This window comes from Chiloscyllium plagiosum, unplaced genomic scaffold (genome assembly GCF_037043375.1).
Source record: "Chiloscyllium plagiosum isolate Xiang-an unplaced genomic scaffold, Cpla_swu_hap1 HiC_scaffold_21, whole genome shotgun sequence".
NCBI classification, from domain to species: domain Eukaryota; kingdom Metazoa; phylum Chordata; class Chondrichthyes; order Orectolobiformes; family Hemiscylliidae; genus Chiloscyllium; species Chiloscyllium plagiosum.
In genome coordinates, this window is record NW_028270159.1 from 62,000,659 (window position 1) to 62,144,837 (window position 144,179).

General features: G+C 46.4%; 1 protein-coding gene across 3 annotated transcripts; it reads left to right on the top strand.

Annotated features, from left to right (window-relative positions):
- The first annotated feature begins 20,212 nt into the window (after window positions 1-20,212).
- LOC148146275 (putative G protein-coupled receptor 139) lies at window positions 20,213-57,721 on the top strand. 3 transcript variants are annotated; one of them, XR_015760752.1, is made up of 3 exons: window positions 20,302-20,393; window positions 21,831-21,948; window positions 56,603-56,726. XR_015760752.1 is itself a non-coding variant. In XM_087998608.1 (2 exons), the coding sequence occupies exons 1-2, from the start codon at window positions 20,213-20,215 to the stop codon at window positions 57,508-57,510; spliced, it is 1,089 nt and encodes a 362-aa protein (XP_087854734.1). In that variant the 3' UTR covers window positions 57,511-57,721. The 3 variants fall into 3 exon arrangements, 1 of the variants encoding a protein (XP_087854734.1); XM_087998608.1 differs by lacking the exon at window positions 21,831-21,948 and having other exon boundaries at window positions 20,213-20,393; window positions 56,603-57,721; XR_015760751.1 differs by lacking the exons at window positions 20,302-20,393; window positions 21,831-21,948 and adding an exon at window positions 56,309-56,444 and having other exon boundaries at window positions 56,603-56,727.
- Window positions 57,722-144,179: the final 86,458 nt, after the last annotated feature.

The following is a 144,179-nucleotide window of genomic DNA, read 5'->3' on the forward strand; positions in this document are numbered from 1 at the left end:
TTGTTGGGCCAAAGGGCCTGTTTCCACACTGTAAGTAATCTAATCTAAGTAACCTAATCTAATCTAAGAACCGAGTCAGAGTGAGTGGACTTCACCGATTGTGTGAGTTCCCAAATCTCAATGATTTTGTGTGGGCTATTGGAAGGTCAACTCTATAACTAAATCAGTCTCTTTTCCAATATCAAGGTTGGAGGACTTTTCAGAGAAAGTTGGGCAAGCCACTTACATCACGAAGTGGAGTTAGTGTGTGGTTATTGGCAGGTATCATTAGAGAAGGTGGGAAAAGTAGCTTTTGCATTTGTAACCCCAAGTGGGCTATATGAATTCAAAGTGATGCCCTTTGGAATGAAGAACATTTCAAAGCCTCATGAACAGAGTTGTGGCTGCATTAAAAAATTGCGCCATTTATCTTAATGTTGTAGTAATCTTTAGCTGTTCATGGAATGATCACCTGGTACGTTTGGCAGAGCTCCTTGAATGATTACAGAAAGCAAAGCTGGTTATAAAGTTAAAGAAAACATAATTTGCAAAGTTAGAAATCACAGATTTACAAAGTTAGAAACATTATAGTCCCAAAGGTTTATTTGGAAGCACTAGGTTTTAGAGCACGCTCCTTCATAATTTTACATTTTAAATTAGGTGCTTTCATTTTGGAATTATGCTGTCTGAGCAGAAGGCCAGATCTTCATTGCTCCAGCAATGTCATCACTCAAACTGGACTTTCTTCTGCTGCTTTTGTCCATATCCTGGTTCCTACATGCATTCATGTAGTACTCTGAGCTCAAAAACTGCATGAATTTATGTAAAACTCTGTTATCTCATTTTTTAGATTAGAGTCAAGCTAAACATCATGGCATAGACAGAGAACACAGGGGGCTAACACCTTCAACATATTGTCTAGCTATCACCATTGTTAACAGCTAACCCGAGAATGCAACTTTTAAATGCAACTTTCATGTGATTTACACATGAAAGAAGTGAAACTATCACTGTATTCTAACAGATGAAAGGCTTAACAGACAATCAGTTTTTCAATGTACAATTTCAGTTACAAACAATTTGGACATTGAGGGAGTGAAACCATTTCCTGTTCATGAACATGGCTGCATGATACCAGGGAGCTCAGAGTGCTATAGATTTCATTATGGGCCCTTGTCCCCAAGGGAACCCAGCAATAGCTGCAAATCCCATGACTCAGATAGTGCTGATATCTGGGTCAGTGGTGAAAAGGACAAATTGAACCGTTTTCCTGTAAAGGACATTAGTAAAATCATAAAACCACTTGTGGACTGCTGGTTGAGAAATTCTACACAAGTTTCCAATTGAGATTTGAAAGAAGCCAGTGTCAAGGAATGCCAATACAGCTGTGAGATCTTTAGCCCTACAGGAAAAGTATTTTCTCCCAAGCCAAAAGTTACAGAATTGCCTGAAGAAAGTGGCAGATGTTGGTGATGGTTTCTCAATCAGACACTCTTTGAAAAGACAGGCCCACAAAGATCCACCCTGCTAGAAGAAAAACAGACTGCAGAAAAGCAGAGCAATACTTAAAACAAAATAAAGCAGTTGAAAAGGGAATTAAAAATTAGAATACAAAACATTGGCAAAATTAGCAAAAAAAAGATAACAGGCAGCTGAGGGGAAAACAAACAATTCCAGTGCGAAAACACGTGTCTTTGCATCACTACTTGCAGGCTAGGAAGAGCAGAAGTGTTGCTTCCAGCCCCCAAACTTACCCCCACCTCAACCTCTTCAGTAGACCATCTCAATTTTTGGCAATTACCACCCAAATAAATTGTGGGCAGAGATTGGGCTCAGCATCAAGGTCTGTACTTCGCAAGCCCAGCTCCTGGGGTGCTCCAGTTTCCTCCCACAATCTGAAGGTGTGCAGATTAGGTGAATTGGTCAAGCTAAATTGCCCATAGTGTTCAGGGATGTGTAGGTTAGGTGCATTAGTTAAGGCAATGGGTCTGGGTGGGTTACTCTTTGGAGGATTGATGTGGACTTGTTGGCCAAATGGCCTGTTTCCACACTGTAGGGATTCTTCTTCTTCTAAGACCCCTTAAATATGTGTCCCCCAGTTTTGAAATACCCAGTGAAAACAAAATATCCATTTACTCTATCTACATCTCTCTTCAAGTCATATATTCTTTTCAAGTCGCCTCTCAACCTCTTATGCTCCAATGAAAATAGTCCCAGTCTACCCAGCCTTTCTAAATAACTCAAACCAGGTCAAATATTATCTTTTGAATAGTTTTGTTGATTTTCTAAATCAATATCAATCCCAGCAAAATCAATGAGTACAGGAATGTGAAGTAGCTTGTCTAAGGGGTGTGAGGCGATTCTTTGATGTCTCGGTCTCTGTGAAGTTGTGGATGAAGTCCCACACCTGTCAATATTTTAGGTTGGTTACGAGCCAGGTGCTTCCAACACCGTCTTTAGAATTCTAAAACAGCAACTGCTGTACTTGGGGTTCCCTCTTGGTAGATGAACCAGGTGATCTGGTATATAAGGTGGTAGGGAAAATCCAGGGAACTACAGACTGATAACCCTGACATCACTGTTGGGTAAGCTGTTGAAGGAGATTCTGATGTATCGGATTTACATGTATTTAGAAAGGCAGGGATTGATTAAGCTGAAAATGTGTTGCTGGAAAAGCGCAGCAGGTCAGGCAGCATCCAGGGAACAGGAGAATCGACGTTTCGGGCATAAGCCCTTCTTCAGGATTCCTGAAGAAGGGCTTATGCCCGAAACGTCGATTCTCCTGTTCCCTGGATGCTGCTTGACCTGCTGCGCTTTTCCAGCAACACATTTTCAGCTCTGATCTCCAGCATCTGCAGACCTCACTTTCTCCTCAGGGATTGATTAAGGACAGCTTTGTGTGTGGGAAATAGTGTCTCACTAACTCTGTAGAGCTTTTTGAGGAAGTTACAAAGAAGATTGATAAAGACAGAGTAGTGAGTAGTGAACATTGTCCATATGGATCACAGCAAAGCATTCAACAAGATTCCATATGGTAGGCTGGTTACCAATGTTAAATCACATGGAATACAGGTAGAGCTAGCTATATGGATACAACATTGCATTAAGGTAGCAAATAGAAGGTGGTGGTGTGGGGTTCATTTTTGGACTGGAGGCCTGTAACCAGGGGAGGGTTACAAGCACCGGTGCTAGGTCCTCTGCTTTTTTCATTCATATAAATGTTTTGGATGTGAACATTGAAGGTATGTAAGTTTGCAGATAACACCAAAAACGAGGTGTCGTGGATAGTGAAGAACAACATCTCAGAGTACAACCGGACCTTGATAAGATGGGCTGAGGAGTAGTGGGCAGGGTGTATATGCTTCATGGTCGGGTCCCGGGGAGTGTTGCAAACAAAGAAACTTGAAGAAGGCATTTGGTATATGCCTTTTTTGGTCAATGCAATGACTATAGAAGCGGCTTTAAAGGACATTGGTTACGCCACTTTTGGAATATTGCATTCAATTTTGATCTCTCCCCAATAGAAAAGATGTAACCTTTAAAAGGTGCAGGAAAGATTTACAATGATGTTGCCAAGGTTGAGCTAGAGGAGAAGCTGAGTAGGATTGGGCTGTTTTCCCGGGAGCATCGGAGACTGAGGGGTGACGTTATAGAGGTTTATAAATTCATGAGGGCACGGATAGGGTGAATAGCCAATGTGTTTTTACCAGGTTAAGGAAGTTCAAATGTAAAGGTCATATGTTTAATGTGAGAAGGGAAAAATATCAAAGGGACCAAAGGGTAACATTTTCATGCAGAGGATAGTGTGTGTGTGGAATGAACTGCCAGAGGAAATGAAGGACGCTGGTACAGTAACAGCATTTGAAAGGTTTCTGGATTGGTATATGAACAGAAAGGGTTTAGAGGGAAATGGGCCAAGTACTGAAAAATGAGACTGGATTAATTTAGGATATTGACATAGACAAGTTGGACCAAAGGGTCTGTTTCCATGCTTTACAATCTGACTCTAATGCCATGGAATCCCTACAATGTGGAAGCAGGCCATTTGGTCTATCAAGTCTACACCAACCTTCCAAAGAGCATCCCACCCGGCAGCATCCTGGTATACCTCTCCTGCACCCTCTCCAAAGCCTTCACGTCCTTTCTGTAATGTGGTGACCAGAATTGAATGCAATACTCTTAATGTGGCCTAAACAAACCTTATAAAGCTGCAACATGACATCCTGACTCTTCTACTCAATTCCCTGACCAATAATGACAAGCATGCCGTATGTCATCCTTACCAACCTACTTAGGAGAAAGTGAGGACTGCAGATGCTGGAGACCAGAAAATTGTGATGCTGGAAAAGCGCAGCAGGCCAGGCAGCAGGAGAATCGACATTTCGGCATAAGCCCTTCTTCAGGAACCAACCTATCTACTTGCCTGGCCACTTTCAGGGAATTCTGGACTTGACCCCCAAGATCCCTCTGTACATCAATACTGTTCAAGGTTCTGCCATTAACTGTGTACTCTTCCTTAACATTTGATCTCCCAAAATGCAGCACTACACACTTACATGGATTTAACTCCATCTGCCATTTTTCTGCCCATATCTGCAATTGATCTATATATTGCTGTATCCTTTGACAACCTTCTACAATATATACAACTCCAATGACCGTTGTATCATCTGCAAACTTACTAACCCACCCAACTACATTTTCATCCAAGTCATTTATTTATGTACATATCATAAATAAACAGCAGAGGTCCCAGTACTGATTCCTGTGGAACACCAGTAGTCACGGACCTCCAGCCTGAAAAACAACCTTCCACCACTGCCCTCGGCCTTTTTTGGGCAAGCGTATTCTGAATAACATGCGGCCAAGTCGCTGTGGATCCCCTGAATATTAATCAGCTGGATGAGCATACCATGAGGGACCTTGTCGAAAGCCTTACTAAAATGCATGTAGACAACATCCACTGCTCTAACGTCATTGGTCACATTCGTTACCACCTCAAAATTCAATCAAATTAGTAAGACATGACCTGTCCTGCACAAGTGACGGTTCCAAATTAGGCCACGCTTTTCCAAATATGTATATCCCTAATGTCGCAATGCTGGTCTGTGTAGCTAGCCTTTGAGGGGTTGGACATGGTCCATAACAGATTAGTGGTTCTTTGCAGGATTTAAAAAGCGAGTGGTAGGCGTTAATGTCTTTTATTTCGGGTGTTGATTTGGTTGATTAAACATAGCTTTGGATAGCAATGGCTCTTTCAGTCACCAAGGAGGTTCTGGAGGTGGAAGAAGTGACCTTAGGGGTTTTACAAAAGGCAAATAAGACCAAGCTGTGGGAATTAGTAGACAAGCTGGAGTTGAAGTTACCTCCTAACATGAGGAAAGATGGGATGATTGCAGCAGTAGCTCAGCATTTAAATTTGCTGGAAACCCCACCATGATCTGTACAGATAGCTAAACTTCAATTGCAAATGAAGAAGCTTGAGTTAGAAGCGGAAATGAAACAGTTTGAGTTACAATTAAAATTAGAAGAGAAAAAAGAATGAAGGGCGTTAGCAGAAGAGAAAGAAAAAGAGAGAGTTTGAACTTCAGAATTGACACTGAGAAAGCCAGCTTAAAAGGATGGAGATGATGGCTGAAGGTAGGCTTAGTGAGGAACAGAGTAAGGATAAGCAAGCTCCTGGTAGTCAGAAGCCTAGTGAGAAACTGTTAAAGTATGTTCAAACATTGCGTAGATTAAATGAAAAGGATGTGTATGCCTTTTTCATCTCATTTGAAAAGGTGGCTAAACAAATGCAGTGGCCAGTGACCATGCAGGTTTTGTTGATCCAGACAAAACTTGTAGGTAGGGCTAGTGAGGTATTTGCATCACTATCAGAGGAGGTATCTAAGGTATATATGGAGGTGAAAAAGCTATCTTAAGCGCATATGAGTTTGTACCAGAAGCCGACAGACAATGTTTCAAGAATCTATGGAGGGACTCTGGTTAAACCTATACTGAGTTTGAAAGGATCAAACAAAGTAATTTTGATTGGTGGATAAGGGCATTAAAAATAGAACAAACTTATGATGCTCTTAGAGAGACAATTATTTTGGAGGAGTTCAAAAATTCACTGCCTGAAGTAATGTGAACTCGTGGAAAAGTAGAGAGTTATGGCACCACTGTGTCTCAGTGGTTAGCATTGCTGCCTCACAGCGCCAGGGTCCCGGCTTCAATTCCAGCCTCGGGCGATCGTCTGTGTGGAGTTTGCACATTCTGCCCGTGTCTGCGTGGGTTTCGTCCGGGTGCTCTGGTTTCCTCCCATAGTCCAAAAGATGTGCAGGTTATATGATTTGGCCATGCTAAATTGCCCCATAGTGTTAGGTGCATGAGTCAGAGGGAAATGGGTCTGGATGGGTTACTCTTTGAAGGGTCGGTGTGGACTGGTTGGGCTGAAGGGCCTGTTTCCACACTGTAGGGAATCTAATCTAAAAAAAAGGGAAGGTTGGCAGCTGAAGTGGTTGATGTTGATGAGTTGGTCCAGAATCAATTTTAGTCCATGAGGTATAGAAACTGGGGAAAAGAGAAATCCTCACATGGAACAAGAAAGGTGGATCTCGGTGAAGATCATAAGGATAGCTTACCACACGGTAAAAAGGAAACCTTTGAAGGGGACAAAGAAGTTAAAAAGCTGCAGTGTTTTCATTTAATAAAGTGGGCCACACAAAATCACAGTGCTGGTGGGCTAGGAAAAAAGCCACAGGTAGGAAAAAAGAATAAGCCTGGGAGTTTTGTTGGAATGGTAAGAGATAACATAGTGGAAGCTAGAATGCTGCATCACAGTGTAGAAGCTGATCAGAGGTTGGTAAAGGAGGGAGTGCCAGATCTGCTTAGAAAATATACATGCAAGGGTAAAGTTTATTTACATTGGTCAGGAATAGCAGGTAAAAAGGTTGCAATATTAAGGGACACAGGACCCTCTCAGTCTGTGATGGTGAACAATGAGGAGATATGTACTCCTGAGGGACTATTGCCAGAAAAGGGAACAGGAATTTATGATGAGACAAAAAGTGCTCAATTATGTAAAGTGAGGTTAGAGAGTCCAGAAAAGAGTGGAGAATTTGTGGTAGGAGTACTGGACAAACTCTCAGCGCCAGGCATACAATTTGTCCTTCGAATAATATTCACTGATTCACCTATAGGCACACCACCTACTGTAGTTGAAAAGCCAATGCAGACTCAGGCAACTGAAGCTCTGCAGGATTTTATCTTGGAACCTTCACCGATTGTGTAGTAACAAGGTCACAGAGTCACCAGTTATAGAGTCATAGTCATAGAAATGTACAGCATGGAAACAGACCCTTCGGTCCAACCCATCCATGCCAACCAGACATCCTAACCCAATCTAGTCCCACCTGCCAGCACCCGGCCCATATCCCTCCAAACCCTTCCTATTCATATACCCATCCAAATGCCTCTTAAATGTTGCAATTGTACCAATCTCCACCACATCCTCTGGCAGCTCATTCCATACACGTACCACCCTCTGCGTGAAAAAGTTGCCCCTTAGATCTCTTTTATATCTTTCCCCTCTCACCCTAAACCTATGCCCTCTAGTTCTGGACTCCCCGACCCCAGGGAAAAGACTTTGTCTATTTATTCTATCCATGCCCATCATAATTTTGTAAACCTCTGTAAGGTCACCCCTCAGCCTCCGACACTCCAGGGAAAGCAGCCCCAGCCTGTTTAGCCTCTCCCTGTAGCTCAGATCCTCCAACCCTGGCAACATCCTTGTAAATCTTTTCTGAACCCTTTCAAGTTTCAACAGTTGAAACAGGAGAGATCAAAAGATATAGATAAGTAAGCTGAACTGGCATTAGTAGAGACTATGTTTGATCAGATAGTTGAGACACAACAGGAGCAAATAGATAATCATGCAAATATCTTTAGCTCTGCTAAATTCATTGAGTTGCAGCAGAAAGATGAAAATAGTTGTATCAAAAGACATATAACAGAGATGGAATCTGAATGTATCCCTGAGTGGTATTACCTGAAAACTGATGTCTTAGTGAGTAAATGGAGGCCATCACATATTCAGTTAGATGAGAAATTCATCAAGTTGTCTTGCCAGTAGGGTATAGAAGGGAGGTGTTGCAAGTGGCGCATGAGCTACTACTTGGAGGTCATTTCAGAGTGAGGAAAACACAGGCTAAAATACAAAAACGTTTTTACTGGCCTGGACTGCACAAGGATGTAGTTGAATTTTGCCAGATGTCATGCATGTCAGGTAATTGGAAAACCACAGGCGGTAATAAAACCCGCACCTTCAATACCTATTCCAGCATTTGAGGATCATTTTCCAAGAGTCTTAATTGATTTTGTAGGTCCCCTAACTCACACAGAAAGTAGGAATCAGTATTTGTTAACAATAATGGATGTATCGATTAGATTTCCAGAGGCCATCCCATTGCCTAATATCACCACTAAAAGGACTGAAGAGGAATTATTCAAATTTTTTACTTGAAACGGATCAAGGGTCAAACTTCACATCCAAAGTATTCAGGGGAATTATGGACGGCTTTGGCATAAAACAATTCAAATCTACTGCATACCTAGAAAGGTGGCATCTAACACTAAAGACCATGTTTTTTTTTAGATTCGATTCCCTACAGTGTGGAAACAGACCCTTCGAACCATGAAGTCCACATTGACCTTCCAAAGAGTAACCCTCCCCTCTGATTAATGCATCTATTTTAGAATTGGCAATTTAGCATGGCCAATTCACCTGACCTGCACATCTTTGGACTGTGGGAGGAAACCAGAGTACTCAGAGGAAACCCATGCAGACATGGGGAGAATGTGCAAACTCCACACAGACAGTTGCCCAAGGCTGGAATCGAACCTGGGATCTTGATGCTGTGAGACAGCAGTGCTATCCACTGAGACAGTGTGCCACCAATGAGGGCTTATAGTCAGGATTATCCAGATGACTGGAATAGGGAGTTACGTTTGTGCTTTTTGTGATCAGAGATGCACCAAATGAATCGACCAAATTTGAATTAGTTTTTGAGCATGATGTGAGATGACCATTAAAATTGATTAAGGAGAAGTTGATAAGTCAGAATTCAGAGACCACACATTTGGACTATATGTCACATTTTAGAGAATGATTAAATAGAGCTGGAGAGTTGGCTTGACAGCATTTAAAAGTATCACAGTATACAATGAAACAGGAAGCAAACACAAAATCAAAATTGAAAGTCGGGAATAAGGTGTCAGTGTTACTTCCACTGATAGGTGAACCTTTAAAAGCAAGGTTTCGTGGACCTTATTAAATCAAGAGGAAATTGAGTGAGGTCAACGATTTGATAGGGACTGCAGACAGGAGGAAATCTCAACCTATTTAGATGGAGCCTGTCGTTACAGCCATTCAATTTGACAAATGTGCATGTGGTAGGTCGAGAAAATGTGACTGCTAACACATTGTTAAGACTCGAATGAGATGCAGAGGCATTCGATGGTGGGAGTGCCACAGACTGAATCCGAGTGTCGTTGTGCATGTTTGTGTGATTATAGTCAGTGAATGTATATGTGTGTTTTAGGATACTAACCACTATATTTGGGGTTTTCAAAAGTAAGGCCATCTTTGCTACACACACTGGGACATGGTTCACCCTCACTCTGCTCCCCACTCCGGGACACGGCTCACTCTCACTCTGCTCCACACTCTGGGACACGGCTCACTCTCGCTCTGCTCACCACTCCAGAAATCCCCTGACTTGGCAATGGGTTAGTCCCCTTCTAGTAGATCGTTGCTCCCTCTTGGTGTAGCTTGGTGTACCTGCAAATGCAAACTTTGGAGAATTGTGATTTGCCTCTGTAGGTATGTTCCCACCTCCATTTGGGAATCAGGGTGCCACCAGGTTTGTAGCAAAGTGCTGACTATTCCCTCCTTGCCTAGGTGTGTACAGTTATGGATATAATCTACCAAGATTGGTTAAAGCAAAGAAGGAACACAGACCTGTCCCACAGTTTGGAGTGAACATCAAGGGAGCACCCCATCTGAGACCCACAGTCTGTGCTCCTCTGCAGGGGTATCCCCCTGTAAGTGATGTATCTCACCCAGGTCTGGCATACCCGTCCTCATACCCCTTGTAACGAGGTGTTGCTGTGAGCCAATGGGACCAGAAAAGTGGGGTGTGAGTGGTGGCGGCATTTACTTGCGTGTTGCCCTTGGAAATTCTGTCAGCGGCTCCAGTGTGAGCTGAACATTTGATCACTGCTAGGCTGGACAGTTACTGTGAGGCCTCTAAGAGATTATGCAAAAAAGCTTTGTTACTAATTGGTTGCCCCATGGGGGTTAAAAGTCCCCTATCGTCCCATCATGGGCAACGCTGAAAGCATAGCGAAAGTCTGTATAAATATTGGCAGGTTTCCCTTCCTCCAAAGTGCAAACCCGAATGAGGGCAAACACTTCAGCCTTCTGTGCTGACAGTGGAGATTCAAACACTATGTGTTCAGCTATGTGTTGATGGGCGGCACGGTGGCACAGTGGTTAGCACTGCTGCCTCACAGCGCCAGAGACCCGGGTTCAATTCCTGCCTCAGTCAATTGTCTGTGTGGAGTTTGCACATTCTCCCTGTGTCTGCGTGGGTTCCCTCCGGTTTCCTCCCACAGTCCAAAAATGTGCAGTTTAGGCTAAATTGCCCGTAGTGTTAGGTGAAGAGAGGAATGGGTCTGGGTGGGTTGTTCTTTGGAGGGTCGGTGTGGACTTGTTGGACTGAAGGGCCTGTTTCAACACTGTAAGTAATCTATACTACTTCAGAATCTGTCGAATCATGTACCTGGAACATCGCTGACTTGTAGGTGAAACATCCACATAAACAATGAAGTCGGCATGTTCAAGTGGCAGGCCAGGTGTGAGCAGAGGTGGAAAGGTGATTCTGTAATAGGCAGTCATGGTCAGGAGAGGAGAGGTGCTGCAGGGGTTCTGTCAAGAATGTAGCAGGATTCAAGATGGTGCAGTGAGAGATGCTCAGTAGCAAATTGTTAAGTAGGGCTGTCTTGTATTTGTTCTAGTGTGCCTGGGTTAGATGTGGTGTCTGCCTCATAGCTGGGCAAGCTGCTACATATTGGATGACTGCCAATCCCTGCGGGAGGTCCAGAGTCCATAACTGATCATGGAGGGTCCACAAGAATAGACTGGGCGAGTAGATAAAACCTTCGGGCAGGCGGCTCCAAGTGTATGCAGGCCCTGGTAGATCAAAGCAAACAATATTGAGAAACCAGACGCAGTGAAATGGCAAGAAATGGGTGCTATTCGTCAACAATGGTAAAAATGCAGGCATCAGCAGGTAGGTTTGGGACAAGGGGGTGTCAGGGCACAACAATATTATTCATCTTCCTCAGGTCCTGACCTCGTCACCAGCCCTGTCAACCTGGTCTGGGGACTGGAAAGATTCGGGTGTTACAAAGTGACTTGTACGAGACCAGAATACCTTTTGCCAGGAAAGAGTTAATAAGGGTGTGGATTCTTTGTCCTGCCTCTGGCTTAATAGGATGCTGTGGGATTGAGGGCAGAGTCTGATTATCTTTTAATTCTATCTGTACCAGAGCACAAGGGGTATGGCCAACCTAGTGGATAGAGACAGGCCACAACCAGAGTTCAATTTCTCTGGTTGGGTCCACAGAGTATGTGTGGCGGGTCAGAGTGCTGATTTTCTGTTGTGGGGATTCCAGTATTTTCAATGGCCCCCTGTAAAGTGTAGCCACACTTGGTGTCTGCCCAGAGGCCAAATCGTGTCCTTGTACCCTAATCGTTTATGTAATGCTGCACTTAATTTTCACAAATCATTTTCCTGATCAGGTCATTTCTCGCACATGTTCTGAAATTGGGGGGGGGGGGGGGGGCTTCCCAGCCACATCAAGCAATTGTCCCATTATACCTCCCTGCTCTGATATGAGCAAATTTCCACCGGCTGTATGAGTACAGTGGGGTGAGAAAGTAACCGAGCCTGTCCTCTTTCCTTATTATGTATAAATTTCCACCGGCCATATCTGAATGAGGCAGCTCCCCAAAACTGAATCTGTCAGGTAGTGACGATCACTTCCCTGACCGAGGTCCCCGTCCCAACCTTTTTCCTACAGGAACAATATAGAGCAATACAATGTCACCCCACAGCAATTTAGAGCAATCGGACAAAACTGTTCCGACCTTAAATTCTGGCTTGGGGTGGTTCGTTTCATCTCTTCAAAGTACGTTCCACTGGCGAGGGTCAAAATGTCAGGCCGATCACAAGGAGTGGTCTGGGGTAAGATACCCAGGCGACCTTACCACTCTATTCCATTCAATTCAGACTTTTGGGCCACTTACTCAGCCCAGAGAGACATTCCATATGTTGAGGTCCGAGTCACAGCACCACATGTTGACTCTTCACTCCGGACGACAAAAGTTTCAGTTCAAAGGTAAACACTTTATTACTGAACAGCCAGCGAGAGATTCTGTATGATATAAAGGAGTCTTGCAGCCTTCTTGTGATGACACCCCTCAATGAATCTCTGAACATTACACGCAAGCAGTATTTTTATATCTTGTCAGGTGTGATTGCTATGAAAACAGGTACAGTAAAAACAAGTACTGTATTTCTCAACCTTACAACCTTATTGGGAAAGTGTTTGGGAGCAGAATAAGTAGTGAGGTTTTTTCTCAAGAGGCATTGGTGAGTAGCAGGTTAGGAAAAGATACAGGTGAGGTCAGATAAAGTCTTTTTAAGCTTTCCTGTTTAGCTGGAGAGCAGTTGAGACAGCAGTTAGGAAAGTGGCATGCTCCTACAGGATGTGGGAGGTCAGGGAGATTTCCTTAGTCCCTGACAATTACACCTATGGGAAGTGCAATAACTGCAGCTTCTCGGAGGCCATGTTAGGGAGATGGATGCACTCAGGATTATCCGAGATTGAATTGAATTGAATTGAATTTATACTCATGTGTCCTGAGACACAGTGAAAAGCTTTGTCTTGTGAGCAATAGAGGCAGATCACTGAGTTAAGTAGCATAGATAAGTAAATAATAGGTAAACACAGGCAAAAACCAAGACACAGGTACGGGTGAATGTTAAGAGTTTGTGTGCCCATTCAATATTCTTAAAACAGTAGGGTAGAAACTGTTGCAAAATCGGCTGGTGCGTGTGTTCAGGCTTCTGTACACCTCCGCGATGGTAGAGGTTGTAGAAAAACATTACCAGGGTGGGTTGGATCTTTGTGAATGCTGGTTGCCTTTCCTTGACAGCGGGCCTGGTTGATGGATTCTATAGATGGGAGGTTGGCCTTTGTGATTGCCCGGGCCGAGTTCACCACTCTTCGTAACCGTCTCTGATCTTGAATGGTACAGTTGCCATACCAGGTAGTGATACATCCAGACAGTATGCGCACCTATAAAAGTCAACAAGGGTATTCACCGTCATGCCAAATTTCTTCAGCTGCCTGAGGAAGAAGAGACGTTGTTGGACCTTTGTAACGAGTGCATCCACATGAAGAATCCAACAAAGCTTGTTGTGGATGATCACTCCCAGGAGCTTGACACTCTCCACTCTCCACTCGTACCACCTCTGTGCTGTTAATGTGTAGGGAGGGTATGAGTAACATCCTGCTGAAAGTCAATAATGAGTTCCTTGGTTTTGCTGTCATTGAGAGCTGGATTATAGAGAGTGGTGAACTTGGCCTGGACATTCACAAACCCCTTTCGGGTTCTCCTTTATTCTATTTGCTAAAGACTGCTCGTGTCCTCTCTTTGCTCTTCTTAACTCTCTCTTTAAATCCTTCCTAGCTGATCTGTAACTCTCCATCACTTCATCTGAACCATCTTGCCTCATCAACACGTAAGCCCCCTTCTTCTGCTCAACAAGAGATGTAATTTCTGTAGTAAACCACGGTTCCCTTACCCTATTGCTTCCTCCCTGCCTGACAGGGACATACCTATCAAGGACACGCAATATCTGTTCCTGAAACCAGCTCCACATTTCCATTGTCTGTATCCCCTGCATTTTGCTACCCCATTCTATGCATCCTAATTCTTGCCTAATCACATTATAATTGCCCTTGCCCCATCGTTAACTCTTGACCTGTGGCATGCACCTATCCCTTTCCATCACTAAACTAATCATAACTGAACTATGGTCACTCTCTCCAAAGTGCTCACCTACAACTCAATCAAACACCTGGCCTGGTTCATTACCAAGCACCAGATCCAGTGTGGCCTTCCCTCTTGTCAGCCCTTCGACAAACTGTACACATTGGACAAAAACTGATCCATCTGACGTACTAGAGTTATAGATTTCCAGTCAATGTTGGAGAAATTAAAGTCCCCCATAATGACCACCCTGTTGCTTTCACTCCTACCCCAGAATAATTTTGCTAATCCTCTCATCCACATCCTTGGAACTCTGCAGAGGCCTATAAAAAACTCCAAGCTGTGTGACCTTTCCTCTCCTGTTTCTAACCTCAGCCCACACTTCCTCAGTAGACAAGTCCTTGTCAAAAGTTCTTTCAGCCACCATTATACTATCCTTGACTAGCAAGGCCATGCCTCCCCATCTTTTACTGCCTTGCTTGTTCTAATGAAAGATCTAAACCCTGGAACCTGCAACATCCATTCCTCACCCTGCTCTATCCATGTCTCCGAAATGGCCACAACATCGAAGTCCCACGTACCTATCCGTGCTGCAATCTCACCTACCTTATTTTGGATACTTATGGCATTGAAGCAGACACACTTCAAACCAGCTCGCTGTCTGCCAGCACATTCCTGTGACCGTGAAATCCTGTCCCTGTCCTTCCTACTCTCATCCTCTTGTGCACTGCAACTACACCTCCGGTTCCCACTCCCCTGCTGAGCTAGTTTAAACCCACTCGAATAGCACCAGCAAATTTCCCACCCAGAATATTAGTACCCCTCTGGTTCAAGTGAAGACTGTCCTGTTTGTACAAGTTCCACCTTCCCCAGAATGAGCCCCAATTATCCAAGAACTTGAAACCTTCCCTCCTGCACCATCCTTGCAGCCACATGTTCAGCTGATATCTCTCCCTATTCCTTGCCTCACTATCACGTGGCACGGGTAACAAACCAGAGATAACAACTCTGTTTGTTGTAGCTCTCAGCTTCCACCCTGGCTTCCTGAAATCCTGCCTTACATCCCTATCCCTCTTTCTACCTGTGTCGTTGGTACCTACGTGGACAAGGACTTGAGGCTGGTCACCCTCTCTCTTCAGGACGATCTGAGACATCACAGACCCTGGCACCTGGGTGGTAACACACCAACCGTGAATCTCGTTCGCTCCCAACAAACCTATCTGAGCCTCTAACTATTGAGTTCCCAATGACTAACACTCTCCTCCTTTCTCTCCTTCCCTTCTGTGCAACAGGGATTGGCTCTGTGCCAGAGACCTGGGCCCCACTGCATACCCCTGGTAAGTCATCCCCCTCAACAGTATCCAAAACGGTATACATGTTTTTCCGGGGTACGACCACAGGGGATCCCTCCACTGACTGTTTTTCCCCTGACGCACAATCACTCTTGCATCTATTTCAATGCAAGAGGGCTGACAGGTAAGGTCGATGAACTCAGGGCGTGGATACCTCTGTGGGACTGGGATATTATAGCCATTACAGAAACATGGCTAAGGGAGTGACAGGACTGTCAGCTGAATGTGCCAGGATACAGGAACTTTGAGGGGAACAGAGTTAGAGGAAAGGGGGAGGTGTTGCATTTGTGACTAAGCATCATAGAAGTAGTCAGAGATGAAATAACTGAGGAATCATTCAGTGAAGCTTTGTGGGTGGAGCTAAGAAAAGAGAAGAGGATTGTGATGTTATTGGGTTTGTACCATAGACCCCCAAATAGCCAACGGGAATGAGAGGCACAAATATGCAGAGAGAGTAGAGAGACTAGCAGGAGCAACAGAGTTTGCACAGTAGGGAATTTTAAAATGGGGCCGAGTCTGTTTCTCTTCAGTTCTGTTTTTTCAACACCAAGACAAGCAACAATATAGTTCACTCTGCTGCTTGGCAATTTTTAATGAGCACATTTATTATTAACAAATTGAAATTGTAATACAGGAAATAACCAGCTGTGCCGTTGGTTCCATTGTTACTAAGATGGTGCTTTCTTTAAGATACAGAGAAGGCTGTGAGAGCCAACGATTCTCGATTGAGAGCTGAGGGCTATTGGCTATAATGGATGGCAGCTAGCTCTGGGGTCTTTGTCCAACTGCTCCCTTCTTTTATATCCCTTTTAATACATCAACATTTCTTACAATACAATTGGTCCTATTTTGTCAAAACCATCAGACAAACACTTAAGAGGTTTTTGGTATCTAAGTACCTGTTTCAAACTGATTGGATAAATTCAAAATCCTATTGTCCTGGTAGAACAGTTACTTCTTGGTCTGTGAATTGACCAGCTTTTCAATACAAATGTTTCAATCCAAGTGCCTTCTGTGTACTTGCAAACATTCAAGCTGCTGCTCTTAGACATCCATTTTAAATTTCTCTGCATAGGAAATGCACATAATCATTTTAAGGGACCAAACAATGCTCTCCCCCAAGCACATCACAAATACCAAATTCTAACTTGCTGCTTTCCAATCAAAAAGTACTCTGCCAAACTTATTGGTCCCTCTCACAATCTTATAAACTTCTGTTAGGTCACCTCTCACCATCCTACACGCTATCTGTATACTGGATTCAAAAACAGGCATTTAAAAATAAGCACTGCAAATTTCAAACAATGTTAAAAGCGACAGGTAAACAACACTGAGACCAAAGCTTCCTACTGTTATTGTTATTCTCCATATTACAGCACACTACAATGTTAAACTCTTACCAATGTCAATCAGAAATCAACTATCTGAATTTGTTTGCCTAAATGACATGATGAAATATATAACAAAAAAGTATCTCTGGACAGATTCATATAAAAAGGGGAAGGGTTGGTTCATAAGTTTGCCAATGACGCAGAGGTTGGTGGACTACACCTCCTTCTACCCTGCCTCCTCTAAAAATGCTATCCATTATTCCCAATTCCTTTGCCCCATCACATCTGCTCCCAGGAGGAGCAATTCCACCATAGAACATTCTAGACAGCCTCCTTCTTCAATGACTGCAATTTCCCCTCCCATGTGCTCCATGATGTCCTCCAGCACATTTCCTCCACTTCCTTCGCCTATACCCTTGAACCCCATCCCTCCAATCCCAACAAGGACAGAACCCTCCTGGCCCTCACCTTTCACTCCACCAACCTCCAGATACAATTGCATCATCCTCTGCCACTTCTGCCACCTACAAATGGACCCCACTACCAGAGATGCATTTCCCTCCCCACCCATATCAGCATTCCGGAGACCCATTCCTTCCACGACTCCGTCAGGTCCACGCTCCCCAACAACCCACCGTCCTCTCCCAGCACCTTCCCCTGCCACCACAGGAACCTCAAAACCTGCACCCACACCTCCCCCCTCACCCCCATTCAAGGCCCCAAAAGAGCCTTCCACATCCATCAAAGTTTCACCTGCACTTCCACATGTCGTTTACTGTGTCTGTTGCTCCCGATACAGTCTCCTCTACATTGGGGAGACAGGACCCTACTCACAGAGCACTTCAGAGAACATCTCCAGGACACCAACCAACCCCAACGTCCCGTGGCTGAACACTTCAACTCCCGTGGCTGAACACTTCAACTCCCCCTCCCCTCCACTCTGCCAAGGACATGCAGGTGCTGGGCCTTTTCCATCGCCAAATCCTAACCACCCGATGCCTGAAGGAAGAAAGCCTCATCTGCCGCCTCGGGACCCTTCAACCACATACCATCAATGTGGATTTCCCCAGTTTCCTCATTTCGCCTCCCCATACCTTACCCCAGATCCAACCTTCCAACTCGCCACCGACCTCATGACCTGTGCTACCTATTTTCCTTTTCACCTGTCTGCTCCACCCTCCTCTCTGACCTATCATCTTCTCCCCCACTTTCATCTGTCTATCTCACTGTCAACTATCTTCCCTGTAACCCCACACCCTCCCATTTCTCTGTCCACCCCCTCGGCTCACAAACTTCATTCCTGATGAAGGGCTTTTGCCTGAAACGTCAATTCTCCTGCTCCTCGGATGCTGCCTGACCTGTTGTGGTTTTCCAGCACCGCACTCTCAACTCTTCATGGTACATTACCCATCAGGTCTGATTCTGTGGACATGATGATTTCAGACGATTTTTTAAACAGCCAAAATAAAAGCAACAATGGAACAGGGAATAATGTTCAAAACCTGAATGAAAGGATCGCTACCTGAATGTGTGTGGTATTCTCAAAAGAAATTGAGGAATTCACTGCATACATTGAGGGAAATGGATATGATCCAATAACATTAGAGAGACATGTCAGCAGAGTGACCAATATTAAGAATAGAATATCAGGAACATTTTGCATTGAGCAGTGTTGAGCAAAAATGAAATGGTTTTGGGGGGGGAAGATCTCCAAATAAGAAATGATATCTCTTTGATTATTACAGAGGATCTGACATCAAATGATCAAGGTATTGGCTTAACCTTATTGTTTTCGTCTACAAAGCGACAAGTAAGTCGAGATGGGGAGACGTTCCCACTGTGAGGCGGAGTTGGTCTTACCAGACTTAATGGACTTAAGGGCCATGTGATGTTGATATTTATGACTGTCACATTCAAAAATCTATATCCTCCGTACCATTCGATAATTGACATTCTCCAGAATGTTCTATAACTGGCATCGCCTGGAACATTCCATGACCAACATTATTTGTGAGTGGCTGGTTGTCAGTTAATTGAACAAAAGCTAAGATATCGAGGGAAGACATCCCATTCCAGTCAGGGGGAGACACTGTTTGGAACTTCCCTCAGACAGTTAAAGATATGAATGCATTTTCCTGCACTTACATTTCTTCACGACAGAGATTTGACCATAATTTCCACTAAATAGCAGAAACTTCCAAGCTACTTGTCTTCAAGGAACTGGGAGAGAATCTTTCAGAATGGCAATGTTTTTACCCTTCATGTTAGGGGGGAACTGTAAATAAGTGACCTGCTTCTGCAATCATGCAATTGAGTGTGTGGGAATGTTCTCGAAATCAGAATTTGCTTATCTGACTGCAATGTCTATCTTTTTAACAGTCTTATTTCTAACTAATACTATGAATCACTGTAAAATAATGCAACTACTCTCCTTTTCTAGTCCTCTTTTCGATGTAAGAGTTGTGCCTAGGTATTTTATATCTCAGATGGTTCCATGCAGGAATGACATTGTAAACTTTTCATTGTACTCCTGTACTGGTGTATTTGGAGTACATGTGACAATAAAGGATTTTCTAATAAAGGACATTCTAATTTTAACAAGCTGTAAAGGTTGAATGGCTTCCTCCTGTCCCTTTGTAACAAGCTTGAGACATTAAATGACACAGAAAACTCTGGATCCTATGAGCCCTTCTTAAATGGTACTTTACGGAGATCCATCCCTTTTCAATTACAGAAACTCAAGCAAGGCTATGTACTGCAGATGTCCTCTCAGTGAGACCTCATGCAGCTACATTAACGGTCAACCCCTTTGCAAAATGTACCAACATTCTGGCTTTACACCTCTTCAAGTGGTAGTAGGCTAGAGTGAGCTAAATGGTCAACTCCTATCCTTTTGTAGCAGTCACATGGGGACCGGATTGCTGCCCCTGTTCCTGAGCAGTTTCAATTCTTTGAACGATATCTCAAAGTTCTGAAAGCATTTAACTACAGGATTAAAAATAGGAGCTCCATTACCTTATGAGCAATAAATATTGTTATCCTGGTTTGTGGTCGCTAGAAATTTCCCCAGCCGCCATTTTCTGTAGCTGGTCTGTCACTTTAGGAGTAGTGTTCTGGCACTACTCCTACATATAAGGAAGAATGATTAAAAGATTTATGGTCTATGCCTCAGCATTATTATTCATTCCATTTGGACCGAGTAAATGTTCCCTTTTATTGTGATATGAAAAGTGAGGTAAGAAAGGGGTTAATTGAATCTGTTTGGTTCGGTAACTGTAATTAACATCAGTCTCTATGGATTCTAATTAACCTACTGGAGGTTTTGCAACTTTGAATGATAAATGGGCCCTGGCAATGTGTTATCTATAGTATGTACTGAGCAGCTACAGGATGTGAGGGGGAGGAGAGATCAGAATCTGAAAATGTGAGCCTGGAATGTTCCAATAATGGATAAGAATCTAGAAACAATAGAGTGCAGTGTTATAACAATGGATCGGAGTTTATCTGGACATGTTTGGTACCTTTCTACATATTATGATAGAATGCCATTATTACGGCGGATCGAATATGCTCTTACGATTATTCAATATTTTTATTATCCTCTCCTGGCTATCATTGGTGTCCCTGGTAAGTCTTACTATTCATTTATTTCTGTAACATATATGACTGTAATACTGTTCTTTTCATGCACTCTGCACTGCATGCCACTGTTATAGTTCCTTCTGAGAGCCTGAATCCAGATATTCAGTCCACAAACCACTATGAACTGCATCATTGAACTTGTTCATTCAGTCTCTGATTCTGAGAGTGTCCCGTCTAGGTCTCTATGTTGACCTAGGAGAAAGTGAGGACTGCAGATGCTGGAGATCAGAGCTGAAAATGTGTTGCTGGAAAAGCACAGCAGGTCAGGCAGCATTCAAGGAACAGGAGAATCGACGTTTCGGGCATAAGCCCTTCTTCAGGAAGGGCTGAAGAAGGGCTTATGCCCGAAACGTCGATTCTCCTGTTCCTTGGATGCTGCCTGACCTGCTGCGCTTTTCCAGCAACACATTTTCAGCTCTATGTTGACCTACTCAGTTTCAGCTGGGAAACTCAGTTTAATTGTATCACTGCCCTTCTTATTTAAATATTGAGAGCATGAAGGTTACTGCCTTCTGTCCTGGTTACAAACTCCATTCCCTTCCCTAGCCAATGACTGAAGCTGAAACAGATGAGTCACAACTATAGTGATCCCTTGGCCATACCCTGACCATTTCTACTTTTATTAATTAACATATCTAGATATACTTCATGGGCTCATTCCATCTGCTACTTCAGCCTTGAACTGTGACATACAGTCTTGTATGCCAATGATCTGACACTTCCAATTTCAGACTGGCATAAGAAACTCTGAGTCAATACTCCACGGTATGTCTCCAACCTCACACCAAAATTCCATCTACTCAAGTATAGTAGCAATATACTGCCAAGGTTTGCAAAGCTCCCCATGCGGGCAGATTGTCCAGTTTCCTGAGCAGCACACAAGCATAGTCTGCAAAACTGTCCATGATGGGCTGTCATCTTGTCTCAGATTTTAGTATCTGGGCTGGTTCTCTGCAGCAGATTCAGAATTTGATGTAATGCACCATTTCAACTGATCTGGTAATGCCTCTATTCCATGTTCTTGTGATTTGGACCCTTTAATATGACAGTCCTCCAGTAAGTCTCACTTCATGGTCTTTTTGTCCCCAGTGTTTCCACAACATGTCCTCAGTTAATTGTTTGTTTGCAACTTAACGTGAATCTTTCTGTACCTCTGTGTCTTTCCCTAGCCTTGGCTTTTAGGTTATCTTGTACCACCAACAAACCCACTTCAAAACATTCTGTGTGTCCTGACAGCAAAAGAGCCACTGTGAACATCAGGGAGCAGACAATCAGGGAGATGTTGTAACACTTCCAATGTCTGAATGGTTCAAAGTGGACCCTCCAGTACACACTGTACCACTTAGTCCTGAAATCTGTCCCCATTTGAGTAACATATTGCTTTCCATTCTTCCTGAAAATAATAGACAGGTTATATTTCAGGTTTAGTGGTGCTGGAAGAGCACAGCAGTTCAGGCAGCATCCGAGGAGCAGTAAAATCGACGTTCCAGGCAAAAGCCCTTCATCAGGAATAAAGGCAGGGAGCCTGAAGAGTGGAGAGGTAAGTGAGAGGAGGGTGAGGGTGGGGAGAAAGTAGCATAGAGTACAATAGGTGAGTGGGGGAGGGGATGAAGGTGATAGATCGGGGGCGGGGGAAGGGTAGGGTGGATAGGTGGAAAAGAAGATAGGCAGGTAGGACAACTCATGGGGACAGTGCTGAGCTGGAAGTTTGGAACTGGGGTGAGGTGGGGGAAGGGGAAATGAGGAAACTGTTGAAGTCCACATTGATGCCCTGGGGTTGAAGTGTTCCGAGGCGGAAGATGAGGCGTTCTTCCTCCAGGCGTCTGGTGGTGAGGGAGCGGCGATGAAGGAGGCCCAGGACCTCCATGTCCTTGGCAGAGGGGAGGGGGAGTTGAAATGTTGGGCCACAGGGCGGTGTAGTTGATTGGTGCGGGTGTTCCAGAGATGTTCCTTATAGCGCTCTGCTAGTAGGCGTCCAGTCTTCCCAATGTAGAGGATACCGTATTGAGAGCAACGGATACAATAAATGATATTAGTGGATGTGCAGGTAAAACTTTGATGGATGTGGAAGGCTCCTTTAGGGCCTTGGATGGAGATGAGGGAGGAGGTGTGGGCGCAGGTTTTGCTGTTCCTGCGGTGGCAGGGGAAGGTTCCAGGATGGGAGGGTGGTTTATAGGGGGGCGTGGACCTGACCAGGTAGTCACGGAGGAAGCGGTCTTTGCGGAAGGTGGAAAGGGGTGGGGAGGGAAATACATCCCGAGTGAGGGTCGTGTGAGGGAACCTTGGTTGACGAGGGAGGTTGAATGTCTTGTAAAGAGGAAGAAGAAGGCTTACATAAGATTGAGGAAACAAGGTTCAGACAGAGTATTGGAGGGATACAGGATAGCCAGAAGGGAGCTGAAGAAAGGGATTAGGAGAGCTAAGAGAGGGCATGAAAAATCTTTGGCGGATAGGATCAAGGATAACCCCAAGGCATTTTATGCGTATGTGAGAAACATGAGAATGACGAGAACGAGGGTAGGTCCGATCAAGGACAGTAGTGGGAGACTGTGTGTTGAGTCGGAAGAGAAAGGAGAGGTCTTGAATTCTTCAGTATTCACAAACGAGAGGGACCGTATTGTTGAAGAGGAAAGTGTGAAATGGACTGGTAAGCTAGAAGAGATACTTGTTAGGACATTTTGAACAACTTGAGGATAGACAAGTCCCCCGGGCCTGACGGGATATATCCTAGGATTAAGTGGGAAGCAAGAGAGGAAATTGCAGAACCATTGGCAATGATCTTTTCGTCTTCACTGTCAACGGGGGTGGTACCAGGGGACTGGAGAGTGGCGAATGTTGTGCCCCTGTTCAAAAAAGGGAATAGGGATAACCCAGGGAATTACAGGCCAGTTAGTCTTACTTCGGTGGTAGGCAAAGTAATGGAAAGGGTACTGAGTATTTATAGGATTTATGAGTATCTGGAAAGACACTGCTTGATTAGGGACAGCCAGCATGGATTTGTGAGGGGTAGGTCTTGCCTTACAAGTCTTATTGAATTCTTTGAGGAGGTGACCAAGCATGTGCATGAGGGTAGAGCAGTGGATGTAGTGTACATGGATTTTGCTGCTTGTTGGATGCTGCCTGAATTTTGCTGCTCATCGGATGCTGCCTGAATTGCTGTGCTCTTCCAGCACCACTGATCCAGAATCTGGTTTCCAGCATCTGCAGTCATTGTTTTTACCTCATGGATTTTAGTAAGGCATTTGATAAGGTTCCCCATGGTAGGCTTATGGGGAAAGTCAGGAGGCATGGGATAGAGGGAAATTTGGCCAGTTGGATAGAAAACTGGCTAACCGGTCGAAGTCAGAGAGTGGTGGTAGATGGTAAATATTCAGCCTGGAGCCCAGTTACAAGTAGAGTTCCGCAGGGATCAGTTCTGGGTCCTCTGCTGTTTGTAATTTTTATTAATGACTTGGAAGAGAGAGTCGAAGGGTGGGTCAGTAAATTTGCAGATGATACGAAGATTGGTGGAGTTGTGGATAGTGAGGAGGGCTGTTGTCGGCTGCAAAGGGACTTAGATATGATGCAGAGCTGGGCTGAGGAGTGGCAGATGGTGTTCAACCCTGTCAAGTGTGGGGTTGTCCATTTTGGAAGGACAAATAAGAATGCGGAATACAGGATAAACGGTAGGGTTCTTAGTAAGGTGGAGGAGCAGAGGGATCTTGGGTTCTATGTTCATAGATCTTTGAAAGTTGCCACTGAGGTGGATAGAGCTTGTAAGAAGGCCTATGGTGTATTAGCGTTCATTAGCAGAGGGATTGAATTCAAGAGTCGTGGGGTGATGTTGCAGCTGTACAGGACCTTGGTTCGGCCACATTTGGAGTACTGTGTGCAGTTCTGGTCGCCTCACTTTAGGAAAGATGTGGAAGCTTTGGAGAGGGTGCAGAGAAGACTTACCAGGATGTTGCCTGGAATGGAGAATAGGTTGTACGAGGATAGGTTGAGAGTGCTAGGCCTTTTCTCATTGGAACGGCGAAGGATGAGGGGTGACTTGATAGAGGTTTATAAGATGATCAGAGGAATAGATAGAGTAGACAGTCAGAAGGGGACATAAATTTAAGGTGAAGGGTGGAAGGTATAGGTGGGATGTCAATTGTAGGTTCTTTACCCAGAGAGTGGTGGGGGCATGGAATGCACTGCCTGTGGGAGTGGCAGAGTCAGAATCATTGGCGACCTTTAAGCGGCAATTGGATAGGTACATGGATGGGTGCTTAAGCTAGGACAAATGTTCGGCACAACATCGTGGGCCGAAGGGCCTGTTCTGTGCTGTGTTGTTCTATGTTCTATGGTGGTGGGGTCTTTTTGGAGGTGGCGGAAATGTCGGCGGATGATTTGGTTTATGCGAAGGTTGGTAGGGTGGAAGGTGAGCACCAGGGGCGTTCTGTCCTTGTTACGGTTGGAGGGTGGAGTATGAGGGCGGAGGTGCGGGATGTGGACGAGATGCGTTGAAGGGCATCTTTAACCACGTGGGAAGGGAAATTGCGGTCTCTAAAGAAGGAGGCCATCTGGTGTGTTCTGTGGTGGAACTGGTCCTCCTGGGAGCAGATACGGCGGAGGCAGAGGAATTGGGAATATGGGATGGCATTTTTGCAAGAGGTAGGATGGGAAGAGGTGTAATCCAGGTAGCTGTGGGAGTCGGTGGGTTTGTAAAAAATGTCAGTGTCAAGTCGGTTGTCATTAATGGAGATGGAGAGGTCCAGGATGGGGAGGGAGGTGTCAGAGATGGTCCAGGTAAATTTAAGGTCAGGGTGGAATGTGTTGGTGAAGTTGATGAATTGCTCAACTTCCTCGCGGGAGCACGAGGTGGTGCCAATGCAGTCATCAATGTAGTGGAGGAAGAGGTGGGGAGTGGTGCCGGTGTAATTACAGAAGATCGACTGTTCTACGTAGCCAACAAAGAGACAGGCATAGCTGGGGCCCATCTGTTGCCCATGGCTCCCATTTGGTCTGGAGGAAGTGGGAGGATTCGAAGGAGAAATTGTTAAGGGTGAGGACCAGTTTGGCCAAACGAATGAGAGTGTCGGTGGAAGGGTACTGTTGGGAGAGGAAAAAATGGAGGGCTTGGAGGCCCTGGTCATGCCGGATGGAAGTGTAGAGGGATTGGATATCCATGGTGAAGATGAGGCGTTGGGGGCCGGGGAAACGGAGGTCTTGGAGTAGGTGGAGGGCGTGGGTGGTGTCTCGAATGTATGTGGGGAGTTCCTGGACTAGGTGGGATAGGACAGTGTCGAGGTAGGTAGAGATGAGTTCAGTGGGGCAGGAGCATGTTGAGACAATGGGTTGGCCAGGGTGGTCAGGCTTGTGGATCTTGGGAAGGAGGTAGAACCAGCCAGTGCGGGGTTCCCAGACTATGAGGTTGGAAGCTGTGGGTGGGAGATCTCCTGAGGTGATGAGGTTCTTATGGTCTGGGAGATGGTGGTTTGGTGATGAGGTGGGGGGTCATGGTCGAGGGGGCGGTAGGAAGAGGTGTCCTCGAGTTGGCGTTTGGCTTCAGCGGTGTAGAGGTCAGTGCGCCAGACTATCACTGTGCCCCATTTATCTGCAGGCTTGATGGTGAGGTTGGGATTGGAGGGCTGCGCGTTGTGAGGGTGAGAGGTTGGAGTGTATATTTCATGCTATTTTCCATCTTCCAAATTATTATCCTTTGATGTTGTGGTTCTGTTCGCCGAGCTGGAAATTTTTGTTGCAAACGTTTTGTCCCCTGTCTAGGTGACATCCTCAGTGAAGCGCTTCTGTGGTGTTTCCTCCGGCATTTATAGTGGCCTGTCCCTGCTACTATCCTTTGACTTTACCTGACTATATCCACTTGCAGACTCTCCACCTTCTCTTGATAATTTAACTTCCTCCTTATCTTAGTACAATTAGCAAATGTAGTGACAAAGCATTTGCTCCACTCCTCCAAATCATTGACATTAATTGTAAATAGTTGAGGACCCAGCACTGTGTGAGTCCATTGGTTACATTCTGTCAAACTGTCAAGACTGATTTATCCTGAGTATCTGCTTGCTGTTTGATCACCAGCCCTCCTTCATTCCTCTTTTGAAAGGCTGAATGGAATGAGGAACATCAGTTGACAATTCAGGCCCTTCTGCCCGCTTTGCCATTTAATACAATCATGGCCCACTGCATGCTGGGTTAGAGAATTACACAGATTCATACTCTTTCGAGAGAGGTAAATTCTTTTCACGCCGTTTTAAATCTGCCTTGCGTTCTACTGAAGCTACATTGCCCCAGCTGAAGAAATGTCCACTCCACAATGTATTGTCAATCACGTTTGGGATCTTACATATCTCAATGAGAACTCCTCTCATTTTTTTCTAAACTGCAGAAAGTACAAGCCTGAACTACTCAAACTCTCTCCATACAACAAGCTTCTGATCTCTGGAATCATTCTTGTGAACCTCTTCTGAACTGCCTCAATGCAACTCCATTCTTCCTCAAGACAGGACACCAAAACTGTACACAGTACTCCAGTTATGGTCTCACTAACTTCTTGCAACGTTGCAGCCACACTTCCCCACATCTCCGCACTATTCCTTTTGAAATAAACTCTGAAATTGCACTCACCTTTCTCATTACCTGCTGTACCTGCATGTGAGTTTTCTGCAATTTGCATGAGGGCACCCATATGCTCTGCACTTAAGCACTCTCAAGTTTCTGTTCATTTAAATATTAAAGTGTGTTTCTATTTCTCTGATCAAATGGGCAAACTCATATTTATTCATGTTACATTTCATCGACCAAATGTTAGTCCACTCACCTAAAGGTGTATATATATATATATATATATATATATACATAATTCAGATAAATGTGAGGTGCTGCATTTTGGGAAAGCAAATCTTAGCAGGACCTATACACTTAATGGTAAACTCCTAGCGAGTGTTGCTCAACAAAGAGACCTTGGAGTGCAGGTTCATAGATCCTTGAAAGTGGAGTCCCAGGTCGACAGGTTAGTGAAGAAGGCATTTGGTCTGCTTTCCTTTATTGGTCAGAGTATTGAGTACAGGAGTTGGGAGGTAATGTTGCGGCTGTACAGGACATTGGTTAGGCCACTGTTGCAATATTGCGTGCAATTCTGGTCTCCTTCCTATCAGAAAGATGTTATGAAACTTGAAAAGATTCAGAAAAGATTTACAAGACTGTTGCCAGGGTTGGAGGATTTGAACTATAGGGAGTGGCTGAACAGGCTGGGGCTGTTTTCCCCGGAGCGTCGGAGGCTGAGGGGTGACCTTATAGAGGTTTACAAAATTATGCAGGGCATGGGTAGGGTAAATAGGCAAAGTCTTTTCCCTGGGGTGGGGGAGTCCAGAACTAGAGGGCATGGATTTAGGGTGAGAGGGGAAAGATATAAAAGAGGCCTAAGGGGCAACTTTTTCATGCAGAGGGTGGTACTGGTATGGAATGAGCTGCCAGAGGAAGTGGTGGAGGCTAGTACAATTGCAACATTTAATAGGCATTTGGATGGGTATATGAATAGGAAGGGTTTGAAGGGATATGAGCCGGGTGCTGGCAGATGGGACTAGATTGGGTTGGGATACCTGGTCGGCATGGACGGGTTGGACTGAAGAGTCTGTTTCCATGCTGTACATCTCTACGACTCTATGACTCTATATATTTAGATTAGATTCCCTACAGTGTGGAAACAGGCCCTTTAGCCCAACAAGTCCACACCGACCCTTTGAAGAGCAACCCACCTAGACCCAACTCCCTCTGACTAATGCACCTAACATTATGGGCAATTTAGCATGGCCAATCCACCTGACCTGCACATCTTTGAATTGTGGCAGGCACAGGGAGAATGTGCAAACTCCACACAGTCACCCAAGGCTGGAATCAAACCTGGGTCCCAGGTGCTGAGAAGCTGTAGTGTTAACCACTGAGCCACCATCATTGTGTATGGAGCATGAATGGATGAATAGGCTCATTCTATTCCTGGTTTACCAACTCGATGGGCTGAATGTCCTCCTAATGTTATTACATTATGGTTTCAATGGCCTGGACGTCTTGCTCCTGTTCCTGAACAAGTTGCTCAGAATCTACTGGCTGATCTCCAGTTGATGTGTATGAAGTTTGAGGGCTTTTGTAATCCTTCTGGTGCTGTGTACCAATTGATGGGCTGAAGAGTCTCCTCATATTCCTCCATAACAGGCTCGAGTTGCTGAATGGACTGCAGTGGCATCCATGAATGTGATTGAGGGAGTGATTGGTCTTCTCCTGTTCCCATACAACAGACATGTGGGCTGAATTACTTCTTCCTTTCCTGTAAAACATCTCCTTCTCCCATTCCTGTGCAACAGGCCCAATGGTCTGAATGGCCTCCCTTTATTCCAGTGTAACTGTCTCTCGTCATTTTACGTCCTCTCACAATTCGCGTTTTACAGATTTGACACAACTGAATGGACTATTTCTATTGCTGTATAACAGCATTTAGCGATTGCATGGCCTCCTCTTATTCCTTTATTGTGAGCTAGAGGAGCCGATCAGTCTTTTGTGAAGCTGTATATCAGGTTTGAGGAACTGAATAGTCTCCTCCTCTTCTGGTGTAATTGTTTCGAAGGCCTGAATATGCTTCTGCTCTTCCTGTGTAACATGCTGGCGAAGTGGAATGGACATGACTGTTGTGTAACCGACTCCAATGCCTAATCAGTTGTGTAACATCCTCACGTATGTACAGCACTCCCCATTCTGTAACCACCTGAACCCCTTACACAGCTCCCGACCTCTGCAACCTCCAGATTCTAAATCCCTCATTATCTTTGGAAAGACTTCCAGGCCTCCCTATCTCTATAATCTCTACCAGATGACAAAACCCTCCATATATCTATCTCTTTCCTTAACCTCTACAAATCCCCCAATCCTTAAACCCTCCTCCAGCTACTGCAATCTTTTCTACCTCCATAAAATCCTCCAAGAAAACTCACAACCTTTTCGGTACAAATTCCTCGTATCATTCTCCTGCAGCACCAATGCAATCGTTTAATTTCTACAAGTTCTCAGTTTCAAACACTTTCGCCCTAAGTGTCCTAGTTACCACTGACTTCAAAAACTCGTACTCCCATATTTCTGTAATCTTTTTCCTGAACAGGAAGGGATTTTTGAGATGGCCAATTTTGTAGCATTTATGGAATGTTACAGAAGTAAGAATGTTTGTGGAAACTAGTTGATTTACAGAGGTGGAAAGATTAGAGAACATAAAGGATGTCACAGAGACTTGCAATTTGTAGGCACAAAGGGAAGAATCTGGGACTTGTCTGGTTCACGGTGGGTTTCAAGAGAAAAACTGCTCTTGAGCTGCAAATACATAGGCCCAGTGTTGTGAAAATAAAATCACTTTTCGTTCTTATGAACTCCAACGAATACTGGATCAGTCTGACTCATCCCTTGCTCAGAAGTTAACGCCTTCATTGCAGTAAATGTTTGAGTACCTGTCTCTGAGTTGCTTGTAGTACATTATTATTTGTTCTTATGTAAAAAGTAAACTTGTATAACACAATGCAGATGTTATCTCACTAAGATCTTGGATAGTGGCAGAAAGGACTTTCCAGTAAGCTCCATGTTTTCCATCAAGCTGATAGTAATCTCAACTGTCTGGAGGAATAGAGCTGAAAATGTGTTGCTGGAAAAGCGCAGCAGGTCAGGCAGCATCCAAGGAACAGGAGAATCAACGTTTCGGGCATAAGCCCTTCTTCAGGGATTCTCCTGTTCCTTGGATGCTGCCTGACCTGCTGCGCTTTTCCAGCAACACATTTTCAGCTCTGATCTCCAGCATCTGCAGACCTCACTTTCTCCTGTCTGGAGGAATACACAATATTATTCTTCTCTACTGCAGCAGCATAATAGGACATTTGGTGAATATGTCACAATGATGCTTGAGAAGAACAAACAAGACGCAGCGAGATAATTTCAATGTCAAGACAAGCATTGACAAAATTCTCACCTGAATCTAATATTAATATCTCTGGAGCCCACATCATTCAAATTTGACAGAATTTGGTAAGGTGGAGCTTAGAAACAGGAAGGAAAAGCAAATATTGATGGGATTTATATATCAAAGTCAAAGCAGCAGGACAAACGTTGGACATGTTATAAATCACAAAATTATATTATGATAATTCCAAAAGCGGCCAAAATAATAGGAAGAGTTCCAAACTGGGGGACACATATTTAAAAGAAGGGGCTGTCATTTAAAACTCTCAGATGAAAATACATTTCATTTCTCAGAAGGTAGTACACATCTGGAACATATAGAATTGAGGACACTCGATCACTGAAAATGTTAATTGATGAGGTGAATGGATTTTTAGCACATTGCTGAGTTGAGGGATGCAAGCAGCTGGCACGAAAATTGAGTTGAGTCCGGGAGCAAATAACCATGTTCATATGGAATGACAGGGCAGACTTGAAGGTCAGAATGGCCTACTTCTGTCTTCTTTGTGATGTTCTGTTCTTAAAAAGAAACTGGTTATTTTCCTGGAAGTCATGTTGTGCAATGAAACATGCAGAGAGAGCTGAAAGTAATCTCAACTGTCTGGAGGAATACACAATATTATTCTTCTCTACTGCAGCAGCATAATAGGACATTCAGTGAATATGTCACAATGATGCTTGAAAAGAACAAACAAGATACAGTGAGATAATTTCAATCGCAAGATAGGCATTGACAAAAATCTCACCTGAATCCAACATTAATCTCAATGGAGCCCTGTTGTTAAAATTCGACAGAGTTTGAGTAAACGCTGTGTGGGATATGGGGTCTATATTCACAATGAGTCTGAGTCTGAGCTGACCCTGGATGGAGTATGGGGGATGTATTCACAGTGAGTCTGAGCCTGAGCTAACCATCAGTGGGTTGTGGGGGATGTAATCACAATGAATCTGGGTCAGAGCTGACGCTGGGTAGGGTATGGGGGCAGTAATCCCAGTGAACCTGTGTCTAAGCTGACCCTGGGTGGGGGTATGTGGCTGCATTCACTGTGAATCTAGGTCTGGGCTGATCCTGGTGGAGCATGGGGGCTGTATTCACAATAAATCTGGGTCTGAGCTGACATTTAGTGGGTTGGGGGGGGGTGAATTCTCAGTGACTCTTGGGGATGGAGGGAAAGGGGGCTGTACTCACAGTGAATCTGGGTCTGAGCTAACCCTGGGTGGGGTATGGGGGCAGTAATCCCAGTGAACCTGTGTCTAAGGTAAACCTGGGTGGGGAATGCGGCTGCATTCACTGTGAATCTAGGTCTGGGCTGACCGTCGGTTGGGAATGTGGGATGTGCACAGTGAATCTGGGTCTGAGCTGATCCTGGTGTGACATGGGGGCTGTATTCACAATAAACCTGGGTCTGAGCTGAGATTTAGTGGGTTGGGGAGGGGTGAATTCTCAGTGAATCTTGGCCTGAGTTAACCCTGGATGGGGTATGGGGTCTGTATTCACAGTGAATCTGGGTCTGAGTTGACCCTGGGTGGAGTATTGGGGCTGTATTCAGAGAGAATTTGTGTATGGGCTAAGCTGGTGGAGTATGTGGGCTGTATTCATAGTGAAATGGGTCTGAGCTGACCTGGCATGCGGTATTGGGGGGGGGGGGGGGTGCATTCACAGTGAATCTGGGTCTATGCTGGGTGGGGTATGGCGGTTGTATTCACAGGGAATCTGTGTCTAAGCTGACACTGAATGGAGTATGGGGGCAGTATTTAGAGTGAATCTGTGTCTGAGCTGACCCTGAGTGCAGGATGGGGGCTGTATTCACAGTGAGTCTGGGTCTGAGCTGACCCCAGGTGGGGTGTGGGGGACGTATTCACAGTGAATCTGGGACTGAGCTACCCTTGGGTGAACATAGATAGAACATAGAACATAGAACAATACAGCACAGAACAGGCCCTTCGGCCCACGATGTTGTGCCGAACATTTGTCCTAGCTTAAGCACCCATCCATGTACCTATCCAATTGCCGCTTAAAGGTCACCAATGATTCTGACTCTGCCACTCCCACAGGCAGCGCATTCCATGCCCCCACCACTCTCTGGGTAAAGAACCTACCCCTGACATCCCTCCTATACCTTCCACCCTTCACCTTAAATTTATGTCCCCTTGTAACACTCTGTTGTACCCGGGGAAAAAGTTTCTGACTGTCTACTCTATCTATTCCTCTGATCATCTTATAAACCTCTGTCAAGTCACCCCTCATCCTTCGCCGTTCCAATGAGAAAAGGCCTAGCACTCTCAACCTATCCTCGTCCGACCTATTCTCCATTCCAGGCAACATCCTGGTAAATCTTCTCTGCACCCTCTCCAAAGCTTCCACATCTTTCCTAAAGTGAGGCGACCAGAACTGCACACAGTACTCCAAATCTGGCCTAACCAAGGTCCTGTACAGCTGCAACATCACCCCACGACTCTTGAATTCAATCCCTCTGCTAATGAACGCGAATACACCATAGGCCTTCTTACAAGCTCTATCCACCTCAGTGGCAACTTTCAAAGAGCTATGAACATAGAACCCAAGATCCCTCTGCTCCTCCACCTTACTAAGAACCCTACCGTTTACCCTGTATTCCGCATTCTTATTTGTCCTTCCAAAATGGACAACCTCACATTTGACAGGGTTGAACTCCATCTGTCACTCCTCAGCCCAGCTCTGCATCATATCTAAGTCCCTTTGCAGCCGACAACAGCCCTCCTCACTATCCACAACTCCACCAATCTTCGTATTGTCTGCAAATTTACTGACCCACCCTTCAACTCCGTCTTCCAAGTCATTAATAAAAATTACAAACAGTATTTACAAACAGTGGAGTCTGGGGTTGTATTCACAGTGTCTCTAGATCTAAACCGACTCTTGGTGGTGTTTTTGGGGGCTGAATTCATGGTTAATTTGGGTCTGAGCTGACCCTGGATTGGGTAGAGAGGCCTAATTCACAGTGAATCTGCGTCTGAGGTAACCTTGGGCTGCTTATGGGGGGCGGGGGGGAGTTCACAGTGAATCTGAGTCTGAGCTGACTGTGGTTGAGGTATGGGGTTGTATTCAAAGTGAATTTGGGTGTGAGCTGATTCTGCTGGGGTATGGGGGCTGTATTCACACTGAGTCTTGGTCTGAGCTAACCCTGGGTGGTGTATGGGGGTCTATGTTCACAGTGAATCTGCGTCTGAGCTGACCCTGGGTGTGGTATGAGGTATGTATTCACAGGGAATCTGTGTCTGAGCTGACCCTGCGTGGTGTATGAGGGCTGTATTCACACTGATGTCTTGGTCTCACCTAACCCTGGATGGTGTATGGGGGTCTATGTTCACAGTGAATCTGCGTCTGAGCTGACCCTGGGTGTGGTATGAGGTATATATTCACAGGGAATCTGTGTCTGAGCTGACCCTGCGTGCTGTATGAGGGCTGTATTCACATTGATGTCTTGGTCTCACCTAACACTGGGTGGTGTATGGGGGTCTATGTTCACAGTGAATCTGGGTCTGAGCTGACCCTGGGTGTGGTATGGGGTATGTATTCACAGGGAATCTGTGTCTGAGCTGACCCTGCATGGTGTATGGGGGCTGTATTCACAGTGAATCTGGGTCTCACCTAACCCTGGGTGGTGTATGGGGTCTATGTTCACTGGGAATCCTTGTCTGAGCTGACCCTGTGTGGTGTATGGAGGCTGTATTCACAGTGAATCTGAGTCTCACCTAACCCTGGGTGGGTACGGGAGCTGTACTCCCAGTGAATCTGGGGCTAAGCTGACACTAGGTAGGGTATGGGGGATGCATTCACTTAGAATCTAGGTCTGGGCTGACCTTGGGTGGGGTCTGGGTGCTGTATTCACAGTGAATCTGAGTCTGAGCTAACTCTGTGTGGGGTGTGGGGGATGTATTCACAGTGAATCTGGGTCTGAGCTGACCCTGGGTGGGTACTGGGGGATACATTCACATTGGATCTGTGTCTGAACCAACCGTGGATTGGGAATGTGGGCTGTATTCACAGTGAATCTGGATCCGAGCTGACTCATGGTGGGGTCTTGGGGGCTGTATTCAAAATGAATATAGGTCTGAGCAAACCCTGGTGAGTTATGGGGCTGCATGAACAGTGAATCTGGGTCTGAGTTGACCGTTGTTGGGATAAGGGGGCTGTATTATCAGTGAATCTGGATCTGACTTGACCCATGCGTGGGTTGTTTGTGGGTACGTATTCACAGTGAATCTGGGTCTGAACTGACCCTGGACAGGGTATGTAAGCTGTATTCACAGTGAATCTGGGTCTAAGGTAAATCTGGGTATGTATGGGGCTTTATTCACAAACGTGGGTCTGCGCTAAGCCTGCCTGGGGCATGCGGGCTGCATTCACTGTGAATCTGGGTCTGAGCTACCCTGGGTTTTTAGATTAGATGGCATTACAGTGTGGAAACAGACCCTTCGGCCCAACAAGTCCACACCGACCCGCCGAAGCGCAACCCACCCATACCACTACATTTACCCCTTACCTAACACTACTGGCAATTTAGCATGGCCAATTCACCTGACTGCACATCTTTGGACTGTGGGAGGAAACCGGAGCACCCAGAGGAAACCCACGCAGACACGGGGAGAACGTGCAAACTCCACACAGTCAATCGCCTGAGGCGGGAATTGAACCCGGGTCTCCGGCGCTGTGAGGCAGCAGTGCGAACCACTGTGCCACCGTGCTGGGTCTGGGCTGACCCTGGGTTGGGTATGCGGCGGTATTCACAGTGAATCTGTGTCTGAGCTGATCCTAGTGGGGTTTTGGGCACTTTATTCACAGTGAATCAGGGTCTGACCTAACTGTGGTGGGATATGGGGGTGTACTAACAGTGCATCTGGGTGTGAGCTGACACTGGGTGGTATATGGAAGCTGTATTCAAAGTGCATCTGTGTCTCAGCTAACCCTGGATGTACTCACAGTGAATCTGGTTCTGAGCTGACCCTGGGTGTGATATGAGGGGTGTATTCACTGTGAATCTGGGTCTGAACTGATTCTAGATGGGGTATGGGGGCTGTATTCACAGTGAATCTGGTTCTGAGCTGACCCTGGGTGTGATATGAGGGGTGTATTCACTGTGAATCTGGGTCTGAACTGATTCTAGATGGGGTATGGGGGCTGTATTCACAGTGAATCTGTGTCTGAGCTGACCCTGAGTGATGTATAGGGACTGTATTCACAGTGAATCTGGGTCTCAGCTAACCCTGGGTGGAGTAAGGGAGCTGTACTTCCAGTGAATCTGGGGCTAAGTTGACACTAGGTAGCGTATGGGGAATGCATTCACTGAGAATCTAGGTCTGGGCTGATCTTGGGTGGGGTCTGGGTGCTGTATTCACAGTGAATCTGTGTCTGAGCTGACCTTGGGTGTGATAAAGGAGATGTATTCACAGTGAATCTAGGTCTGGACTGACCGTGGGTGGGGAATCTGAGCTGTATTCACAGTGAACGTGGGTCTGAGCCGACCCTGGGTGGGAATGGGGCTATATTAACAGTGAATCTGGGTCTGAGCTGACTTTTGGTGGGATAAGGGGGTGTTAAATTCACAGTGAATCTGGATTTGAGTTGACCCTGGGTGAGATATTGGGGCTGTATTCAGAGAGAATTTGTGTCTGAGCTGACGCTGGGTGGAGTATGTGGGCTGTATTCACAGTGAATCTGGGTCTAAGCTGACCCTGGATGCGGTATGGGGGTTGTATTCACAGTGAACCTTTGTCTGAGTTGACCCTGGGTGTGGTATGGGGGTTGTATTCACAGTGAATCTGGGACTGAGCTGACGTTGGGTGGAGTATGGGGATGTATTAACAATGAATCTAGGTCTGAGCTTACTCTTTGTGGGGTATGGGGTTGTATTCAGAGAGAATCTGTGTCTGAGCTCACCCTGGGAGGAGTATGTGGGCTGTATTCATAGTGAAATGTGTCTGAGGTGAGCGTGCGTGGCGTATTTTTGGGGATGTATTCACAGTGAACTGAGGTCAGAGCTGACCCTGGGTGGGGTATTCGGTGTGTTCACAGTGAATCTGGGTCTGAGCTAACACTGGGTGGGGTGTGGGGACTGTATTCACAGTGAATCTGTTTCTGAGATAACCCTGGGTGGGGCATAGTGGATGTATTTACACTGGATCCAAGTCTGAGCTGACCCTGGGTGCAGTATGGGGGCTGTATTCACAGTGAATCTGGGTCTGACCTATACCTGGTGGGGTAAGGGGGCTGTATTCGCAGTGAGTCTGTATCTGAGCTGACCCTGGGTGGGGAATGGGGCTGTATTTGCAGGGAATCTGGGTCAGAGCTAACCCTGCATGGCATGTGTGTGATGTATTCACAGTAAATCTGTTTCTGAGCTGATCCTGGGTGGGAGAGAGGAGCTGTATTCACAGTGACTCTGTATCTGAGCTGACACTGGTTGGGGTATGGAGGCTGTGTTCACAGTGAACCTGGGTCTCAGCTGACCCTGGGTTGGGTATGGTGGCTGTGTTCTCATTGAGTCAGGTCTGAGCTGACCCTGGGTGGGGTATGGAGGCTGTATTCACAGAGAATCTGGACTTAGCTGCCCCTGAGTTGGGTATAAGGTTTTATTCACAGTAAATCTGTTTCTGTGCTGACCCTGGGTGGGATATCGGAGCTGTATTCATAATGAGTCTGAGTCCCAGCTGACGCTGGTTGGGGTATGGGTGCTGTACTCACAGTGGATCTGGGTCTGAGCTCACCCTGGGTTTGTGAAGGTTAGTAGCTCAGGTTGAGGTTTAGGGTGGAGGTTTGCTCGCTGAGCTGTGGGTTTGATATCCAAACACATCTAGATCAATGTGTTTGTTTATGGCGTTGTGGTTGGAGTGCCAGGCCTCAAGGAATTCTCTGGCATGTTTTTGCTTAGCCTGTCCCAGGATAGATGTGTTGTCCCAGTCAAAATGGTAGTTTTTTTCATCCGTGTGTAGGGCTACGAGGGAGAGAGGGTCGTGTCTTTTTGTGGCTAGCTGGTGTTCATGTATCCTGGTGGCTAACTTTCTTCCTGTTTGTCCTACGTAGTGTTTGTGGGCTGTCCTTGCATGGAATTTTGTAGATGACGTTGGTTTTGTCCATGGGTTGTACTGGGTCTTTTAAGTTAGTTTTTGTTTGAGAGTGTTGGTGAGTTTGTGTGCTACTAGGGTTCTGAGGGGTCTCAGTAGTCTGGCTGTCATTTCTGAAAATTCTTTGATGTTTGGTAAGGTGGTTAGGGTTTCTGGCTGTGTTTGGTCTGCTTGTCGTGGTTTGTTCTTGAGGAGTCTGCGGACTGTATTTTTTGAGTATCCGTTCTTCTTGAATACGTTGTTTAGGTGGTTCTCCTCTGTTTTCCGAAGTTTGTCTGTGCTGCAGCGTGTGGTGGCTCGTTGGAATAGCGTTCTGAAACAGCTTTGTTTGTGTGTGTTGGGATGGTTGCTGGTGTAGTTAAGTATTTGGTCAGTGTTTGTCGGTTTTCTGTTTACGCAGGTTTGTAGTTCTCCCTTGTCCTTTCTTTCGACTGTGATGTCCAGGAATGCGAGTTTGTTGTCAGTTTCTTCCTCCTTGGTGAACTTTATGCCTGTGAGGGTGTTGTTGATGATGTTAAATGTCTCTTCTATCTTGTTTCGTTTTGTGATGACAAATGTGTCATCTATGTAGCAGACCCAGATTTTTGGTTTGATGGTAAGGCCTTTGCATTTTTGCTTCTGCTATGAATCCTGATAGCGGAGATCCCATGGGTGTGCCGTTGAAAGTGAAGTGGGTGGTGAGGCACAGGACCACTAGCTTCATGATGTTTTCGTTGGTAATGTGATTGATGGTGGTTGGTGTGTGTGTGAGATGGTCTCTTCTAAAAGTGTGGCGAGTGTTTCCTTTGCCAGGTCGGTGTTGATGGAGGTGAACAGTGCTGTTACATCGAATGAGATCATTGCTTCATCTTCCTCTATCTTGGTGTTTCTGATGACTTTTAGGAATTCCTGGGTGGAGTGGATGGAGTGCTGTGACTCTTCTACTAGGTACTTCAGTATTGCGTGTAGTTCTTTGGCCAGTCTGTAAGTTGGTGTTCTGGGTAGTGAGACTATAGGTCTGAGGGAGGCTCCTGGTTTATGGATTTTTGGTAGTCCGTAGAATCGTGGGGTGTTGGTCCCGTCGGGTTTCATTTTCTGGAATTCTGTCTTGTTTAATTGTCCGGAATTGTGTAATTTTCTTAGGAGATATGTGATTTTGTTTTCTAGTTGTGGGGGTAGGTCTAGCGCCACCTCTTGTAGGTGTTGGTGTCTGCGAGTAGTGCATTGGCTTTCTCAATGTAGTCCCTTCTGTTCAGGATGACTGTGAGCTGACCTTTGTCTGCAGGTAATATAACGATGGTTTTGTCTTTTTTGAGGTTGTCTAGGGCTTTCTTTTCTTGTGTGTTCAGATTGTTTCCTTCCCTCTTTCGGCTCAGAGTAGGTGCAACTGTCTGTCTGATAGTTTGTTGTGTTTCTTCCATGAGATTGTTGTCCTTCAATGTGGTTTCTAATGCCACTAGGAAATCCTTCTTGTCAGCGTCTCGGTCATTGAAATTTAGTCCATTTACTAGTACCGCTTCTTCTGTGTCTGATAGGGTCCGGTCTGATAAGTTTTTTATCCATGCCCGTGTTATCGGTTTTGTCTTTGTTTGTGAGTTGGTCCAGTTTTTTCTTCAGGTCCCGATTTTTCTTTATCTGTGTTTGTTGTTGTTTGGTGTTTATGGCTCGTTCTACCGCGTCTGTCCATTCTTGATTTGTTGCTTGTTTGAATAACGGTTAGCCACCAGGATACATGAACACCAGCTAGCCACAAAAAGACACGACCCTCTCTCCCTTGTAGCCCTACACACGGATGAAGAAAACCACCATTTCAACTGGGACAACACATCTATCCTGGGACAGGCTAAGCAAAGACATGCCAGAGAATTCCTAGAGGCCTGGCACTCCAACCACAACGCCATAAACAAACACATAGATCTAGATACCATCTATCAACCCCTCAGAAAACAAACAGGAAATGACATCACCACAAACCCCAGGAACCCCATCCAGGAGAAAGATATAAATGGAAAGCCGGAGACAACAGCTTTGTTTCACTTGGAGGTCACCACTGATGATGTTACCTAGCCAAGTAATGAAACATCTGGATATCAAATCTACAACTCAGCGAGCAAACCTACACCCCCACCCCTCACCCTGGGTGTAGAACGGGGGCTATATTCACTGTGAATCTGGGATTGAGCTAACCCTGGGTGCATTATGGGAGGTGTATTATCAGTGAATGTCGGTCTGAGCTAACCGTCGGTGGAGAATGGGGGATGTAATCACAGTAAATCTATTTGTGAGCTGACCCTGGGTGCGATCCAGGTGATATACTCATAATGAGTCTGTGTAGGAGCTGACCCTGTTTGGGGTATGGGGGCTGTATTCACAGTGAATCTGGGTTTGAGCTGACCCTGTTTGGGGTATGGGGGCTGTATTCACAGTGAATCTGGGTCTGAGCTGACCCTGGGTGGCTTATGGAAGCTGTAAATACAGTATTCTGGGTCTGAGCTGACCCTGGGTGGGGATTTGGGGTTTGTATTCACAGTGAATCTGGGTCTGAGCTGACCCTGGGTGGGGATTTGGGGTTTGTATTCACAGTGAATCTGGCTCTGAGCTGACCCTGGGTGAGGAATGAAGGTTGTATTCACAGTGAATCTGGGTATGAGCTAACCGTCGGTGGAGAATGGGGGATATAATCATCGTAAATGTATTTGTGAGCTGACTCTGGGTGCGATTCAGCTGCTGTATTTGCAGTGACTCTGTATCTGAGCTGACCCTGTTTGGGGTATGGGGGCTGTATTCACAGTGTATCTGGGTCTGAGCTGACCCTGTTTGGGGTATGGGGGCTGTATTCACAGTGTATCTGGGTTTGAGCTGATCCTGAGTAGTGTACGGTGTCTGTATTCATCGTGAAACTGGGTCAGAGCTTACCCTGGGTGGGTACAGGGGCTGTATTTGGAGTGACTCTGTGTCTGAGTTGACCCTGGATGGGGTATGTTGGATGTATGTACAGTGAATCTGTATCTGAGCTGACCCTGTGTGATGTATGGGGGCTGTATTCACAGTGAATCTGGGTCTCAGTTGACTCTGGGTGTGTATGGGGACTGTACTCATGTTGAATTTGGGACTGAGCTGACCCTGGGGACTGTAATCCAGTGAACCTGGGTCTGTGCTGACCCTGGGTTGAGTATGGAGGCTGTATTCACAGTGAATCTGGGTCTAAGCTGACCCTAGTTAGGTTATGGGGGATGTGTTCACAGTGAATCCGTGTCTAAGCTGACCCTGGGTAAGGGTATGAAGGTTGTACTCACAGTGAATCTGGGTCTGAGCTGGCCCTGAGTCAGATATGGGGGCTGTATTTACCGTGAATCTGAGTCTGATCTGACCATGGGTGGGACATAGGAGCTGTATTCACATTTAGTCTGAGTCTCAGCTGATGCTGGTAGGGGTATGGGTGCTGTGCTCACAGTGAATCTGGGATTGAGCTGACCCTGGGAGCAGTATGGGGGATGTATTCACAGTAAATCTGGAACTGAGCTAACTGTCGGTGGAGTATGGGGGAAGTAATCACAGTAAATCTGTTTGTGAACCGACCCTGGGGTAAGGGTGGATGTATTCACAGTCAATCTGGTTTTGAGCTGACGCTGGATGAGGTTTTGGGGGATGTATTCACACTGAATCTGGGTCTCAGCTGACTCTGCTTGGGGTGTGTTGGCTGTATTCAAATTGAATCTGGGTCTGAGCTGACCCTGGCTAGGGTATGGGGCAGCATTCACTGTGATTCTGGGGCTGAGCAGACCCTCCATGGGTATGAAGGCTGTATTCACAATGAATCTGGGTCTGAGCTGACCCTGGTGGGGTAGGGGGGTTTTATTCACAGTAAATCTGTTTCTGTGCTGAACCTGGGTGGGATATCGGAGCTGTATTCACATTGAGTCTGGGTCTCAGCTGACGCTGGTTGGGATATGGGTGCTGTGTTCACAGTGAATCAGGGTCTGAACTGACCCTGGGTGTGGTATGGGGGCTGTATTCACAGTGAATCTGGGTCTGAGCTGACCCTGATTGAGGATGGGGGCTGTATTCACAGTCAATCTGGGTTTGTCCTAACCCTGTCTGTTGTATGGGGGCTGTATTCATAGTGAATCTGAGACTGAACTGACCCAGAATGGGTATGGGGACGGTATACAAAGTGACTCTGGGTCTGACCTAACCCTGGTAGGGTATGGGGGCTGTATTTGCAGAGAATCTGGCTCTGAGCTAACCCTGGGTGGGAAATATGGGCTGTATTCACAGTGAGTCTGGATTTGAGCTGTCCCTGGGTGGGGTATGTGAGATGTATTCACAGTGAATCTCAGTCTGAGCTGACCCTGAGTGTGGTATGGGGTATATTCACAGTGAATGTGGGGCTCAGCTGACCCTAGTTAGGGATTGGCTCTGTATTGACAGTGAATTTGAGTCTGAGCTGGCCCTGAGTGTAGTATGGGGGATGTATTCATAGCGAATCTGGGTCTGAGCTGACCCTGGGTAGGAAATATGGGCTGTATACACAGTGAGTCTGGGTTTGAGCTGTCCCTGGGTGGGGTAAATGAGATGTATTCACAGTGAGTCTGGGTTTGAGCTGTCCCTGGGTGGGGTAAATGAGATGTATTCACAGTGAGTCTGGGTTTGAGCTGTCCCTGGGTGGGGTAAATGAGATGTACTCACAGTGAGTCTGGGTTTGAGCTGTCCCTGGGTGGGGTAAATGAGATGTATTCACAGTGAGTCTGGGTTTGAGCTGTCCCTGGGTGGGGTAAATGAGATGTATTCACAGTGAGTCTTGTTCTGAGCTAATCATCGGTGGGGTTTGTGAGATGTCGTCTTAGTAAATCTGTTTCTGAACTGACCTTTTGATAGGGTGTGGGGGCTTTATTCACAGTGAATCTGAGTCTGAGCTGTCCCTGGGTGGGGTAAGGGGGATGTATTCACAGTGAATCTGGGTCTGAGTTGACCCTGGATGGGGTATGGCGGATGCATTCACAGTGTACCTGTATCTGATGTATGGGGGCTGTATTCACAATGAATCTGAGTGTGAGCTGTCCCTGGGTGGGGTAAGGGGGATGTATTCACAGTTAATCTGGTTCTGAGCTGACCCTGCGTGGGGTGTGTTGGTTGTATTCACACTGAATTTTGGTCTGAGCTGACCCTGGGTGTGGCATGGGGGCTATATTCACAGTGAATGTGGGTCTGAACTGACCCTGATTGGGATATTGGGGCTGTATTCACAGTCAATCTGAGTTTGACCTAACCATGCCTGTGATTTGATGGCTGTATTCACAGTGAATCTGGAACTGAGCTGAATCTGAATGGGTATGGGGACTGTATACAAAGTAACTCTGGATCTGATCCAAGACTGTTGGGGTATGGGGGCTGTATTCACAATGAATCTGTTTCTGTGCTGACCCTGAGTGGGGTAAGTGGGATGTATACACAGTGACGAAAATGTGTTGCTGGAAAAGCGCAGCAGGTCAGGCAGCATCCAAGGAACAGGAGAATCGACGTTTCGCGCATAAGCCCTTCTTCAGGAATGAGAAAAGTGTGTCCAGCAGGCTAAGATAGGGACTCACTGAAATCCTTGTAGAGGGAGGAAGAGAGCTTCTTCAAGGAAGGCATCCTTGTAAGAGGATTCGCAGTAGGTTAAAATCTTCGAGGAGAAAGTGAGGGCTGCAGATGCTGGAGATCAGAGCTGAAAATGTGTTGCTGGAAAAGCACAGCAGGTCAGGCAGCATCCAAGGAACAGGAGAATCGACAGTGAATCTTGTTCTGAACTAACCATCGGTATTCTGAACTAACCATGGGGTATTGGGGCTTTATTCACAGTGAATCTGGGTCTGAGCAGACCCTGCAGAGTGTGTGGGGACTGTATTCACATGCATCTTGTTCTGAGCGAATCCTGGATTGGGTAAGGGGGAAGTATTCGCAGTGAATCTGGGTCCGAAACACTGGGTGTGATATGGGGAATTTGTTCACACTGAACTGCATCTGAGCTGACCCTGGGTGTGCTACGGGGATGCATTCACAGTGAATCTGGGACTCAGCTGACATTGGGTTGAGTATGAGTCTGGGTAAAAACAATGACTGCAGATGCTGGAAACCAGATTCTGGATTAGTGGTGCTGGAAGAGCACAGCAGTTCAGGCAGCATCCGAGGAGCAGTAAAATTGACGTTTCGGGCAAAAGCCCTTCATCAGGAATAAAGGCAGAGAGCCTGAAGGGTGAAGCTAGAGGAGGGTGGGGGTGGGGAGAAAGTAGCATAGAGTACAATAGGTGAGTTGGGGAGGGGATGAAGGTGATATCTCCGCAAAGACCGTTCCCTCCGTGACTACTTGGTCAGGTCCACGCCCCCTTACAACTCACCCTCCCATCCTGGCACCTTCCCCTGCCACTGCAGGAACTGTAAAACCTGCGCCCACACCTCCTCCCTCACCTCTATCCAAGGCCCTAAAGGAGCCTTCCACATCCAAAGTTTTACCTGCACTTCCACTAATATCATTTATTTATCCATTGTTCCCGATGCGGTCTCCTCTACATTGGGGAGACTGGACGCCTCCTAGCAGAGTGCTTTAGGGAACATCTCCGGGACACCCGCATCAATCAACCACACCACCCTGTGGCCCAACATTTCAACTCCCCCTCCCACTCTGCCGAGGACATGGAGGTCCTGGGCATCCTTCACCGCCGCTCCCTCACCACCAGATGCCTGGAGGAAGAACGCCTCATCTTCCGCCTTGGAACACTTCAACCCCAGGGCATCAATATGGACTTCAGCAGTTTCCTCATTTCCCCTTCCCCCACCTCACCCTATTTCCAAACGTCCAGCTCAGCATTGTCCCCATGAGTTGTCCTACCTGCCTATCTTCTTTTCCATCTATCCACTCCACCCTCCTCCCTGACCTATCACCTTCATCCCCTCCCCCACTCACCTATTGTACTATATGCCACTTTCTCCCCACCCCCACCCTCCTCTAGCTTATCTCTCCACGTTTCAGGCTCTCTGCCTTTATTCCTGATGAAGGGCTTTTGCCAGAAACGTCGATTTTACTGCTCCTCGGATGTAGCCTGAACTGCTGTGCTCTTCCAGCACCACTAATCCAGAAAATGAGTATGAGTCTGTATTCACAATGAATCTGGGATTGAGCTATCCCTGAGTGCGGTATGGGGGCTGTATTCACAGCGAATCGGAGTGTGAGCTATCCCAGGTGGGGTAAGGGGGATGTATTCACGGTGAAGGTGAGGACTACTGATGCTGGGGATCAGAGCTTAAAAATGTGTTGCTGGAAAAGCGCAGCAGGTCAGGCAGCATCAAAGGAGAAGGAGAATTGACGTTTCGGGCATAAGCCCTTCTTCAGGAATTCTCTTGCAAGGATGCCTTCCTTGAAGAAGCTCTCCCCCACAAGGACATCTTAGCCTGACCTGCTGCGCTTTTCCAGCAACACATTTTTAAGCTCTGATCCCCAGCATCTGCAGTCCTCACTTTCTCCTATGTATTCACGGTGACTCTGGGTCTGAGCTGACCCTGGATGGGGTAGGAGGGCTGTATTCACAGTGAATCTGAGTGTGAGCTATCCCTAGGTGGGGTAAGGGGGATGTATTCACGGTGACTCTGGGTCTGAGCTGACCCTGCGTGGGGTATGTTGGCTGTATTCACACTGAATCTAGGTCTTAGCTGACCTTGAGCGTGTATGGGGACTGTATTCATGTTGAATCTGGGACTGAGCTGACCTTGGGTGCGATATGGGGCAGTATTCACAGTGATTCTGAGGTTGAGCTGACTCTTGGTGGGGTATGTTGGCTGTAATCCCAGTGAATCTGGGTCTGGGCTGACCCCAGTTAGGTTATGGGGGATGTATTCACAGTGAATCTGGGTCTGAGGTAACCGTCGGTGGAGTATGGGGGATATAATCACAGGAAGGAGAAAATGAGGACTGCAGATGCTGGAGATCAGAGCTGAAAATGTGTTGCTGGAAAAGCACAGCAGGTCAAGCAGCATCCAAGGAGCAGGAGAATCGACGTTTCGGGCATGAACCCTTCTTCAGGAAGGGCTCATGCCCGAAACGTCGATTCCCCTGCTCCTTGGATGCTGCCTGATCTGCTGCTCTTTTCCAGCAACACATTTTCAGCTATAATCACAGTAAATCAATTTGCGAGCTGACCCTGGGTACAATATAAGCGCTGTATTCATAATGAGTCTGTGTTGGGCTGACCCTGTTTGGGGTATGGGGGCTGTATTCGCAGTGAATCTGGGTCTGAGCTCTCCCTGGGTGGGGTTTGGAAGCGATATTCACAGTGAATCTGGGTCTGAGCTAACCCTGATTGGGGAATGGTGGCTGTATTCACAGTCAATCTGGGTTTGACCTAAATCTGCCTGTGATATGGGGGGGCTGTATTCACAGTGAATCTTGGACTGAGCTGACACTGAATGGGTATGGGGATTGTATACAAAGTGACTCTGGGTCTGACCTAACCCTAGTGGGTTATGGGGGCTGTATTCACAGTGAGTCTGTTTCTGAGCTGATCCTGGGTGAGGGTGGGGTATGACATTTGTATTCACAGTGAATCTGGGTCTGAGCTTACCCTGGGTGGGGTAAGGGAGTTTTATTCACAGTAAAGCTGTTTATGTGCTGACCCTGGGTGGGATATTGGAGCTGCATTCACATTGAGTCTGAGTCTCAGCTGACGCTGGTTGGGGTATGGTTGCTCTACTCACAGTGAATGTGGGTCTGATCTGACCCTGGGTGTGGAATGGCGGCTATATTCACAGTATATCTGGGATTGAGCTGACCCTGGGTGTGGTATGGGGGATGTATTAACAGTGAATCTGTGTCTGAGCTAACCGTCGGTGGAGTATAGGGGATGTAATCACAGTAAATCTATTTGTGAGCTGACCCTGGGTGCGATACAGGTCCTGTATTCATAATGAGTCTGTGTGGGAGCTGACCCTGGATGGGGTATGGGGGATGCATTCACAGTGAATCTGGGTTTGAGCTGACCCTGGGTGTGTACGGGGCATGTATTCACAGTGATTCTGAGTGTGAGCTATTCCTGGGTGGGGTGAGGGGGATGTATTCACTGTCAATCTGGTTCTGAGCTGACCCTGGGTGAGGTTTTATGGTGGAGGAGAAAGTGAGGTCTGCAGATGCTGGAGATCAGAGCTGGAAATGTGTTGCTGGAAAAGCGCAGCAGGTCAGGCAGCATCCAGGGAACAGGAGAATCGACGTTTCGGGCATAAGCCCTTCTTCAGGAAAGGTTTTATGGTATGTATTTACAGTGACTCTAGGTCTGAGCTGACGCTACGTGGGGTATGTTGGCTGTATTCACACTGAATCTGGGTTTCAGCTGACCCTGGGCGTGTATGGGGGTGTATTCACATTGAATCTGGGACTGCGCTGACCATGGGTGGGGTGTGGTGCAGTATTCACAGTGAATCTGGATCTGAGCTGACCATGAGTTGTGGTATGGGGGCTGTATTCACAGTCAATCTGGGTTTGACATAACCATGCCTGTGGTTTGGGGGCTGTATTCACAGTGAATCTGCTTCTGAGCTGTCCCTGGGTGGGGTTAGTGGGATGTATACACAGTGAATCTGGTTCTGAGCTTGCCATTGATGGGGTACGTGTGATGTATTCACAGTAAATCGTTTCTGAGCTGACCCTTGATGGGGGCTGGGGGCTTTATTTACAGTGAATCTGGGTCTGAGCTGACCCACGGTGGGGAATGTGGGCTATATTCACAGTGAATCTGGGTCTGAGCTGACCCTGGGTGGGCTATGAGGGCTGTATTCACAGTGAATCTTGGATTGAGCTGACCCAGGGTGGGGAATGGAGGCTGTATTCAGAGTGAATCTGTGTCTGAGCTGAACCTGGATATGGTAGGGGGATGATTTCACAGTGAATCTAGTCTGAACTGACCCTGAGTGGAGTATGGGGGCTGTATTCACAGAGATTCTGCAACTGAGCTGACCCAGGGTGGGGAATGGAGGCTGTATTCAGTGAATCTGAGTCTTAACTGACCCAGGGTGGGGAACGGGTACTGTATGCACAGTGTGTCTGTATCTGAGCCGACCCTGATTGGAGTATCCAGGCTGTATTCACAGTGAATCTGGGTCAGAGCAGACCCTTCATGGGGTATGGGGACTGTATTCACAGTGAATCTGGGTCTGAGCTAACCGTCGGTGGTTTATGTGGGATGTATTCACAGTAAACCTGTTTCTAATCTGAACCTGGGTGGGAAATACGGGCTGTATTCACCTTGAGTCTGTGTCTGAGCTTTTCCCTCGTAGTCGTATGATGGCTGTATTTACAGTGAATCTGGGTCTGAGCTGACACTTGGGTGTGGTAGAGAGATGATTTCACAGTGAATCTGGGACTGAGCTGACCCTGTGTAGTGTAAGGAGGTTGTATTCACAGTAAATCTGGGACTGAGCTGACCCTCAGTCGATATGGGACTGTATTCAAAGTGAATCTGTGTCTGATATGACCCTCAGTATGTATGGGTCTTGTATTCACAGTGAATCTGGGTCGGAGCTGACCCTGAGTGGGGTTTGGGGGCTGTTTTCACAGTGAATCTGGGTCCGAGCTGACCCAGGGTAAAGAATGTGGGCTATATTCACAGTGAATCTGGGTTTAAGCTGACACTGGGTGGGGTATTGAGGCTATATTCACTGTGAATCTGTGTCTCAGCTGACGCCGGGTGGGGTAAGGGGGATGTATTCACAATGAACCTTCGTCTGAGATGACCGTAGCTTGGGTATAGGGGCTGTATTCGCAGTGAATCTGGGCATGAGCCGACCCTGGATGGGGTAGGGGGGCTGAACACACAGAGAATCTGGGTCTGAGCTAACCATCGGTGGTTTACGGAGAATGTATTCACATTAAACCTGTTTCTTAGCTGATCCTGGGTGGAATATGGGAGCTGTATTCACAGTGAATCGGCGACTGAGCTGACCCAGGGTGGGGATTGGGGGCTGCATTCGCAGTGAATGTTTGACCTAGCTGACCCAGGATAGGGTATGGGGGATGTATTCACAGTGAATTTGGGTCTGAGCTGACCCTGGCTGGTGTAAGGGGGATGTATTCACAATGAATCTTGGTCTGAGATGACCGTAAGTTGGGTATAGGGGCTGTATTCGCAGTGAATCTGTGGCTGAGCTGACCCTGAGTGGGGTTTGGGGGCTGTTTTCACAGTGAATATGGGTCCAAGCTGACCCAGGGTAGAGCATGTCGGCTATATTCACAGTGAGTCTGGGTTTAAGCTGACACTGCGTGGGGTATGGGGGCTGAACACACAGAGAATCTGGGTCTGAGCTAACCGTCGGTGGGTTATGGGGGATGTATTCACAGTAAACCTGTTTCTTAGCTGACTATGGGTTGGGTATGAAGGCTGTATTCACAATGAATCTGGGTTTGAGCTGACTCAGGTTGGGGAATGGTGGCTATACTCACAGTGAATCTGGGTCTGAGCTGACGGTAGGTGGGTTATGGGGGCCGTATTCGTGGTGAATCTGGGTCTGAGCTGACCCTGGATGGGGTATGGGGGCTGTATTCGCAGTGAATCTGTGTCTGACCTCACCCTGAGTGGGGTACGGGGGCTGTATTCGCAATGAATCTGTGTCTGACCTCACCCTGGATGGGGAATGGGGGCTGTATACACAGGGAATCTGGGTCTGAGCTAACCGTCGGTGGGTTATAGTCATAGAGATGTACAGCATGTAAACAGACCCTTCGATCCAACCCGTCCATGCCGAACAGATATCCCAACCCAATCTAGTCCCACCTGCCAGTGCCTGGCCCATATCCCTCCAAACCCTTCCTATTCATATACCCATCCAAATGCCTCTTAAATGTTGCAATTGTACCAGCCTCCACCACATCCTCTGGCAGCTCATTCCATACACGTACCACCCTCTGCGTGAAAAAGTTGCCCTTTAGGTCTCTTTTATATCTTTCCCCTCTCAGCCTAAACCTATGCCCTCTTGTTCTGGACTCCCCGACCTCAGGGAAAAGACTTTGTCTATTTATCCTATCCATACCCCTTATAATTTTGTAAACCTCTATAAGGTCACCCCTCAGCCTCCGACGCTCCAGGGAAAACAGCCCCAGCCTGTTCAGTCTCTCCCTGTAGCTCAGATCCTCCAACCCTGGCAACACCCTTGTAAATCTTTTCTGAACCCTTTCAAGTTTCACAACATCTTTCCGATAGGAAGGAGACCAGAATTGCATGCAATATTCCAACAGTGGCCGAACCAATGTATAGCCACAACATGACCTCCCAACTCCTGTACTCAATACTCTGACCAACAAAGGAAAGCATGCCAAATGCCTTCTTCACTATCCTATCTACCTGCGACTCCACGTTCAAGGAGCTATGAACCTCCACTCCAAAGTGTCTTTGTTCAGCAGCACTCCCTAGGACCTTCCCATTATGTATAAATCCTGTTAAGATTTGCTTTCCCAAAATGCAGCACCTTGCATTTATCTGAATTAAACTCCATCTGCCACTTCTCAGCCCATTGGCCCTTCCGGTCCAGATTCTGTTGTAATCTGAGGTAACCCTCTTCGCTGTCCACTACACCTCCAATTTTGGTGTCATCTGCAGATTTACTAACTGTACCTCTTATGCTCGCATCCAAATCATTTATGTAAATGACAAAAAGTAGAGGGCCCAGCACCGATCCTTGTGGCACTCCACTGGTCACAGGCCTCCAGTCTGAAAAACAACCCTCCACCACCACCCTCTGTCTTCTACCTTTGAGCCAGTTCTATACCAAATGGCTAGTTCTCCCTGTATTCCATGAGATCTAACCTTGCCAATCAGTCTCCCATGGGGAACCTTGTCGAACGCCTTACTGAAGACCATATAGATCACATCTACTGCTCTTCCCTCATCAATCTTCTTTGTTACTTCTTCAAAAAACTCAATCAAGTTTGTGAGACATGATTTCCCACGCACAAAGCCATGTTGACTATCCCGAATCAGTCCTTGCCTTTCCAAATACATGTACATCCTGTCCCTCAAGATTCCCTCCAACAACTTGCCCACCACCGAGGTCAGGCTCACCGGTCTATAGTTTCCTGGCTTGTCTTTACCGCCCTTCTTAAACAGTGGCACCACATTTGCCAACCTCCAATCTTCCAACAACTCACCTGTGCTACCGATGATACAAATATTTCAGCAAGAGGCCCAGCAATCACATTTCTAGCTTCCCGCAGAGTTCTTGGGTGCACCTGATCAGGTCCTGGGGATTTATCCATCTTTAACCATTTCAAGACATCCAGCACTTCCTTCTCTGTAATCTGGACATTTTGCAAGATGTCACCATCTATTTCCCTGCAGTCTATATCTTCTATATCCTTTTCCACAGTAAATACTGATGCAAAATATTCAATTAGTATCTCCCCCATTTTCTGTGGCTCCACACAAAGGTTGCCTTGCTGATCTTTGAGGGGTCCTATTCTCTCCCTAGTTACCCTTTTGTCCTTAATATATTTGTAAAACCCCTTTGGATTCTCCTTCATTCTATTTGCCAAAGCTATGTCATGTCCCTCCTGATTTCCCTCTTAAGTATATTCCTACCTCTTTTATACTCTTCTAAGGATTCACTCGATCTGTCCTGTCTGTACCTGACACATGCTTTCTTCTTTTTCTTAACCAAATCCTCAATTTCTTTAGTCATTCAGCATTCCCTATACCTAACAGTCTTCCCTTTTACCCTGACAGGAATATACTTTCTCTGGATTTTTGTTACCTCATTTCTGAAGGCTTCCCATTTTCCAGCTGTCCCTATAGCTGCGAACATCTGCCTCCAATCAGCTTTTGAAAGTTCTTGCCTAATACCGTCAAAATTGGCCTTTCTCCAATTTAGAACTTCAACTTTTAGATCTGGTCTATCGTTTTCCATCACTATTTTAAAACGAATAGAATTATGATCGCTGGCCCCAAAGTGCTCCCCCACTGACACCTCAGTCACCTGCCCTCCCTTATTTCCCAAGACTAGGTCAAGTTTTGCACCTTCTCTAGTAGGTACATCCACATACAGAATCAGAAAATTGTCTTGAACATACTTAAGAAATTCCTCTCCATCTAAACCTTTAACTCTATGGCAGTCCCAGTCGATGTTTGGAAAGTTAAAATCCCCTACCATAACTACCCTATTATTCTTACTGAGATCTCCTTCCAAGTTTGTTTCTCAATTTCCCTCTGATTGTTGGGGGGTCTGTAATACAATCCCAATAAGGTGATCATCCCTTTCTTATTTCTCAGTTCCACCCAAATAACTTTTCTGGATGTATTTCTGGGAATATCCTCCCTCAGCACAGCTGTAATGCTATCCCTTATCAAAAATGACACTCCCCCTCCTCACTTGCCTCCCTTTCTATCCTTCCTGTAGCATTTGTATCCTGGAACATTCAGCTGCCAGTCCTGCCCATCCCTGAGCCATGTTTCTGTAATTGCTATGATATCCCAGTCCCATGTTCCTAACCATGCCCTGAGTTCATCTGCCTACCCTGTTAGACCCCTTGCATTGAAATAAGTGCAGTTTAGTTTACAAGTCTTACCTTGTCCCTGCCTGCCCTGACTGTTTGACTCACTTCTGTTCTCAGCTGTACCCGTCTCAGATCGATCTCTTTCCTTATGGTGGATGTATTCACAGTAAACGTGTTTCTTTACTGACCCTGCGTGGGAAATACGGGCTGTACTCACCTTGAGTCTGGGGCTGAGCTTTCCCCTGGGGGGCATACGGTGGCTGAATTTACAGTGAATCTGGGTATGAGCTGATGCTAGGTGGCGTATGGGGTCTGTATTCGCGGTGAATCTGGTTCTGAGCTGACCCTGGGTGTGGTAGGGGGATGTATACTCTGTGAATCTGAGTCAGACCTACCCCTGGATGTGGTATGGGGGCTGTATCCACAGTGAATCTGGGTCAGAGCTAAGCGTCAGTGGGTTATGGGGGATGTATTCACAGTAAACCTGTTTCTTAGCTGACCCTGGGTAAGAAATACGGGCTGTATTCATGTTGAGTCTGGGTCTAAGCTTTCCTATGGCTGGTGTATGATGGCTGTATTTACAGTGAATCTGGATCTGCGCTGACGCTAGGTGGGGTATGGGGTCTGTTTTTGCGGTGAATCTGGGTCTGAGCTGACCCTGTGTGGGGTATGAGGGCTGTGTTCACAGTAAATCTGGGTCTGAGCATAACCCTTGGTGTCCTAGGTGGATGTATATCCCATGAATCTGGGTCTGACATAACCCTGGATGGAGTTTGGGGGCTGTATTCACTGGGAATCTGGATCTGAGCTGACCCTGTGTGGTGTATGGGGTCTGTATTCACAGTAAATCTGGGTCTGACCAATCCTGGCTAGTGTATGGGGGCTGTATTCACAGTGAATCCAGGACTGAGATGACCCTCAGTGGTAATGGGGACTGTATTCACAGTGAATCTGGGTCTGAGCTAATCCTGAGCGGGGTATGGGGTCTGTTTTCGCGGTGAATTGGGGTCTGAGCTGATCCTGAGTGGGGTATGGAGGCTGTATTCACAGTGAATCCGGGACTGGGCTGACCTTCAGTGGTAATAGGGGCTGCATTCACAGGCAATCTGGGTCTGAGCTGACCCTCAGTGGTAATGGGGGCTGTATTCACAGTGAATCTGGGTCTGAGCTGATCCTGAGTGGGGTATGGAGGCTGTATTCACAGTGAATCTGGGTCTGAGCTGATCCTGAGTGGGGTATGGAGGCTGTATTCACAGTGAATCCGGGACTGAGCTGATCCTGAGTGGGGTATGGAGGCTGTATTCACAGTGAGTCTGGGTCTATGCTGACACTGGGAGGGGTATGGAAGCTGTATTCACTGTGAATCTGGGTCTCAGCTGATGCTGGTCGGGGTAAGGGGGATGTATTCACAATGAATCTTTGTCTGAGATGACCGTAGGTTGGGTATAGGGGCTGTATTCGCAGTGAATCTGTGACTGAGCTGACCCTGAATGGAGAATGGGGGCTGAACACACAGAGAATCTGGGTCTGAGCTAACCGTCGGTGGGTTACGGGGGCTGTATTCACAGTAAACCTGTTTCTTAGCTTTCTCTGGGTTGGGTATGAAGGCTGTATTCACAGTGGGTCTGGGTCTGAGCTGACCCTGAGTGTGGTATGGGGACTGTATTCGCAGTGAATCTGGGTCTGAGCTGACCCTGGGTGGGGATTGGGTGGGGTGTAATCACAGTGAATCTGAGACTGAGCTGATCCTGAGTGGGGTAAGGTGTCTGTATTCAAAGAGAATCTGGATCTGAGCTGACCCAGGGTGAGGTTTTGGGGAATGTATTCATCCTGAAACTGGGTCCCAGCTGACCCTGGGCGTGTATGGTGACTGTATTCACATTGAATCTGGGTCTGATCTAACCCTTTGTCGGGTATGGGGGCTGTATTCCCAGTGAATCTGTGGCTGAGCTGACTCTTGGTGGGGTGAGGGAGCTGTATTCCAGTGGAACTGTGTCTGATCTGACCCTGGGTGTGGTAGGGGGATGATTGCACAGTGAATCTGGTTCTGAGCTGACCCTGCGTGGTGTATGGGGGCTGTATTCCCAGTGAATCTGTGTCTGAGCTAACGCTGGGTTGGGGTATGGGGCTGAACTCACAGGGAATCTGGGTCTGAGCTAACCGTTGGTGGGTTATGGTGAATGTATTCATAGTAAACCTGTTTCTTTGCTAAAAATGTGTTGCTGGAAAAGCGTAGCACGTCAGGCAGCATCCAAGGAGCAGGAGAATCGATGTTTCGGGCATGAGCCCTTCTTCAGGAATGAGGAAAGTGTGTCCAGCAGGCTAAGATAAAAGGTAGGGAGGAGGGACTTGGGGGAGGGGCGTTGGAAATGCGATAGGTGGAAGGAGGTCAAGGTGAGGGTGACAGGCCGGAGTGGGGGTGGGGGCGGAGAGGTCAGGAAGAAGATTGCAGGTTAGGAAGGTGGTGCTGAGTTCGAGGGATTTGACTGAGACAAGGTGGGGGGAGGGGAAATGAGGAAACTGGAGAAATCTGAGTTCATCCCTTGTGGTTGGAGGGTTCCTTGGCGGAAGATGAGGCGTTCTTCCTCCAACCGTCGTGTTGCTATGGTGTGGCGATGAAGGAGTCCAAGGACCTGCATGTCCTGCCTCTTCGTAGGATATGTGGAACAGTCCATCTTCCGCAGCTACACTGGCACCACCCCCCACCTTTTCCTCCGCTACATCGATGACTGTATCGGCGCTGCCTTGTGCTCCCACGAGGAGGTTGAACAGTTCATTCACTTTACCAACATCTTCCACCCCGACCTCACATTTACCTGGACCGTCTCAAACTCCTCCCTCCTGTTCCTAGACCTCTCCATTTCTATCTCGGGCGACCAAATCAACACGGACATTTACTATAAACCGACTGACTCCCACAGCTACCTAGACTACACCTCCTCCCACCCTGCGCCCTGTAAAAATGCCATCCCATATTCCCAATTCCTTCGTCTCCACCGCATCTGCTCCCAGGAGGACCAGTGCCAATACTGTACAACCCAGATAGTCTCTTTCTTCAAGGACCGCAATTTCCCCCCCAGACATGATCAACGATGCTCTCCATTGCATCTCCTCCACTTCCCGCTCCTCCGCCCTTGAGCCTCGCCCCTCCAATCGCCACCAGGACAGATCCCCACTGGTCCTCACCTACCACCCCACCAACCTCCATGTACAAAGTATCATCCGCCGTCATTTCCGCCACCTCCAAACGGAGCGCACCACCACGGATATATTTTCCTTCCCTCTCCTATCAGCATTCCGAAATGACCACTCCCTCCATGACTCCCTCGTCAGGTCCACACCCCCCACCAACCCAACCTCCACACCCGGCACCTTCCCCTGCAATCGCAAGAAATGCAAACCTTGCGCCCACACCTTCCCCCTTACTTCCCTCCAAGGCCCCAAGGGATCCTTCCATATCTGCCACAAATTCACCTGCACCTCCACACACATCATTTACTGCATCTGCTGCACCCGATGTGGCCTCCTCTATATTGGGGAGACAGACCGCCGACTTGCGGAACGTTTCAGAGAACACCTCTGGGACACCCGGACCAACCAACCCAACCAGCCCGCCACCTCCAAACGGACCCCACACCTCCACACACATCATTTATTGCATCCGCTGCACCCGATGTGGCCTCCTCTATATTGGGGAGACAGACCGCCGACTTGCGGAACGTTTCAGAGAACACCTCTGGGACACCCGGACCAACCAACCCAACCAGCCCGCCACCTCCAAACGGACCCCACACCTCCACACACATCATTTATTGCATCCGCTGCACCCGATGTGGCCTCCTCTATATTGGGGAGACAGGCCGCCTACTTGTGGAACACCTCTGGGACACCCGGACCAACCAACCCAACCACCCCGTGGCTCAACACTTCAACTCCCCCTCCTACTCCACCAAGGACATGCAGGTCCTTGGACTCCTCCATCGCCAGACCATAGCAACACGACGGTTGGAGGAAGAACGCCTCAGCTTCCGCCTAGGAACCCTCCAACCACAAGGGATGAACTCAGATTTCTCCAGTTTCCTCATTTCCCCTCCCCCCATCTTGTCTCAGTCAAATCCCTCGAACTCAGCACCACCTTCCTAACCTGCAATCTTCTTCCTGACCTCTCCGCCCCCACCCCACTCCAGCCTATCACCCTCACCTTGACCTCCTTCCACCTATCGCATTTCCAACGCCCCTCCCCCAAGTCCCTCCTCCCTACCTTTTATCTTAGCCTGCTGGACACACTTTCCTCATTCCTGAAGAAGGGCTCATGCCCGAAACATCGATTCTCCTGCTCCTTGGATGCTGCCTGACGTGCTGCGCTTTTCCAGCAACACATTTTCAGCTGCATGGGAATGTTGTAGTAATTATCTGTTCTTATGGATGTGTGCCTGTGTGTTTGGGGAGCAAGCGTTTCTTGTGTTTTACATTGCATTTTTGTAAGTGATTCGGAACATATCATCTGTCATTTCAGTTTCGATTATTTCAATAAATCTCTGATTACAGGGACACATCTGAAATGAGACTCTGTCCTCAGTCAAACTGGTAACTTTGCCTTCAGGCTGATGTGTAATTGGTTTGTTTTCCTTCCTCACAGTTAATGTAGTGACGATCTACGTCCTGCTTTATAAAGATTGTGGATTATCTCCGTGTGTCAGACGTTACCTGGGGGCCATGGCACTGGCGGATCTACTGGTCATTATCCTCAACCTGATATTGAGACATATTCCAATTATTTATCTGGAACAATTTTATTTCCTATTCTCTATCCCTGTGTGTAACATCCACGCTGTCCTGCTTTATGCAGCCACTGACTGTTCTGTCTGGTTCACTGTCACTTTCACCTTTGATCGATTTGTGGCCATTTGTTGCCAGAAGCTGAAAAGTAAATATTGCAGTGAGAAAACGGCGGCTGTGGTTCTGGGAACAGTGACTGTGCTGAGCTGTTTAAAGAACATTTTCTGGTATTTTATGCTCAAAGGTCGGTATACACTCAGGAATGTCCCCTGGTTCTGTGACATAACAGTGGGCGCTCGTTCCTCTCTTGTCTGGGCCATTATCGAATTCCTCCACTACATTCTAACTCCGGCTCTCCCATTTCTCCTGATTCTGCTGCTCAATATTTGCAGCATCAGACACATTTTAGTGACCAGCAGAGTCCGCAGGAGACTCCAGGCTCACACCAATGGGAACACTCAGTGTGACACAGAAGTGCAAAATCGAAAAAAATCTGTCATTTTATTATTTGTTATCTCGGCGAATTTCATCCTGTTATGGTCAATGTTCATGGTATATTCTATATGGTACCGGATGACATGGATCGGGTATTACACTGTGCATCTACGTATGTTGGTGCGGCAATTGGGCTTTGTGCTGCAGCTCCTCAGTTGCTGCACAAACACCGCGATTTATGTAATAACCCAGACTAAGTTCAGACAGCAGCTGAAGAATGTGCTAAAATATCCCTTTACTCAAATTCATCAATCAATCAAATTCACTCATTAATCAATCTATTCAGGATTTTCTCATTTCAGTTCATTTGCTTTAGCCAACATAGTAACAGACTGGGAGTAGTGTTGGCCTGTCCGTCCTTATCCCATAGGTAATGGGGCACATTCCAATGCTTTGGACAGTTCAGGCACCATTCCACTTCCTGTGTAATCTGTGTAATGGAATCTGGAACTTCAATTTGTAAACAATAAAAATGTTCATTAAAAAATGTCAAGCATCTGAACTAACTGTGTATTGTTTGTCTTTATGTGGAAGAAACTGAGCTGGAGAGAGACAGACCTGGCCCCAAGTCCTGATCCTCAGGGAAGGAAAGGAGACTGGGCCGAGCTCAGCAATTGGGGTTAAGTCACTTTGCTTTCAGCTCTGGGTCACCACTCAGGCCTGGCCACGACAGAATTCATCTCTATTCCTTTCTTCCTCACCATAACTCCCTAGGTCCCTCTGAAGTTATTGCACTGAGGCCAGTATCCCATTACCAAGCGACTCCTGATTTCCATGTGCATAGTACCATGGCTGTGGCCAGCCAGCTCAGAGTCAGTTAAGTAGAAATATTTTTCTCAAAGTGCAGGGACTCAGTGAGCCTATTGTGCAAATAATTTTACTCAATACTTACACCACCAGGAAAAACAGCCGTGTGGCAAGGAACCAATAACAAGCAAAAGCCAGTAATTGCAAAGCTGATATGAAAAAAAACTGAAGTGGATGGTAGGGATTAAACCAAAATAGAATTGGAGGGGAAAATAAAGCACACCACTATCCGTGGTGCCCACCTCTCCCTAAAGGCATTCAGAGCATTAGTGGTCACTACCTGCTCCTTCTTCAGGGAAACCTGCAGTCATTTGAAATGATTCCCCTCCATGGCCGGCTGCCTGGACCTGTTTATACCCGGCCTGGCCAGGTCCAAGAGCACACTCACAAGGAGACCTTCTGACCTGCCCTCATTTCTCCACAGTGGATGCCCAACGTTCAGGAGTATGGGGCTGAAGTGCAAACACAAACAAAGCAAAGGTTGTTCAGGTAACTGAAAAGGGAGTGCAAACATCCACAACCAATATACACAGAGTCCACAGACTCCACAGCGCTGCAGAACAAACAGGTGGGCCGAGAGTCCATGGACTACCACAACCTACAGTTGTACAGGACTGCGATGCAGAACACCATCAACTCCAGGTCCCCAATGAAAGAGGGAGAACTCCGGTGGAGAGAGCCCTCTGCTGCCCGAAATGTCTATTTTCCTGCTCCTCGGATGTTGCCTGACCTTCTGTGTTTTTCTAGCACTGCTCTAATCTTGACTGGGGACCATACTGTCCAGCAGCAAATGGGCTGTCAAGGCATGTCCAGCTGGTGAAGGAAGGAGCAGAGGCAGTCTGTACATAGCCCGCTATTTTGCCTCCCCGAAAGAAATACAACAGATATTTCAGAGGAGGCTCAGTGTTACTAAGTGGAGGTTGACACCCCTCTGATAATTAAAACTGAAACTCCCAGAGAAGATCACCTGATAAAAGAAGTGTGTATTAAGTGGTATAATCTACCTTTCAGACCCCAATCTGTTGTAAGGGAGTTGTTAATCAAAACAAAATCCTTTCACCCACTCTGCACTGAACAAATATCAATGTATTTATCTAACACCAAAAGTGAACAGATGAACAGAATTACTAACAAAATGAACAACCCTCCCTAACTACCTATTCCTGAATAAAACAAGATTCTAATAGTATACTGCTCCAATAACACATGCCCCACTTATATACGTTCAAATAACTAGAAAATAATAAATTAAAACTTGGTCTGTCAATGTTCACACAGAATGTGTCTTCCGAAACTTTCTGTTCCTTCTTCCATTGTCTTCCTCTGACTGAAATGCACTCTTTGTCATTTTTCTGGTATCATGAATATTATTTAAGAGTGCCATTGTATGTGTGAAAGATAGATGGTGCTTTTGTTTAGAGAGGATGGATATTTCTTCTGAGAGCCCAGTATTTATTTCTCCATTAGCAGGTTTGCTATCTGATCAGATAGCCATTGGCTGTCCCCATCTTTCAAAATTCCCGCTTTTTTTGGATCCTTGATGACCCATTAGATGCTTTACAACCAGATTGGTTACCGGTTGCCAAAAACAACAGGTTTAAATGTGATAAGTTTCAGTGTTTAACGGCTTGGTTTAAATTAATTGGCTGATTCAAGCTGGTTACCAAAATAAAAAAAAAGCCTCAGGTTTTCCAATTATGCAGCTAATTGCTACATGTTTCCATTTCAAAATTGTTTGTGGTTTTACAGTTGCTTGCAGACATATTTTTCTTAAATTTCCAAGCTTCGGAAAGCACTTTATCTCTGAAAGGTACCACATCCTCTGCCATCCTATTGTTTCAACAAGAAAACTCTAGCTTCCTGCCTTCCACTTGTACAGCACGCAACTTCATAATATTAGGTTGTGGGGCACAGGCACCTGGGTGAGTTACAGGATCCTGTGGGCAATGTTAAATTCCCGCTGTGTAGGTGGACACACTGACGGGATTCCACTTCACAGCTCAGCATCCTGCAACAGTTCACAACATCAGATCTGATCATTACCGTTGTAAGGTATTGGATGGCAATGCTAAAGCACAGCTTTCTCCAACTCCTCAATCTTGGATTTCCACCATCCTATTGACCCTCTCATACACTCCTGACAAAAGACACAGATGTGAGTCTTACCCTCATCCTAACATGGTGCCAAGGAGAGGAGGCCCCACCCTTCTTTCTTATCCAGCCAGTCCAGAACCATCAAAACGAGTCCCGGAACCGCTCATCCTCCAGCTGCAGGTTGTTAAAGTGCCAGAACGTGGACCCTAGTCGGGCCCCGAATGGAAGGAGCTCTGGCCACACCAGGTGATGGTCCATGCATGGCACCTGCCACATGGAGGCCTCTGGAACACAGAAGACATAGTCACATGAAATGTACAGGGAGTCGATCCAGTCGTGGTCCATGTCCTCCATTTAAAATTCACCTCCCCCACCACCCCCCAGCCCTGAGGACACCACACTGGCTTTTGTCGAGGTAGGCAAGATGAGTGGACAGTTCTACATGGAAGCATGTTTGCCTCAACCTGAGTGAGAGAACATGGATGTTCACTAAGTGAAGCACCACACCCCCTCCCCCCAGCTGCACTGTCAGGTGAAGCAAACGGCCTGGCACAGGCTCCCTGATCCCCAGGATCTCCAGCTGAAAATGTGGGAGCAACAAGGTAGCCATCCCGCTGGATTTCCGGCTGAGGTGACTCATGTAGATCCCTCCTTGCCACTCCAGGAGCCAGGTGGACTTGTCTCCTGGGGTGGTGTGTGTTTCTTGCAGGAAACACACTGCATACCCCCCGGCTTGAAAGACTAACAAGTTCTGGAATCTGGGCTGTGACTTCCTGCTGTCGTTGATGTTGATGCTGGCTATAGGTGTCTTCATGTCAGCAGCATAGAGCAATCATCACCAAGAAAATCATCAAAGCTGCTGCATCCTTGTAGGAGGCAAGAAGGATATACAGCTCCCTCGCCCTCTCTGTGAGAGCATTCGAGGGCATCTTAAACTGCCGCCAGCAGCCCGGGTGTATGGTCAGCAGCCCGGGTGTGTGGTCAGCAGCCTGGGTGTATGGTCAGCAGCCTGGGTGTATGATCAGCAGCCTGGGTGTGTGGTCAGCAGCCCGGGTGTGTGGTCAGCAGCCCGGGTGTATGGTCAGCAGCCTGGGTGTATGATCAGCAGCCTGGTTGTGTGGTCAGCAGCCCGGGTGTGTGGTCAGCAGCACGGGTGCATGATCAGCAGCCTGGGTGTATGGTCAGCAGCCCGGGTGTATGGTCAGCAGTCCGGGTGTGTGGTCAGCAGCCTGGGTGTGTGGTCAGCAGCCCGGGTGTATGGTCAGCAGCCCGGGTGTATGGTCAGCAGTCCGGGTGTGTGGTCAGCAGCCTGGGTGTGTGGTCAGCAGCCCGGGTGTGTGGTCAGCAGCCCGGGTGTATGGTCAGCAGCCTGGGTGTATGGTCAGCAGCCCGGGTGTGTGGTCACCAGCCTGGGTGTGTGGTCACCAGCCTGGGTGTGTGGTCAGCAGCCTGGGTGTGTGATCAGCAGCCCGGGTGTGTGGTCAGCAGCCTGGGTGTATGGTCAGCAGCCTGGGTGTGTGGTCAGCAGCCTTGGTGTTGGTCAGCAGCCCGGGTGTGTGGTCAGCAGCCTGGGTGTGTGGTCAGCAGCCTGGGTGTGTGGTCAGCAGCCTGGTTGTGTGGTCAGCAGCCCGGGTGTGTGGTCAGCAGCCTGGGTGTGTGGTCAGCAGCCTGGTTGTATGGTCAGCAGCCTGGGTGTGTGGTCAGCAGCCCAGGTGTGTGGTCAGCAGCCCGGGTGTGTGGTCAGCAGCCTGGGTGTATGATCAGCAGCCTGGGTGTGTGGTCAGCAGCCTGGGTGTATGATCAGCAGCCTGGGTGTGTGGTCAGCAGCCCGGGTGTGTGGTCAGCAGCCTGGGTGTGTGGTCAGCAGCCTGGGTGTATGGTCAGCAGCCTGGGTGTGTGGTCAGCAGCCCGGGTGTGTGGTCAGCAGCCTGGGTGTATGATCAGCAGCCTGGGTGTGTGGTCAGCAGCCTGGGTGTATGATCAGCAGCCTGGGTGTGTGGTCAGCAGCCTGGGTGTGTGGTCAGCAGCCTGGTTGTGTGGTCAGCAGCCCGGGTGTGTGGTCAGCAGCCTGGGTGTATGGTCAGCAACCTGGGTGTGTGGTCAGCAGCACGGGTGTGTGGTCAGCAGCCCGGGTGTATGATCAGCAGCCCGGGTGTATGGTCAGCAGCCCGGGTGTATGATCAGCAGCCTGGGTGTGTGGTCAGCAGCCCGGGTGTGTGGTCAGCAGCCTGGGTGTGTGGTCAGCAGCCCGGGTGTGTGGTCAGCAGCCTGGGTGTATGGTCAGCAGCCCGGGTGTGTGGTCAGCAGCCTGGGTGTGTGGTCAGCAGCCTGGGTGTGTGGTCAGCAGCCCGGGTGTATGATCAGCAGCCTGGGTGTGTGGTCAGCAGCCCGGGTGTATGATCAGCAGCCTGGGTGTGTGGTCAGCAGCCTGGGTGTATGATCAGCAGCCCGGGTGTATGATCAGCAGCCTGGGTGTGTGGTCAGCAGCCTGGGTGTATGGTCAGCAGCCTGGGTGTATGGTCAGCAGCCCGGGTGTGTGGTCAGCAGCCTGGGTGTATGGTCAGCAGCCTGGGTGTGTGGTCAGCAGCCTGGTTGTGTGGTCAGCAGCCTGGGTGTGTGGTCAGCAGCCTGGGTGTATGGTCAGCAGCCTGGGTGTGTGGTCAGCAGCCTGGGTGTATGGTCAGCAGCCCGGGTGTGTGGTCAGCAGCCTGGGTGTATGGTCAGCAGCCTGGTTGTGTGGTCAGCAGCCCGGGTGTGTGGTCAGCAGCCCGGGTGTGTGGTCAGCAGCCTGGGTGTGTGGTCAGCAGCCCGGGTGTGTGGTCAGCAGCCTGGGTGTGTGGTCAGCAGCCTGGGTGTGTGGTCAGCAGCCTGGGTGCATGATCAGCAGCCCGGGTGTGTGGTCAGCAGCCCGGGTGTGTGGTCAGCAGCCTGGGTGTGTGGTCAGCAGCCCGGGTGTGTGGTCAGCAGCCTGGGTGTGTGGTCAGCAGCCTGGGTGCATGATCAGCAGCCCGGGTGTGTGGTCAGCAGCCCGGGTGTGTGGTCAGCAGCCCGGGTGTGTGGTCAGCAGCCTGGGTGTGTGGTCAGCAGCCCGGGTGTGTGGTCAGCAGCCTGGGTGTGTGGTCAGCAGCCCGGGTGTGTGGTCAGCAGCCTGGGTGTGTGGTCAGCAGCCCGGGTGTGTGGTCAGCAGCTAGGATGTATGGTCAGCAGCTAGGATGTATGGTAAGACCATAAGACTATAAGACATAGGAGAGGAAGTAAGGCCATTCAGCCCATCGAGTCCACTCCGCCATTCAATCATGGCTGATGGGCATTTCTACTCCACTTACCCGCATTCTCCCCGTAGCCCTTAATTCCTTATGACATCAAGAATTTATCAATCCCTGCCTTGAAGACATTTAGCGTCCCGGCCTCCACTGCAATCCGCGGCAATGAATTCCACAGGCCCATCACGATCTGGCTTAAGAAATGTCTCCGCATTTCTGTTCTGAATTTACCCCCTCTAATTCTAAGGCTGTGTCCACGGCTCCTAGTCTCCTCGCCTAACGGAAACAATTTCCTAGCATCCTCCCTTTCCAAGTCATGTATTATCTTGTAAGTTTCTATTAGATCTCCCCTTAATCTTCTAAACTCCAATGATGAGCAGAGGGATCTTGGTGTCAATGTACACAGATCTCTGAAAGTTGCCACCCAGGTAAATAGTGCGGTGAGGAAGGCATATGGCGTACTGGCTTTTATTGGTAGAGGAATTGAGTTCAGGAGTCCTGAGGTCATGATGCAGTTGTATAAGACTCTGGTGCGGCCGCATCTGGAATATTGTGTGCAGTTTTGGTCGGCATACTATAGGAAGGTTGTGGAGGCACTGGAACGGGTGCAGAGGAGGTTTACCAGGATGTTGCCTGGTATGGAAGGAAGATCGTATGAGGAAAGACTGAGACACTTGGGGCTGTTTTCATTAGAGAAAAGAAGGTTTAGGGGTGACTTGATTGAGGTGTACAAGATGATTAGGGGGTTAGATAGGGTTGACAGTGTGAACCTTTTCCCGCGTATGGAGTCGGGTATTACAAGGGGGCATAGCTTTAAATTAAGGGGGGGTAGATATAGGACTGAAGTTAGGGGTAGGTTCTTCACTCAGCGAGTCGTAAGTTCATGGAATGCCCTGCCAGTAGCAGTGGTGGACTCTCCCTCTTTATGGGCATTTAAGCGGGCATTGGATAGGTATATGGAGGATAGTGGGTTAGTATAGGTTAGGTGGGCTTGGATCGGTGCAACATCGAGGGCCAAAGGGCCTGTACTGCGCTGTATTCTTCTATGTTCTATGTTCTATGAATACAATCCCAGGATCCTCAGCCATTCCTCATATGTTAGACCTACCATTCCAGGGATCATCCATGTGAATCTCCTGTGGACATGCTCCAGTGCCAGTATGTCCTTCCTGAGGTGTGGGGACCAAAACTGGACACAGTACTCCACATGGGGCCTAACCAGAGCTTTACAAAGTCTCAGTAGCACATCGGTGCTTTTATATTGCAACCCTCTTGAGATAAATGACAACAATGTATTCGCTTTCTTAATCACGGACTCAACCTGCATGTTTACCTTTAGAGAATCCTCGACTAGCACTCCCAGATCCCTATGTACTTTGGCTTTATGAATTTTCTCACCATTTAGAAAGTAGTCCATGCTTGTATTCTTTTTTCCAAAGTGCAAGACCTCGCATTTGCTCACGTTGAATTCCATCAGCCATTTCCTGGACCACTCTCCCAAACTGTCTAGATCCTTCTGCAGCCTCCTCACTTCCTCAGTACTACCTGCCTGTCCACCTAACTTCGTATCATCGGCAAACCTCGCTAGAATGCCCCCAGTCCCTTCATCTAGATCATTAATATATAACGTGAACAGCTGCAGCCCCAACACTGAACTCTGCGGGACACCGCTTGTCACCGGCTGCCATTCTTAAGAAGAACCTTTTATCCCAACTCTCTGCCTTCTGTCAGACAGCCAATCCTCAATCCATACCAGTAGCTCACCTCGAACACCATGGGCCCTCACCTTACTCAGCAGTGTCCCGTGTGGCACCTTATCAAAGGCCTTTTAGAAGTCTAGATAGACCACATCCACTGGGTTTCCCTGGTCTAACCTACTTGTCACCTCTTCAAAGAATTCTAACAGGTTTGTCAGGCACGACCTCCCCTTACTAAATCCATGTTGACTTGTTCTAATCCAACCCTGCTCTTCCAAGAAACCTCATCCTTAATGATGGATTCTAGAATTTTACCAACAACCGAGGTTAGGCTAATTTGTCTATAATTTTCCATCTTTTGTCTTGATCCTTTCTTCAACAAGGGGGGTTAAAACAGTGAACTTCCAATCATCCGGGACTTTCCCTGACTCCAGTGACTTTTGAAAGATCACAAAAAACGCCTCCGCTATTTCCTCAGCCACCACCCTCAGAACTCTAGGATGTAGCCCATCGGGGCCAGTAGATGTATCAATTTTAAGACCTTTTAGCTTTTCTAGCACTTTCTCTTTTGTCATGGCAACCATACTCAACTCAGCCCCCAACTCCCTTTAATTGTTGGGATATTACTCATGTCTTCCACTGTGAAGACTGACGCAAAGTACTTATTAAGTTCTCCTGCTATTTCCTTATCTCCCATCACTAGGCTTCCTGCATCAGTTTGAAGTGGCACAATGTCTACTTATGCCTGTCGTTTGCTTCTTATGTATTGAAAGAAACTTTTACTATCATTTCTAATATTACTGGCTAGCCTACCTTCATATTTGATCCTCTCCTTCCTTATTTCTCTCTTTGTTATCCTCTGTTTGTTTTTGTAGCCTTCCCAATCTTCTGATTTCCCAGTGCTCTTGGCCACTTTATAGGATCTCTCTTTTTCTTTGATGCATTTCGTGACTTCCTTTGTCAGCCATGATCCCTCCCCAGATAATCTTTCTTTTCTTGGGGATGAACCTCTGTACAGTGTCCTCAATTATACCCACAAACTCCTGCCATTTTTGCTCAACTGTCTTCCACGCTAGGCTCTGCTTCCAGTCTATTTTCGTCAGTTCCACTCTCATGCCCTCATAATTACCTTTATTTAACCGTAACACCATTACATCTGATTTTGCCTTCTCTCTTTCAAACTGCAACTGTAAGCAGCCTGAGTGTACCATAAGCAGCTGGGTGTATGGTAAGCAGCCCTGGTGGACCAGAAAACCAGGCTAAAGTATTCCCAGTGGTCAGTAGCCAGTGGGACTGATAGAGATGACCAAGTGGAACCTCAATAAAGCCCCAGAGTTCCTCAATTGAGATGAGGGGGAGATTTTTCAGGCCAATAGGGAGTCTAGAACGTTATGAGATGACAGATTCTGCATTGTCCCCAGCTCCCACCACCGAGCTCGAAACCTCCTCCAGGTTGTCATCCTCACCCACTGGCCCCTCCCCAAGGTGAGATTGGGGGCTGGTCTGGAACTTCCATCTGGTCCCAAAATCCCAGCAACACCTTACCCCAGGGTCACCAGCAGGAACATAATTAATGAACCCCCTGCCCTGGGGTTGGGTCATCAGCTGTACCCTCATGGAGAACAGGAAACGAAGCCTTGGTCACCTCCCCCTGGGCCAACCAAATGAAGGCCTGGCACCAGAAGGAGTAGATGTCTTCGGGCGGGGTCCTTCAGTCCGAGTGAGATGGATGTGACACCCATCCAGATTTCCCCCCGGAGCTGTAAGTGGGGACGAGGAGATCACTGCAAATGAAGCGCAGGACGTTGGAAATCACAATCCTCTTGGGACGTGACTTAGAGAGGATCGACAGGTATTTACATCCCACCTACAATGAGCCGTTTCTTAAAGGCCAGGTGTACCACCTGCTCGGACCAGAGAGAGAACACAGCGTACCCGTACATTTTGGCCTCAGAGACAGGGAACAGAGGGCCAACCACTCTAACCATGGCATTCATGCAGGCTTCGATGGTCATAGTGGGATGGGGAAATGCCTTCACACCTGGGCCATTGGTAAGGAGCCAAAAGGGGGACAGGGTCACATCTGGAGCTGAAGCTGTTGAGGCTATAGCTGTGGCTACCCAGCATACTTGCAGATGGCCCCAGTACCTGAGGGATGGCTATATCGGGAGTGATGAGAGAAAAGAAAGTGGAAGATAATTGGAGGGGGTAGGGTCTCAAGCTAGTGCTGCCACTTAGAAAAGTTCAGCACAGAACAGGCCCTTTGGCCCACGATGTTGTGCCGAGTTTTAATCCTAATGTAAAGATGAAGATTTTAGGAGGAAGGTATAAAGGAGAACATCATCGTGGGCCAAAATTTCTGTTCTTTGCTGTACTTTTTTATGTTCTATGTTCTAAAATACAGCAACTTAACCTACGCACCCTTCAACTCACTGCTATCTAGTGCATGTCCAGCAGTCACTTAAATGTCCCCAATGACTCTGCTTCCACCACCACAGCTGGCAATGTATTCCACGCATTTACAACTCTCTGCGTAAAGAACCTACCTCTGACATCTCCTTTATACCTTCCTCCTAATATCTTAAACTATGACTCCTCGTACCAGTCAATCCTGCCCTGGGGAAAAGTCTATTGACTCTATCCATGCCTCTCATTATTTTGTACACTTCAATTAGGTCTCCTCTCTTCCTCCTTCTCTTCAGAGAGAAAAGTCCAAACTTATTCAAACTTTCTTCATAAGGCAAGCCCTCCAGTCCAGGCGGCATCCTGGTAAACCTTCTTTGCACCCTCTCCAAAGCCTCTGTATCTTTCCTATAGTACGGCAGTCAGAACTGGACACAATATTCCAAGTGTGGTCTCACCAGGGACTTGTAGAGCTGCAGCAAAATCTCGTGGCTCTTAAACTCGATTTCCCCTGTTAATGAAACCCAAAACACCGTATGCTTTCTTATCAACCCTATCCACTTGGGTGGCAACTTTGAGGGATCTATGTACTTGCACACCCAGATCCCTCTGTTCCTCCACACTGCCAAGAATCTTGTCTTTAATCCTATATTCAGCATTTGAGATCAACCTTCCAAAATGCATCACTTTGCAGTTATCCAGGTTGAACTCCATCTGCCATTTCTCAGCCCAACTCTGCATCCTGTCTGTGTCGCGCTGCAGCCTGCAGTAGTCCTCTATACTATCAACAACACATCCAAATTTACGAACCCATCCCATAATCTCCTCATCCAAGTCATTTATAAAAACTACAAAGAGCAGAGGCCCAAGAACAGAGCCCTGCAGGACCCCACTCAACACTGACCTCCAGGCAGAATACTTTCCATCTACAACCACTCTCTTCCTCCTGTCAGCCAGCCAATTCTGAATCCAAATAGCCAAATCTCCCTGTATCCCATCATTCCTGACTTTATGAATGAGCCTACCATGGGGAACCTTATCAAATGCCTTGCTGAAGTCCATATACACCACATCCACTGCTCGACCTTTGTTGACCTGTCTCATCATTTCCTCAAAGAACTCAATAAGATTTGTGAGGCAGGACCTGCCCCTCACAAAGCCATGCTGACTGCCTTTAATCACACTATGCTTTGTCAAATTGTCATAAATCCTGACCCTCAGAATTCTTTCCACAACGCTGCTGACCACAAACGTAAGACTGCCAGATGGTCCGAATGGTCTCATGGTGGAGGGGCCCAGGCAGCAACAGTCCCAGGATCTGGCAGTGGCAGTGACAGCAAGACCACAGGGCCTTGAAACAATACAAGTTTGTGGATTGGATCCAGGCAACAACAACAGTCCCAGTTCTTAAATGGGCCCATGGCAACAGCAGGAGGAGAACTGGGGAGGATCAGGCAGCAGTAGATCAGCAGGAGCTCAGGCCGGAGCAGCAGCAGATCCAGAAGGGGCCAAGTGGCAGCAGCAGGTCCTGGGGAGGGGTGGCTCCCTCTGAGAGCAGCAGGTCCGGAGGGAGTAGTTGGGGGGGGGGCTCCATCTGACAGCAGCAGATCCGGGGTGGGGGGGGGGGGATCCAGGCAATAAACGCTGTAGTAACAATAATCATGGCAAAACACTCACAACAGAGTCAGTGTCTCTGTGCAACAGGCAACTTCCTCACAGGATACTGGCCATGCCCAGATTGCACTTAGTCCCTTGAACTAAGGAGATTGTAAATCTCCTGCTTATGTACATTGTTTTTTCTGTAAGCAACATTATTAAACCTCTCCCACCAGGAAAATCACCCATCTGGCCATGGAACCAGTAACAGGCAGAGCCCCATCGGGGCATTGCTCACATGAAAGTAAGTGTGAGGGGAAGGGTAGGGACTGAATCAAAATGGAATTGAAAGTAGAAATAATGCAGTGCAATACCAGTGCCCCCACCCCACACCCCAGAATTGCCCACCTCTCCCTAAAGGCATTGAGGGTGTTGGTGGACACTGCGTGCTCTTTCACCAGGGACACCCGGGCTTGAACATGGCTGTGGAAGAGAGGCAGACAGTTGGAAATAATGCTCCCCTCCATGGCCCACTGCCTGGACCTGTTAATGGCTAGCCTGGCCAGGCCCAGGAGCAGACTGATGAGGAGATCCTCTATCCTGTCTGCACTCCTCTGCACTGTATGCCCAAAGGTCAGGAGCGTGGGGCTGAAGTGCAACCAAACGCCGAGGAGAAGGTCTTTGAGAAAACTGAGAAGGGAGTGCAGATGCCAACACCCAATATATGCACGGTTTACAGACTCCACAACACAGCTAAAAGAAATGTTCGGTTGGGAGGCTGGGAACCAGCGCAATCTGTGGTGATATGGGAAAGCTGTGTACATTTCCATGGCACAAGATTGTTATTTTAATTCATTTTTGGTGTATCAAAAACACAAAAAAACCTTTTAAAAAAGTGTGTGGTTTTATTTTTCAGAGTTCTGTTAATGGATCTTTTGGAGATGCTCAGTTAGTTTGTTCAAATTATACGTGTAGAAGGAGAGATATTCTAAATTTCTCTAAAATGGGAGGGTGGGGGGGAGACGATGACCTAATGGCATTCTCGCTAGATGAGTGATCAGGAGACCTGGGTACTGCTCTGGGGACCTGCCATCGAATCCCACCACATCAGTATTTGAATTCAATGAAATTTGGAATGAAGAGTCTAATGATAACTGTGAAATGATTGTCAGCATAAGGTTCATTAATGTCAGATGGGAAGGAAACTGCCATCCTTACCTGTTCTGGTCTGCCTATGGCTCCCAACTCACAGCAATGTGGTTGACTCTCAACTGACCTCTGGGCAATGAATGCTGGCCTACCAGTGATGCTCAAATATTATGAATGAATAAACAAAAAAACATTTTATTAAAATTGCAGAGAAGAGTTCTTTATAAATAAAGTTGCGTTTACAGAGTTTTTCAAACCAAAAAGGATTGATCGCTTTGAACAAAGAACAAAGAAAATTTACAGCCCAGGAACAGGCCCTTGGGCCTCCAAGCCTGAGCCGATCCAAATTTACTGTCTAAACCTGTCGCCCAATTCCTAGGCATCTGTATCCCTCTGCTCCCCACCTACTCACACATCTGTCCAGATGCATCTTAAATGAATCTACCGTGCCTGCCTCTACCACCTCTGCTGGCATCACGTTCCAGGCACCTACCACCCTCTGTGAAAAGTACTTGCCGTGTATATCCCCCTTAAACTTCCTATCTCTCACCTTGAAAGCATGACCTCTCCTTCACCCTTGGAAAAAGCTTATTTCTATCTACCCTGTCTGTACCCTTCATGATTTTGTAAACCTCAATCAGGTTCCCCCTCAATCTCCTTTTTTCTACTGAAAATAAACTTAACCTACTCAACCTCTCTTCATAGCTAGCACCTTCCATATCAGGCAACATCCTCGTAAATCTTCTCTGCACCCTCTCCATAGCGTCCACATCCTTTTGGTGATGTGGTGAACAGAACTGTAGTCAGTATTCCAAATGCGGCCGAACCAATGTCTTGTACAATTTTAATATGACCTGCCAGCCTTTATACTCAATATCCCGTCCGATGAAGGCAAGCATACTATATGCCTTCTTGACCACTCTATCCACCTGTGCAGCAACCTTCAGGGTACAATGGACCTGCACTCCCGAATCTCTCTGCTCATCAACTTTTCCCAAGGCTCTTCCTTTTACAGTATAATTCGCTCGAGAATTAGACTCACTTAAATGCATCACCTCACATTTGTCTGGATTGAACTCCATCTGCCACTTTTCTGCCCAACTCTCCAGTCTAGCTATATCCTCCTGTATTCTTTGACAGTCCCTTATGCTTTCTGCTACTCCACCAATCTTTGTGTCATCTGCAAACTTGCTGATCATACCAACAATGCCCTCTTCCAGATCATTTTTGTATATCACAAACAAAAGTGGCCCCCTGTGGAACACCACTGATCAACTTCCTCCATTTTGAGAAACTCCCTTCAACGACTACTCTCTGTCTCTTATTGCTCAACCAGTTCTTTATCTACCTAGCTAGAACACCCTGCACACCACGTGACTTCACTTTCTGTAGTAGTTTACCATGGGGAACCTTATCAAATGCCTTACTAAAGTCCATGTATATGACATCAACAGCCCTTCCTTCATCCATCAACTTGGTCACTTCCTCAAAGAACTCTGTTAAGTTGGTAAGGCACGATCTCCCCCGCACAAAACCATGTTGCCTATCACTGATAAGCCCATTCTTTTCTCAATATAAATAGATCCTATCCCTCAGTACCCTCTCCAGCAACCATTGACGTCAGGCTCACTAGTCTGCAGTTACCTGGAACATCCTTACTACCCTTCTTGTACAGGGGGACAACATGAGCAACCTTCCAGTCCTCCGGTACGTCAACTGTGTTTCAGGATGCCACAAAAATATCTGTCAGGGCCCCAGCTATTTCGTCTCTCACCTCCCTCAGGAACCTGGGATAGATGTCATCTGGTCCTGGGGATTTGTCCACCTTAATAACCTCTAGCCTACCCAACCCATCTTCTCTACCTATGTCAACATGAAACAGACTAATGAAACTTCTATCTCTAATCTCAACACTCATCATGTTCCTCTCCTCAGTGAAGATTGATACAAAGTAATCATTCAGAATCTCACCCTTTCTCAGATTCGACACATAGCTTCCTTCATTATCCTTTAGTGGACCAATCCTTTCTCTAGTTACTTCTTGCTTCTTATATAAGAATGCTTTGGGATTCTCCTTAATTCTGCTCAGTGAAGCTATTTCATGACCCCTTTTAGCCCGCTTGATTCCTTGTTTAAGACTGGTTCTACTCTTCCGATATTCCTCCAGGGCCCATTCTGTTCTTAGCTGCCTGGATCTTATGTAAGCTTCCATTTTCCTCTTGGCTAGTTGTATGATTTCTCCTGCCATCCATGGTTCATGAATCTTGCCTTTCCTATTCTTTGCCTTCAAAGGGACATGCCTATTCTGCACTATCTTTAACCTATCTTTGAACGCGTTCCACATATCAAATGTGGACTTCCCTTCAAATAGCTGTGTCCAATCCACACTTCCCAGCTCCTGCCTAATTATGATATAATTGGCATTGGCCCAGTTCAGTACTCTTAGGACCACTCTCATCTTTGTCTACGAGTATTCTAAAACTTACAGAATTGTGGTCATTGTTCCCAAAGAAATCTCCCACGTAGATTCTACCACCTGGCCTAGCTCATTCCCCAATACCAGGTCCAATATGGCCTCTTCCCTTGTTGGACTCTTGACATACTGCTCTAGAAAACTCTCCTGGATGCTTCTTACAAATTCTACTCCATCCAGACCTCTGACGCTAAGTGTATTCCAGTCAACGTTGGGAAAATTAAAATCTCCCATCACCACTACTCTATTGCCTCTACATCTTTCCATAATCTGTTTACCTATTTGTTCTTCTACCCACGTTGACTGTTGGGAGGTCTGTAATTCAGCCCCAACAATGTAACTGCACCCTTCTTATATCTCAGCTCCACCCATAATGCCTCACTACTCAAGCCCTCCATAGTGTCCTCCTTTAGAACAGCTGTGATATCATCCCTGACAAGCAATGCAACACCACCACCCCCCACCTCTTTTACTTCCCTCCCTATCCTGTCTGCATTGATGGAATTGTACAGTTGGCCCCACAGTCATCAGAGGGAAACTGAGGACCAAATGTGAAGAAAGATCTCAGATAGATGTCAGAATAAAAAAGTTGTGACAGGAGGTAATTTTAAGTTTCCAAACTACCATAGTGTTAAATGGATGATGAAGAATTTATTTAAATGAATACCAGAAATCTTTCTTTACCTGCATGTAAATATTCCTCCTGGAACAGATGGACAAAAATGTGACCTTCTCTTGGGAAATAAATCAGGGGAAGTGACTGAGGGGACAGGAGGGGAATGGTTTGTGTTTGGTCATCAAAATTCTACTTGTGTTAGAACAGTTGTGGACAAGAATAAGCTTTCCATAAAACTGAGGTTTTTAATTGGAATAAGGCAAATTTTAATAGTATGAGACGTGAACATTCAAAGGTTGAATCGAGTCGATGGTTTGCAGGTATGTGATAACTAGGAAGCTTTCAAAGTGTGATAATAAGATTTCAGAGTCAATATGTTCTTGTTTGAGTGAAAGGTAAGGCTGGTAGGATTAGAGAATGCTTTGATGAATAAAGATATTGAGATTCTAGACAAGTATAACAAAGTATATATTAGTTATAGACAACTGGGTGCAAATACATCTCTTGGACAGTGTAAAGAGTGCAGGGGCATTCTTAATAGGGTGAACAGGAAGGCAAAGAGAGGCTATGAGATAGCTTTGGCAAATAGGTTTACAAATAATCCAAAGAGACTCTACAAGCACATAAGAGAAAAAGAGCAAATGGAGAGAAAGTTGGGCACCTTAAAGATCAAATTGGCTGTATTTGTGTTGAATCTCAGGAGATGAGAGAAATATTAAATATTAAATAAATATTTCACATTATTTTACAGTATAGAGGCCAGAGAACTCAGGGAAATAAATGTTGATGTTTTGAAAACAGTTCATCGTACAGAAGAGGAAGTGCTGGAGGTCTTAGAAAATGTAAAGCTGGATAAACCTCCAGGACGTGATCTCGTGCATCGTAGGATGTTATGGGAAGTGTGAGATGAAATTGTGGGGCCCCCTTGTGGAAGTACTTATAACTACAGGTGCCTGATGACTGGAGAGTGGCTAATGTTGCATCTTTTATCTTAGATTAGATTACATTACAGTGTGGAAACAGGCCCTTCGGCCCAACAAGTCCACTCAGACACACAACCCACCCATATCCCTACATTTACCCCTTACCTAACACTACGGGCAATTTAGCATGGCCAATCCACCTGACCTGCACATCTTTGACCATGGGAGGAAACCAGAGCAGCCGGAGGAAACCCACGCAGACACGGGGAGAACGTGCAATCTCCACACAGTCAGTCGCCCGAGGCTGGAATTGAACCCGGGTCTCTGGCGCTGTGAGGCAGCAGTGCTAACCACTGTGCCACCGTGCCGCATCTTTGTTTAAAAAGGGATACAAAGAAAAATCTGGGAACTATAGATTTTTGAGTCTGACTTTGGTGCTGCATAAGTTGAGGAATGGGTTTCTGAAAGATTGGAAATGTATGTGTTTGGGGAGGTATGGAATGATTAGGGAGAGTCAGCATTTTTTTCTGAGACGGTGTCTCACCAACATGATTGAGTATTTTTAAGGTCGTAACCAAGAAGAGTGATGAGGCTGGAGCAGTAAACCCTATTTATTTGGACTTTAGTAAAGCCTTTGACAATGTTCCACATGATAAAATAATTAGTAAATTTTGATCATATGGGATTCAGGGTGAGCTTGCCAGTTGGATGTAAAATAACAGGAGGCAGAGAGTAATGGTCGAGGATTGTTATTCAGACTGAAGGCTCTCCATTTGCTCTTTTTCTCTTATGTGCTCTTTGGATTATTTATAACCAGAGGGTCTTCCACAGGGATTACTTTTGGTTGTCATTTCAATAAATAGTTGAGATCAGAATATAAAAGGCATGGTTAATAAGTTTGGGGGTGACAGTAAAGAAGGTTATCTCAAATTACAAAGAGATTAGATGGAGTTTAATTTAGATAAATGTGAGATATGCATACCCGTAAAACACACAGTGGCAGGTATTACACAATTAAAATTACGGCCTTTGGTAGTGTTATAAAACAGAGAGACAGCAGGGTTCAAGACTTTAATGTTTGTTTCATATAAAGAAAGGATAGTTAAGAAGGTCTACAGCATGCTTGCTTTCGTTGCTCAGACCACTCAGTACAGGCATTGGGATGTAGCTGAGATTGTACAGGATGTTGGTGGAACCTCTTTGGAATACTGGGTGCAATTCTGGTTATCGTATTATAGGAAGGAGATTATTAAATTGGAGAGGGTTCAGAAGAGATTTACAAGGATGCTGCCAGGAATGGAGGGTTTGCAGGAGAGGCTGGACAGGATGGAGTATTCTCAAAAGAGCATAGGACGTTGAGGGGTTAGATTAGATTAGAGTAGATTACTTACAGTGTGGAAACAGGCCCTTCAGCCCAACAAGTCCACACTGACCCGCCAACCACCCAGACCCATTCCCTACATTTACCCCTTCACCTAACACTACGGGCAATTTAGCTTGGCCAATTCATCTAACCTGCACATTTTTGGACTGTGGGAGGAAACCAGAGCACCCGGAGGAAACCCACGCAGACACGGGGAGAACGTACAATCTCCACACAATCAGTCGCCTGAGGCGGGAATTGAACCTGGGTCTCTGGCGCTGTGAGGCAGCAGTGCTAACCACTGTGCCAAAGTATTTCAAATCAGGAAGATTATAGATAAGGTGAATGTCAGATATCTTTTCTCTCTGATGGGGTATTTCAAGAATGGGGGGGGCAGTGCTTTTAAGCTGAGAGGAGGAAAATTTAAAAAAGACATTTTGAGCATTTTAAAAAATTCCTGTGTGGAATGAACTTACACAGGAAGTGGTGGATGTGATGACATTTACAATGTTTAAAAGGCATTTGGGGAAGTATATGAATATGAAATGTTTGGAGGGATATGGGCCAAGTTCAGGAAAATAGGACTGGTTTAGTTTGGGATTATGATTGGCATGGACTGGTTGGATAGAAGGTCTGTTGCTGTGCTGCATAACTCTGACTCTAACTCACGCAATGTCAGTAAATACCTCCAGCGGCTGTCACTGTCATCTCATCCAGACTCACAACCCTATCTCTGGTAGCACACACATCTCTAACTCTGTAACATCCTTCAATCTCACAATTCTCCATATCTCTGTAACCTCCTCCAGCTACATAACCCTCCCTGTCTCTAATCTCCTCCAGTGACACAAATCTCTGACAAATGTGTTTTCCTCTAATGTAGATATGTCAAAAGTAATCCCTGTGGAAGACCCTCTGGTTACAAATAATCCAAAGAGATTCTACAAGCACATAAGAGAAAAAGAGCAAAGGTAGGTGAGTCCAACAGTAGAGGGCATAGGTTTAAGGTGAGAGGGGAAAGATATAAAAGGGATCTAAGAGGCAATCTTTTCATGCTGAAGGTGGTATGTAATGTTGTGAAGAGAAGGTCAATGCTCCTCTGATAATTGAAACCAAAACACCCAGAGAGTTCACCTCACCTCATAATCTGATAAAGAAGTATAACAAGTGGTATAATCTACCACTCATCCCCCAGCGTGTTATAAAGGAGGGATTAAATGAAATGAAATGGTCAGTAATCTAAGTCCCACATTTCATAATAATTCTATGTACCATTTTTCTTTTAAACCCATGATAAAGCATCTGCAATAACATTTTTACGACCCACAACATGCACAATCTGTAAATTAAAAGCCTGTAATATAAAACACCAATGAAATACTCTTGTATGTTTGTCCTTATTTTTTTCCAAAATGATGAGAGGGTTATGGGCCGTGCACATAACTGTCTCTGATACATTGTTCATAACAGAACCGTTAAAATGTTGGAAGGCCAGTAACAAATTCAATAACTCTTTTTTGATGATGGAGTATTTTCTCTGGTGCATATTGAGTTTTATTGACAAAAAAAATCCACCATCTTCTTTCTGCATCAACTCACCTCCAACCACTACATTGTTTTCATCCATCGTGACTAAATGGTTTCAAGACATTTGGTGTGGCTAAAAGTTCTCAAATGCCTTCTGGCATGTCATGTTCTTCTTCAATGAATCCCTCAGCAGTGCCACCACATAACTATGGCTTGGTACAAACTCCCAGTAGAGTCCATTCAGTCCTAAAGATGAAAACTCTTCTTTCTTCAAGAATGGTCTTGGAAATTCCTTCATGGCCTTTGTCTTCACACTTCTCAACGTCATTCTTTCATATCCGATGTTGTCTCAAAGAACGTCACTTCTGCTTTCATGAATTCTTAATTTTCTAAATTTATAACTAGTTTTACTTTCCGTAATCTTACAAAGAGCTCTGCCAAATGCACCATGTCATCTTTCCATGAATGGCTAAAGATCACCACACAACTTATATAGATGGCACAGTTAGTCAAAACTGCCACAACTCTGTTCATAAGTTTTTGAAATGTGGCTGGTGTGCTACTCAATCCATAGGGCATGAGTGTAAGCTGATAAAGCCCATTGCATTTTATAAACGCAGAAACATCATTCACTCTCTGATAAAAGTACTTGCCAATAATCACAGTTAAGTCCAACTTTGTAATATCAGTGGCTTGTCCTACATTTTCCATACAATCCTTTAGCCGTAGAATTGCATCTGAGTCTGATTTACTTCTTGCATTGACCATCTGATAATTCACACAGAATCGTTGAGTAGCATCAGGCTTCAGAACCAATACGACCAGCGAACTCTACTTGCTTTGGTTTGGATTGATGGTGTCTTCCTGAAGCACCGCTTCCACTTCCTTCTGTACCTCTGCTGCTTGAACAGGATTAAGTCTATGGGGTGTTGTTTTATCAGAACTGTATTCCCAACATCAACCACATGCACTATCGTAATAGTCTTCCCATTTTGTTTCGATATATGTTCTCATACAGCTTAACAAGCCCTTCAATTCAGTTCGGCGAAAGTGAGGACTGGAGATGCTGGAGGTTAGATCGAGAATGTGGTGCTGGCAAAGCACAGCAGGTCAGGCAGCATCTGAGGAGCAGGAGAATCGATGTTTCGGGCAAAAGCCCTTCATCAAAAATGAATTCTCTAGTCCTAAGACAGGTAGCATACTAAACTATCCAATTCTTTCAAGACCTACTCATTAGTCAATCTACTCTGAGGCACATCAAAATCCCAAATGGTCTGAATTTGATTCTAACTCTGAGGGGCAGTAACTGATCCCTGTTTCTCTGGTTCCCTGGCCAAAGGTGCGGCTTTTATTAATGCCTGTGGCTTTCCTGCCATTTGACCCATGTGCCAGATATGGCAAACTTCAACCACAACCTTATGTAATTTTGGCCAATAGAAGTGTTTTTGTATCTTCGACTGAGTCTTCCTGACTCATAGATGACCCCCGACAGGTGATTCATCTGCTACCCATAATTCCTCCTGTCTGCACGCTACTGGCAACACAATCTTGTGCCCATTTTTCCTCTGCATTAACCTGCCGGGAGGCCTTTGTTTTCTCCTCAGAGAAAATAATACTCAGGAATACACTCTGATTCCTTTTCCGAATAGGCTTTATGATAAAGTTTTTATTATCTCAACTTTTTGTATTAAATCCAGTAATTTTTCCAGTAGCAGCAGTGGAAGGAGTGACAGCCAGGACCAGGGACCTGTGGGGAAGGTAAACTTAAAATTATATAAACCTACCTCGTGAATAGGTAGAGCGCACGCTGAGCAGGAGAGGACATGGGACTGCTGAGTAAGTAAAGTAAGATATTTGGGTGGTTGCTTTACCTGAAATACTACTTAGGTAGTGTCTCCCACCCATCCTCCTCCTCTCACCAAAAACAAATGGTTCTGTGCCCCAGATTCGTAAGATTACTTGCATTTTTATGTTCTTTATTTTTCTCCAGTCTCTCTGGAAATAATAGAATAGTGGGAATGGAGGTTAGGGCAGTTGAATGTTCCTCCTGCAGAAAGTGGAAGGTAAGGATCGCCAATAGTGCCCCTGCTGACTTCATCTGCGGGAAGTGGACCCAACTCCAGCTCCTCGAAAGCCCCATTAGGGAACTGGAGCTGGAGCTGGATGAACTTTGAATCATTTGGGACGTGGAGGGGGGTTATTGAGAGGAGTTACAGGGACATAGTCACACTCGGGTAGAAGAAGAAGGCAGATGGGTTGCCATCAGGGGACAGAAAGGAAACTGGTAGGCAGTGCAGGGATCCCCTGTGGCCATTCCCCTCAATAACAAGTATACCGTTTTGGATACTGTTGGGAGGGGAGCAACTGATCGGGGTAAGCTGGGGGGTACAGGTCTCTTGCACAGAGTCTGTCCCTGTTGCTTAGAAGGGAATGGAGAAGATGACCAGAGCATTAGTCATTGGGGACTCCATAGTTAGGGGGAAAGATGGGAGGTTCTGTGGGAACGAGAGAGACTCACGGTTGGTGTGTTGCCTCCCAGTTGCCAGGGTTCGTGATGTCTCAGATTGTGTTTTCGGGATCCTTCGGGGGAGAGGAAGCAGCCCCAAGTCATGGTCCTCATAGGCACCAATGACATAGGTAGGAAAAGGGATGGGGATTTAAGGCAGAAATTCAGGGAGCTTGGAGCTAGAACAAACAGAGTTGTTATCTCTCTGTTTTTGCCCATGCCACGACCGAGTGAAGTGAGGAATAGGGAGAGAGAGGAGTTGAACATATGGCTTCAGTGATGGTGCAGGAGGGAGGGTTTCAGACACCTGGATAATTAGGGCCCATTCTGGGTAGGTGGGACCTCTACAAACAGCATGGTGTACACCTGAACCAGAAGGGCAGGGAAATTTGCTAATGCTCTTCAGGAGAATTTAAACTAATTCAGCAGGAGGATGGGAACCTACATTTTAGTTCTCATGTCCAGCAAGTTGAGTGTAGCGGGATCAGAAATAATGTTTCAAGGTCGCAAGAGTTCACCGACAAGCAGGAAGGCTCAGTGGTTTGCACTGCTGCCTCACAGCACCAGGCTCCCAGGTTTGGTTCCAGCCTCGGGTGACTGACTGTGTAGAGTTTGCACATTCTCCCTGTGTCTGCGTGGGTTTCCTCCGGGTGCTTCAGTTTCCTCCCACAGTCCAAAGATGTGCAGGTCAGGTGAATTAGTCAAGCTAAATTGCCTATAGTGTTAGGTGCATTAGTCAGAGGGGAATGGGTCTGGGTGGGTTGGTGTGGACTGGTTGAGCCGAAGGGCCTGTTTCCACACTGTAGGGAATCTAATCTACTTCAACACCAGGAGCATCAGGAATAAGGTGGGTGAACTTGCAGCATGGTTTGGTACCTGGGACTTTGATGTTGTGGCCATTTCAGAGACATGTGTAGAGCAGGGACAGGAATGGTTGATGCATTTTCTGGGATTTAGATGTTTCAGCTAGAACAGGGAAAGTGGTAAAAGGGGGGAGGTGTGGCATTGTTAGTCAAAGACAGTATTATGGTGGCAGAAAAGATGTTTGAGGACTTGTCCACTGAGGTATTATGGGTTGAGGTTAGAAACAGGAAAGGAGAGGTCACACTGTTGGGAGTTTTCTATAGGCCTCCGAATAGTCCCAAAGATGTAAAGGAAAGGATAGCAAAGATGATTCTGGATAGGAGCGAGAGTAACAGGATAGGTGTTATGGGGAACTTTAACTTTCCAAATATTGACTGGGAATACTATAATTCAAGTACTTTAAATGGGTCAGTTTTTGTCCAATGTGTGCAGGAAGGTTTCCTGATACAGTATGTAACAAGGGGCGAGGCCACATTAGATTTGGTACTGCGTAATGAACCGGGCCAGGTGTTAAATTTGGAGGTAGATGAGCACTTTGGTGATAGTGACTACAATTCAGTTATGTTTACTTTAGCAATGGAAAGGGATACGGATACACCACAGGGCAAGAGTTATAGCTAGGGGAAAGGAAATTATGATGTGATAAGGCAAGATTTAGGATGCAGAGGATGGGGAAGGAAACTGCGGGGGATGGGCACAATTGAAATGTGGACCTTTTTTCAAGGAACAGCTATTGTGTGTCCTTGATAAGTATGTACCGGTCAGGCAGGGAGGAAGTGGTTGAGCAAGGGTTCATGAAAGAAGTTGAATCTCTTGTCAAGAGGAAGAGAAAGGTTTATATTAGCATGAGATGTGAAGGCTCAGTTAGGGCGCTTGAGAGTTACACATTAGCCAGGAAAGACCTAAAGGGAGAGCAAAGAGGAACCAGCTACTGAATGTGACATCTTCTCTCATTCTCTGTCTCTAACCTCTTCTCTGCCTATCTCCCCAACTCTGCCTGGCGTCTGTGCTGCCAACTCACTCACTCAGGACATCTCACCACCTTCTCCCCAGTCGTACCAGCACTAACAGCTGTGCCAACCATTACAATGTCCCTTAGTACTCTTGGTAATTCTCACATTCCAGAAAGAACCATCTTACAATAGGGCAGAAAGAGACAAGAGCGACAGGGGACAGTCAAACATTCAGCTCCTCACTCCTGACAGGGAATGGATTCTGATTCTCACAACCACGAGAGGCTTACTGACTGTGTCCAAGCTCCCAGACTGGAATCTGAGACGACCTTTCACTCACTGTGCCAGGCACCTTGACTGACTGCAGGTAATGACATTAATTTTCCTGGTTTGCGTCTGTACTAAACAATAAGACAATGTAGCAGTCATGTGAGCCTGGTAGCTCTGGCTGAGAGGAAATACTCCTAAAGGTAGGGGTAAGGCAAGGAAATCATTCCATGAGCATTCAAGTCAGTTCAAATTGAGAGTGTACAACCACCGAGTGAGTGGCGCAGAGGGACCGCCCATGAGCTGGGTATGTCTCCCTGAGCACAGTGTCCTTGCAGCAGCATTGCAATGAGAGTTGTCAGTGCACCCTGAGATGCAGCACTGATGTATAGAAGCACACTGTCAGTGGCATGCTGAGGCTGGCATGTGACAGATGCCAGCTTTGGTGGGCATGGCGTGTGTGCAGGTTCTATCTGTGCAGCATCCCCCCACAACGTTGTTGTCCAGGATGGAGGTCCACAGAGTGATGGGCAAGATGGAGTCACCAATTCCCAGCACTGATATTCTCCCTCAGTGGGAGTCAGGGCATGATCCTGCAAATTGATGAGGACAGAAAGCAACTCGCCACGATCTTGCTAGACTCTTATCTCAAAGAATTGCAGAGGAAATGAAAATCCCCTCAGACCATCAAGACTGATCCAACACTTGACCACTTTTCAAACTGAAATACCTTTCCCTCCACACGATCTGTATCGCACCTACTCATATATCTCTCAAGATGCCTCTTAATCTTTGCAGTTCTACCTTCTTCTACAACCTCCTCTGTCAGCACATTCCAGCTACTTGTAGATTTTGTGTTAAATAAAAATGTATCTCTCATACCTCCTTTAAAACTCCCTCCTTTTACCTTAAACCTGTGGTCCCTGGTAATTGATATTTCTACCCTGGGAAAAATGTTCTGATTACTCATTCTATCTGTGTCTCTCATAACGTTTTCAACTTCTATCAGGTAACCCGTCAGCCTCTGACATTCAAGTGAAATCAAACCAAGTTTGTCCAAACTGCCCTCGTAGCCAATCCCCTCCAATTCAGGCAACATTCTGGGCGACCTTTTCAATTCCCTTTCCAACACCTCCACATCCTTCTGTGAGCGTGACAATCAGTGTTGGAAATAAAATTCCAAATGTGGCCAAACGTGAGTTCTATACAGCTGTCACTTGTCAATTTGTATCCTCTGTACCCCTGATTGATGTTCACAAGCATTCCGTGCAGGGAACTGTGGACCTGTATGCCTGGATCTCTTCAGATGTCAATGCCAGAAAGAGTTCATCTATTTACTGTATTCTTCTCTCCTGCACTGGGCCTTTCAAAATTTATCATCTCGCAATTGTCCATATTAAATTGCATCAGCCTTTTTTCTGTCAAAGTCTCCAGCCGGCCTATAAGCTGTTCTATAACTGTCCTCTCGGTCTACAGGCCTCCTCCACCCCAAATTGCTGAGTTGTCCAAACAAATTGCTCGCCTGGCTAACTACATTCTCCTCCAGATCCTTTATATATTTTACAAACAGCAGTAGTCCCAGCAATGATCTCTCCAGCACACCACTGGTCATGGATCTCCAGTCAGAAACCACCCTTCCACAGCTACTCTGTCTTCTATGACCAAGTCAGTTCTGTATCCATCTTACCAGCTCACTGCAGATACCATTTGACTTCACCTTCTGTACCATAACCTTGCCAATAGCCTTGCAAAGACCCATATGAACAATGTCCAGCCATATGCCCTCCTCAATTATCTTTGATACTTCTTCAAAATATCCAATCAAATTTGTAAGACACGATCTCTCACATGCAGGACCATGTTGTCTATTGCTAATAAACCCAGGTGTTTCCAAAAGTGAGAAAATCCAATCGCTAAGAGTCTTCTCCAGTAATTTCACTCCACAGTTAAAGCTCACAAGCCTGTACTTTTCTCCGTGTTGCCCTTCTCACACAAATCAAAAAGCTACAATTTTCTTGATCCCATCATGTGACCAAAGAGGATATGAAGCTTTCACACAAGGCCCCAGTAATTTACTCCTTCACATTCTGGGATTTATCCCCTCAGGTCCTGAAGCCTTTACTGCCTTAATGCTTTTCAAACATCAAGCACCTCCCTTTTTGAGATCGAAATGCTCCAGAATATCAAAGTATCCCTTTCTAGACTCACCATCCACCATGTCCTTCTCCTGTGTGAATACAAGTGCAAAGTATTTGTTAAGAACTTTATTCATTTCCTCCAGCTCCATGCATAAATGCCCTCCTTTGTTTTTATGTGGGACCTATCCTTTCCCGAGCTACCCTCTTGTTCCCCATTAAAGTATAAAATGTCTTGGGCTTTTCATTAATCCTGTTTGCCAAACATACTTTATGACCACCTTTTGCCCTCCTAAATGCTTGTTGACATTCCTCCTGCTTTATTTGTATTTCTTGAGAGCTCTGGCTGCCTTCAGTGCCCTAAATCTTACATTTGTCTCCTTTTAATTTTTGACTAGGCTTACAGTTTCTCTTGTCTTCCAATGTTCCCAAACCATTTCAACATTGCCATTCTGCCTCGATGCATGGACCTTGTGTTCCTCAATGAAATTATCTGCTCACAACATCAAGAAGGGTCAGACAGTCTTCTCAGATGATTGGCCCAGTTTCCTCACGATGGCACAACGTTGTTGAAGGCAATTTAAATTTCTGTCAAAGGTATTCATTAACAATGATATAGAGATCATTTCCATCTACATGTGGTTTATATTTTTTATGATCCTTACATTTGTTTTTTCTCTGTATTGCAAAACAATCTGCTGAAGACTGCCTTGTTGATTCTTACCAACATCATGTTACACACACTGTTTGCTTTCTAACTTCCTTTAGGATTGGACCCCTCCACATTCGGGGCTTGTCTTGGCTTCCTATAGTATTGAATTCTCCCTGAAGGACATAAGCTTTCCTTTTCGGCCTGTGTGCTGTTAGATTTCTGGGGAGCTCAGGAATTAACAGCCTGGTCCTCTTTACATTGTGACAACATTTGTTTTGGAGCCTCTTTAATCTCCCTTCAGTGTGTCCATCACTGCTTCACCTCTGAGTCGTTTTGTCTAGTTCATTTTAAATAAATCTCTTCTCAGCTTAGTATCATTGAACAAACTCAACTAAAACTCCAACTCTTGGTCTATCTTTATCCTGTTCAATAAATATGTGAAACTCAATTGAATTATGATCATTATTCCAGAAATGCTGCCATTTTCCTTCCAGCTGGTAGTGGCAATGAGTGTGGCAGCTGCTGTCTAAGGAGTATCATGGTACTCACACCTGCGTGTCATGGTGGAGGAAGTGAGTGATTGTGGATGCGAACCTATCAAGTGGACTGTTTGTTCTTTGATCACGTCAAGCTGTTTGAGTATGGATGGAATTGCACTCATACAGAGAAGTGGGTTTATTCCATCACATTCCTGACTTGAGCCTTGAAGATTTTGTACAGGTTTTGGCGAGACAGGAGGAAAGTCACTCGCTGCAGGATTCCCACCATTTGATTTGCTGTTTAAAGCATCGTAGTTATATGGTCTTGGATAAACCTCAGAATGTTAGAGCCTAAGTATTGGCAATGCTATTGGATGTCGAGTGGCGATTGTGTGTTGATTTATGATGGTCATTGTCTTGCATTTGTGTGGCACAAATGTTACTTGTCAGCTCAAACCTGCACATTGTCTTGATCTTATTGCAATTGGACATGGACTGCTTCAGTACCTGAGCAGTCACAAATATTGTTGAACACTAAGCAGTCAGCAGAAAGCATCCCCACTCCTGGACTGAAAGTGGAGGGAAGGTCATTGATGGAGCAACTGGAGACAGTTGGATCAAGAACACAACCTGCAGAACTCCAGAAGACTTGTACTTTTCTCAAGCTGAGAAAACTGACTTCCAACAAACCACACCCATCATCCTCTGTTTCAGGTAACACTCCAATCAGTGAATTCCCTGGATCCCCATACCACTATAAGAACTAGGAACAGTAAAACATTGTTTGGCCTCTCAAGCCTGTTATACCATTCAGTATCATGCCTGATCTGATTGTGCTGAAATAAACGTTCCTGCGTTTCCCAGTTGCGCTTGGTTCCCCTCATGAGCAGGAATCTCTTTCAGCCTCCAATAAACACAAGAACTTTGCCCCAGAGCTCCCTGTGGTCAGGGGAGCCAAAGGCAATCAACTCTTTGAAAGAAGACATTGCAGCCTGAACTTAACGTTAGTTTACTCTGTGACAATGCCCCCGGGTCCTCGATGCTTCTGTGAGAGGAAATGGCCTCTCAGCATTTACCCTGTCAAGCCACTTAAGAACAAAGAACAAGAGAAGTTACAGCACAGGAATAGGTCCTTTGGCCCTCCAAGCCGACACCGATCCAGATCCTCTATCCAAACCTGTCGCCTATTTTCTAAGGCTCTATATACCTCTGCACCCTTCCCATTCATGTATCTGTCGGTGCCGGTGGTTAAGAAGGGCACTGGGAAAAGGTGTTTTCCCTGCCAGAAAGTGGGACATGTAAAGACACAGTGCTGGTTGTTAAAGAAAGGTGCTGTGGAAAAGATGTGGTAAAAGAACCGAAGCCAATGACATTAGTGAAGGTAAAAAAGGAGACCCCAAGAAGAGCCGAGGAGCTGCAGGAGGGTGGACAGCCGAGGCAGGGGCTGGATGTAGAGTTAGTACCAGGTCTCTGTAAAGAATTTGCCTCTGAGAGTAAAGTTTACTCAGAAAGAACAGGGCGAGAAGGACACAAAATTATAATTTTGAGAGATACAGGATCTAACCAGTCGCTGATATTAAGGTGTGAGCGAATATGCACCTTTTCTGATCTGTTATCCGAGAGTGTGATAATTTGTGGGATAGATTCCCCTTTGTAAGATCAGGGTGGAGTGCCAACTCAAGACTGGGGAAGTTACAATGGGAGGGACTGACCGAGTGTCAGTTCCAGGAATCCAGTTTATTCTTGGGAATGATTTGGCAGGATCCAAGGTGGGAGTGACACCCCTTGTTGTGGATAAAACCAAAGAAGACCAAGAAACTGCCCGTAGTGTTAGCTGAAGGTGAAGGGATAAATGTAGGGGAATGGGTCTGGGTGGTTTGCGCTTCGGCGGGTCGGTGTGGACTTGTTGGGCCAAAGGGCCTGTTTTCACACTAAGCAATCTAATCTAAAAAAAAAACAAAACAAAACTGAGGAGTTAAACAGAAACATCCTGGTATTTTCCCAGACTGTTAGTAACCAGATCTCACTATCCAAAGTCACAGCACAAAGTGAAAAGTAAAGAGAAAGATGAACGAGTTGAGGTTCAGTTAGCGGACATCCTGTTTGACATAATGGTACAGGAAAAACCTGAACAGGCAGAGGGTCAGACAGAAGTGTTTCATCCTGAAAGGCTGAGACTTGCAACAGCAAGGCAAGACAATAAAAGATATATATGTGGATGCGTACTCCGAAAAGGAGGCAGAGAGTATTCTTGAGGGTTATTATCTGAAAGATGGAATCCTAAGGTGGAAATGGAGACCATGGCAGGTTAGTACAGAGGAGAAATGGGCGGAAGTACACCAGATTGTGTACAGACATACAGTACACAGAGCATACAGACATACAGTATTACAGGGAGCACATGAACTACCTGTAGGAGGTCACCAAGGGTAAGAAAGACTCAGGCTAAGGTATAAAAACATTTTTATTGGCCTGGAATGCACAAGGATGTGGTTAACTATTGCCAAACGTGTCATACATGGCAAATAGCAGGTCAGCCACAGGCGGTAATAAAACCAGCACCTTTGTTTCAAATTCCCACATTTGAAGAACCTTTCACAGGGGTTATAATTGATTGTGTTGGTCCCCTCCCGAGATCTAAAAGTGGGAACCAGTACTTGTTAACCATAATGGATGTGTCTACCAGATTTCCGGAGACAATTCAATACCAAGTATCAAGGCAAAAAATGTAGTAGAGGAGTTAGTAGCTTTCTTCACACGGTATGGGCTACCCAGAGAGATTCAGTCAGAGCAAGGGTCTATTATAAAGGATGAAAGTACTGCACATCTGGATAGTAGTAACAGGATAGGACAGAGTCAGCATGAATTTATGAAGGGGAAATCATGCTTGACTAATCTTCTTGAATTTTTTGAGGATGTAACTATGAAGTTGGACGAGGGAAATCTAGTAGATGTAGTGTACCTGAACTTTCAGAAAGCTTTTGATAAAGTCCCACACAGGGGGTTAGTGAGTAAAATTAGGGTGCATGGTATTGGGGGCAAAGTACTAGATTGGATTGAAAATTGGTTGGCTAATAGGAAACAAAGGGTAGTGATAAACGGCTCCATTTCGGAATGGCAGGCAGTGACCAGTGGGGTACCGCAGGGATCCGTGCTGGGACCACAGCTTTTTACAATATATGTTAATGATATAGAAGATGGTATCAGCAATAACATTAGCAAATTTGCTGATGATACAAAGCTGGGTGGCAGGGTGAAAAGTGATGAGGATGTTAGGAGATTACAGGGTGACCTGGACAAGTTAGGTGAGTGGGCAGATGCATGGCAGATGCAGTTTAATGTGGATAAATGTATGGTTATCCACTTTGGTAGCAAGAACAGGAAGGCAGACTACTACCTCAATGGAATCAATTTATGTAAAGGGGCAGTACAGAGAGATCTGGGTGTTCTTGTACACCAGTCAATGAAGGCAAGCATGCAGGTACAGCAGGTAGTGAAGAAGGCTAATAGCATGCTGGCCTTCATAACAAGAGGAATTGAGTATAGAAGCAAAGAGGTGCTTCTGCAGCTGTACAGGGCCCTGGTGAGACCACACCTGAAGTACTGTGTGCAGTTCTGGTCTCCAAATTTGAGAAAAGACATTCTGGCTATTGAGGGAGTGCAGCATAGGTTCACGAGGTCAATTCCTGGAATGGCAGGATTACCTTCCACTGAAAGACTGAAGCGACTGGGCTTGTATACCCTTGAGTTTCGAAGTTAGAGAGGGGATCTGATTGAGACGTATAAGATTATGAAAGGATTGGACACTCTGGCAGTAGGAAACATATTTCCACTGATGGGTGAGTGCTGAACCAGAGGACACAGCTTAAAAATACGGGGTAGACCATTTAGGACAGAGCTCAGGAGAAACTTCTACACCCAGAGAATGGTGGCTGTGTGGAATGCTCTGCCCCAGAGGACAGTGGAGGCCCACTCTCTGGATTCATTTAAGAAGGAGTTGGATAGAGCTCTCAAAGATAGTGGAAACAAGGGTTATGGAGATAAGGCAGGAACAGGATACTGATTAGGAATGATCAACCATGATTATATGGAATGGCGGTGCAGGCTCGAAGGGCTGAATGGCCTACACCTACACCTATTGTCTATTGTCTATTGTCTATTTGTATCATGAGCATAGAACGCAGCTGAAAGATTTGTTACTGCAGTATAAGGAAACATGTAAGAATCAGATGAGGAGGACTAATGTTATTGTACATGAAGTAGACGTAAGGAATACTGCTCTGATAAAACAACATACCTATCGGCTTAATCCTTTCAAAGCCAGACAGGTCCAGAAGGAGGTGGGGGTCATGCCTGATGAAGACATCATCGAACCGAGCCAGAGTGAGTAGAGTTCACCATTCGTCTTAGTTCCTGAACCAGACAGGACTCAATGATTCTGTGTGGATTATTGGAAGGTCAACGCCTTCATAGCCAATTCCTAGATTTGAGAACCGTATTGAGAAAGTTGGACAAGCCAGTTACATCACCAAGTTGGACTTACTGCATGGTTACTGGCAGGTACCTTTATCAGAGAGTGTGAAAGAAATTTTTGCGTTTGTAACCCCAAATGAGCTATAGCAGTTTAAAGTGATGCCCATTGGAATGAAGAATGTATCCACCACATTCCAAAGAACAGAGTTGTGGCAGGGTTAACAAACTGTGTAGTCTGTTTGGACAATGTTGTGATCTTTAGTAAGTCCTGGAAAGATCACATGGTGCAGTTGGCAGAGCTCTTTGAATAATTATGAAAAGCAAAACTGGTGATAAACTTAAATAAAACTAAATTCACATAAGCAGTGGTGAGGTCCTTGGGACGTAACATCGGTCATGGAAAGTTGACCCCACAGAACACAAAGCCGAAGGCCATCGAGGAATTTCTATGACTAAACTCAAAGAAAGAGGTGCTTTGATTCTTAGGACTCAGCGGATTCTGTCGGAAGTTTGTTCCAAACTGAACAGAGCAGTGGCCCTGTTTATGGATTTGCTGGTCCCACGCTGCCTGGTCTGGTACCATCTCTTGCACTGACCTGGTCTGGGACATATTCCCACATTGGCCTGGTCTGGGACTCACTCTTGCACTGACCTGGTCTGGGACATATTCCCACATTGGCCTGGTCTGGGAGTCCCCTCCCTCCCTGGCCTGATCTGGGACTGTCTCCTGCACTGGCCTGGTTTGGAATCACTCCCGTACTGGTCTGGTCTGGGACCAGTTCCCTGGCATGATCTGTGAGTCATTTCTGGGACTCGCCAGTGCCGGCCTCTGGTCTGAGAGTCACCCCCTCCATTCCCCTCCCAGTGAGGTGAAGATGTTAACATCTTGTAAAATAAACTACAGAGAAGAGGAAACTGTAGAATAAAAAGATAAAGAAGGTTTGGAACACAGGAGATACGAATGGAGATACGCCCTATCCTACCACTATCGGGGGAACATCAGAACATAGGACTGAACAGCACAACAGGGTCATTTGATCGTTTTCACTACTTTCCCTTCAAATGAGATTGTGGTTAATGTCATTGTGGTTGCAGTTGCACTTTTCCTTTCAGACCGTGTTATCCCTGACTCACTCTCTATCGAAAATCAAACAAGGTTAGACTTGATATGATTTAATTCTCCAGCCTCCACAAACTACTGTTGAAGAGAACTCTCGCTTGAATCACCTCTGAGAATGTCCCCTTGGCCCTCTTCAGGTTGGTGTTCAAGGATGACTGTAATCCTTTGTGTTCCCGCTCCTCGACCAATCACAACACATTTTAAATTTGACACGATCAATGATACAGGTCTCGGTCTGGGCCAAGTTCACTGTTAAGAGTAAGTCAGGTGGGTTTCATTAGTCAACAACAAAAAACTTGTTTACTACCAATTCAAAATCCTTCAAAAAATGGACAAAAACCTAATGACAAAAATAATGTTTTAGATTGTACAAGTATACACTGGGAATCCACATGTTCAACTGTCTTCAATATCTAGTACGGCTCAATATGATCATCTTTTCCAAGTTGTTAAAAGCAACAAGAAACTTGTTAACACCGTCATACCATAATTCTATCATCAAGGAAGTAGTGAAGTGAAATATCTCTGAACTGTTTGTAAAACAATGAGGTACTTTGGTTTCTAATTAGGAGGTCACAGCTGCACAAACTGAACCCGATGTGGTCTCACCGATGCCCTGTACAGATGAAGCAAATAATACTGAACATCTGTACGCAATAACCTTCACAAGAAACAGCAGAATGCTGTTTACCTGCAAATTAGTTGCTGCATCTGCACATTGAGTTTATGTCATTCATGTATCAGGACACACAATTCATTTGCAGTGCTCAATTCTGCAATCTCATTCTGTTTAAATAGTTTACTGTTGATTTATCCGTCCTGCCAAATTTGCCATTTCTCATAAACCACGTCACACTATTTCGGCAGAAAAGTTTGTTCACTCACCTCCCCCGTCTATTTCCCATCGATACCTCTCTACCTCCAACTGACAACTTATTGAAGGATTTCCTTGGTACATTAGCTAATTGAGATCCAATGCATTCTCAGTTTCAGATCATATACTCAGATAGCATTTGTTCAAAGACAATTAGCATTCCAGTGTTTCAGAATTCCAGTCTTTCGTTAACGTTTCTAAAGTAACAATTCAAACCAATGCACATTTAACATGAGGAAATCATTTTATACAGAAATAAAGATTCATCCATATGTCAAAATAATATTCGAACGCTCACTATAGCCAGAAAATGAGATTCTAATCTTGACAATTTAATAATGCAACCCATTATCTGAAACTCTTTCCTTAATCAAAATGTAACACAGGAAAAGTGGGTACAAATTACATGGTGTTTCCAAATTATTCTTTCTCCAGTTGCCCTTATGTAACTAATTATAGTTGAGGGAAATTCTTACATTAGCTCTTTAAATTCTGACTTCGAATTAAAGTTTAGAAGCAGTCTGTTTGTGATCACTAAAATGTCCTTACCCTGAAAGAACAACGCTGCCTCTCCATCCTTTAATCGATTTGGAGTTTGCTTCAAAATTCTTCCTTCAGATCAAGGGGTCAGAATAATGCCATGAAGCCCAACACTAAATGCACCACCCAATTCTGCAAATTAACCTGACATCGCTTTGTTTTCAACTGACACAGGAACAACAGATTCACATCCAACTTTCATATTTCCATACATCTGAGAAATATGAATTCCTTTAAGTTATAAACTCAATGCATCATAGTGTTAGAACATAGAACATTGAAAAGTAAATCACAGAGCAGGCCCTTAGGCCCACGATGTTGTGCCGAGACTTAATCCTAATGTAAAATCTAGTAACTTAACCTACGCACCCCTCAACTTACTGCTATCCATGTGCATGTCCAACAGTCACTTAATTGTCCCCAATGACTTCGCTTCCATCACCTCAACTGGCAATGCATTCACAACTCTCTGCGTAAAGAACCTACCTCTGATGTGTCCTTTATACCTTCCTCCTAATATCTTCAAACTATGACTTCTTGTACCAGTCAATCCTGTCCTGGGGAAAAGTCTCTGGCTTTTGACTCTATCTATTCCTCTCATTATTTTGTATACCTCAATCAGGTCTCCTCTCTTCCTCCTTCTCTTCAGAGAGAAAAGTCCAAGCTTAGTCAACCTTTCTTCATAAGGCAAGCCCTCCAGTCGAGGCAGCATTCTGGTAAACCTTCTTTGCACCCTCTCCAAAGCCTCTATATCTTTCCTATACTAGCGTGACCAGAACCGGACACAATATTCCAAGTATGGTCTCAACAGGGACTTGTAGAGCTGCTCCTTTCCCTCTCCAAGGCTATGGTAAATGTGAGGCAGCTGTGGTCACTGTCACCAAAGTATTCTCCCACCACGAGGTCTGACACCTGTCCTGGCTCATTGCTGAGCATCTATTTCAAACTGGCCTCTCCCCTCGTCAGCCTGTCTACATACTGAACACACCTGACAAAAACAGCTCCATCCAAACCATCTGCACTTAGGAGGTTCCAGTCGATATTGGGAAAGTTGAAATCACCCATAACAACAACCCTGCTACTTTTGCATTTTTCCAGAATCTGCCCACCTATGAGATTTTCAATCTCTCTACTGCTGTTAGGTGGTCTGTAGAAAGCCCCCAATGCAGTGTCTGTTCCCTTGCTGTCCCTATCTCCCACCCATACTGACTCAGTAGACAAACCTTCCACAACAACGTTAGTTTCTGTAGCTGTAATGCACTCTCTGATTAGCAATGCTACACCCCCTCCTCTTTTTCCACCCTCCCTGTTCTTTTTAAATGTTCTAAACCCTGGAACATCAAGCAACCATTCCTGCCCCAATGAAACCCATGTCTCCGTTATGGCCGCAACATCATAGCCCCAAGTACTGATCCATGCTCTAAGTTTATCACGCTTATTCCGGACACTCCATGCATTAAAGCAGACACACATTAACCAATCCCTTTGTTTCATCACGTGAGAAACCTTCCTGATAGATTCAATATATCCTGTCACTGTCCTGTCTGCAACAGACCCCTTCTCAGACATGTTCTCATATACAGGAACTACAGAGAGGAAGAATAACATTGGAAATTTAAACTGGTTTCAAATAAGGCGCACCGTAAAAATTCATACATGGGTCAGGCCACAAAGGGTTAACATTTATTTCAGTGCATGTTAGTATTTGAGAAATTCCCAATCAGACAGAAACCCCTCTTTCCCACAATAGAATAAGAGCACAAACTACTCACCCGCTTCAGGTTGGGATTCTTTCTTTTCACAGAGGAGAAAGTGAGGTCTGCAGATGCTGGAGATCAAAGTTGAAACTTTATTGCTGGAACAGCACAGCAGGTCAGGCAGCATCCAGGGAACAGGAGATTCGACGTTTCGGGCACAGGCCCTTCTTCAGGCTCATTCCTGAAGAAGGGCCTGTGCCCGAAACGTCGAATCTCCTGTTCCCTGGATGCTGCCTGACCTGCTGTGCTGTTCCAGCAATAAAGTTTCAACTTTCTTTTCACAGAACAAAGCTCTTCACCTTTTAATTAACTTCTTACAATCTCAGATTTTAACTTTGTTTCAATCTTTCTTGTAATGGGAGTGAGAGATATAGAGATTTCAGCGATTGTATTCAGAAGTACCATTTATAGGACATGGCCACAATACAGGAGCTTATCTCCATTCCTCCTGCCAGCTGTGACTAATATGTATTGTGTATAGAGTGTCCCTTTTAATTCCAACATCTGAAATTCAAACAGAGAATGATCTCCTTCTCTGTGAGGGTGTCTCGAACTCCTGATGTTTGTTTCATAATGTATTATTCACTCACTTCATGTTTTCAATTTGTCTAAACGGAAAGATCCAAATGTTGTTCATCATGATCTATCTTTTATTTGTCCCAACACACGCCCTGTTGCGTGGGGATTGGAATTGGATTCCTGCTGTTCTTAAAACATCTCTTCCTCCCTGTAGGATCCTTATTTTTATCAGCCAGCAACCTAGTTAGTGACAGATCTAATGGGTCAGTTGGAGAGACAGTTAGAGGCAATGAGGAGTTTACAAGAGCAAGGGGATGTGATGGATGGCAGTTATAGGAAGGGGGAAACATTGCAGATACAGTCACATAGATGGGTTAACTCCAGGAAAGGTCACAGAGATAGTCAGGTAGTGTAGGAGTCTTCTGTGGCTCTCCCCATTTCAAACAAGTTTGCTGTTTTGGAAAATGTAGGGAGTGATGGATTCTCAGGGGAATGTAGCATGAACAGCCAAGTTTCTGGTATTGAGACTGGCTGTAATGTAATGAGGGGTACATCGAGGTTCAAGAGATCAATTGTGTTAGGGGGACTCTCTATTCCAAGGCACAGACACATGTTTCTGCAGTCAGCAATGGTGTGTTGCCTCACTGGATCCAGGATCAAGGAGTCTCAGAGAGGGTGCAGAACGTTCTCAAAGAGGGAGAGGGTCCCGCAGGAGGTCATTGTACACATTGGAACTAATGACATAGGAAGGGAAAAGGGTGATATTCTGAAGAGAGTGTATAGAGAGTTAGGCAGGAATTTAAAACAGTGGTCCTTGAGAGTAGTAATATCTGGATTACTCCCAGTGCTGCGATCTAGTGAGGGTAGGAATAGGAGGACAGAGCAAATGAATGCGTGGCTGAGGAGCTGGTGTATGGGAAAAGGATTCACATTTTTGGATCATTGGCATCTCTTCTGGGGTCAAAGTGACCTGTACAAGAAGGATGAATTACACCTGAATTGGAAAGGGACTAATATACTGGCAGGGAGATTTGCTAGAGCTGCTCAGGAGGATTTAAACTATTAAGGCGGGGTTGTAGGACCCAGGGAGATCAATCTGAGACTGGTACAGTTGATAAAAGAAGCAAGTCAAACAGTCAGGGCAAGCAGGGACAAAACAGAGAATATGGTAGACTGATCAATTAAACTGTCTTTATTTCAATGCAAGAGACTGAACAGGGAAGACAGATTAACTCAGGGCATAGTTTGGAACATGGTACTGGGATTACATATCATTGCAATTACGGAAATGTGGCTCTGGGATGGACAGGACTGGCAGCTTAATTTTCCATGATGCAAATATTACAGAAATGACAGGAAGGGAGGCAAGAGAGGAAGGGGAGTGGCATTTGTGATAAGGGACAGCATTGCAGCTGAACTGAGGGAGGATATTCCCAGAAATACATCCAGGGAAGTTATTTGGGTTGTACTGAGAAATAAGAAAGGGATGATCACCTTACTGTGATTGCATTATAGACTCCCTAATAGTCAAAGGGAAATTGAGAAACAAACTTGTGAGGAGATATGTTATCTGTAAGAATAATAGGGTGGTTATGGTAGGTTATGGATTTTAACTTTCCAAACATAGACTGGGCTGGCAATGGAAGAGGCCCAGGACATGCATGTCCTTGACGGAGTGGGAGGGGGAATTGAAGTGTTCAGCCGTGGAGTGGTGGGGTTGGTTGGTGCAGGTGCCCCGGAGATCTTCTTTGAATCACTCTGCGAGTAGGCATCCTGTCTCCCCAGTGTAGAGGAGACTGCTTCAGGAGCAAGATATATGGTAAATGACATGTGTGGAAATACAGGTAAAATTTGGATGGATGTGGAAGGTGCTTTTGGGGCTATGCACAGAGGTGAGGGGTAGGTGGGGGCACAAGTTTTGCAATTCCTGTGGTGGCAGGGGACGATGCCAGGAGGGGAGGGTGGTATGGTGGAGTATATGGACCTGACAAGGGAGTCATAGAGGGAAGTCTTTATGGAAAGCAAATAGGGATAGGGAGGGAAATATACCTTTGGTGGTGGGGTCTGTTTGTAGGGGGCGGAAATGGCAGAGGATGATAGAATATATACAGAGGTTGGTGGGATTGAAGATGAGAACCAGGAGGCTCTGTCCTTGTTGCGGTCAGAGGGGTGAGGCTCGAGGGCAGAGGTCCGGGATGTGGAGGAGATGATTTGGAGGTCATCAACCACTTGGGACAGGAAATTGCAGCCCTTAAAGAAGGAGGCCATCTGGTGTGTTCTGTGATGGAACTGGTCCTCCTGGGCGCAGATGCGGTGGAGGCGGTGGAATTGGGAATAAGGGATAGTGTTTTTGCAGGAGCCAGGGTGGGAGAAGGTACAGTCCAGGTAGCTATGGGAGTTAGTAGGTTTGTAGAAGATGTCCATGTTGTGTCAGTCACCACTGATGGAGATGGAGAGTTCCTGGGGGAAGGGGAGGGACATGTCTGAAATAGTCCAGGTGAATTTAAGGTCAGGGTGTAAAGTGTTGGTGAAGTTGATAAACTGTTCAACATCCTCATGGGAGCACGAGTTGATGCTGATACAGTCATCACTGTAGCAGAAGAAAAGGTGAGGCATGGTGCCATTGTAACTCGGAAGATAAACTATTCCATGTAACCGACAAAGAAACATGCATAGTTGGGGCCCATGTTGGTGCCCACGGCTACCCCTTTCATCTGGAGGAAGTGGGAGGATTCAAAGCAGAAATTATTGAGGGTGAGGACCTGTCAGCCGAACGAATGAGAGTGTCAGTGGAAGGGTACTGGTGGGGACACCAGGAGAGGAAGAAACGAAGGGCTTAGAGGCCTTGGTCATGGCGGATGGAGGTGTAGAGGGACTGGATGTCCATGGTGAATATGAGGCATTAGGGGCCGGGGAAATGGAAATCTTGGAGGAGGCGGAGGGCGTGGGTGGTGTCTCGAGCATATGTGAGGAGTTCCTGGACCGGGGGATAGGACAGTATCGAGGTAGGTGGAGTTGAGTTCGGTGGGACAGGAGTAGACTGAGATGATGGGTCGGCCGGGGCAGTCAGGCTTGTGGATCTTGGGTAGGAGGTAGAACCGGAGGTTTTGGGGTTCACGGACGATGAGGTTGGAAGTTGGAGGTGGAAGATTCCCTGAGGTGATGAGATTGTGAATGGCCTGGGAGATGATTGTTTGGTGATGACGGGGGTGAGGTCATGGTCAAGGTGGCAGTAGGAGGAGATGTCTGCGAGTTGGTGCCTCGCTTCAGCAGTGTAAGGGTCAGTGTGCCAAACTACCACTGCGTTTCACCCCCCCCCCCCACCCTCCTTGTCTGCTGGTTTGATGATGAGGTTGAGGTTGGAGCGAAGGGAGTGGAGGGCTGCGTGTTGCAAGGGTGAGAGGTTGTAGTGTGTGAGGAGGGCGGAGAGGTTGAGGCAGTTGATGTCCCATTGTATTCTGAAAACTAAACTTTCTAATGAGCTGTCATTAAATAGCATGTGGTACACCAATTGGTCGGAAGGTGCAGCGCAAACACTGACCAACATATAGGCAACCACTTCAAATGTCTTAGCAGAAATGTCTAGAGAACCAACAAAATCAAAAAAGCCAATAATGTAAACAAACCACAAGAGGATGAAGGTGCTCGATATGGTAAAGAGTAAAATCATCGACTTCCTTCTGCTCTCCATCTTTTGGTCACTTTGTGTTTCATCTTTTTTGTGATGCTTCAGTCCCATACGGACTCGACTGGCCATTAAAATAAAATGTGTCTGACTGTCATAGCATTGAATAACAGAATTAAATCAAATGGTGATAATGGTGTTAAAACCTTTTCAAACATCCTAAATCCAGTCCATCTTGGATCTCTAAAGTAGATTTGCTTATTAGAACAGCGCCATTCTACATTGTTGATTACCCTTTTAGGTTTATATCTGAAGTAAGTGTGAATGTTTTTTAAACATAGGAGAATGCCAGTTGTTGCTAGAACCACAGTCACAGTTTTCTTGGTGCAATATTTCAATTTCAGTTTCCGGCAAGAAATGGCAACAAATCGGTCAAAGGTGAAAGTCACAGTGAACCAGATGGAACAGTCTATGGCTACATGGATCACAACATAGAGAGGTCGACACACAGAAGTGAGCTTCACGACATTTAACGGGAAATAATCATTATTGATCTGATGGACTATGACCTCAGTGATAATGACCAGGAGATCCATCAATGCCATGGCCACCAAGTAGCAAGTGGTGCAAGTGAAAAGTTGCTGTGACAGGATCACAATTGCTATTAAGTTAACTGCAAAAAATAAAGAAAGACCCAGTGAGCAAACTTAATCTTTTGAGGACAAAGAAAATCAATTCTGAGCCGAGGTTACGATTATATTTGTACAGAAAATGTGCACTGGGCCATGTCACAAATAAAAACAATCTCAAACATTAGTTTCTCCTTCTGAACCTGTTCTCTCACTGCTTTTGGGGCAGATACATAGCTCAAATGCATCCCATTTTCAGCAGTACATGGTCATTAGCAACAAACAGACAACAAGTGGCTATTACTGAAATTCAGTGTGATTTTAGACTAAGAAATACTCCTAGTTATCATGTGACACCAAATTGGAGGTGTCGTAGACAGCTAAGAGTTTTACCTCAGATTACAACAGGATCTGTACCAGATGGGCCAATGGGCTGAGAAGTGGCAGATGGAGTTTAATTCAGAAAAATGCGAGGTGCTGCATTTTGGGAAAGCAAATCTTAGCAGGACTTATACACTTAATGGTAAGGTCCTAGGGAGTGTTGCTGAACAAAGAGACCTTGGAGTGCAGGTTCATAGCTCCTTGAAAGTGGAGTCACAGGAAGATAGGATAGTGAGGAAGGCATTTGGTATGCTTTATTGGTCAGAATATTGAGTAGAGGAGTTGGTAGATCATATTGCGGCTGTACAGGACATTGGTTCAGCCACTGTTGGAATATTGAGTGCAATTCTGGTTTCCTTCCTATCGGAAAGATGTTGTGGAACTTGGAAGGGTTCAGAAAAGATTTACAAGAGTGTTGCCAGTGTTGGAGGATTTGAGCTATAGGGAGAAGCTGAACAGGCTGGAGTTGTTTTCCCTGGAGCGTTGGAGACTGAGGGGTGACATAATAGAGGTTTACAAAATTATGAGGGGCATGGAACGGGTAAATAGGCAAAGTTTTTTCCCTGGGGTGGGGGAGTCCAGAACTTGAGGACATAGGTTTAGTTGAGAGGGGAAAGATATAAAAGAGACCTTAGGGGCAACTTTTTCACGCAGAGGAATGAGTTGCCAGAGGAAGAAACAAAGGGCTTAGAGGCCTTCGTCATGGCGGATGGAGGTGTAGAGGGACTGGATATCCATGGTGAATATGAGGCATTGGGAACCGGGGAAATGGAAATCTTGGAGGAGGCAGAGGGCGTGGGTGGTGTTTCGAACATATGTGCGTGTATGGAATGAGTTGCCAGAGGAAGTGGTGGAGGCTGGTACAATTGCAACATTTAAGAGGCATTTGGATTTGTACCTTCATTTATTCATGAAGGTACACAACACATTTAGCGAATATTCCTGACATCAGAATTCGACCGAGAGAGGTGTTCAGAGCAGACAAATTCACAGAGAATGGATCCTGAACAGCAGACTCATTGGAGAGGTAGAGGAGTATTCTGGAAGACACATCCTGTGTGAATTTTGGGAGACTAAGCTTTAATTTATTGTTTTCTTATTCCCTAGATTTATATAGGTGGGACCTGCATACAAATAAAATTTAATTCAGTGAGTGAATGGATAGTAGTTAGGGAATAGTTGTTCAATTTGTGAGGAATTCTGTGAATTTGTTCACTGTTGGAGTCAGGAAAATAAATTGTTATTTGTTAATTTCAGATTGAGCAAAATAATTTCATCCCATTATTCAATTCTTTACAACAGAATGGGGAATGAGAGGTAGGTTATAACCCTTCTCAGCCTTCTTTATTAGATTACAAGGGGAGGTGCTGCTCTCTGGATGTTTCGGTTTTAATTATCAGAGGTGTGACAACCTTCTCTTCGGAACAGTCAGCTCATTGAGAAGATTAAGATGAGTGGGATTCATGGTGACTTGGCTGTTTGGAATTGGAATTGACTTGCTCATAGAAGATAGAGGGTAGTGTTGGAAGGTGGTGATTCAGACTGGAGGATTGTGATGTTCTGCAGGGATCTGCACTGGGATCTCTGCTGTTTGTGATATAAATGAATGACCTGGAAGAAAATCCAAATGGATGAGTTAGTAAGATTGCAGACAATACAATAATTGATTGATTTGTGAATAATGTAGAAGGTTGTCAAAGGATCGAGCAGGAGATAGATCAGTTGCACATATGGGAGGAAAAACAGCAGGTGGAGTTTAATCTGAGTAAGTATGGGTACTGCACTTCGGAAGATCAAATACTAAGGAAAAGTATCCAGTTAATGGCAGAAGCCTGAACAGCATTAATGTGCAAAGGGTTCTTGAGGTACAAGTGGCCACACAGGTAGATAGGGTGGGAAAGAAGGCCCAATGTATGCTTGTCTTTATTGTTCGAGGAATTGAGTCCAAGTGTCAGGATGTCATGGTGCAGCTTTATAGGGCTTTACTTCGGCCACACTTCGAGTATTGCATTCAGTTCTGGTTGTCACATTACAAGAAGGATTTGGAGGCTTTGAAGAGTGTGCAGAAGAGGTTTACCAGGGTGTTGTCTCGGTTAGAATGTATGAGGAACAAGGAGGGGTTAGAAAAACTCGGGTTGCTTTCTCTGGTGCAGCGAAGGATGTGGGGAGACTTGGCAGAGTTCTCTAAAATTATGGGATGCCTGGATAGGATTGACGGTCAGAATGTGTTTCCCAGAGTTGAAATGTCTAATACAATGGGGTATGCATTTAAAGTGAGAGGGGAAAGTTCAAAGGAGCCATGAGGGGCACGTTTTTTAAACAGAGCATAGGAGGGGTCTTTGATGGTGGTGGCAATTACAATAGGGACAATGAAAGGACTTTTGGATTATCACATGAACACACAAGGAACTGAGGAATGCAGATCAAAGGCAGACAGAAGGAATTAATTTAATTTGGCATCATGTATGTCACAACATCATGTGTCAATGGGCCCGTTCCTGTGCTGTATTGTTCTATGTTCTATGTTTTGTGCAAGATTGCAAGATTTTTTAAGGTATCATAAAGGTTACAGAGAGGCAAGAGTGGACATTGAACCGCTGGAAATGTGCCTGGAGAAGTAGCAATAGGGAACAAAGAAATGCTGGACAAACCTTGCATCAGTTTTTCCAGTGGGTGACACCAGTAACATCCCAGAACCATAAGATGTCTGGGAGAGGGTTGCATGCAGTGGCCACCATTTCAGAGAAGGTTCTGGGAATGCTGAAAGGTTTGAAGGTGGATAAATAACCCGGACTGGATGGATTACACCACAGGGTTCCAAAGGTGATAGCTGAGGAGGTTGTAAAGGTATTGGTGGTGATCTTTCTGCAGGGGCATGGGAACCCAGATTGTAGCTTCAGGGTGCAGAGCCTGGAGTGTAGGGAGGTTAGGAACATGGCATCAATTTCAAAGGAGGGTGCCTGTAAACAGGAAAGTGGCTTGAAGTGTGTATACTTCAATGCAAGAAGTATACGAAATAAGGTAGGTGAACTTGCAGCGTGGGTTGGTACCTGGGACTTTGATGTTGTGGCTATTACGGAGACATGGCTAGAACAGGGACAGGATTGGCTGTTGCAGGTTCCAGGATTTAAATGTTTTAGTAGGGTCAGAGGTGGGGGTAAAAGAGGGGGAGGTTTGGCATTGCTTGTCAAAGATAGTATTACAGTGGTGGAAAGGACGATGGATGAGGACTTGCCATCTGAGGTAGTTTGGGCTGAGGTTAGGAAAAGGAAAGGTGAGGTCACCCTGTTAGGAGTCTTTTACAGGCCTCCTAATAGTCCTAGAATCATTGAAGAAAGGATAGGGAAGGTGATTCAGGAGATGAGTAACAGTAATAGGGTGGTTGTTATGGGGGACTTTAACTTTCCTGATATTGATTGGGAAAGCTATAGCTCAAGTTCGTTAGATGGGTCAGTGTTTGTTCAATGTGTGCAGGAGAGTTTTCTGACACAATATGTAGACAGGCCAACAAGAGGTGAGGCCATACTGGATTTGGTTCTGGGTAATGAACCAGGCCAGGTGTTAGAATTAGAGGTAGGTGAGCACTTTGGGGATAGTGACCATAATTCGGTGATTTTTACTCTCGTGATGGAGAGGGATAAGTGTGTACTACAGGGCTAGAGTTATAGCTGGGGTCAGGGAAATTATGATGCGGTGAGGCGTGACTTAGGATGTGTGGCTTGGAAAAGTAGACTCCAAGGCAAGAGTGTAAATGATATGTGGAGCTTGTTCAAGGAGCAACTATTGAGTGTCCTTGATAATTATGTACCTGTCAGACAGGGAGGAAAGGGTCGTGCGAGGGAGCCGTGGTTTAATAAGGAATTGGAATCCCTTGTTAAATGGAAGAGGGCGGCCTATCTCAAGATGAGACGTGAAGGTTCAATTGGGGCGATTGAGAGTTATTGGGTAGCCAGGAAGGACCTGAAGAGAGAGCTAAGAGCAGCAAGGAGGGGACATGAAAGGTACTTAGTCGGTAGGATTAGGGAAAACCCTAAGGCTTTCTATAGGTATGTCAGGAATAAAAGAATGACTAGGGTAGGAATAGGTCCAGTCAAGGATAGTAGTGGGAAGTTGCGTGTGGAGGCGGAAGAGATTGGGGAGACACTGAATGAATACTTTTCTTCAGTATTTACTCAGGAACAGGGCATTGTCGTCGATGTGAATACTGAGTCACAAATAAGTAGAATGGATGGCTTTGAGGTATGTAGAGAAGAGGTGTTGGAAATCCTGGAAAAGGTGAAAATAGATAAGTCCCCTGGGCCTGATGGCATTTATCCTAGGATTCTCTGGGAAGCAAGGGAGGAGATTGCAGAGCCATTGGCCTTGATTTTTATGTCCTCTTTGTCTACAGGAGTAGTGCCAGAAGACTGGAGGATAGCAAATGTGGTTCCCTTGTTCAAAAAGGGGAGTAGGGATAACCCTAGTAACTATAGGCCGGTGAGTCTCACTTCTGTTGTGGGCAAAGTCTTAGAGAGAATTGTAAGGGATAGGATTTATGCACATCTGGATTGGAATAATGTGATCAAGGATAGTCAGCATGGTTTTGTGAAGGGAAGGTCGTGCCTCACAAACCTTATTGAATTCTTTGAAAAGGTGACGAAGGAGGTTGATGAGGGGAAAGCGGTAGATGTGGTATATATGGATTTTAGTAAGGCGTTTGATAGGGTTCCCCATGGTAGGCTACTGCAGAAAATACGGAGATATGGCATTGAGGGTGAGTTGGAGGTTTGGATTAGGAATTGGCTGGATGGAAGAAGACAGAGGGTAGTAGTTGATGGCAAAGTTTCTTCATGGAGTGCCGTCACTAGCGGTGTTCCGCAAGGATCTGTTTTGGGACCATTGCTGTTTGTCATTTTTATAAATGACCTGGAAGAGGGGTTAGAAGGTTGGGTGAGCAAGTTTGCGGATGATACGAAAGTCGGAGGAGTTGTTGATAGTGAGGAAGGATGTGGCAGGTTACAGCAGGATATAGAGAAGCTGCAGAGCTGGGCAGAAAGGTGGCAAATGGAATTCAATGTAGCTAAGTGTGAGGTGATTCACTTTGGGAAGAATAACAAAAAGATGGGGTACTGGGCTAATGGTCGGATACTTGGTAGTGTGGATGAGCAGAGGGATCTTGGTGTCCATGTACACAGATCTCTGAAAGTTGCCACGCAGGTAAATAATGCGGTGAGGAAGGCATATGGCGTACTGGCTTTTATTGGTAGAGGAATTGAGTTCCGGAGTCCTGAGGTCATGATGCAGTTGTATAAGACTCTGGTGCGGCCGCATCTGGAATATTGTGTGCAGTTTTGGTCGCCATACTATAGGAAGGATGTGGAGGCACTGGAACGGGTGCAGAGGAGGTTTACCAGGATGTTGCCTGGTATGGAAGGAAGATCGTATGAGGAAAGACTGAGACACTTGGGGCTGTTTTCATTAGAGAAAAGAAGGTTTAGGGGTGACTTGATTGAGGTGTACAAGATGATTAGGGGGTTAGATAGGGTTGACAGTGTGAACCTTTTCCCGCGTATGGAGTCGGGTATTACAAGGGGGCATAGCTTTAAATTAAGGGGGGGTAGATATAGGACTGAAGTTAGGGGTAGGTTCTTCACTCAGCGAGTCGTAAGTTCATGGAATGCCCTGCCAGTAGCAGTGGTGGACTCTCCCTCTTTATGGGCATTTAAGCGGGCATTGGATAGGTATATGGAGGATAGTGGGTTAGTATAGGTTAGGTGGGCTTGGATCGGCGCAACATCGAGGGCCAAAGGGCCTGTACTGTGCTGTATTCTTCTATGTTCTATGTTCTATGAATCACTGGATTCAGGTAGGGTCATAAGAACTGAAAATGGCTAATGTTAACACCCCTGTTTAAGGAGGGAGAGAGGCAGAAAACAGATAACTAGAGGCTGGTTAGCGTGGTCTTGGTCATTTTTCGGATTATAGAGTTTGTTTTCATTGATGTGATTGGTGAGCTCATGATAAAATATGGCAGAATCATGAAGGCTTCAAGGTTCTGCCTGACAAATCTGTCAGAATTCTTTGAGAAGGGAATGATCAAGTTAGACAGAGGAGAGTCAGTGGACGTGATCTGTTTGGATTTCCAGAAGGCCTTTGACAAAGTGCAGCACAGAAAGCTGTTGTGTGATGATGCTGCTCCTTTAACAAGGTTATGTTGGCATTGTGTTTTTTATAGTGAGGTCATAAAAGACACAGGTTTCAAAAAGTCTAAGTTCAAGGTTTTAGGGCCAGTTAGATTAGAGCTAACAGGAACTGCATCACACAAAAGGCTTTTAAGTTTAAAATAAAAACAGTTGCACAATATAAGGGAAGTGCCCAGTTCTCCCAGCTCAGATTTCTCTGGTTTGATCTATTTTTTTTGCCCATCTGACTATTCCCTGAAAGCAGTCAGGCAGCTGAAGCTGCTGGGGGCAAAGAAGCAGGTCCAGGCTGGTTCTCTCTCTCTCTGTCTGCTCTCCTGTAAGACCCTGGGTTTGATTCTTCGAGGCAAATTCTTCAAGACTTTTCATACTTATAGTCTGAAATCAGGTGAACAGATAATGCGAAACAAGGATTAGATTCCCTACAGTGTGGAAACAAGCCCAACAAGTCCACACCGACCCCCCAAAGAGTAACCCACCCAGACCCATTCCCCTACACCTAGCACTACGGACAATTTAGCATGGTCAATTCACCTAACCTACACATAGAACATAGAACAGTACAGCACAGAACAGGCCCTTCAGCCCACGATGTTGTGCCGACCACTGATCCTCATGTATGCACCCTCAAATTTCTGTGACCATATGCATGTCCAGCAGTCTCTTAAATGTCCCCAATGACCTTGCTTCCACAACTGCTGCTGGCAACGCATTCCATGCTCTCACAACTCTCGTGTAAAGAACCCGCCTCTGACATCCCCTCTATACTTTCCTCCAACCAGCTTAAAGCTATGACCCCTTGTGTTAGTCATTTCTGCCCTGGGAAATAGTCTCTGGCTATCGCCTCTCATTATCTTGTATACCTCAATTAGGTCCCCTCTCCTCCTCCTTTTCTCCAATGAAAAAAGTCCGAGCTCAGTCAACCTCTCCTCATAAGATAAACCCTCTAGTCCAGACAGCATCCTGGTAAACCTCCTCTGAACCCTCTCCAAAGCATCCACATCTTTCTTATAATAGGGCTACCAGAACTGGACGCAGTATTCCAAGTGTGGTCTAACCAAAGTTTTATAGAGCTGCAACAAGATCTCACGACTCTTAAACTCAATTCCCCTGTTAATGAAAGCCAAAACACCATATGCTTTCTTAACAACCCTGTCCACTTGGGTGGCCACTTTAAGGGATCTATGTACCTGCACCCCAAGATCCCTCTGTTCCTCCACACTGCCAAGAATCCTATCCTTAATCCTGTATTTAGCTTTCAAATTCAACCTTCCAAAATGCATCACCTTGCATTTATCCAGGTTGAACTCCACCTGCCACGTCTCAGCCCATCTCTGCATCCTGTCAATGTCCCGCTGCAGCCTACAACAGCCCTCTATACTGTCAACGACACCTCCAACCATTGTGTCATCTGCAAACTTGCTGACCCATCCTTCAATCCCCTCATCCAAGTCATTAATAAAAATTACAAACAATAGGGGCCCAAGGACAGAGCCCTGTGGAACACCACTCACCACAAACTTCCAGGCAGAATATTTTCCTTCTACTACCACTCGCTGTCTTCTGTTGGCCAGCCAGTTCTGTATCCAGACAGCTATGTTCCCCTGAATCCCATTCCTCCTGACCTTCTGAATGAGCCTACCATGGGGAACCTTATCAAATGCCTTGCTGAAGTCCATATATACCACATCTACAGCTCGACTCTCATCAACTTTTCTCGTCACATCCTCATGACCTGCCCCTCACAAAGCCGTGTTGACTGCATTTAATCAAGCCATGCTCTTCCAGATGGTCATGAATCCTATCCCTCAGAATCCTTTCTAACACCTTGCAGACGACAGACGTGAGACTTACTGGTCTGTAATTTTCGGGGATTTCCCTGTTTCCTTTCTTGAAGAGAGGAATTATATTCGCCTCTCTCCGGTCCTCAGGTACGACTCCAGTGGAGAGCGAGGATGAAAAGATCTTCGCAAGTGGCGAAGCAATTGTATTTCTTGTTTCCCAAAGCAGCCGAGGACAAATCTGGTCCGGGCCTGGCGACTTGTCAATCTTAATGTTTGACAAAATTTTCAGCACATCAGCTTCCTCTATCTCTATCCATTCCAGCATGCACACCTGCTCTTCAAAGGTTTCATTCACTACAAAGTTTGTTTCTTTCATAAAGACAGAAGCAAAAAACTCATTTAGGGCTTCCCCTACCTCCTCAGCCTCCACACAAAAATTCCCTATGCTATCCCTGATCGGCCCTACTCTTTCTTTGACCATTCTCTTATTCCTCACATAAGTGTAAAATGCCTTTGTGTTCTCCCTAATCCGTTCTGCCAAGCCTTTCTCGTGCCCCCTCCTGGCTCTCCTCAGACCATTTTTAAGCTCCTTCCTTGCCTGCCTGTAATCCTGTAGAGCTGAGCTTGACCCTAGCTTCATCCACCTTATGTAAGCTACCTTTTTCCTTTTGACGAGAAGCTCCACCGCTCTCGTCATCCAAGGTTCCTTCATCTTACCACTTCTTGCCTGTCTCAGAGGGACATATTTATTCATCACTTGCAACAACTGTTCCTTAAACCGTCTCCACATGTCTATAGTGCCTTTACCATGGAATAATTGCTCCCAATCCATGCTTCCTAACTCATGTCTAATCACTTCATAGTTTCCTCTTCCCCAATTAAATATCCTCCTATTTTGCCTAATCCTCTCCTTCTCCATAGCTATGTAGAATGTGAGGCAGTTGTGGTCACTATCACCAAAATGCTCTCCCACCACAAGATCTGATACCTGCCCCGGCTTGTTTCCGAGCACTAAAAGTCTAGAATGGCCTCTCCCCTCGTCGGAATGTCAACGTACTGAGTTAGGAAACCCTCCTGAACACACCTTACAAAAACAGCTCCATTCAAATCTTCTGATCGAAGGAGGTTCCAATCAATATTGGGAAAGTTAAAGTCACCCATTACAACAACCCTACTACGCCCACACTTTTCCAAAATCTGCCAACCTATGCTTTCTTCCATCTCCCTGCTGCTACTGGGGGGCCTGTAGTAAGCCCCTAAAGACTGCTCCCTTGCTGTTCCTAATTTCCACCCATACTGACTCGGTAGGCAGATCTTCCTCGACAATGGAAGCTTCTGTAGCTGTGATACCCTCTCTGATTAGTAGTGCTACACCCCCTCCTCTTTTTCCCCCCTCCCTATTCTTTTTAAATGCTCTAAACCCTGGAACATCCAGCAACCATTCCTGCCCCTGAGAAACCCATGTCTCTGTTATGGCCACAGCATCATAGCACCAGGTACTGATCCATGCTCTAAGTTCATCACTTTTATTCCTGACACTCCTTGTGTTAAAGCAAACACACTTTAACTGATCCCTTGGTTCCTTGCCAGGAAAATCCTTCCCACTGGCTGGTCTACCTCTTGCTATTGCCTCATCTGCATCAACTCTCACCTCCGGTATACAGCTCAGGTTCCCACCCTCCTGCCATACTAGTTTAAACCCTCTCGAACTACTCGAGCAAACCTTCCACCAGGACATTGGTCCCCTTCCAGTTCAGGTGCAACCCGTCCTTCATGTACAGGTCCCACCTTCCCCAGAAGGCATCCCAATTATCTACATATCTGAAGCCCTCCCTCCTGCACCAGCTGCGCAGCCACGTGTTAAGCTGTGCCCGCTCCCTGTTCCTCGCCTCGCTATCTCGTGGCACCGGTAGTAAACTAGAGAACACTACTCTGTTCGTCCTGCTTTGCAGCTTCCATCCTAACTCCCTGAACTCACTTTTTTTATCCTCAATCATTTTCCTGACTATATCATTAGTGCCAATATGTAACACGATTTCTGGCTGTTCGCCCTCCCCTTTTAGAACCTTATACACCCGATCGGAGACGTCCCGGACTCTGGCACCAGGGAGGAAACATACCTTCCGGGAATCCCGATCCTGACCACAAAAATCTCCTGTCGATTCCCCTAACTATCGAGTCCCCTACCACGAGTACTTTTCTATTCTGCCCCCTTCCCTTCTTTGCCACAGCGTCAGGCTCAGTGCCAGAGAACTGACTGCTATGGCTTTCCTCTGGTAGGTCATCCCCCCCAGCAGTATCCAAAATGGTATACTTATTGCTGAGGGGAATGTCCACGGGTGATCTCTGCACTGTCTGTCTGTCCCCTTTCCTCCCCCTAACTGTAACCCATTTATCCTTGTCCTGAGCCTTAGGAGTGAGCAACTCCCAGTAACTCCTCTTAATTACCCCCTCAGCCTCCTGAATGACCCGTAGTTCATCCAGCTCCAACTCCAATTCCCTAACACTGTTTTCAAGGAGCTGCCTTGCTGATATATATGGTCACTGCTATGCTTCCCAGCTGCCCCTCTGGTCCTCGTCACTTCCCCCACTGCTCCCGCTCCTTCTGTGAAAGGGAAAACACCGCTGTCCGCTACCGATAAGTAATTTTTTTAAAAAACTGCCTTACCTTAGCTGCAGTCTTCCGGGTTCGTCTTACCTCCACTGCTGCTCACATTCAAAATCTTTGTGACTGTGGGAGGAAACCAGAGCACAACCCACACAGACATGGGGAGAATGCGCAAACTCCACACAGAGAGTTGCCCGAGGCCAGAACTGAACCTAGGACCCTAGTGCTGTGAGGCAGCAGGGCTAACCACTGAGCCACCATGACACCCCTGAGCACTGAGGGATGGGTAATAAATGTTGTCCAGCCAACGATGGCCTCATTCCTGAGAATGAATGAAGAAAACACATCAGTTTTTGTTTATGTTCCTTGCAAATTGACTTCTCACACTTTATGTTCACCCTCTTAATCAACTTCTTCGACATCCTGTGCTGAATTCTACCCTGCTCCCAAAGCTCAGGAAATGATACAGCAATTAACAACTACTTTAGTTTGCCTTCTCAGAAGAGCACACAGATAATTTCTCAGAAATGCTGCAGAAACAAGTGTATATCGATAGGGAAGAATGAAAGGAGATTAATATTTCTACAAAATAGTGCTAGAGAAGTTAGTGGGAGTGAAATGATATGAAAGGAGATGCCCATTGTGTTGGAACCCTCGCTGATTATTCATTATTTATATTTTTATTCCTTTATCAATTTTGGTTTGGAAATAAAGAGGACTGATGGACTTTGAAACAGCTTATGTCATAAAGAAAAGGACACACATTTGTTTTATTGGTGAATCCCCACAGCCTTGGCAGCAGCCACAGCCTCTTCATTCAGAAGTATTCACTCTTACCCATCGTCTTCGGATATGCACATGGGAAGAAAGGGTGGCCTCTCAGATACAGGCTATCCCCGTGACACATGGTCCAAAACACCCTATCCCTCGCAAGATACCATTGCTCACCAACTGCATCTAAATATTCTGTGTGTACTGAGAGCACTGGGGTCACTGGGAACATTAGGGAGATGGAGCAACACTTCCAATGTCTGAACTGGTCAGACTGAATCCTCCAGGACACCCTGTCTCACTGAGTCCTGTGATCTCTCTCCATTTCAGGGACATGCTTCCTGGAAAAGAAAATGACAAGTTATATATCAGGTTATTTTCCATCTGCAGTCTATGGACTTTACCTGTTTATATCCATTTACAAATGCTCCAACTTCGCTTGATAACACAATTTCCTGCTATCTTAGTGTTATCACCGAACTGAGTTGCAGAGCAACTTAAACCCTTGAGAGAGATTGTAAATAGTTGGGGACATAGCACTGGTCAATGTGTGTCTCCGCTGTTTATATTCTGTCAAACTAATTAAGTTAGATTTATCCTGAGTGTCTGCTTCCTGTTTGGTAACCATGTCCCCCCTGACTCCTGTCTCGCATATTCGAAGACTGAACAAAAGCAATGAGCTTGAATCGGCAATTCACCCACTCAAGCCTGCTCCGCCATGAAATATGATCACAGCTGATGTCATCTTGGCCTCTGTTCATAATCCTTCTCTCCATAACCCTCTCTCCATAATCATTCATTTACTCAGTGTCCCAGCATCCTCTGCATTCTGTGGTACTGAATTACACAGACTCACAACCCTTTGAGCAAAGTGAATTCTCCTCACCCTTGTTTGAAATCTGCTCTGCCTTATTCTAAGCGATGATATCTTGTTCTAGATTGGCCCACAAAAGGAAATATTCACTCCACATTTGCATTGTCACTCACCTTTAGCATCGTATCGACCTCAATGAGATCTCCTCTCATTCTTCTAAACTCCAGAGAGTCTACGCCTGAACTGCTCAATTTCTCTTCATTGGAAAAATGTCTCATCTCTGGAGTCAATCTAATGAACTTCTTCTGAATGTCTCCAATGCAACGAAATCCATCCACAAGTCAGGGCACTGAAACTGCAGAGAGTACTCCACTTGTGATCCTATTAATGCCTTGCATATTTGCAGCAATATTTCCCGACTTGTATCCTATTCCTTTAGACAGAGACACTGAAATTGCACTTGCCTCTCTCATTTCCCCTTCCCCCACCTCATCCTAGTTTCAAACTTCCAGCTCCGCACTGTCCCCTTGACTTGTCCGGACTTGTCTGACCTGCCTATCTCCTTTTCCACCTATCCACTCCACCCTCTTTTTCCTGACCTATCACCTTCATCTCCTCCCCCACTCACCTATTGTACTCTATGCTACTCTCTCCCCACCCCCACCCTCCTCTAGCTTATCTCTCCATGCTTCAGGCTCTCTACCTTTATTCCTGATGAAGGACTTTTGCCCGAAACGTCGATTTTGCTGCTCGTCGGATGCTGCCTGAATTGCTGTGCTCTTCCAGCACCACTGACCCAGAATCTGGTTTCCAGCATCTGCAGTTATTGTTTTTACCTCTCTCATTACCTGGTCTACCTGCATGCTGGTTTTCTGTGATATGCACAAAGGCACCTAGATCCCTGTGCACTAAACACCCTGAAGCTTCTCTCCATCTACATGATAAGATGCTTTTCTATTCCTCAGAATAAAATGGATCATCTCGTACTTGTCCACGTTAAATTTCATCTGCAAAACGTTTGTCCATGTCCCTATTCCCACCATATACATTTGTATATCTCTTGCATTTTCATTGCAACCTACTTTTCCATCTATTTTAGTGCCATTTGAAAATGTGGGTACAGTATTTCCTATCCCCACAGCAAGTAATAACTCAGATGCAAATAGCTGTGGCCTGGTGGCTGAAGCCTATGGCATCTCAAAAGTTGCCAACCGGAAAATGCCGAGCTATTTCACCTTGCTGTGTTTTGTTGGTCAGTCAATCATCTATTCAAGCTAATAAATTACCCCATACCATATATACTCTTAATTTATGAATTAATATTTTGTGCAGCACCTTATTCAATGTCTTCTGTAAGTCCAGATGTACTGCATCACCAGGATTCCCATTATCCAAATTGCTTGTCAGACCTTTAAAGAACTTAAGGAAATGATTCAAACATGATTTATCCTTCATAACAGTATGCTGACTCTGATGGATTATGGTTTGACTGCAATTTTCCTGTTATCATTTGATTCATTTATTGTCACATATAGGAGGAGAAAGTGAGGTCTGCAGATGCTGGAGATCAGAGCTGAAAATGTGTTGCTGGAACAGCGCAGCAGGTCAGGCAGCATCCAGGGAACAGGAGAATTGACGTTTCGGGCATAAGCCCTTCTTCAGGAATCCTGAAGAAGGGTTTATGCCCGAAACGACGAATTCGGATTTCACCAGTTTCCTCATTTCCCCTCCCCCCAGCCTGTCTCAGTCAAATCCATCAAATTCAGCACCGCCTCCCTAACCTGCAATCTTCTTCCCGACCTCTCCGCCCCCACCCCAATCTGTCCTATCACCCTCACCTTGACCTTTTTCCACCTATCACATTTCCGACGCCCCTCCCCCAAGTCCCTCCTCCCGATCTTTTATCTTAGCCTGCTGGACAAACTTTCCTCATTCCTGAAGAAGGGCTAATGCCCGAAACGTCGATTCTCCTGTTCCCGAGATGCTGCCTGACCTGCTGCGCTTCTCCAGCAACACATTTCCAGCTTTGTTTATGAGCTGTACAGGCAGATTATAATGAGCAAGGACATACAGATCATAGGGTAAAAAAAACATATCAGAGGCACACAGGTTATGTCAGACTGGGTAGGCACAAGGCAAGGTCAATATTTACAAGATAGGCATTATTTGAAGGTCGAGAGTCCATTCACAGTCTAATAAAGGGTGGGAAGAAGCTGTTCCTGAACCTGCTGGGGCATCGTTAGGCCACTGGGATATGGAATCTTCACATTGCTGCATAATGGCTTGAGGGGCTGAAGGGTCTCCTCATGTTGCATCATAACAGGCCTAAGATGCTGAATGGCCTCCTCCGACATCCATGAAATGGGATTGGGGGGATGATTGGTCTTCTAAATATTGCGTGCAATTCTGGTCTCCTTCCTATCGGAAAGATGTTGTGAAACTTGAGAGGGTTCAGAAAAGATTTACAAGGATGTTGCCAGGGTTGGAGGATTTGAGCTATAGGGAGAGGCTGAACAGGCTGGGGCTGTTTTCTCTGGAGCATTGGAGGTTGAGGGGTGACCTTATAGAGGTTTACAAAATTATGAGGGGCATGGATAGGATAAATGGACAAAATCTTGTCCCTGGGATCGGGGAGTCCAGAACTAGATGGTATCGGTTTAGGGTGAGAGGGGAAAGATATAGAAGAGACCTAAGGGGTAACGTTTTCATGCAGCGGGTGGTACATAAATGGAATGAGCTGCCAGAGGAAGTGGTGGAGGCTGGTATAATTGCAACATTTAAGAGGCATTTGGATGGATATATGAATAGGAAGGGTTTGGAGGGATATGGGCCGGGTACTGGCAGGTGGGGCTAGATTGGGTTGGGATACCTGGTGGGCATGGACGGGTTGGATCAAAGGGACTGCTTCCATGCTGTACATCTCTATGACTCTATCTATTCAGGATTCTGTACCTTCTACCTGATGGAAGAGGTTGTAGGAGATCATTACCGGGGTATGATGCGTCTTTGGTGATGCTGTCAGCCTTTCTGTAGCAACGAACCATGTTAATAGACTGCATAAATGGAAGGTTGGTTTCTGTGATAGTCTGGGTTTTCTTTTTGAGTTTCTTACAATCTTGGGCAGAGCAGTTGTTACATCAGGCCGCTATGCAGCTGGACAGTAAGCTTTTAGTGGTTCATCTGGAGAAACTGGTGAGAGTCCTTCTGGTCATGCCATATTTCCTGACACTCCTGATGAAGAAAACACATTGTTGTCCCATCTTAACCATTGCATCCTCATCAGAAGTCTCGAACATGTTTGATTAGATTTCCTGCAGTGTGGAAACAGCCCCTGTGGACTAACAAGTCCACTCTGACCCTCCGAAGAGAAATTAGATTAGATTACATTACAGTGTGGAAACAGGCCCTTCGGCCCAACAAGTCCACACCGACCCGCCGAAGCGCAACCAACCCATACCCCTACATTTACCCCTTACCTAACATTATGGGCAATTTAGCATGGCCAATTCACCTGACCTGCACATCTTTGGACTGTGGGAGGAAACCGGACCGCCCGGAGGAAACCCACGCAGACACGGGGAGAATGTGCAAACTCCACACAGTCAGTCGCCTGAGGCGGGAATTGAACACTGGGACCCTGGTGCTGTTGTCGGTTATTGTCACTCCTCGGAACTTGACAGTCTCCACCCTCTCAACCTCAGCTCCTTGCATCTAGACAAGGGCGTTTTGCCATCCTTGTTGCCGTCCTTTCTTTCTGAAGTCAATGATCCGTTCTTTAGTTTTGCTGACATTGAGAGAGAGGTTGTTCTCACTGAACCAAGTTACTAAGCCCTCTATTTCATTTTTGTATTTTGACACGTCGTTCTTTGATATTCATCCAATGACAGTCTTGTCATTAGCAAAATTGTAGATGGAGTTCATTTGGAATTTGGTAACGATGTTATGGGTGCCCAGGGAATAAAGTAAAAAGCTAAGAACTCATCCTTGCAGGGGGCGGGGGAGTGTTGGTGGTGGGGTGGGGGGTGTTGGGGGGGGTGGTCTCCAGTGTTCCATGTTATCATGGAGGAAGTGCAGTTTCCCACCTTCACTGATTACAGTCTGTGGGTCAGAAAGCTGTGGATCCACTTCCAAAGGGTGGAGCTGAGTTCAAACTCTCAAAGTTCTGAGATCAGTCTGGTGGAGATCATGGTCATTAGTAGTAATTATTTCCTTGTTAATGGATTCTAATGATTTGTCTTAAATCCCAACAGTTCACTCACTACTTTTTAATCCATAGTGATGATGATTATTGTAAGTTCTTTGCTTTCTGAATCCTCTACGTTCTGTTTTAATTCCTCTGTAACAGGCACAGAGCTTTATAAGAAGATCTGCTCCAATTGCTGTGTTAGAGGCATCAGGTGATTGAATGGGCTCGGTCTGTTCCTGGTTTGCAAACTCAATGGACTGAATGTCCTCGAAGTGTTGCTACACTGGAGCACCAAGGCCAGAATGTCCAGCTTAAACTCTGCTTGTTCTCCTCCTGATAATGCATAAGAGGCTTGCTGGGATATGGAATCTTCACATTGCTGCATAATGGCTTGAGGGGCTGAAGGGTCTCCTCATGTTGCATCATAACAGGCCTAAGATGCTGAATGGCCTCCTCCTACATCCATGAAATGGGATTGGGGGGATGATTGGTCTTCTAAATCATGGGGATAAATAGACAAGGTATTTTTGCTGGGGTGGGGGAGTCCAGAACTAGAGAGTATAGGTTTTGGCTGAAGGGGAAAGGTACAAAGGGATCTGAGTCACAACTGGGGGTACATGTACGATATGAACTGCCAGAGGAAGTGGTGGAGACGGGTAAAATTGCAACATTTAAAAGGCATCAGGATGGGTATATGAATAGGAAGGGTTCAGTGGGATATGGGTCAAGTGCTGTCAAATAGGACTAGATTCGGTTAGGATATCTGGTTGGCATGGGCGAGTTTGAGTGAGGGTCTATTTCCCTGCTGTTACATCTCTGTGACCTCCAAAACACAATGGTTGAATTACCTCGTCCTTCCTCAGAAAAGGTCACACACAGTTTTATGCTCTTCTCCAATTCCCATGCAATCAGCTCTTTCAGCTGTATGGCCTTCTGTTATTCAAGTGTAACAGTCACAAGTCATTCTGTAGACTCTTCCATTTCCTGAGTTACAAACTTGAGGAAGCTGAACGGACTGATCCTGATGCTTCATGGCCTACTCTGGGTCCAGCATTATATGTTTGAGGGGCTGGTTGGTCTCTTCCTGTAAATATATCAGGCTCCAAGGACTGAAGAGCCTCGTCCTGCCCTGATGCAACGGGGTCAAAGGCCTGAATATACCTCTGCTGTTCCTGTGTAACAGTCTGGAGAAGTGGAATGGAATTCTCCATTCTCCGTGTAATGGTCTCTTGCTCACTTCCTCTGGTCTTTGATGTAAAATTAAGATCATCTTTCATTTTTATTGGAATAACAAGTCTTGCTTCCTTTCTACATTCACATCTTCGCTGCACAAATCAGGTGAGGGAACCATCTCTGAGCTACTCCCTTTCTTCAGTGAGGAGACTAAATTTGTGCACACTGCTCCAAATGTGATCTCGCAAAGTTCCTGTACAGCAGTGTCACAGTAGAATTTAATTAGCAGGGATCTATGAGAGCAAGAGAAATCAACAATACTCAAAAATCAATTGAACTGAAAATAATCAGCCTTTATTTAAATACTGCAACAATTTGGCTGGGACTAGGAAAGAGGAGGGATCCAGTTCGTCCCCTGTTTCCCTTCTAAGTTTCACACCTTATAAAAGTAACACATTATAAACTTTAAAATATGCTTAGCAATAACAGATTATCATGACATGTGCATAACCTGTACCACTGAACCTTAGTTTAAAAAACATTAATCGTTTGTGTCATTCCATAACTCTGTTTCTATTATACAGACCTTTTCTTACGGCTGCGATCTGCAGTTTGAAATATACAAGGCACTGTGAAAATGATTACTGAATTTTAGTCAAACTTATGGAATTTGTTTGCATACAGCCCGGTCCTGAAAGCTGTTTCTGACATTTTGCCTTTCAACTTCCTGAATTATAACTTGAGAAATGAACAATTTTTTTTCCAATCATGCAATGTTAGGTGTTGCCCACAATGCCACATTTCCCTCTTTTGTCATAACACGACAGTCAGCTGTATAGGCATTTAGAAAATCCAATTGAAGTTTGTATTGGCACAAGCAGACAAGTAACCCTACTCCTGCTAGCAATAGTACGATGAGCAAAAAGGCTTTAATGATCCGATCAAACATTTATGTTCCAAACAACTTAACCAATTCGTGGGCTATGATCGTGGAGTTCTTTGCCAACGTGGTCAGTATGTTGCTTAATATATTCAATTAAGTTGGTAATATGTTCAGAGGAGTCTGGAATGTAAGTACAGCATTCCCGACCCACAACAGCAGATGATCACCCTTCCGAGGCTTGCAGATGATCCAAAGCCAGTCGATTCTGCAATGTGACTCTCCGGACAGTCACTGGCTCAGCTGAGGCCTAAGTCAATGCTTGTCCAATTGCCTTGGCTTCTAAAGCTGTCTCATTGGCCAGGTCTTCCAGTGCTGAGGCCATGTAAACCAATTCACTGGATCCTTCACCCCATTCCACATAACGGAAAGGACGATATGAGGAACTGGTCTAGCCCAGTAATGGCTCTCGCAGTTCATGGGTGGTAGTGCTTGAGGGAGGTGAGGTGATGCATGTAGGGTACAACATAACCCAGGCAGCAGGATCCTATCCAATTGGCAGGAAGTCATGGGGACTCTTTGCTTCCACATGTAAACTCTGTACCATTGCAAGCTGTAAACTCATCAGCCAATGTCATCCAAGGCTTCATGGTGGAATAGGCCCATGGACTATTGGATGTAATATTCTACATTCTCGTCCTATCACAGTTAAACATCCCACTTCTTGAAATATTGACTACTGGGCCTTGCCAGTCAAATGTGAGATTACATTTGCTTGGCCCCATTAGCATTCCTTGTTCTAATTTTCTCAGCATAAGGACCTGTACCGTTATTTGAATGAACTGTAAGGGAAGGATGAAATGAGTTGTAATTATATGTGGACTGATACTACATCGAAAATGTAGTCATTTCATAACCTGCTGTTTCCCATGTCCTAATTTCCCCATGAAGCCCTCTGCGATTCCGTCCAACATCCACTCAACTGTTTCTGATATATAGAAAGGGAGGGGGTGAAGAGGCATTCCTTCCCTAAATGGATGGGGATATGTGTTCAAACCCAACACTTACTTATATTCAATTTCTCAGCATCCATACATGACATCAGTAAATAAGTGTTTGCATGTGGTTCCCGAGGAGAATTGTCAAATATTCACCGACATCAAAGAATTCAAAAAGTCCAAAGAGTGCCAAAATGATGTTTATGCTGTGCTGTCGACCAGTTGAGGAGTAATCTTCTTCCAATCAGATAGATGAACCCATTGGAATGCCCATCAATTTTGACCAAGGCTGATGTAGTCAATATGGCTTAAAAGAGCCCACACCAGTGATGTCCTAATATGTTTCATTTCCAATTCTTAGCCAAACGTAATCCCCTGGGTTTACTCATGGGTATTGGGAGGCAATCGTGATTTTCTCAGCTGGGCAATGCGATTGTTTGGATCTGTGAGAGAAGAAACTTCAGAGAAAGAGTTAACTGTTTCAAGGGTTTCTGCATTTTCTCACCCATAACATGGAGATCTAGGGGTTTAGTATGAGCACCCGACGGAGTTGTCATTGGCCGACCATAAACTATCTCTGCAGCTGATAGTCCTGTCCCCGAATGCCCAGTCACTTACATGTGAAAGAGTGATTAGATTAGATTAGATTAGATTAGATTACTTAGATTAGATTAGATTACTTACAGTGTGGAAACAGGCCCTTCGGCCCAACAAGTCCACACCGACCCGCTGAAGCGCAACCCACCCATACCCCTACATTTACCCCTTTAACCTAACACTACGGGCAATTTAGCGTGGACAATTCACCTGACCCGCACATCTTTGGACTGTGGGAGGAAACCGGAGCACCCGGAGGAAACCCACGCAGACACGGGGAGAACGTGCAAACTCCACACAGTCAGTCGCCTGAGTCGGGAATTGAACCCGGGTCTCTGGCGCTGTGAAGCTAATGGCAATGGCAAGTGCTAATGGCAAAACATTGAGCCAATTCAACCCCATGTCTTTGACGAATTTTGATAACTTTTCTTTGAAGGTACTGTTGGCCCATTCCACAATCCCCGCTGCCTGTGGGTGATACACGCAGTGCACTTGATGTTTAATTGAAGGTGATTCACACAATTCAGTATTGATTTGGGCCACAAAATGTGGTCCATTGTCAGAGCTTATCATCTTAGGCAACCCAAAGTGGGGACATTCTTCACTTAGCAATATTTTCACTGCTGTATGTGCAGTACAACTAGTGGTGGAGAAGGCTTCAATCCATGTGCTAAATACATCAATCATCACTCAACAGTATTTGTAACATTGTACCTTAGGTAGCTCAATGAAATCAAGCTGTATACAAGCAAAAGGACGAACTACCAGGGGTTAGTCATGGAAGGGCATTTAACACCTTTATGCTTGTTATGTTTCTTACAAGTAAGGCATCTATCCAGCAGCATTTGAGCTGTTTTATTCAAGTCCGGGTGCCACCAGGTGTTTAAAAGTAGCTGTCCCATTCCTTCCTTGTCAAGATGGGAACAAGTATGCAAGTAATCAACAAGCACTGGGAACAAAGAATCAGGAATACAAACGTGACCTACCGGTGTTAGCCAGAGGCCTCGTGTCGAGGAGTGTGAACACCCCATCGACTTCCAAAGTCTACACTCAGATTCAGAGGTGTCCCTCTGGAAAGTGTGAATTGCAATTAGATCTGGCATGTCCTTTGTTTTCAAAGTAGCTCCTTGGTTTAGAGCCTGATTCCCGTTAGTTGGAACAACTAAAATGGCTGATGCAGCCACCTCCTTAGCAGCTGAATTAGCACGGGCTTTTCCTTGTTGTACCGGAGTGTCCCTCCTCGTGTGTCCGGTGCATTTAGTAACAGCCAATTGACAAGGAAGCAGCATAGCATCGAGGAGATTTTTAACCCAAAGAGCATTCGGAATGGGATGCCCCGTCAAAGTGAGGAAGCCTCGTTGCTGCCACAGGAAGCCAAGATCATGCTGATGCGGATCTGGAATCATTGTAAATGTTAACAATTTTATCAGTGGCGAGAATAAAACCTCTGGTAAGGGCAAAATGCTCGGATTTCTGTGCAGAGACAGGGGTCTGAAAGGCAGCAGACTCCTGAACAGCAGTGTCTGTTGCGATAGCATAGCCTGACTTTCCATCGGGGAAACAGAGGAAGTACCATCAACATAAAATCAGGGGAGCTCAGGAATTTCAAATAGGAGGTCTGCGAAATCCGGGCAAGGAGCAGGAAGGAAATGATTCCTAAACAAACAGCAATGGGCTGGTGGGGGGGGACAGGAAGATCGTCAGGGGGTTGCTCAAGGATTGTAACAGGATTCAAAGTGAAGCAGTCACGAAATGAGAGGTAAGGGTTCTGCAACAGCGAGACCTCATACGGCTCAGATGAGCTTGGGTGAGATGTTGGGTCTGCTGAGACTTGAGAAGGTTAACAACAGAATGTGAGGTGCACACGTGTACGGCTGGTGAAGGGTCAGTTTAGAAGCTGCCAATATGAACAGATGGACAGATTGAGATTCACTGTGAATGCATCACACACAACCGCGCACACAGCCTCCATACCCCACCCAGTGTCAGGTCAGACCCAGATTCATTGTGAATACAGCCTCCATACCCAAACCAGGATCAGCTCACTCACAGATTCACTGTGAAGAGAGACACCACACCTGACCCAGAGTCAGCTCAGAAACATAGAACATAGAACAGTACAGCACAGAACAGGCCCTTCAGCCCACGATGTTGTGCCGACCACTGATCCTCATGTATGCACCCTCAAATTTCTGTGACCATATGTATGTCGAGGAGTCTCTTAAATGTCCCCAATGACCCTGCCTCCACAACTGCTGCTGGCAACGCATTCCATGCTCTCACAACTCTCTGTGTAAAGAACCCGCCTCTGACATCCCCTCTATACTTTCCTCCAACCAGCTTAAAACTATGACCCCTCCTGTTAGTCATTTCTGCCCTGGGAAATAGTCTCTGGCTATCGACTCTATCTATGCCTCTCATTACCTTGTATTGTGAATATATCCCCCATACGCCACCGATGGTGAGCTCAGACAAGATTCACTGTGAAACCAACCCACTCAGTGTCAGCTCAGACCCAGATTCACTGCGAATACAGCATCCCTTACCTCACCCAGGATCAGCTCAGATTGAGATTCACTGTGAACTCATTGCTCATAACCGCACCCAGGGTCAGCTCAGACACAGGTTCAATGTCAATACAGCCCCATACTCCATCCAGGTTTAGCTCAAATCCAGATTCACAGTGAACACAGCCTCCATACCCCACCCAGTGTCAGGTCAGACTCACGTTCATTGTGAATACAGACTTATACTCAACACAGGGTCAGCTCAGACACAGATTCACTGTGAATACATCGCCCATTCCATAGCCAGGGATAGCTCATACCCAGATTCATGTGAATACAGCCTCCATACTATATGCAGAGTCTGATCAGACCCCAATTCACTGTGAACACAGCCCCCAAAGCCAACTCAAGGTCAGCTCAGTCGCAGAGTCACTGTGAATTCAGCCTCCATACCCCACCCAGTGTCAAGTCAGACTCACATTCATTGTGAATACAGACCCATACCCAACCCAGGGATAGCTCATACCCAGATTCATGCGAATACAGCTCCCATACCCAACCTGGCTAAACTCAAACCCAGATTCACTGTGAATACAGCCCCCATACATCACACTGGGTCATTTCAGACCCAGATTCACTATTGTTACAGCCACCATACCCCACACTGGGTCAGCTCAGACATAGATTCACTGTAAGTATATCACCAAGACCACAGCCAGCGTCAGCTCACACCCAAATTCACTGTGAATACAGCCCCCATACCCACCCTGGCTAAACGCAAACCCAGATTCACTGTGAATACAGTCCCCATAACCCAACAAGTGTCAGCTCAGACCCAGACTCACTGTGAACACAGCCCGTATTTCCCAACCAGGGTCAGCTCAGAAACAGATGTATTGTGAATACGTCACCCACACTCCACCGACGGTTAGCTCAGCACAGAGTCACTGTGAATACCGCCCCCATACCACACCAAGGTTCAGCTCAGCCCCAGATTCACTCTGAATACAGCCTCCATACTATATGCAGGGTGTGGTCAGACCTCAATTCACTGTGAATACAGCCCCCGTAGCCAACACAGGGTCTGCTCAGACCCAGATTCTCTGTGAATACAGCCTCCATACCCCACCCAATGTCAAGTCAGACTCACATTCATTGTGAATACGGACCCATACCCAACCCGGGTCAGCTCAGACCCAGATTCACTGTGAATGCATCACCCATAACCGCATCCAGGGTCAGCTCAGACACAGATTCAATGTCAATATAGACTCCATTCTCTACCCAGGGTCATCTCAGACCCAGATTCACAGTGAACACAGCCTCCGTACTGCACCCAGGCTTAGCTCAGACTCAGATTCATTGTGAATACAGCCCCCATATATCACACAGGATCAGCTTAGACCCAGGTTAACTCTGAATACAGCCCCCATACCCCACCCACGGTCAGCTTAGATGCAGATTCACTCTGAATACAGCCACCATACCTCAACAAGGGTCAGCTCAGATTCAGACTCACTGTGAACACAGCCCGTATTTCCCACCCAGGGTCAGCTCAGACCCAGATTCACTGCGAATACATCCCACATAGCACATCCAAGGTCAGCTCAGACCCCGTTCAGTGTGAACAAATCCCCCGTACCACTGCCAGGGTTAGCCCATAGCTAGATTCATGTGAATACAGCCTCCATATTCCACCCAGGGTCTGCTCAGACCCCAATTTACTGTGAATACATTCCTCTACCCTCCCAAGCATTCAGCTCAGACTCAGATTCACTGTGAATACAGCCCGCAGATGTCACGCAGATGTTTCAGGCATAAGCCCTTCCTGAAGAAGGGCTTATGCCCGAAACATCGATTCTCCTGTTCCCTGGATGCTGCCTGACCTGCTGCGCTGTTCCAGCAACACATTTTCAGCTCTGATCTCCAGCATCTGCAGACCTCACTTTCTCCTTATGTCACACAAGGTCAGCTCAGATCCAGGTTCACTGTGAATACATCGCCCATACCACAGCCAGGTTCATCTCACACCCAAATTCACTGTGAATAAAGCCCCTATACACACCCTGGGTAAGCTCAGACCCAGATTCAGTGTGAAAACAGTCCCCATGCCCCATTAAGGGTCAGCTCACCCCCAGCTTCACTGTGAAGAGAGACACCACACCCCACCCAGGGTCAGCTGAGACCCAGATTCTCTGTGAATACAGCCACCATAACCCAACAAGGGTCAGCTCAGACCCAGACTCACTCTGAACACAGTCTGTATTTCCCACATAGGGTCAGCTCAGACCCAGATTCACTGCGAATACAGCATCCCTTACCTCACCCAGGGTCAGCTGAGATTGAGATTAACTGTGAATGCCTTGCCCATAACCGTACCCACGGTCAGCTCACCACAGGTTCAATGTCAATACAGCCCCCATACTCCAACCAGGGTTAGCTCAGATCCAGATTTAGTGAATACATCAGCCATACCCCACCCAGATTTAGCTCAGACCCAGATTTTCTGTGAAGAGAAATACCATACCCCAACAAGGGTCAGCTCAGACCCAGATTCACTCTGAGTAAAGCCACCATACCCCAACAAGGGTCAGCTCAGACGCAGACTCACTGTGAACACAGCCCCTATTTCCCACCAAGGGTCAGCTCGGCAACAGATGTATTGTGAATACATCCCCCATACCCCACCGACATTTAGCTCAGACCCAGATCCTCTATGATTACAGCCCCAATATCCCACCAGGGTTCAGCTCAGACGCAGATTCACTGAGAATACAACAACCATGCCCACTCAGGGTCAGCTCAGACCCAGTTTCCCTGCAAATACAGCCCACATTCCCCACCCAGCGTCAGCTCAGACCCAGATTCACTGCGAATACAGCATCCCTTACCTCACCCAAGGTCAGATTGTGATTCACTGTGAATGCATCACCCATAACCGCACCCAAGGTCAGATCAGACACAGGTTCACTGTCAATACTACCCCCCATACTTCAACCAGGGTTAGCTTAGATCCAGATTTAGTGAATACATCTGCCATACCCCACCCAGGTTTAGCACACTGCCAGATTCTCTGTGAAGAGAGACACCATACTCCATCCAGGGTCAGCTCAGACCCAGATTCTCTGTGAATACAGCCACCATAACCCAACAAGGGTCAGCTCAGACCCAGACTCACTGATTCATTCCTGAAGAAGGGCTGATGCCCGAAACGTCGATTTTCCTGCTCCTTGGATGCTGCCTGACCTGCTGCGCTTTTCCAGCAACACATTTTCAGCCCCCATACCTCACCCAGAGTCAGCTAAGATTAAGGTTCACTGTGAATTCATCATCCATAACCGCACCCACAGTCAGCTCAGACACAGATTCAATGTCAATACAGCCCCCATACTCCAACCAGGCTTAGCTCAGATCCAGATTCAGTGAATACATCCATCATACCCCACCCAGGTCTACCTCAGACCCAGATTCACTGTGAATACAGCCTCCATACCCCACCCAGGCATAGCTCAGACTCAGCTTCACTGTGAATACAGCCCCTGTACATCACACAGGGTCAGCTCAGATCCAGATCCACTGTGAATACAGCCCCCATACCCCAACCAGGGTCAGCTCAGACCTAGATTCACTGTGAATGCAGACACCTTACCCCACCCAGGGTCAGTTCTGACTCAGATGCATTGTGAATACATCACCCATAACCACACTCATTGTCACCTCAGACCCAGATTCACAGTGAATACATCTCCCATACTCCACCCAGGTTCAGGTCAGATCCAGGTTCACAGTGAATACATCACCCATAACCGCACTCATTGTACCTCAGACCCAGATTCACTGTGAATACAGACTCCATACCGACCCAGTGTCAGGTCAGAACCAGATTCATTATGAAAATAGTCTCCATAAGCAAACCAGGATCACCTCAGACCCAGATTCACTGTGAAAACAGCCCCCATACCCCAACCACGGTCAGCTTTGACACAGAGTCACTGTGAACACAGTCCCTCTATCCCACCCAGGGTCAGCTCAGAAACAGATTTACTGTGAATACATCACACATATCCCCCAATGGTTAGCTCAGGTACAGAATGACTTTGAAACCAACCCCCATACCTCACCCAGATTCAGCTCAAATCCAGATACACTGTGAATACAGCCCCCATACCACACCCATGGTTAGCTCAGATCTCGATTCAATGTGAATACATCCGTCATTCCCCACCCAGGGTCAGCTCAGAAACAGATTTACTGTGTATACATTGCCCATACCCCACCGACGTTTAGCTCAGGCCCAAATTCCCTGTGAATACAGCCCCAAAACTCTATCCAGGGTCGCTCAGTCACAGATTCACTGTGAATACAGCCCCCTTAACACACCTAGGGTCAGCTCAGACCTAGATTCACTGTGAATACAGCCTCCATACCCCACTCAGGGATAGTTCAGATTCAGATTCACTGTGAATAAAGCCCCCCTACATCACACAGGGTCAGCTCAGATCCGGATTCACTGTGAATACGGTCCCCATACTCAGCCAGGATAAGCTCAGACCCAGATTCACTGTGAATATAGCCCCCATACTCCACCCAGGGTCACCTCTGACCCAGGTGCACTATGAGTACAATCACCATACCCGAATAAGGATCAGCTCAGACCCAGACTCTCTGTGGATACAGACTGTATTTCCCACCCAGAGTCAACTCAGAAAAGTTTTCACTGTGAATACATCCCCCATATCCCGCCAATGGTTAGCTCAGACTCAAATTCTCTGTGTCTACAGCCCCTGTAAACACCAAGGATCAGCTCAGCCACAGATTCACTGTGAATACATCCACCAAAACCTCACCTGGTAAATAAAAGCAAATTACTGTGGATGCTGGAAAATCTCAGCAAGTCTGGCAGCATCTGCAAGGAGAGAAAAGAGCTGAAGTTTCGAGTCTAACTGACCCTTTGTCAAGACTCAAAATGTTAGCTCTTTTCTCTCCTTCCAGATGCTGCTAGACCTGCTGAGATTTTCCAGCATTTTCTCTTAAGACCTCACCCAGGTTCAGCTCAGACCGATAACTTTAATGGTTGTCATCAGGTTTAGGTACACATGGTTCTGACCCTGGCATGTTAACCGGCACTCTTGACCGATCCATAGATTGGCTTGATGGTAACGGTAGACTAAGGGATTATCCTGGACAAAAAGTTACAGGTTGTGTTTGAATACAATTTTGCTTCTCCTGCTGCTGTGGTCTGCAATATGACATGAATGCCAAGTTTAAGCTGCAGTACAATTCTGCTGCCTGTCTCCCCATTCACATCGAGACCGAGTCATCCATCAGTGACCTACTCTGGTTTCGGATGTGGTAACATTTCCATTTTAATATTCCCATTCTTCCGTGGGTGTCTCCATGGTGTCATGCCTCCAATTTGTCACGTTCCTCAAAACCCTTTCAAATATTCATCAGAACCTTTTCCCTTCTGTAGTGCCATTTTCTGTGCTTAAAGTGAATGTGTTTCCCTCTGTTTCACTCACTGACGATGATTAAGAGCTCTGTAGTGTCAGAGATGCTAGCGTTATGTAGTTTCAGAACCAATGAATTTGTACACCTCTTGTTATCATTCACTTCCCGGTGAACAGCGCTCCACATTTGACAGGGCGTTTGAGTAGTTTTAACACACGTCTTTGAAACTTGTTCTAGAACAGAAATTGCTGGAGAAATGAAGCAGGTCTGTCAGCATCAGAGGAGTGACAACAGAGTTATTCTTTCGGGTTCAGTGACTCTTCTTCAGAGCTTCCAGTCTCTCCAGCAATTTTTTGTTCTTGTTCCAGATTTCCAGTGTCCACGGGTCTCTGTTTTATTGAACCTATTCATCTCGAGAGAAACTGAACAGGTCCAACAGCAACAGCGGAGACAGAGAAACAGATAGTGTTTCAAGTCCAGAATGACCCTTCTTCAGAAATGAAAAGGATTGGAAAATGGGCTTTGTAATAACTTGACAGAGGTGGGGGAGGAGTGACGGGAAACAGGTTGTGGTGATGCAGTGCAAAAGGCAAACGGGCTTTTAATTGGAAATGGGTTCTCTTAGTTGAGTGCAAGATAAATAAGATACAAGCAAGACAAGGTCATACGGTCACCACGAGGCAGAATATATGAAAAAGGGAGAACAGTCATACTGGGGTGAGGCTGTGAAGTTATCGAATTGGATATGAAGGCCTACAGGTGAGGTGTTACTCGAGCTTGGGTTGTGCTTCATTGGAACATTTGCAGCAGCCCAGGACTGAGATGTTGGCATGAGAGCGAGGTAGGTTCTTGTAATGACAAGGTCCAAGGTTATTCCGACAAAGTGGAAGTATTCCTCAAAGCCGTTTGGTCTGGTCATGTGCAGGAAACTGCATTGTGAGCAGCAATGACAGGAGACTGGATTAAACAAATCCAAGGGAAATGCAACTTCACCTTGTGGGATATAGGTGAATTGATGTTATTTCTGCAAATTATAAGTTCTGATACAGAGTAAATGAATTCACATTAGTCTGTGATTGTTTTCTCAGCTAGGAGCTGAGTTAGCAAAAATGGGAACTACATCGAGGAAGGACGTTAGCATGAGACGTGATTACAGAACAATGGTAGAAATACAGGCACTAGATAAAATGCTGTGAAAAAAGGCCTTTATTAGCAGTAGGTTTTCCACTTGTACAGAGACACAGGAACAAACCCCAATTAAAAGGGCTTAGTGATAAGATGCTGTGAGGGGCAGTGCAGATGGAGGGAGTAGATAATGGTAAGCAAAGGAGGGGATGACGTCAAACAACCTTATGGGAGCCAGAGATAGACATTTGTCACTGACAAGGCCAGATAAACAGAAGTTGTGGGATCAGTCTTAAGGAAATGAATGACGTAAGTGGATGATGGGGGCAAACAATGAATAAGAAAAAATATGGGGATTCAAACTGTATAAATTTCGAGAGTTTGTTGGATTTGATGTGCATTTGTCATTGTCTTACCTGGCATTAGACATTGCACCCACTTGCAAGTGTACAAATAAAGCGGCACTACTAGTTCAGATTTTTGGTCTTGGACTGAAATTATTGAAGTGAGTGAGCTTTTGTTTCTCACAATTTGGAGGCTGTCCGGGATGTTCTTCTATCGCCGGGGGGAGTGGCTGGCCTTGGACACTGGGAAGACGCGTCCCGTTCCCCATTGAGGAGCGGTCTCGTGTCCCGGTTTGGTCTGCTCCCTTGGGTGACCTGTGTGAATCCTACAAGAGAGAGACATCTGAATCAGATAGTGATAGGAGCTCGATAGACGATACGGCGGCAAAAGGGGCCAGGCAACTCTGTGCACAGGCCAAGGTAAGAAACCTGACTTTTAAGTATTGCCTTGCTGACCGGGAAAAGAGGTATTTACTCGCTGACGGACTAGCGAGGGCCCCGGGAAATGGGGGGTAGGCAGAGTAGCTGTCACGGAGTAAAGGAAGAAAGAGTCCCTGGTAACATTCCTCCTGAAAGTCCGTTGGGGAGGATGTTCCGGGATTGGACAAGTAATACTTGTACAAGGGCAAAAGATAAAAAGACAATGATTAAATATTGTTGTTTATTATGGACCAAAGAACCAATCCTTCATCCGGCTGTCTTCTGGCCAAAGTATGGTTCGGACGAGGATTGGGTCTGTCAGTATTTAGGTTTGTATGTGAATGGAAAACAACCTTTTAGTCAAGAGGAGGCAGACTATGTGTCCTGTTGGAAGGGCAGTTTGGGAATGCTGTTAGTAAAGACAAAGGATTCCCCCTCTGCCCCACCTAGTCCCTGGGATCCTCTTAACTGTTTGCCCCGCCCCCCCCCGTACCATAAAATCAGGTTAGGTGAACATGGGGAAGGAGGACAGACAGACAGGGACAGGGAACAGATGATTCACCAGAAGAGGACGAAGGGGCGGTGGATGGGGATGTTGTTGTTCCTGACCCTCAATCCTCAGCAAAAGAAAGGGAAGCTACAGTAGATGTAGAGGAGGCTTTCAGAGAATCAAAATCAAAGTCTAAGGGGGGGAAAACAAAAGAAAAAGGGGAAGAACGTAATGACATATCCCCTTCAGGAGGTACCCAAAGGGGACAAAGAGATTGGGTTTGTAAGTGCCCCCCTCACCAGTGGGGAGGTCAGAACATTTAAAAAGAAATGAAGGTCCTGGTTGAGGATCCGGTGGGGTTGTCTGAACAAATTAATCAATTTCTGGGGCCCAGTCTATACCTGGGCTGAGTTAATGTCTATTTTGAATATACTATTTACTGGGGAGGAAAGGGGACTTATACGGGGAGCTGCTATTAAAATATGGGACACGGAACACCCGATTGGAGATGGGGATGTTGGACAGGGAAATGTGAAGTTTCCCCTCAAAGACCCCCAGTGGGAAAACCAAAACCCGGAGCATAGAGAAGAAATGAGGGAATTGAAAGACCTGATTCTAAAAGGAATAAGAGAGGCAGTTCCGAAGTCACAGATTTTGACTAAAGCCTTTGAAGTTAGACAGGAGAAAGATGAGACTCCCTCAGCTTTCCTGCAAAGATTAAGGGACTCAATGCGGAAATATTCTGGAATGAACCCTGAGGACCCAGTGGCACAGGGTCTTTTGAAAGTACATTTTGTGACAGAAGCATGGCCAGACATACAGAGAAAGATACAGAAGATAGAAGGGTGGAGTGAAAAACCATTAGATGAATTGTTGTTGTTCACAGAAAGTGCTTGTAAAGAGGGAGGATGAGAGACAAAAACAGAAGGCGAAAATGATGGTAGCTACGGTTGATGCGGTAGTTAAGAGGAGAATGGAACCAACAGTGAGCAACCGGAGCGGCGGGTGGCAGCATGGAGGACAGAGAGGAAAGGGGAGAGGGAGAGGGAGAGGACAAGGGGGAGCATTTGATAGAGGGTTTGGGCGACAGGGGCAGAGATGGAAGTCTCCACAGGAAGGATGGAAAGACAGGGCATTTTAAGCGGGAGTGTCCTGATCTACAAAGGGAAGAAAGGACAATTCCACTTATGAATTTTGATGAAGAATAGGGGTGTCAGGGGTTCCTGCCCTCGGGGGCCCACCAGGAACCCTTGATAAACTTGAAGGTGGGACCCTGAAGGGAGGAGGCAGTCTTCCTAGTAGATACGGGGCGGCATGGTCATCGCTGGATTTTAAACCAAAGAAAGCAGAAATGTCAACACGATCAATCACTGTTTCGGGGGTAAAAGGGGAAGGATTTACTGTTCCAGTATTTGAACCTATGATGATAGAAGGTCCTAAGGATTGGGTCACAGGGGAACTGCTGTATATCCCTGATATAGGAAGTAACTTACTGGGGAGAGACTTAATTATCCTTTTAGGACTGGAGATTGGAATTCAGGAAAAGGAATTAGTTGTACAACTGGCAATGTTGACAGAGGATGCAGAGAGAGAGATAGACCCTATTGTATGGGCTAGAGAAGTGAATCGTGGAAAACTACAGATCCCTCCCCTTTTAATAAATTTAAAACAGAAAGGGGACGTTATCTGTGAACGACAATATCCTATTTCCTTAGAAGGTAAACGAGGACTGCAGCCAGTAATTGAGGGACTGATTAGAGATGGGCTGTTGGAGCCATGTATGTCTCCTTATAATACCCCAATTCTACCAGTGCGGAAATCTGATGGAACTCATCGATTGGTGCAGGATTTGAGAACATTGAATCGAATAGTACAGATCAGGCACCCAGTGGTGCCAAACCCTACACATTATTAAGTAAGATCCCTCATGACCACAAATGGTTCAGTGTGATAGATTTAAAAGATGCCTTTTGGGCTTGTCCCTTGGCGGAGGAAAGTAGGAATTTGTTTGCCTTTGAATGGGAAGATTCCAAGACAGGACGGAAACAGCAATACCGGTGGATTGTGCTCCCCCAGGGGTTTACGTGATCCCTGAATTTATTTGGACAGATGTTAGAACAAATATTGGAGAAATTTAGCAGCCCCAAGGGGACTACCCTGTTGCAGAATGTAGACAACCTCTTAGTATCAGGAATAAGAAGAGAAAGAGTAGTAGAAGCCACGAACAAATTATTGAATTTCCTGGGTCAGCAAGGACTGCGAGTATCTAAAAACAAATTACAATATGTGGAGCAGGAAGTAAAATACATTTAGTGAGTGAGGGCAAGCGAAAGATAAGCCCGGAGCAGATAGAGGGAATAGTGGGGATGCCATTGCCCAGCACTAAACGGGAGCTACGCAAATGTTTGGGTCTAACGGGATATTGCAGATTGTGGATAGATTCCTATGCCCAGAAGACTAGGAAATTATATCTTAAACTATTAGAGGGGGAGCCAAAATGTTTAAATTGGGATGATGAGGAAAAAGAACTAGCTGAGAAACTCAAAAGAGATTTGATTCATGCCCCCGTGTTAGCCTTACCTTCGCTAGATAAACCTTTCCACCTCTTTGCCACCGTAGATAAGGGAGCGGCTTTGGGGGTATTAACCCAGAGGTGGGGAGGGATGAAACAGCCAGTAGCATATCTTTCAAGGCTATTGGATCCAGTATCCCGAGGGTGGTCTGAGTGTGTGCAGGCCGTGGCTGCCACTGCACTGTTGGTAGAGGAAAGCAGAAAGCTTACGTTTGGGGGAGCCCTAATAGTAAGCACTCCACATCAAGTGAGAACAATCTTAAACCAAGAAGCTGGGCGATGGTTGACAGACTCGCGGATTTTGAAATATGAGGCGATATTGATAGAAAAGGATGATCTAGTGTTGGTCACTGACAATTGTTTAAATCCAGCTGCCTTTCTTTGGAAAGGGGAAGGAGACTCTCCTCAGAATCCAGGGCATGACTGCCTTGACATTATTGAATACCAAACTAAGGTCCGTATGGACCTGAGAGATGTTCCACTTCATGCAAGGGCTAGACTTTTTATCGACGGATCATCCCGGGTGACTGAAGGGAAAAGACATAATGGGTATGCAGTTGTAGATGGGACAGAAGGTAGTGTGGTGGAGGCAGGAAGGTTGCCAAATGGGTGGTCAGCTCAGACCTGCGAACTCTATGCATTGGAGAGAGCCCTTAGGGCATTAGAAAATAAAGAGGGAACAATATACACTGACTCTAAATATGCATTTGGTGTTGTGCACACTTTCGGAAAGATATGGCAGGAAAGAGGACTGATCAATAGCCGGGGGAAGGAATTAGTTCATGAAGAATTGATTAAACGGGTCTTGGAATCTCTATTACTCCCCCGAGAGATAGCCGTAGTGCACGTAAATGGTCATCAGAAAGGAAATGAACCAGAGGTTAGGGGAAATAGATTAGCCAATGAAGTGGCTAGGGAAGCTGCCCTGAACCCACAAGAAGTGGTGATTCATTCCCTAATACCTACTGTCCCAGGTCCTAGGGAAACACCTATATTTACTGAAAGAGAAGAAAAAGAATTGAGAGATTTAGGGGCTGTAAAAACAGCAGACGGGCATTGGAGGTTACCTGATGGAAGGGAAATGTTAAACAAAATGACGATGCGGGAGATTATGGCTGTCCTACTCCAAGGCAGTCACTGGGGAGTCCAAGTTCTTAGGGAATATGGATGTAAAGGAATATATACCATTGCTAAGCAAATATGTGAGGGATGCATAATATGCAGAAAGGTAAATAAAAAAGTCTTGAGAAAACAGGCCCCGGGAGGAAGAGACCCAGGATTGAGACCCTTCCAGAGTATACAAGTAGATTATACTGAACTGCCTAGAGTAGGAAGACTAAAATATATGTTGGTCATAGTAGATCATTTATCTGGTTGGGTTGAAGCATACCCCCTTGCTACCGCCACTGCAAATGGGATGTCTAAAACAATATTAGAGCACATAATTCCCCGATATGGGCTAGTGACCCATATAGATTCCAACCAAGGAACTCATTTTACCTCAAGTGTTACAGGGGGTAATGAAGGGGTTGGGGATTTCCTGGGAGTTCCATACTCCATGGCACCCGTCATCATCAGGAAGAGTTGAGAGAATGAACCAAACACTCAAACGACAGCTCTCTAAATTGATAATAGAAACCAGACTCCCTTGGACCAAATGTTTACCTATAGCTCTCTTGCGAGTACGAACAGCCCCAAGGAAAGATTTGGGACTATCCCCCTATGAAATCTTATTTGGACTACCTTATCTGGGAATGAATGGAGAATTGCCAATTCCCGAAACTAAAGATTTGTTTTTAAAGAAGTATATACTGGGCTTGTCCTCCTCTTTATCTTTCCTCAGAAAACAGGGTCTATTGGCACAGACTCCGTCCCTTGAATTCACTGTTCACCCATCTGGCTAGGTGATTGGATCTTAGTAAAATCATGGACAGAGACTAAATTGCAGCCGGACTGGGAAGGGCCATACCAGGCTCTTTTGACTACCGAAACGGCAATAAGGACGGCGGAAAAAGGCTGGACTCATTACACTCGGATCAAAGGGCCCGTGGACCCTCCAGTTGAGGAAGAAGTCTGGACAGCCGAATCAACGCAAGACCCGCTAAAACTCAAACTAAAGAGACTTTGAGTAACTGACTATACAGTGGCGGCGTGAGCGCGGGATTATTTCTGTAAGATTGTATATTAAGCCTTTTTGTGCTTCAGCATGATGTTTAGAATACTGGGAATGTTTAGAGTTATGATGCTGGCCCTCTTGGTATTGGGATTTTGTCAAATATCATTTTCATATGTGTTATTAACGGTTCCTGAGTCTGATAATCCACAAGTAATAGACACTGATGCATGCAGCTTAGTAAATTGTGGGGATGTAGATAATCAGAGACAGTACCACAGCTCTGAGATACATCTTAAGTCTTATGGGGATGGCCTCGGGGATGGTACTTGGTATAATGGTCTCGTCACAGTACATCGGGCCCCCTTCCGACCAGCTCGCGATTGTCTCGATAAAAAGTGTAACCCCATATACTTAACGATAAGGGAAACCACATGGCACGAAGCAATTTTGGGGGGTGGCACTTATGAGATACAATTAAATGAAACATTTGGGATTGAAATGAAAGCAAATGGGAAGGAGTTTGTGGGCTGTTGTTTTCGAATTAGCGTAGGACAGGGAAAACGGGTAGAATTACTGGATAATGAGATACAACCCTTCACCCCTCCCGATGATCCTAAAGTAGTAAAAATTGTAGAGATAAAAGACTTGAAACAGACCATCGAGATAGAAACTGGGTACGGAGATGCAAATGCCTGGGTTGAATGGGTAAAGTATACTGTAAAAAGTCTGAACAAAAGCAATTGCTATGCATGTGCCTCCGGTAGGCCAGTGGCCCAGGTGGTTCCCTTTCCACTCGGGTGGAAGCGAGACAGGAAGGGCATGAAATGTATGATAGCCCTGTACCAGGATGAGACTGCATGGAAAGATAGGAATTGTACCTATCGGGCCTTACGGAGATTGACTACCTTAGCAGAGGAACTGACTGAGAATTCAGGAGTAGACACATCTCTCACAGGATGGCTTGAATCCTGGTTTGGGAAATGGAAGGGGTTGGTGGTTTCCATCCTTACTTCCCTGATAGTAGTAGTCGGGGTATTGGTGGCCATTGGCTGTTGTATCATACCCTGTATACGAGGGCTCACCCAAAGACTGATTGAAACAGCCTTGATGAAACAGATGCCCCTAAGAGGGAATCAGACAGAGGAACTTTATCGGCTAAATAGTGAGGAGATGAGTGAAACCAAGATGGATGAAATCTCTGAAATGATGCTTGCGAATTTTGGGAACGATGTTTAAAAGAAAAACAGACAAAAATGCAGAAGATAACAAATGGTAATCAAAAGATAAAGGGGAAATTGTGGGATATAGGTGAATTGATGTTATTTCTGCAAATTATAAGTTCTGATACAGAGTAAATGAATTCACATTAGTCTGTGATTGTTTTCTCAGCTAGGAGCTGAGTTAGCAAAAATGGGAACTACATCGAGGAAGGACGTTAGCATGAGACGTGATTACAGAACAATGGTAGAAATACAGGCACTAGATAAAATGCTGTGAAAAAAGGCTTTTATAAGCAGTAGGTTTCCCACTTGTACAGAGACACAGGAACAAACCCCAATTAAAAGGGCTCAGTGATAAGATGCTGTGAGGGGCAGCGCAGATGGAGGGTGTAGATAATGGTAAGCAAAGGATGGGATGATGTCAAACAACCTTATGGGAGCCAGAGATAGACATTTGTCACTGACAAGGCCGGATAAACAGAAGTTGTGGGATCAGTCTTAAGGAAATGAATGACGTAAGCGGAGGATGGGGGCAAATAATGAAATAAGAAAAAATATGGGGATTCAAACTGTATAAATTTTGAGAGTTTGTTGGATTTGATGTGCATTTGTCATTGTCTTACCTGGCATTAGACATTGCACCCACTTGCAAGTGTACAAATAAAGCAGCACTACTAGTTCAGATTTTTGGTCTCGGACTGAAATTATTGAAGTGACTGAACTTTTGTTTCTTACAACCTGAGAGATGTGTGTTGGGTTGCAAAGAAATAAGGAACGAGTCCGTAAATTTCAAATATCCAGCTTTCTTTCTACTTGTGTGATGATACAATAACTGCACACTGAGACCTTGGCAGCAACATCTTTAATTGTGTTTTTCCTTTTTTTAATTTATTTAGTCACAAGTTGTTCCCCACATTCTAACAGTAAGGTCGAGGCAACTGTCTGTGTGTCATGTATGCTCCCGTCTGCTTTGAACTGATTCCTTTTGTGTCAACCACACTTGCAAGCCTGCTCTTCGCAATAGCATTTGTAACTTTTACCCTTGTTATGCTGTCACTTAATCACACAATTTTCAATATACCCCACAATTTCTTTGCTTTTGCACTCTCTACCTCTATGTACAAATGTAAAGATTCACTAAGCCTTCTTAACCAGAGTTTCAACTTGCCTGGCCACTTATATTTTGCAATGGGGCGTGTGTGTGTGTGTCTGTGTCTGCGTGCGTGTGTGTGTATACCTTCTTGCAGTAGGTACTGTATGATTCTATGACTGTATCCATGAACGCACAGCTCAGGGCAGCTTTCCAAACCCTGGAGGTAATGAGCTCGATGTTCACAAGGTTCTCAGACTAAAAAAAACTGGTGGCCACTGTGAGACCAATCGGGAGGTTGATATTTCATGACTAATTTGCTTGTTTCCAACATAATTGAAGCATACTCAGAGATTGATCAATCATTCTGCTTCAGTGTAAGTGATATTCCTTTTAGTACTTGAATAACATTCGACTCTGCTTCGCCTCCCTTGACAATGCAATGCACTATGGGATAGTGAATAGGATAAAGGGAACACACTGGTGTGTGACCATTCCAAGACCAGTTGGAGACCTGGGTTTACTGCATTTCCATTTTACAAAGGCAGGCAGTGAGGACTTACAACCTTCAAGTTCTAATGAGTTTACATTTTCAGAACTCATTGAGAGAAAGTAGTCCAATGAACAGAGGAAGACTGAGACAGAGTTAAGACAGAAAGGAAAAGCATGAAAGAACAGTTTTTCTATAATTCTCTGATCCTCAAGAAAGGAATCTCCTTATAAACTTCTCACAATTGATTTCTAACTGACTGAACAATTTCTAATCTCTGAGTTGGTTTTTCTAGTTCTTTCATTACACACCGTCGCTAACATCCATGAAAATGATCAGAATTAGGAACACAAACTCTTGAATTGCACTGTAGAATAAATTTTAAGGGAGAGTGTGGCCCTGAGCCGGGCTGGGGCCGGGGAGAGTAGCTGGCGGTGCACAGCTGTGAGTGTAGAGTGGATGATCTGGAGGGAGAACCATTTCTTATTGTTTTAGAGTTGCTGTGGATGTCCTGCTCAGGTCCAAATGTTGATGGTCTGATGTAGTCCGGAGTCCATGGGGATTCAGGCGGTTCCCTGAGCAGGCGCTGAGGTAGCAGGCTGAGATTTAGCTGTGGTAGCGGGTCTGTATAAAGACGTGGGTGAAGAGCCTTTGAATCCATACCCATTGTGTTTTCCCAGCAACAGCCTGTGAACCCATTCCCTTGCAATTCAAGGAATTCTGCATTTTATTTTCAATTAGATTAAATTCCCTACAGTGCGGAAACACTGGCCCAACAAGTCCACACCGACCCACCGAACAGTAACCCACCCAGACCCATTTCCCTCTAACTAATGCACTTAACACTTTGGGCAATGTAGCATGGCTAATCTACCTAACTTGCACATCTTTGGACTGTGGGAGGAAACCGGAGCACCCGGAGGTAACCCACGCAGACATGGGGAGAATGTGCAAACTCTGCACAGTTGCCTGAGGCTGGAATCGAACCCGGGTGCTGTGAGGCAGCAGTGCTAACCATTGAGCCACTGTGCTGCCCTTAAAGAACAAATGCATTTGCTCACCCATAACATGGAGATCTAGGGGTTTAGATTTTTTTTGTTTTTTTCTCTTTTTTCTTTTTTTTTTAGTGCTGTGTGATCAAAAACAGTGAAGGGGAGGGTAGGGACTAAATCAAAATAGAGTTGGAGGGAGAAACGATGCACTCCACTCTAGGGGTTTAGTTTTTTTTTCTTTTTTTTTTGTTTTTTTCTTCTTTTTTTTTCTTCTTTCTTTTTTTTTATTTTAACCCCCACACTACCGCCTAAGTGCGGTAGTGCTTATTTTATCCCCAGCACCCATGGTGTGTGTGTGCAGGTGTGAGACACAGTGAAAGACACAAAGTGCACGAATCTTTATTTAATTTCCACCACCAGGAAGATAGGAAAACACCCGGGTGGCCAGTGACAAACACTGCCCTTCACATCAAGGGACAGTGCTGTGTGATCAAAACAGTGAAGGGGAGGGTAGGGACTAAATCAAAATAGAGTTGGAGGGAGAAACGATGCACTCCACTCTAGGGGTTTAGTATGAGCATCCAACAGAGTCATCATTGGCTGACCATAAACTATCTCTGCAGCTGATAGTTTGATAGCCTGGACTGTGCATTCAAAGAATATGACAAAAGGGGGAAATGTGGTACTGTGGGCAACATTTAGCATTGCATGAATAGAAAAAAAAATTGATCAATTCTCGAGTTATAATTCAGTAAGTTAAAAGACAAAATGTCAGAAACAGCTTTCAGGACCAGGCTGAATGTAAACAAATTACATTGGTTTGATCAAATTTCAGTCATCTTTTTCACGGCTCCTTGCATATTTCGAAACGCCGATCGCAGCCCGAACAAAAGGTCTGTATCACAGAAACAGAGTTATGGAATGACACAAATGATTAATTTTGTTTTAGACTAAGGTTCAATGGTACACACATGTCATGATAATCTGTAATTGCTCAGCATATTTTAAAGTGTATAATGTGTTACTTTTATAAGGCACAAAACCTGGAAGGGAAACAGGGGACGATCTGGATCCCTCCTCTTTCCTAGTCCCAGCCAAATTGTTGCAGTACTTACAATAAAGGCTGATTATTTTCAGTTCAATTGATTTTTGAGTATTGTTGATTTCTCTTGCTCTCATAGATCCCTGCTAATTAAATTCTACTATGACACTGCTGTACAGGAACTTTGTGAGATCACATTTGGAGCAGTGTGCACAGATTTAGTCTCCTCACTGAAGAAAGGGAACAGCTCAGAGATGGTTCCCTCATCTGATTTCTGCAATGAAGATGTGAGTGTAGAAGGAAAGGCTAGTCTTGTTGTTCCAATAAAAATGAAAGGTGATCTGAATTTTACATCGAAGACCAAAGGAAGTGAGCAAGAGACCATTACACAGAGAATGGAGGAATCCATTCCACTTCTCCAGCCTGCTACACAGGAACAGCAGAGGTATATTCAGGCTTTTGACCCTGTTACATCAGGACAGGACGAGGTTCTTCAGCCCCTGGAGACATATATACAGTTACAGGAGGAGGCCGATCAGCCCCTCAAGCCTATAACACTGGGCCCAGAGTAGGCCATGAAGCACCAATATCCAGTTGGACAACACCAGGATCAGTCCATTCAGCTTCCTCAAGTTTGTAACCCAGGAAATGGATAGGGCCACAAAGTGATGTGTGACTGTTATACTTGAATAACAGAAGGCCATACAGCTGAAAGAGCCGATTGCATGGGAATTGGAGAAGGGCATAAAATTGTTTGTGACATTTTATGAGGAAGGAGGAGGTAGTTCAGCCATGTGTCTGTCAGAGTCACAGAGGTGTACAACTCACCCATGCCAACCAGAAATCCTCATCTAATCGAGTCCCATTTGCCAGCATTTGGCCCATATCCCTCTGAACTTTTCCTATTCATATATCCATTCAGGTGCCTCTTAAGTGTTCCAACTGTACCAGCCTCCACCACTTGCCTGGTCTGGGAGACACTCATGCACTGGCTTGGTCTGGGACTCACTTCCGCACTGGCCTGCTCTGGGAATCACTCCCGTAGTGATCTGGTCTGGGACACACTCCTGCACTGGCCTGGTCTGAGACCCACTCCCGCCCTGGCCTGGTATGGGACTCACTTCCACACTGGCCTGGTTTGGGAATCACTCCTGCACTGGCCTGGTCTGGGACACACTCCTGCACTGGCCGGGTCTGGGACACGCTCATGCACTGTCCTGGTCTGGGACTCACTCCCGCCCAAGCCTGGTCTGGTAATCGCTACCGCACTGGCCTGGTCTGGGACTCACTCCCGCACTGGCCTGGTCTAAGACTCACTCCCGCACTGGCCTGGTCTGTGACTCACTCCTTTACTGGACTGGTCTGGGAGACCATCCCGTCCTGGCCTGGTCTGGATCTCACTCCCACACTGGCCTGTTCTGTGACTCACCCCCACACAGGCCTGTTCTGTGGCTCACTCCCACACTGGCCTTGTCTGGGACTGACACCCGCCCTGGTCTGGTCTGGAACTCACACCCGCACTGACCTGGTCTGGGACTCACTCCTGCACTGGCCTGGACAGGGACTCACCCCTTCACTGGCCTGCTCTGGGACTCACTCCCGCACTGGCCTGGTCTGGGACTCACTCCTGCATGGCCTGGTCTGGGACTCTCTCCAACACTGGCCTGGTCTGGGACATACTACCCCTCTGGCCTGGTCTGGGACTCACTCCCGCATTGGACAAGTCTGGAACTCAGTCCTGCGCTGGCCTGGTCTGCGTCTCACACCCGCACTGGCCTGGTCTGGATCTCACTTCCGCACTGGCCTGGTCTGGGACTCACTCCCTCAATGGCCTGTTCTGGGACTCACTTCCGCACTGGCCTGGTCTGGGAATCACTCCTGCACTGGCCGGGTCTGGGAATCACTCACACCCTAGCCTTGTCTGGGACACAATCCCGCACTGGCCTGGTCTGGGAAACACTCCTGCACTGGCCTGGTCTGGGACATACTCCTGCACTGGCCTGGTCTGGGAAACACTCCTGCACTGGCCTTGTCTGAGACACACTCCCGCACTGGACTGGTCTGGGACTCACTCCTGCACTGGCCTGGATGGGGACTCACTCCAGCACTGGCCTGGTCTGGGATACACTCCCACACTAGCCTTGTCTGGGACTCACTCTCGCACTGGACTGGGCTGGGACACGCTCCCGCACTGGCCTAGTCTGCGACTAACTCCCGCACTGGCCTGGTCTGGAACTCACTCCCGCCCTGGCCTGATATGGGACTCACTCACGCACTGGTCAGGTCTAGGACTCACTCCCACCCTGGTCTGGTCTGGGACACACTCCCGCCCTGGCCTGGTCTGGGACACACTCCCGCACTGGCCTGGTCTGGGACTCACTCCCGCACTGGCCTGGTCAGGGACCCTCTTACGCATTGGCCTGCTCTGGGACTGTTTTCCGCACTGGCCTGGTCTGGGAATTACTCCCGTACTGGCCGGGTCTGGGACACATTCCCGCACTGGCCTGGTATGGTACTCGCTCCCGCACTGGCCTTGTCCGGGACTCACTCACGCCCTGGCCTTGTCTGGGACACAATCACGCACTGGCCTGATCTGGGACACACTCCCGCACTGGCCTGGTCTGGGACTCACTTCCGCATTGTCCTTGTCTGGGACTCACATCAGCACTGGCCTGGTCTGGACACACTCCCACACTTGCCTTGTCTGGGACTCACTCCTACACAGGACTGCTCTGGGACTCACACCCACACTGGCCTGGTCTGGGACACACTTCTGCACTGTCCTGGTCTGGGAATCACTCCTGCACTGGCCTGGTCTGTGACACACTACCCCACTCGCCTGGTCTGCGACTCACTCCAGCACTGGCCTGGTCTGGGACACATGACCCCACTCGCCTGGTCTGCGTCTCACACCCGCACTGGCCTGGTCTGAATGTCACTTCCGCACTGGCCTGGTCTGCGACTCACTCCCTCAATGGCCTGTTCTGGGACTCACTTCCGCACTGGCCTGGTCTGGGAATCACTCCCGCACTGGCCGGGTCTGGGACTCACTCACACCATAGCCTTGTCTGGGACACAATCCCGCACTGGCCTGGTCTGGGACACACTCCCGCACTGGCTTGGTCTGGGACTCACTCCTTCACTGGCCTGGTCTGGGACTCACTCCTTCACTGGATTGGTCTGGGACTCACTCCTTCACTTGCCTGGTCTGGGACTCACTCCTTCAGTGGCCTGGTCTGGGACACACTCCTGTCCTGGCCTGGTCAGGGTCTTATTCCTACACTGGCCTGGTCTGGGACTCAGCCCCACACTGCATAGTTCTGGAACTCAGTCCCGCACTGGCCTGGTCTGCGACTCACTCCCGCACTGGCCTGGTCTGGGACTCACTCCTGCATGGCCTGGTCTGGGACTCACTCCTGCATGGCCTGGTCTGGGACTCTCTCCAACACTGGCCTGGTCTGGGACACACTACCCCTCTGGCCTGGTCTGGGACTCACTCCCGCATTGGACAAGTCTGGAACTCAGTCCCGCGCTGGCCTGGTCTGCGACTCACTCCTGCGCTGGCCTGGTCTGGGACTCACTCCAACACTGGCCTGGTCTGGGACACACTACCCCTCTGGCCTGGTCTGGGACTCACTCCCGCATTGGACAAGTCTGGAACTCAGTCCCGCGCTGGCCTGGTCTGCGACTCACTCCTGCACTGGCCTGGTCTGGGACTCACTCCAACACTGGCCTGGTCTGGGGCACACACCCGCACTGGCCTGGTCTGTGACTCACTCCTGCACTGGCCTGGTCTGGGACTCACTCCTGCACTGGCCTGGTCTGGGGCACACACCCGCACTGGCCTGGTCTGTGACTCACTCCTTTACTGGCCTGGTCTGGGACTCACTCCTGCACTGGCCTGGTCTGGGGCACACACCCGCACTGGCCTGGTCTGTGACTCACTCCTTTACTGGCCTGGTCTGGGACACAATCCCGTCCTGGCCTGGTCTGGATCTCACTCCCGCACTGGCTTGTTCTGTGACTCACCCTCACACAGGCCCGTCCTGGGACTCACTCCCACACTGGCCTTGTCTGGGACTGACTCCCACCCTGTCCTGGTCTGGAACTCACACCCGCATTGGCCTGGTCTGGGACTCACTCCTGCACTGCCCTGGACTCGGACTCACTCCTGCACTGACCTGGTCTGGGACACACTCCTGCACTGGCCTGGACAGGGACTCACCGCTTCACTGGCCTGCTCTGGGACTCACTCCCGCACTGGCCTGGTCTGGGACTCACTTCCGCACTGTCCTGCTCTGGGAATCACTCCTGTACTGGCCTGGTCTGGGACACACTCCAGCACTGGCCTTGTCTGAGACACACTCCTGCACTGGCCTGGTCTGTGACTCACCCCCACATTGGCCAGGTCTGGGACTCATTCCCACTTTGGCCAGATCTGGGACTCACTCCTGCACTGGCCTGGTCTGGGACTCACTCTCTCAATGGCCTGTTCTGGGACTCACTTCCGCACTGGCCTGGTCTGGGAATCACTCCTGCACTAGCCGGGTCTGGGACTCACTCACACCCTAGCCTTGTCTAGGACACAATCCCGCACTGGCCTGGTCTGGGACACACTCCCGCACTGGCTTGGTCTGGGACTCACTCCTTCACTGGCCTGGTCTGGGACTCACTCCTTCAGTGGCCTGGTCTGGGACACACTCCTGTCCTGGCCTGGTCGGGGTCTTATTCCTACACTGGCCTGGTCTGGGACTCACTCCTTCAGTGGCCTGGTCTGGGACACACTCCTGTCCTGGCCTGGTCGGGGTCTTATTCCTACACTGGCCTGGTCTGGGACTCAGCCCCACACTGCATAGTTCTGGAACTCAGTCCCGCACTGGCCTGGTCTGCGACTCACTCCCGCACTGGCCTGGTCTGGGACTCACTCCTGCATGGCCTGGTATGGGACTCACTTCAACACTGGCCTGGTCTGGGACACACTACCCCTCTGGCCTGGTCTGGGACTCACTCCCGCACTGGCCTGGTCTGGAACTCACTCCTTCACTGGCCTGGTCTCGGACACATTCCTGTCCTGGCCTGGTCAGGGTCTCATTCCTACACTGGCCTTGTCTGGGACTCAGCCCCACACTGGACAGATCTGGAACTCAGTCCTGCACTGGCCTGGTCTGCGACTCACTCCTGCACTGGCCTGGTCTGGGACACACACCTGCACTGGCCTGGTCTGTGACTCACTCCTTTACTGGCCTGGTCTGGGACATAATCCCGTCCTGGCCTGGTCTGGATCTCACTCCCGCACTGGCTTGTTCTGTGACTCACCCTCACACAGGCCCGTCCTGGGACTCACTCCCACACTGGCCTTCTCTGGGACTGACTCCCGCCCTGTCCTGGTCTGGAACTCACACCCGCAT

What these genes read in the sequence shown, in the direction of transcription:
- LOC148146275 (XM_087998608.1), top strand. Translation starts at nt 20,213, where the DNA reads ATGGATAAGAATCTAGAAACAATAGAGTGCAGTGTTATAACAATGGAT. An exon ending in GGCTATCATTGGTGTCCCTG is followed by an intron (nt 20,394 to 56,602) that starts GTAAGTCTTACT and finishes CCTTCCTCACAG; the next exon opens with TTAATGTAGTGACGATCTAC.